Raw genomic sequence first — 144,179 nt, forward strand, 5'->3', positions numbered from 1 at the left:
TGCAAATAATTTTCAACCCATATTCAGTTGAATGCACTACAAAGACAATATATTTGATGTTCAAACTCATAAACTTTATTTTTTTTTTGCAAATAATAATTAACTTAGATTTTCATGGCTGCAACACGTGCCAAAGTAGTTGGGAAAGGGCATGTTCACCACTGTGTTACATGGCCTTACCTTTTAAGAACACTCAGTAAACGTTTGGGAACTGAGGAAACTAATTGTTGAAGCTTTGAAAGTGGAATTCTTTCCCATTCTTGTTTTATGTAGAGCTTCAGTCGTTCAACAGTCCGGGGTCTCCGCTGTCGTATTTTACGCTTCATAATGCGTCACACATTTTCGATGGGAGACAGGTCTGGACTGCAGGTGGGCCAGGAAAGTACCCGCACTCTTTTTTTTACAAAGCCACGCTGTTGTAACACGTGCTGAATGTGGCTTGGCATTGTCTTGCTGTAATAAGCAGGGGCGTCCATGAAAAATACGGCGCTTATATGACAGCATATGTTGTTCCAAAACCTGTATGTACCTTTCTGCATTAATGGTGCCTTCACAGATGTGTAAGTTACCCATGCCTTGGGCACTAATGCACCCCCATACCATCACAGATGCTGGCTTTTCAACTTTGCGTCGATAACAGTCTGGATGGTTCGCTTCCCCTTCGTTCCGGATGACACGATGTCGAATATTTCCAAAAACAATTGTAAATGTGGACTCGTCAGACCACAGAACACTTTTCCACTTTGCATGAGTCCATCTTAGATGATCTCGGGCCCAGAGAAGCCGGCGGCGTTTCTGGATGTTGTTGATAAATGGCTTTCGCTTTGCATAGTAGAGCTTTAACTTGCACTTACAGATGTAGCGACAAACTGTATTTAGTGACAGTGGTTTTCTGAAGTGTTCCTGAGCCCATGTGGTGATATCCTTTAGAGATTGATGTCGGTTTTTGATACTGTGCCGTCTGAGGGATCGAAGGTCACGGTCATTCAATGTTGGCTTACGTGGAGTGATTTCTCCAGATTCTCTGAACCTTTTGATGATATTATGGACCGTAGATGTTGAAATCTCTAAATTTCTTGCAATTGCACTTTGAGAAACGTTGTTCTTAAACTGTTTGACTATTTGCTCACGCAGTTGTGGACAAAGGGCTGTACCTCGCCCCATCCTTTCTTGTGAAAGACTGAGCATTTTTTGGAAAGCTGTTTTTATACCCAATCATGGCACCCACCTGTGCCCAATTTGCCTGTTCACCTGTGGGATGTTCCAAATAAGTGTTTGATGAGCATTCCTCAACTTTATCAGTATTTATTGCCACCTTTCCCAACTTCTTTGTCACGTGTTGCTGGCATCAAATTCTAAAGTTAATGATTATTTGCAAAAAAAAAGAAAAGTTTATCAGTTTGAACATTAAATATGTTGTCTTTGGAGCATATTCAACTGAATATGGGTTGAAAATGATTTGCAAATCATTGTATTCCGTTTATATTTACATCTAACACAATTTCCCAACTCATATGGAAACGGGGTTTGTAAAACTGTGTCAGTCGGTAAGTTTGGAAACCTGGGTGAAGTATTATGAACAAAACTGCGGATCTGTAGATATTAAAAAAAATGTTGATTAAGGAGTGAACATTTATTACAAAGTTGCTGGAAAGAGGCGGAAGTGTTGTCCATGTATACATCTTTAATGTTGTTGATCCCCAGACTTGACCATCTTAAAAGAAGCACGTTCAACAAGAGAGGGAGGGGAAGCATGATTAGCAGTGATGGGTGCAAGACTAGAAATAGTCTGTAAACCAAAATACCGCTTGAACTGAACCCAAATTCTGAATGAGGTTTTTATGATTGGATGTTTTGTAAAAGCGGAATAAGAAGAGTGGATGCGAGCTTGAACCAGAGCCCTAAGAGATACTGGTTTAGTTGAGTTATAGCCTCCATTACCAGTCATAACAGAGGAGGATCAAAAGCTTCATATTGCAGCCAATATTTAAAAATTCTAATGTTGGTGGAATTCTATTGTATAGTTTGTATTTTTTGCTTGTTTTTAAAGGCGAGATCTAGTCTGCACTCTCGTTTGCTGCACAGTAGCCATGTTGGTTTGGCATACCGGTACTTGCCAACCCTCCCGAATTTTCCGGGAGACTCCCGAAATTCAGCGCCTCTCCCGAAAACCTCCCGGGACAAATATTCTCCCGAAAATCTCCCGATTTTCAGTCGACCTGAGTGAGGACACCATTTTTTCATGAAGGGAGGAAAACAGGGTGACAAGAAGTAAATCATCCAGACTAGAGATAAATTGTATTATTATGTTTATCTTACCTACAAATAAATATATATATTAATAAAAAAAAAAAAAAAAACATTTTTACTATATTTTGCTAAAAACATCAAAATTAATTGTATTTTTATTTGTATTTTTTCTGACTCCTTATTACATCCAGCCATAGAATTATACATTAAAATATACATATTTGAAACAATTAATTTTAAATGATCATAATAATTCATTTAAAATGACCATATTTAATTATTAAAATAATTGCTTGTTTGTCAACAACTTTAGCATTTTATTCATTACATTTTGAAGCTCTCAGAAGCCAAGTTATGTTATATTCCTTAATATTTATTTATGCAAGTTTGAAGTATCAATTATCTAAACACAGTTTTGTTTGCATATTTTCAGGATGTAAATATATATATATATATATATATATATATATATATATATATATATATATATATATATATATATATATATATATATATATATATACACACACACAGGTAAAAGCCAGTAAATTAGAATATTTTGAAAAACTTGATTTATTTCAGTAATTGCATTCAAAAGGTGTAACTTGTACATTATATGTATTCATTGCACACAGACTGATGCATTCAAATGTTTATTTCATTTAATTTTGATGATTTGAAGTGGCAACAAATGAAAATCCAAAATTCTGTGACACAAAATTAGAATATTACTTAAGGCTAATACAAAAAAGGGATTTTTAGAAATGTTGGCCAACTGAAAAGTATGAAAATGAAAAATATGAGCATGTACAATACTCAATACTTGGTTGGAGCTCCTTTTGCCTCAATTACTGCGTTAATACGGCGTGGCATGGAGTCGATGAGTTTCTGGCACTGCTCATGTGTTATGAGAGCCCAGGTTGCTCTGATAGTGGCCTTCAACTCTTCTGCGTTTTTGGGTCTGGCATTCTGCATCTTCCTTTTCACAATACCCCACAGATTTTCTATGGGGCTAAGGTCAGGGGAGTTGGCGGGCCAATTTAGAACAGAAATACCATGGTCCGTAAACCAGGCACGGGTAGATTTTGCGCTGTGTGCAGGCGCCAAGTCCTGTTGGAACTTGAAATCTCCATCTCCATAGAGCAGGTCAGCAGCAGGAAGCATGAAGTGCTCTAAAACTTGCTGGTAGACGGCTGCGTTGACCCTGGATCTCAGGAAACAGAGTGGACCGACACCAGCAGATGACATGGCACTTTCATACTTTTCAGTTGGCCAACATTTCTAAAAATCCCTTTTTTGTATTAGCTTTAAGTAATATTCTAATTTTGTGACACACGGAATTTTGGATTTTCATTTGTTGCCACTTCAAATCATCAAAATTAAATGAAATAAACATTTGAATGCATCAGTCTGTGTGCAATGAATAAATATAATGTACAAGTTACACCTTTTGAATGCAATTACTGAAATAAATCAAGTTTTTCAAAATATTCTAATTTACTGGTTTTTACCTGTATATATATATATTTATGAAATGCTTGACTTGGTGAATTCTAGCTGTCAATATACTCCCCCCTCTTAACCACGCCCCCCCCCCCCCCCAACCTATCTAAACCGAGTCTCCAATGAACCTAACATGTTTTTAAAACTGTGTGATAAAACGAGTACCAGGAGTAAACCCACACAACACGCACAAACTCCTAAACAAAAGCCGGTCTGTTAGCAATGCTTTTATTGTTTTACCACAAAGTACAGATAAAAAGACGCACAGCATATTCTTTCACCTTATCGGCCCAAACATAAAAAGGGTTTGATTATGAGGCAGTGAGACAAAGAGAAAATCAGTTGCATGTTTTTGTACTCTAGTATAGGTGTTAAGCCAGCAACCCCCAGTTCTATTTATATAGGTTCTGTATTGCTTTGTCCCCGAGTGACACATTCGTACAATGCAGGTAAACTGCAACATGGCTTTTTTGTTGTTACCAGCATTTTTATTTCCCTTATTTGTTCTTGGGATTTTTTCAAGCCTGAGTCAATCAAAACTTCTTCTTTTTTACACATGCGGTTCTTTTATGGAAGACATTAGCTAGAAGAAGCATTTTAACAGTTCAGAAAAGAAACCGAGCATGATCCGAAATCATCACTCTGATGTTTGAAATAACAACTTTAGGGCCCCCGAAATAGAAAGGATGGAGAAATGGAAGCAATACTATTTTAATCAAATCTTTTTTGCATGCTTTGCTTCACCATCCAGACTAGTCTTGTGAAAATTGAGTTGGATTTTGCATAAAAAGGTAAACTTAAAAAAAAGCTTTTAAAATAAATCAGATATGTGAAGTGAATTATATTTATATAGCGCTTTTCTCTAGTGACTCAAAGCACTTTTACACAGTAAAACCCAATATCTAAGTTACATTTAAACCAGTGTGGGTGGCACTGGGAGAAGGTGGGTAAAGTGTCTTGCCCAAGGACACAACGGCAGTGACTAGGATGGTGGAAGCGGGGATCGAACCTGGAACCCTCAAGTTGCCGGCACGGCCACTCTATCAACTGAGCTATACCGCCACACACACACACACACACACACACACACACACACACACACACACACAAACAAACACATATATATATATATATATATATATATATATATATATATATATATATATATATATATATATATATATATATATATATATATATTGACTAGTAAAAGCAAAGGTATTTTGTAATACGTAATTAGTTGCAAACCATTATTTTAACTCAGAGTTAAGCAATATATTAAATAACAAACATTGTGAAATGAAATACATTTAAAAGAGTCAGAATCAGAATATCAGGAAATATTGAGTATATTTTCTATATGATTTTGCCTTACTGTAAAACAATCTAATTAAAAATATCCGAAAATATTATGTTGCTTTCCTATACATTTGTGGCTGTTATGTACAATGCAAATACACCCTATTATGTGTTACATTGACTGGCTATTTTCCCTTATTGTTTAAAGCAGGGGTCCCCAAACTGCGGCCCGTGGACCGGTTCTGGCCTGCAGGACATCCCAAGTTAAAAAGGAAAAAAAAATATATATATATAATTTTTTTAATTTGTCCTGTCCAGTCGTTAAGGCAAATCCTACTGTTGATGTAGATGCCTATATCTGCTGTACAGATTTACTTGACAAAAGATGAAGTGTGGGATACTTCTCTCATTGCCTTATTTGTATTTGACTTTATCAAATGTTTGGATATATTTAGTGAGGGGATAGAAAGAAGAAACACAGACAGAGGGGGAAATTGTGAGACAAGCGTAGGACAAGAGAAAAATCAAACAGACAATTTATGTATGTATATATATATATATATATATATATATATATATATATATATATATATATATATATATATATATATATATATATATATATATATATATATATATATATATAATTTATACATATATATATTATATATAATTTATAACTATACATACATTATACAGTATATATACTGTATATACATATGTATATACAGTATATATATATATATATATATATATATATATATATATATATATATATATATATATATATATATATATATATATATATATATATATATATATATATATATATATATACACACATATATTATATGCCAAATTCTTTTAATCCAATGTGGCCCCCGATTTAAAAAGTTTGGGCACCCCTGGTTGATAGGCCCTGATTGGACAACTGAGCGTAGCCCAGGAGATAAAGCCGAGTGGTGAAGCTAGAAGCTCACTCTCTCGCTCTCACTCCAGCTGATCGCCGTGTCCACTGCTGCTTCCCCACGACTCGCTATATTAGTGAAAACATCGAGTGTAATATTCTATATGTGCGAAATAAACGGTTCACTGAAGAACAAGTGTTTGTCTTTTATGTTACACGTCTCTTTTACATAATTGAAGGCTGGTCCGGGATTAACAAACCCAAATGATGTTATGTTTTAGAAGATCGGGGACTGTTACATTGCCTTACAGCAAAGCAAAAGTTTAAATTAGAATACCAAAACATATTGAGTTGATTTTCTTTATTATTTTAAGTTGCTGCAACAAAGTTATTTAGTTTAAATCAATTTAATATAATCAAAAAAGTGACTTTTACAAAACCGTCAATCAATATGTATATAGTGGAATCACTACAAGGGATGACATAAGCTGTGTCCCATATCAGGGTCTGAATCTTTCGGAGGACCCGGCCTACGCAGCCTTCGAAGGATGCGTCACCCGTTGTTAAATGGGACAGTCTAGCCTGCAAAAGCACGCAAAGCATCTTGGGATATGGGAGGCCACGAAGGATAGTCGCGGTGCATCCTCCGAATACAGGGAAAAAGGAGGGCGCGTTCGTCGGCTGCATTTGGAGGAGACTTCGAATTTGAATGAATTGGGACAGCCTTCGCGCAGCCTTGAGACGTAAGCGGCCTTCAAATTCGCCCTTCGAAGGATGCAGACCCTGAATTAGGACACAACTATTGAGCCATGGCTTCATATTTGGCCCATTTTTCTTCTTCTTCTCTTTTTTCCCTGTGACGCTTTGGTTTGATTGATTGATTGTTTGAGACTTTTATTAGTAGATTGCACAGTACAGTACATATTCCGTACAATTGACCACTAAATGGTAACACCCGAATAAGTTTTTCAACTTGTTTAAGTCTGGGTCCACGTTAATCAATTCATGGTGGCATTCAATCAGCATCGTCCACCATTAACACATCAAGGCTACACTAACTCATATCGACTCATTGATCGCTCATTCACGTTATTTAACATTGTTGCACTATATGTTTGAGACTTTTGAACTATGATTCCACAATTATACAATATTAACAACTAAATTATTCAAATGTTATAAGCAGGGGCGCCGAAAAGGGGGGGGGGGGGGGGGGGTAAAGGAGACGGATTCTAGGGGCCCATGATGGAGGGGGGCCCAGAGAGGCCCCTAATGATGATGAAATTATAATACAGAAAAAATAATGACACTGTGTTGGGGGCCCTGTAAAGATTCTTTTCATGGGGCCCAAAATCCCTAGCGGTGCCCCTGGTTATAAGGAATGTCTATTATTCAAATTCATGGAGTGGTGCCACCTGTAGAGGGCGCCCAGCCAACACATACTGTAGACCCTGACCTGATTTGTAAATAAGCACAATAAAATATGAATCCTTGTGGTGCCCCTATAATACAAATTGCCCTTGTGGCCCTAAAAGAGAAAATGAGTACATAAATAAAGCAGAAATTTACAATATAAAACATTGAAAATGACAAGAAAAAAGAACATTATAAAGTGACTCGATGATGGTCAGTCAAGTCTGAATAATATGACATTTACACACACAGTCCAATATCTGATGAATATATTTCTTCATTTCTTAATAGTTTTGGTGATTATTTATTTTAGCAAAAAAGAAAAACAATACTCCAGTATGTCATCAAATGTATGAAATTGTCAAAAAGCATATTTAATAGCAGCAGGGCTTCTATGGATTTCTTACTGACTGAAAGATTTTTTTTTCATAACATGGAATCTGTCATTTCTCAACATCTCAGCAAAACCGACAAGGACACGAGGTGAGGAGTCGCCAAACATTTGCACACAAACCACCCGAACAAACCGCACAACAAAGACCTCTTAAATATATAACACATCTATAACACCTCTTCAAAGTTTATTTCCAGAAATGCATACCTGTATAGATCATGTATCGCACAGTATTTATACATACAACTGAAATGGTATTTTTGCATCTGTTTTATCTTGTCCGAACGGTTTCAATGCAGCAAACAGCTAAAAGCGATAATTATGAAACAAAATTAAGACTAAAAAAGGCTAAATAATATTGAAACTTCAGTATCAATGTGAGATGTGTATTTAGACCTGATAATATCATAATGGGTTATGCTGGATGGTTCATTCTTGCCATCTATCGATTCAAATATACACAGTATCAGTACCAAGGGGTGTCCCGATCCAACGTCTGATATCAGCAAAAACACAAGAATCGGATCATGCTATTTTGCATCAAAAAGGTCCCATATACCGTATTTTTCGGACTATAAGTCGCAGTTTTTTTCATAGTTTGGCCGGGGTGCGACTTATACTCAGGAGCGACTTATGTGTGAAATTATTAACACGTTACCGTAAAATATCAAATATTATTATTTAGCTCATTCACGTAAGAGACTAGACGTATAAGATTTCATGGGATTTAGCGATTAGGAGTGACAGATTGTTTGGTAAACGTATAGCATGTTCTATATGTTATAGTTATTTGAATGACTCTTACCATAATATGTTACGTTAACATACCAGGCACGTTCTCAGTTGGTTATTTATGCCTCATATAACGTACACTTATTCAGCCTGTTGTTCACTATTCTTTATTTATTTTAAATTGCCTTTCAAATGTCTATTCTTGGTGTTGGGTTTTATCAAATATATTTCCCCCAAAAATGCGACTTATACTCCAGTGCGACTTATATATATTTTTTCTTTCTTTATTATGCATTTTTGGCAGGTGCGACTTATACACCGGTGCGACTTATACTCCGAAAAATACGGTAATCGCTCTAATACAAGCAGTCCTGCAGAGCGTTTACTTTAAAGTTATTTACAAAAAGTGAACATGGTAGGATATAGGCTTCTAGGAGCTACACAACAGCTAAGTACACAATAGCACACAAGGTAGACAGACGTAATACGTGTCCTTAAATGAACAACACTGCAGTCTAAAACAATATAAACAAGGATCAAATAATTAAGTGTTGCATATTACTTACAGATACGAAGTCTTTAGAGCAGAAGCGTGTTAAAAAGAATCCAGTAACAGCCTTGTCCGCATCTTTTAATTTACTGAGCTTAACATGATTTTTTTCATGAGTAATATTGTTGTATCCGTGAGTCATTTCACTAAACCAAGCCTTTTCCAACATTCAACACTACAAAACGATACAAGAGTGTATTATTTGTGCTGATATCGCATTGGATTAATATCGGTATCAGCCAATACCGAAAGGCCCCAATATCGATATTGTATCGGAAGTGAAAAAATTGTTCCGGGACACCCCTACACTGCAAAAACTGAAATCTAAGTAAGATGAAATATTTCAAATAAGGGTGATATTTGCTTATTTTCTGTCTGATAAGATAATTCTTCTCACTAAGCAGATTTTATGTTAGAGTGTTTTACTTGTTTTAAGTGTTTTGGTCCTAAATGATCTCAGTAAGATATTACAGCTTGTTGCTGAGATTTGATGACCTATATTGAGTAAAACATGCTTGGAACTAGAATATCAACTGTTGCAAAGCTGTGTCATCAACACTCACAAGTATAAAACTGCTTTTTTAAAGTAATAATTTCTTATTTCAAGCATGAAAAAAAATATCATGACTGACACAATTGTGTCTCATAATTAAAACAGATGACAGCCAAATGGACTTTGCTGTTTTATTTTCAATGAAACAATAGAAAATACGTACTCATATAGTAGTACAGTTGTTATTAGTGAGAATATACTTATTTTTGGGTTTATTGAGGTTAGCTAATTTGACTTGTTTTGGAAAGTCTTGACAAGCCAAATTTTCTTGTTTTATTGGCAGATCATTTTGCTTAGTTCAAATAAAATACCCCTAATTTTTGTATTTCTTTTTCTTGTTTTTGAACACTGACTTTTTGCAGTGTACTGATGACAGTGAATATTTTCACTTCTCTTCTACGCTTATTTTACGAAAATATATTTGTTTTGTTGTTGTGTTTGTTAAATTTTTGATATTGTTGTATAATTCAAGAAATCTAAATGAGAGCTAAATGCAGGTTTTGCTTTTGTTGTGTCATTTTGCTCAAACAATGGCATGCAAGAGGGAATATTTGTACTATTTTGTTGATTATTTTCTTATATACTTGGATTTCTATTTTTTCATTGTTCACAAATAAGTTTGTTGATAAGATTTTTGGTGTTTTATTCTGATTTAAAAAAAAATAAAGGCAAAAATAAAGAAAAAAATCATTCAATGATCTTGAACAATTTCAGCAGAAAGTAACGGTATCAGTATTGGCAATACTGGCCCTGTGTCTACTTGGTATCGGATCGATACCAAACTACTCAGTAACTCCACTGTTGACGTCTTGTTCGCATGATTCAAACCAGATAAAAAAAAACAAGGTACTGTAAACATCAGGTGGATTGAAATGGCTGTCAAATCCTACTTATAAATACACCCATGGAAACAATAAAAGATGAGATGGGAACCCTGAAGACCCAGAGGTTGCAAAGAGTCTGAAATAAGGAGAACAAGCGCACCTGAAGAGCTGGTCTCGGCAAATTTCAGACTTTTCCACAGGCTGGTTCTTTGGAAGAAAGAAGGAAAAGGCGATGGAGAATGTACCCACTTGGAAGGGTGAAGGAGGAGAGCTGGGATCTTTAACATGCACAGTCCTGGTGAGGCGGAGCAGGCTGCTCTGTCAGCTGAGGCCCCTGCTTGGCCCCTGTGACGGCGGGATCGCCAGCATCCAGGCTCTCGGACATCTTTTCGCATATAACGTCGACCAGGCGCTCAAAGGTCTGCTTCACGTTGATGTTGTCTTTGGCGCTGGCCTCGAAGAACTCGAAACCTGGTGTGAGAGAAGTTTAAATAGTATATATAGCCATTCTAAACCGTGGTATACCAAAACAAAATCACCTAATTAAATATTCAAACACAGTGTCACTATTCAAACTGTAAGTACACATTTAATATCCATCCATTCCATCCTTTTTCTACCGCTTGTCCCATTCAGGGTCATGGGGGGTGCTGGAGCCTATTGTTAGAATAATTATATCTAAGTTATCACAAAACTTTGTGTTACATTGAGTTCCCAGCGAGAGGACGAAAGCTGTCTTTAATCCTACCAATCAAAAGGCTTGTAAAACTCCACTGTGTACGATGGGAAGCAACATGAAGGTGTTCTGTTTCTTTCATGTATTGTAATCAACAGAAGGATATTGTCTGACCCAACTACATAAGCGAAGAGGAAGCAGGACCAGACTCCCCTCCAGGCACCGCTTCTTTGAACTGTTTTACGACCTTTTCTGTGAACTGTTTCCGACCTTTTCTTTTGAACTGTTCTGTAACCAAAGGCGATGGCTGTTTACGACCCACGACCCTTAGAAAGAGCCGTTGCCATGTAATCAGGGAAAGTCCAAATAAAAGAGGTGGCGTACAATCTTTCGCCAGAGCGTGTTGAGACACTATGCAAGGGTACAGTGTCCAGGCGTCTCTCCTCAATTTGAGCCAAATTTAATTCTGTCTCTGTTTAGTTCAGTGGTTCTTAACCTTGTTGGAGGTACCGAACCCCACCAGTTTCATATGGGCATTCACTGAACCCTTCTTTAGTGAAAAATAAAATGTTTTTTTTTCAAATTCAAGACAAAGTTATATGTTTTTGGTAACACTGTAGTATGGGGAACATATTCTAAGTAACAAAGACTTAATTTAGAGTTATTTGGTTAGGGTTAGGGTTAGAGGGTTAGGGCCAGGGTTAGGGTTATAATAAGGCCATGCCGAATAAGTACTTAATAATGATTAGTTAAGAGCCAATATGTTACTAATTTGCATGTTAATAAGCAACTAATTAATGGTGAATATGTTCCCCATACTAAAGTGTTACCATTTTTTATTACTGGTGCACAAAATGAACCGTGCATGAACATCACCTTGTTCAAAGAACAAAACCAACACAGTGCATAAACTCACAACAAATTACACACCTGCAAATCAGTCTGACTTCTGCTGTTGTCGTATCCGTAATACGCCGATAGGGAGAAGTTTTCATTTACATGATGAGTCGGGTGTGTCTTGACCTCCGCCGAACCCCTGAGCCCGACTCACCGAACCTTAGGGTGCGATCGAACCCAGGTAAAGAACCACTGGTTTAGTTCCTTGCTTCTTGTCTCATTTAATAGATGTCATCAGTGTTTGAACCTGACACCTATCTCAGCTGCATTCGGGCGGAAGGCGGGGTACACCCTGGACAAGTCGCCACCTCATCGTAGGGCCAACACAGATAGACAATATTCACACTCTCATTCACACACTAGGGCCAATTTAGTGTTGCCAATCAACCTATCCCCAGGTGCATGTCTTTGGAGGTGGGAGGAAGCCGGAGTATCTGGAGGGAACCCACGCAGTCCCGGGGAGAACATGCAAACTCCACACAGAAAGATCCCGAGCCCGGGATTGAACTCAGGACCTTCGTGAGGCAGACGCACTAACCCCTGTACAACCGTGCTGCCCCAATATTTAATGTATACTTGGTAAATAACACCTCTGCCTTGTTTTTAATAAATATATAGGCCTACTACGCTACTGCATTTTAATATAGGTCATTATGGTGGTACTTGGAGAGCCAATATTTCTGAGGTGGTACTTGGCGAAAAAAGGTTGAGAACCACTGTTATAGGAGATGATTATTTGCATCATTGGCCTGTGTACTATATGTCATTTTCATGGCCACCGTGGGAGGGGAACATGAAGCAAAAAGACATTCAAAGCAAAGCAAATAAGTTTAGAAATACAAATCAATTGTTGCTTCTTTTTGTGTTTTCTTTATGAAAGTGTAAGTCAACCCTGACGGTGGGAGAAACAACACACATAGGATGCCTAACAAAGAATCACACATACAAAGTATGTATACTCTGATCTAGCACACACAAAGCTAATCTATTTAGTGTTTCTGTTTTCTTTAATATGGGTATTTTTTATTTCATTTTATTTGTTATTCTATTTTTTATATGGCCTTAACAGTCTCCTGAGTTGAACAGCGAATGTTGTATTTGTGTGAATAGGGGGGCAGTTATTGTAAGTTTATACTTCTTTCTGAAACTTTTCATGCATGACTCATTTTAACGTTGTATCGATTATTTCTATTTGATATTGACTGAATGAAGTTGTGGGGGGGGCGTGGCCTGCGGACCTGCAGCGAAGCGGGGTGTGTCAGGACCGGCTTCAAGATTAGTGACAGATGCGTAGATGACACAGCTGTGAGTGTTTGTCGCTCTGTTAAAGGCAGCAGTCGGGAAGGAGAGGGGGTTGTTGATGGTGGAGAACAAGCGAGAGCGAGAGAAACTTTAACATGGCTGAAAAGCACAAGAAGGACAACTTATTGTAAAATAAATCATTGTTCACAAAGATGAACACGGCTGTCATGTCCGTCATTGGTGGTCCAGAGAACCCGGAGGAGCAAGACCTCCACAGAAGTAGAAATAAAAAATGGAATGGAATGCATTATATGCAGATTATCAAAATGCCCGCAATAGTGGAAGGAAGAGATGCAAATATGATCATTTAACGCTCGCAATGTGAATTATCAAGACTAGGATTTTTTTTGCAAGCGTTTTTTTGCGTCTCTGTTTAGAATGTTTCCAACGTGCGTGCAAACTGGCACAGTTACACACAAACATCTGTGGGAAGGCAGGCGAACACGCTGCAAGGACAGACGATGGACAGAGAATCCTCTGCCCTACGTGTGCGTGCCAACATATTTGGACTGCCATAAATGAAAAAGTATGACGTATCTATTCAGCAATATTATCTTATAATTTTAGAGCTGCTCAATAACTTAGGGCTGATTAAAATAACTTAAAATTATCTCTTTTGATGTCTGCTGGTGATTCTTTTTTTTTGGTGTTTTTTTGCATATTGGAAATTTTGTAAAATATCTCTATGTCTTTCAACATATAATTTTAATGCATTTTTGCATGCATTTCTGGATCCTTCCAAATACGCCATCACAACACCTGCGCTTACCACTGCACAGCTTTAGTGTCTTCAAAATATGTTCTGTTGTCTTGATTGCACTTCTACAGTATATCGCTGAGAAAAAGTGGTGTGTGCTGCATATTCCACAACATGACAAAAGAGCAAAGGTTGGACCATTGGAGTATATGATTAAAGTTAAAGTTAAAGTACCAATGATTGTCACACACACAAATCATTTTTGGTGATTTAACCCCCAATTCCAACCCTTGAAGCTGAGTGCCAAGCAGGGAGGTAATGGATCCCATTTTTATAGTCTTTGGTATGACTCGGCCGGGGTTTGAACTCACAACCTACCGATGTCATGAATGTGGAGGGAAATGAGCGTCTCCTTGGACATACCTGGTTGTGCTTGCAAAATCCTCAAATAAATAAGGGCTTTATGTTGATTGGCAACACTAAAAATTGGCCCTAGTGTGTGAATGTGAGTGTGAATGTTGTCTGTCTATCTGTGTTGGCCCTGTGATGAGGTGGCGACTTGTCCAGGGTGTACCCCATCTTCCGCCAAATGCAGCTGGGATAGGCTCCAGCACACTCTGCGACACCGAAAGGGACAAGCGGTAGAAAATAGATGGATGTGGGTTAATTTGAGTCTTTATTACATAATCTTTTTTGACACTGAATTTATGTAACTGATTTTTTTGCATTTGAATTTTGTGAACTTAATAGATCAAATTATGCCAACAATTTCATACTTTTCTTTAATGTACCGGAAGTAGACATTGAGGTTTGAAGCAACAAATATTTCTGCACAAAATTTTTTTTTTTACACAGAATTTTAAAATTTTAAAACACTGTATTTTGACAAACTGAATTTTTAAACACACACATTTTGCTCACAAATTCAATCAAATTATGCAGACAATTTTACGAAATAAAAATTTGTGACCAAAATTGGTGTGTTTGCTAAAATCCAGTGTTTTTAAATCAAGTGTGTAAAAATTAAGTGTAAGAACATTCAGTGCTTCAAAACTCGAGACCCACTTAAATGAAACTATGAAATCAAATAAAATGAACATTTATTGAAATTGTCAGCATAATTTGATGTGAAAAATGTAGTTCACAAAATGTAAACGCAAAAAAATGAATTAACATAAATTCAGTGTCAAAAAAAGTTTTCGTAATAAAGACACACATGTACCTCCAGACGGGGTCTGTACCATTTTTGCGCGGATAGTCTTAGTAGATCACACACTGCACACTCACACAATTTTATAGTTTGCACACACTTTTTAGCGCGTGTTATTTGGATCTTAGTAAATGAGTGTTTTGTTTGTACTTACCGAGGTGTTCAGAAAGCTGCCGTCCTCTGTCTCCACTCACCGTGCGCTCGTCTTCCATGTCACATTTATTTCCTACGAGCAGCACCTGGGCATTGTCCCACGAGTATGTCTTAATTTGTGTGGACCTAAACAAACACAGTCATGATAGCATATCATTAAGTCACGATTAAAACCAATTAGTCCATTGATTAGTCTTAATGAGGCAGGTAAGCGATGCATGCAAGGTTGAGTGCGATACTCGACAGCAACCAGCAGGGCCACTGTTGTTTAAGTCTCACTAAATTTTATATTCTTTTTATCTGTAAGACTCAAGTGTTGGAGAAAGTATTGTTGATAAAACATATTTGTGTAAAAACATTTTTGAAATACTGACATTCTAAAAGATTAGTTAGCTGACTGTTAATTTTCAAGGAAATTAGAGTCAAACATCCAAAAAACATCAAATAGGTATTGTGGAGGGGGGCGTGGCCTGCGGGCCTGCCGCGGAACGGGGTGTGCCAGGGCCGGCCTCGAAGACAGCGACGGGTGAGTAGATGGCCCAGGTAGGCCTTGTTATCTAACCTGTCGCCTGTATTAGCAGCAGCCGGCATGAGACACGTAGTTGGAGTTGGACACGAGCTCAGAAAAATACATTTTGCTGGAAAGCAAAATCCTTGCAGAATTGATGAAAATAAAACAGTCTTATACCCTGAATTCCGGGCTCTCCTGGCAGTGTGTGGTGGTCAGAGGAACCCACTAAAGGGCAACCTCTATTTCCCCAAATTATCTTATTATGTTTACTAATATCCCAGCAGGCACAAGACATTAAAACAACGTTGAGGACTTGTTGAATTGGGTCCTGACGTTGAGCCACTCAAACTTAACGTTGAAACAACATGCTTTGAAACAACGTTTAATCAATGTTGGGTTCTGGCGTTGATTTGACCATTGAAGATTGATCATTTCCCGACCAATATTTTACAACACAAATACGACATGCTTTTTGACGACATCTACCGTATTTTCCGCACTATAAGGCGCACCGGATTATAAGGCGCAACTTCAATGAATGGCCTATTTTAAAACTTTGTTCATATATAAGGCGCACCGCATTATAAGGCGCACCTTCAATGAATGGCCTATTTTAAAACTTTGTTCATATATAAGGCGCACCGCATTATAAGGCGCATAGAATAGACGCATAGAATAGACGCTACAGTAGAGGCTGGGGTTACGTTATGCATCCCGTAGTTGCGAGACCTGTTGTGGCTCAATATTGGTCCATATATAAGGCGCACTGGATTATAAGGCGCACTGTCAGCTTTTGAGAAAATTTGAGGTTTTTAGGTGCGCCTTATAGTGCGGAAAATACAGTATTCAATGTCAGGTTGTGACGTTGATTTGACCATTGAAATTTGGTAATTTCCCGACCAACAACGTGGATCCAACCTTAAGACATCAACGTTGTCTCAGTTTACAAATACAACTATTTTGCAACGTTGTTTCAAAGTCACTTTTAAAGGACATGTACGTATAATCAACGTTGTATCAATGTCTTGTGCCTGCTGGGAGGAGTGTCCCGATACAATTTTTTTCACTTTCCATAGGACACTCATACTGGAGCACCTAGTATGGGTCGATACTGAGCTGATACGATATCAGCACGAATCATACATATACGTATTATTTTGTAGTGTGGAATATTAGAAAAGGTTTGAACAAAAAAAATATTTCAACAGAGCACAATGGTAGGTTTGAAAAACACTAAGATATTTATCATTAAATATCTGGAATGGACTTATGTTGTCTTTCAGTTAAAGTGGAGTGGTAGATGTTTTTGGTAACACCTAGTGGTCACAATAATTCACTAAATTAAGCTCATGATGCAGTACATTGAATGATGCGTACACGTTTGTTACTGGATTCTTTCTAATACACTTCTGACTTTGTATCTGTAGGAAATATGCCACGATAATTATGTGGTATTTGTTTGTATTGACAAATGTTGTGTTTTGAACTGCAATATTGTTCAATCAAGGTCACTTATTAAAGTTAAAAAAGTGAAAGTACCACTGATAGTCACACACACACGCTAGGTGTGGTGAAATTACTCTCTGCATTTGACCCATCCCCTTGTGAGGGGAGTAGTGAGCAGCAGCGGTGGCCACACTCGGGAGTCATTTTGGTGATTTAACACCCAATTCCAGCCCTTGATGCCGAGTGCCAAGCAGGGAGGTAATGGGTCCCATTTTTATAGTCTTTGGTATGACTCGGACGGGGTTTTAACTCACGACCTACCGATCTCAGGGCGGACACTCTATATGTTATCTGGTGTGCTATTGTGTGCTTAGCTGTTGTGTAACTGCTACCTCCCAGTGGCCCATAGCCTACCATGTTTACTTTTTGTCAATGACTTCACCAAAAAATTGCACTTTTGTGTATAAGAGATTTTAGATGCAAGTTAATATAATCTGATATTTGTTTTTTTTTGCTAATATTGAACCCATTACCATAAATTAGAATTAAATCATATACAGGGTTCCTCAATTATCGCAGAGGTTATGTTCCAGACCAGGGGTGTCAAACATACGACCCGAGGGCCGGATCAGCCCCGCGAACAGGTTTTATCCGATCCGTGGGATGAGTTTGCTAAGTATAACAATTAACCTGAAATTATTGAATGAAAGAAACAGCTGTTCTAAATGTGTCCACTAGATGTCACAATAGCAATTCTTTGTATCTTTGTAGATGATGCTACATATGTACAAAATAAACCATCATCAGTCGAGGAAAATGATCAAACTACATAAATAACATACTGTAATTGGATTTTGATATAATTTTTTTTATCTTGATAGATTGAAAATGAATCTCAGGATTCTAAGAACATTACTGTCATATTGAGTAAAAAACACATTTTTGTGTTTGCAAACCTTACAAAAGCATATGTTTCTAGTAAAACTCACAAATATACATTATTTAAGGCATTATTAGACAAATTGCATGTTTCATTTTTTTCATTTCTTTTTATTCCTTTCATGAAAATGCATATATACAAGCCATGTACAGTTGACACTTTCATTGTTTTTTTTGTTCCTTATACATTTCCATGATCAGAAAGGAGCAGATGGAAGAATACTGTTCTCATATTTATCTGCCCCCTTTTTAACACAAATTATTTTAAATGACTTTATAACTGTTCCCTCCACCAACACCCGAACTCCAACATACATTTTTAATTTTTGTTTAAGCATTTTCACAATAACACGAAAATCAGTTTCATATAATTCCAGTTGTCTCTTTTTGTGACTCTTTTTAAATTCAAAGATATTCTTGCAACTTTTTAAGTCTTTCTTTAGAGAATTCCATGCTTTCACACCAGCAACAGACATTTGTATCAAATTTGTTCGCACTCTTGGATGTTTAAAGTCATACGGCCTTCTGTGGTTCTCATCTTCAGACGTGAACCACAGAAGAACGGAAGAACTTTATTCATACTTGCCAACCCTCACGGATTTTCCGGGAGACTCCCAAAATTCAGCGCTTCTCCCGAAAACCACCCGGGACAAATTTTCTCCCGAAATTCAGGCGGAGCTGGAAGCCACGCCCCCTCCAGCTCCATGCGGACCTGAGTGACGTGTCAACAGCCTGTATTCATGTCCGCTTTCCCACAATATAAACAGCGTGCCTGCCCAAACACGTTATAACTGTAGAATGATGGAGGGCGAGTTCTTGGTTTCTTATGTGGGTTTATTGTTAGGCAGTTTCATTACCGTCCTCCCAGCGCGGTAACAACACACAACAACAGCAGTCATGTTTTATTCTACCGTAAAGCAGTTCGTCTGCCGTAAACAGCAATGTTGTTGTAATATATTGAGTTGGAGGCAATAACCAGGCGAGGTGATGAAGTACGTCTCTTTACTGTAGACTTCAGAACAGACTCACACACTTGACGTCAGGTGCGCAACACCACGTAAATCGTTGGCCAACCAAAAAGTAACCCCAGTACGCTATAGCCAACATTCACCAGGAGATGGCAACAGACAAACATAGATCACTCTATTACATTCCTCCCCTTTTAGAAATGTAGAAGTTACTCAAAATAAATAAACAAGCCAACCAAAAAATGCAGCAGCTCAATTAAAAAACTGTACTCAAGCCACATTCTTTTTTTTTTTTTTAGTACTGAACTCTTAACCCTCATTTGTAAACAATAACATGCTTATTATACAAACAGTATTCGTACACCTTTAACACAGATTTGTATACTGTCTTTAGAGATTCAGTTTTTTTGGTGGTACTCGAAACCTTTCTGGGTACCTGCGAAAGGGTGTTCAGCATGGTTAGAAAAATAGTGACAGAGAATAGAACAATGATGGACAGTTCAACCCTTAACTCAACAATGAGTAGATGAGTGTTATGTGTGTGTATATGTGTAAATAAATGAACACTGAAATTCAAGTATTTCTTTTATTTATATATATATATAAATATATATTATATATAAATTTAGCTGTAAATATACTCCTCCCCTCTTAGCCACGCCCCCAACCACGCCCCCCCCCCCCCCCCCCACCTCCCGAAATCGGTTGGCAAGTATGACTTTATTTCTAGCTTTGAACATCACTAATAGAGTATGCAATTCTACAATGTCTTTTAGTTTTAATAATCCTGCCCTAATGAAGAGTGGATTTGTGTGGTCTCTATATCCTACTGTAAAAATGATACAAATTACTCTTTTCTGTGAAAGAAATAAAGGCATTATGTTGCTGTGATATGTATTTCCCAATATTTCTCCACAATAATTGAAATAAGGTAGAATAATTGAGCAATATAACATTCTCATTGTATTATATGGGAAACTGTATTCAACCTTGTTCAAAATAAATACGCTTTTATGTTTTGTTTAGGGGTTATGTTTAACTAACTGTCATATTGAGTATGACAGTTATACTTCAACATTATCACATAATTTATTCCGAAAATATAAATAACGACAAATAAAGATAAAATACTGTTAATCGTAACAGGTAATTGTAAAAAAACAACAACGAAAAAACAACATTATGATTTGTACAATTCCAGAATGTGCTTGTTCTATTTTTAAACAAAGAAAACAATATGAAGTTGTCTTTATTTTTAAGTTATCGTGCCGTGACTTTACCAGTCCGGCATCTAAAATGAGTTTGGCACCCCTGTTCCAGAAGATTTAAGTGGGTGCTCAACTCCCAATGTACTCAATAGTTCTTTAAAACGTGATGCACTGAGACTATGCATGGTAAGTGAACTGCAAAGTTGCATTGTTCCATCTGTAACAATATCTTCAAGTTTGTCCCCAAAGCAGTAGTTGTTGCTCACATACCAGTCCTGGACGGCGTTGAAGGAGTCCTCGTTGGTGATGTCATACATGAGGATAAAGCCCATGGCTCCTCTGTAGTACGCTGTAGTGATGGTGCGATAACGCTCCTGACCCGCCGTGTCCTTGAAAACAAAAAGTGAGCACAAAGCGCTTGACTGGTGTCTGCAATGATGTCATCTGCTATCACAGACATTTTACAAAGAAGATGTTTTGACGAGCTGTCCACATTGTTTTGAGGGGTCTTAATAAGATGAAAATACTGATCGCTCCTGCTGTCTCTTCTTATTCTCTGGCAGACCAGGGGCGCATGAGGTTACATTCATACCTCCACCTACGATATGAGGATGGAACGACAAGCTACAGTCCTATCATAATGTGTTTATGAACAAGGGACGAACAGGTAGCTCCACATCATTTTGTGGCGGTCCAAATAGAGTTAAAAAAAAAATCAACTTAATCAGAAAATCTAAATAATCTGATTTGGCAATTTTGTCTCACACTGACAAGGGTATGTAAACATCCATCCATCCATTTTCTACAGCTTGTCCCTTAGGGGTTAGTGGGGGGTCGCTGGAGCCTATTATTATTCTTAACTCTTTCATTTATTTATTTCTTCTTATGCGCTCATAAGAAGAAATTAATAAATGAAAAGTAAAAACTATAAAATGTATGTGTGGAAGTTGCTTCTAGCAGTTCCACTGTAGACACGGCACAGGAGCCAAGCGTGCAGTTTTTAACAAAGTTTTTAATGCACATAGATTTTATCAAAGTCTTTTTCAGTCACGTCCGTATCCTCTCTCCCCCCCTGCTCTCGGCCGCTCACTGTTAAAGACAACAGATGATTAGATTAACACGTACCACCTGGGAAATCTAATCACCTGTCATGTCTCGCCGTCAGCACATGCCCTGCCCCCATCCGATGGTGCTCTTCCTCAGCACCATAGACAGAGGCGGTGACCTTTGCTCCTGCAGGCGTGCTGGCCACACCTCCCTCCACAGTATGTAAACATTTTATAGTTTTTACTTTTCAGCTATTAATTTCTTCTTATGAGAGTTAAGAATGCAATAAAGACACTCACTCAAACATGTTTTAAAAAAAAAGGATGGTTAAGTTGTTTTTTTTTAAACAATGGTTAAATAATACTCAAAATTGCAGGTGTTTATGATGTTGACAGTTAGTATGAACCACATTTCCATGACTTTCTGAGGGTACGTTTGCTTTGAAATATGAACAAAATCAGAGGATGAATAGGAAGACTACAGTGCATGCAGCTCAGTTCACAATTCACACATCATGTGCATGAATAAAATATGATGTCTTGTCTTCCCTTTCTACTCAGATTACAAGAATATAAAGACATCTATTTATAGAGATGCAGTGCTGCCGATGCACTTTACATACCATTCTGCTCAATCACTCAACGTGCTACTAAGTGTAGGTGTTGTTATATAAGACACACTATTTGTCATCTGGATGCATTGCCATGCAAATATATCACATTTAAAAAAAATCTGAATCAAAAATAGAGTTAAAAGTGGGGCCACATGCTGACATATGCTCAACTCATCGTGCTTAATTTATTACAGCATTTGGGAAGCCTGTAGTTGATTTTTATTATGTTAATGTTATATTTTAATCAACATGTGATAGCAGGGACCCTGCCATTCAAAACTAGGCTACTACATTACTAATGATTAATGTAGCATCAAGGGTTGGAATTGGGGGCTAAATCACCAAAAATGAGTCCCGGGCACGGCCACCGCTGCTGCTCACTGCTCCCCTCACCTCCCAGGGGGTGATCAACGGTGATGGGTCAAATGTAGAGAATAATTTCGCCACACCTCGTGTGTGTGTGACAATCATTTGTACTTTAACTTTAACTTTTAACTATAGCTGAAAAAATAGTACAATAGCAATAGGAGATACTATTCATCCCTGAACACCATGGAGTTCATGTAGGCTTTATGAAGCAGTTACATTATTATATCAACTATCAGAGACAGAAACTCTTCATTTAACATAATGTCCTTTTTTGCTGCTTCAACACAGAAAAAGGTAAAGTGAAATAACTTAGTTGTAAACTGTAGGTCAATAATGCTTGTCTTTCTCTCAGACAGAAAGGGCTTTACTGTCCGTAACACACACACGCACGCACGCACACCCACACACACACCGCAAAATGAGCTAACGTTACGCTAAAAGCTAATTAGCCTTCACCTAAAGGACTGCGAGCGAGCTGAGCTGCCGCTTATATTTCTAGAACGTCAACGGGCTCATAGTGATGTTACTAGTAGTTGACTAGGAGGTGCAACAAATGTTTTTCAGGAATTGGGCTTAGCCCCTTAGTTCCCGTGAAAGGAACATGTTGGACAATTCCATGCTCCCAACCTTGTGGGAACAGTTTGGAGCCGGCCCCTTCGTCTTCCAACATGACTGTGCACTAGTGCACAAAGCAAGGTCCATAAATACATGGATGATAGAGTCTGGTGTGGATGAACTTGACTGGCCTGCACAGAGTCCTGACCTGAACCTGATAGAACACCTTTGGGATGAATTAGAACGGAGACTGAGAGGCCTTCTCGACCAACATCAGTGTGTGACCTCACCAATGCGCTTTTGGAAGAATGGTGGAAAATTCCTACAAACACACTCCGCAACCTTGTGGACAGCCTTCCCAGAAGAGTTGAAGCTGTGATAGAAGCTAAAGGTGGACCCACATCATATTTAACCCTATGGGTTAGGAATGGGATGGTACTTTAAGTTTATATGTGAGTCAAGGCAAGTGGCCAAATACCTTTGGCAATATATTGTATAGTGTTTTTCAAGCACAGCAAATGGACACTGCACTAAAACAACATGAAAACAAAAACATACTGTAGGAATTACATGTAATTTAAAAAGCTCTTACGTGATGTATTGCAGCGCATCTGGAAAGTATTCACAACGCTTCACTTTTTCCACATTCTGTTATGATACAGCCTTATGACAGAATGCAATGAATTCATTTTTTGTCCTCAAAATTCCACACACAATACACCATACTGACAATGGGAAAAGTTTCCATTTTTTATTTTGCAAATTTTATTTCAACAAAATAAAAAAATCACACGTTCATAAGTAATCACAGCCTATGCTCAATACTTTGTTAATGCCCCTTTGGCAGCAATTACAGCCTCAAGTCTTTTTGAATACGATGCCCCAAACTTGGCACACCTATCTTTGGGCAGTTTTGCCCATTCCTCTTTGCAGCACCTCTCAAGCTTCCAGAAGGACAACCATCTCTGCAGAAAACCACTGTGGTGGGGGAGTGTGATCAGCGCTGCTTGCAGGAGGAAAAGTCACCGCCGCTGTCCACGGTACTGAAGACGAGCACCATCGGGCATGTGTTGACGGCGAGACACAGCTGGCAGGTGATTAGATTTCACAGGTGGTACGTGTTAATCTAATCATCTGTTGTCTTTAACAGTAAGCGGCCGGGAGCAGAGGAGGCAGGAGGATACGGACATGACTGAAAAGTCATGTTCTGGGAGAGAACCCGATTACTGAAAAATGTTATCATTAAAACCTTGTTAAACCTGCACGCTGGACTCTATTGCCGTGTCTTCAGTGGAACTGCTAAGAAGCGACTTCTCCAACCACCAATTAGGCCTGTGTGGTAGAGTGGCCAGACGAAAGTCAATTCTTAGTAATAACTTTGCCAAAATGCACCTGAAAGACTTTTAGACCATGAGAAACACAATTCTCTGGTCTGGTGAGACAAAGATTAAACCCTTTGGCGAGAATGCCAGGCGTCATGTTTGGAGGAAACCAGGCACCGCTCATCACCAGGCCAATTCCATTCCTACGATGAAGCATGGTGGCGGAAGAATCATGCTGTGGGGTTGTTTTTCAGCGGCAGGAACTGGGAGACTAGAGGGAAAGATGAATGTAGCAATGTGCAGAGACATCCTGGATGAAAACCTGCTCCAGAGTGATCTCAGGCTGGAGCAACGGCTCATCCTTCAGCAGGACAACTACTCTAAGCACTAGGGGTGTGGGAAAAAATCGATTCGAATTCGAATCGCGATTCTCACGTTGTGCGATCGATTCTCATTTAAAAAAAATCAATTTTTTAATGTTTTTTTTATTTTTTTTAAATTATTATTTTATTTTATTTTTTGTAATTTTTAAAAAAAATTAATCAATCCAACAAAACAATACACAGCAATACCATAACAATGCAATCCAATTCCAAAACCAAACCCGACCCAGCAACACTCAGAACTGCAATAAACAGAGCAATTGAGAGGAGACACAAACACGACACTGTCAGGCTTGTCCCTGACAGTTTGGTCAAGTTTTAGTTTTTCCTCTGTCATTTCCTGTCAACGCTCTTATTTTGGTTATTTCCTCATTGTCTCCCCGAGTGCTGCTTCCCCTCAGCTGCGGCTGATTGGCACCTGGCCACACCTGGGGTCAATCAGCCAGCTGCTATTTAAACCTGCCTTCCCATCCAGTCAGTGCTGGATTATTGTCGCTAATACTTGTTGTCACTACTACCTGTCATAATACTTGTCGTTGTAGCTCTGTCTACTTTTGTTCACTCTGCTCATGTCATAGTTCCTTCGTGTCACAGTAAGTGTTTTTGTTTCTTGTCGACAGTTAGCCTTTGTGCTATTTTAGTTCATAGCCAAGTTTGTTCTCCGCCTTGTGCGCGCCTTTTGTTTGTACCCTTTTGTTAGTTTTTTTTGCCATAGTGTTAAATTAAATCATGTTTTCTTGTACCAAGCCTGCCGCCATCTCTGCATCTTGGGGTTCGTCACCAACATACTCTGACAGACACAGAACAAACCAAAAGTAGTGAAACAAAAATGAATATTATCAACAGTATCAATATTAGTTACAATTTCAACATAGCAGTGATTAAAAATCCCTCATTGACATTATCATTACACATTTATAAAAAAAAAAAAAAAGAAAGAACAATAGTGTCACAGTGGCTTACACTTGCATCGCATCTCATAAGCTTGACAACACATTATGTCCAATATTTTCACAAAGATAAAATACGTCATATTTTTGGTTCATTTAATAGTTAGAACAAATTTACATTATTGCAATCAGTTGATAAAACATTGTCCTTTACAATTATAAAAGCTTTTTACAAAAATCTACTACTCTGCTTGCATGTCAGCAGACTGGGGTAGATCCTGCTGAAATCCTATGTATTGAATGAATAGAGAATCGTTTTGAATCGGGAAAATATCGTTTTGGAATCGAGAATCGCGTTGAATCGAAAAAAATCGATTTAGAATCGAATCGTGACCCCAAGAATCGATATTGAATCAAATCGTGGGACACCCAAAGATTCGCAGCCCTAGTAAGCACACAGCCTAGATATCAAATGATTGGCTTTAGGACAACTCTTTAAATGTCATGAACATCTTTGGATAGATCTGAAAAAGACTGTGCACCGACGCTTCCCATCCAACCTGATGGAGCTTGAGAAGTGCTGCAAAGAGGAATGGGCGAAACGGCCCAAAGATAGGCGTGCCGAGCTTGTGGCATGGTATTCAAAAAGACTTGAGGCTGTAATTGCTGCCAAAGGTGCATCAACAAAGTATTGAGCAAAGGCTGTGAATACTTACGTACGTGTGATTTCTTATGTTTAATGAATAGGCATTGAAATTGTTGTTTTACATTGTCATTATGGGTATTGTGTGTAGAATTTTGAGGACAAAATTTAATTTATTCCATTTTGGAATAAGGCTGTAACATAACACAATGTGAAAGAAGTGAAGCACTGTAAATACTTTCTGGATGCATTATACATGGCAATACAGCGCTCATCATTGAACGTTAACACACTAAATACTCAAAACATTTTCATCGACTCAACTGAGAGGTTTGCTGAAATGGGGGATGGGGATTTTGCATGTGCGTGTGTGTGTGTGTGTGTGTGTGGATATGTGAAGCTATATTCTCAGAGATGTCTAGTAATGGGGGAAGGGAAGACCGGCACCGCTGTCTTTTTTCTGATTGGCTGATTGTGCCTTATTTCCTGGAGGCAAGACCTGGAAAAGGCTGACAACAGAGTAAAAACACACACACACACACATACTGGTTATCATTTGGAATGGGGACCAAGTTTTTGATCATCACTTGTGGGGACCACCCTTTCTACAGGTTGTGGAGGCATAAAATAAATGAGGTGAAATGGCCACTGCCCAGTTAGCTCATACACGTCTTTAAATCTCTGGATTGATGAAGTAATGTGCTGATCATTCTTACTGGGGACCCTGGGGAAAAATAGTTAATATGGTTCATGGGGACCAAATTTAAATCCATCCATCCATCCATTTTCTACCGCTTATTCCCTAAATCATTTTGCATAATTCACACACATTTGTACGTGACTACTGAGGACCATTTAAAAAATAATTTAAGAAAAAGTTCAAATGAAATATGACATGATCCTCAGAATACAGCACTACAGCCGTCCTCTTATAGGAAGTTTCACCACTTAAATGTTAAATCCTGCATCTTCTGTGACATTACTGAAAACTGCTATTTAGCAGCAATGAAGTTGTCTGCAACTCCAACTACCATATATAGAAGGATGGAAAATTATGAATGTGAATCATACTTTAAAGGTAATAATGTTTTATAATCACGCTGTATGAAAATGTCATCCTAAGGAACACTAAATCAGATTTAGTTTTTGGAAAAATATATTAGTTTTAAGTAAGGATGGATATCATACAGAATCACAGTACAGTATTAATGCCAGGATAACAAATGTTTCACTTTTCAAGAAAATAAATTTTCTGACTAACCAGTAAACATGTTTTATAGGCCAAAGCTTAAAAATCACTTAGGCATCTTCACAATGGATTTGACTATCATTTAAAAAGGTTTCCCTTTAGAGCAGTGGTCCCCAACAACCGGGCCGCGGCCCGGTACCGGTCCGTGGATCGATTGGTACCGGGCCGCACAAGAAATAAAAAATAAAAATAAAAACTTTTAATTTTTTTTTATTAAATCAACATAAAAAACACAAGATACACTTACAATTAGTGCACCAACCCAAAAACACCTCCCTCTCCAATCTACACTCATTCACACTTATTCGCACAAAAGGGTTGTTTCTTTTTGTTATTAATATTTCTGGTTCCTACATTATATATCAATACAGTCTGCAGGGATACAGTCCGTAAGCACACATGATTGTATTTTTTTATGACAACCCCCCCCCCAAAAAAACATACCCCCACCCCATTTGACCACTGCTTTAGAGTATTTTATTTTATTTATTTATTTATTTTTTTGTCGTAAAGAAATACAATCATGTGTGCTTACGGACTGTATCCCTTCAGACTGTATTGATGTATATTGATATATAATGTACCGGTATATATTGTGTTTTTTATGTAGATTTAATAAAAAATAAAAAAAAATAAAAAATTAATACATTTTATTTTATTTTTTATTTCTTGTGCGGCCCGGTACCAATCGGTCCATGGACCGCGGCCCGGTGGTTGGGGACCACTGCTTTAGAGGACCTGTTTTTTTGTCCCCATACTGTCAGAGGTCCCCTAAAGGTGACTGTGTAAACAGAGCGATGTCCCCATTAAGCAAGCATTGCCAGAACACACACACACACACACACACACACACACACACACACACACACACACACACACACACACACACACACACACACGCATGCAAACATGTTATGTATACCTATCTTTAAGAAAACATGAGTGTATACATATAACCCCCGGCACTTTAATGAACCTATTTGTACAACGAAGTCTTAACATTGAAACCTTGGTAGCTCCATTTCTACAAGTAAATAAGACGAGACTAGACTTCCTTTTTATTGTCATTCAAATTTGAACTTTACAGTACAGATAAGAACGAAATTTCGTTGCATTAGCTCATGGTAGTGCAGGATAAAAGAGCAATAAGGTGCGGATATAAATAAATAGATTACTGTACAGATAAATATATTGCACTTTTGCATATGCATCCAGGTTTATGGATGTATGTTATATTGTCTTTATATTCCAGCGAGTTAATCCATTTTTGGAGCGGAATTGAGGGGATTATTATGATGCGTATAGTGTGTAATAAGCGTATAATAAGTGACAATAACAGAAGTTCTATATACACAAACCCCACAGTGCAATAGTCTCCTGCACATCTAGCAATCTCACTACAACCAGCATCATTCTGAAACACCAGTTGGAAGCATTTCTCTTCAGCTTTCAGCATCCTACTCAACTATCAGGACATTTCATACTCTTGACTGAAGTAAACCCACACAACCTTTATTCAAACACTATATTGTGTTGACGACCCCGGACATCCTCCCTCAGAACCTGCGTCCTCCGCAGTAGACGTGTTGTCAACTTTGCACATTTCGGGACAAAATAGTCCAGTTATGCAGAGGACGCTAGACCATCCCTTTGTTTTAGAACACGTTGTCAGGTTCAAACACTGATGACATCTATTAAACAGACAAAGAAGCAAGGAATTAAACAGAGACATAATTAAATTTGGCTCAATTGAGGAGAATTGTTTGAGCTGTACTCTTGTACAGTGTCCCACCACGCTCTGACGAAAGATTGTACGCCTCCTCTTTTATTTGGACCTTCCCTGATTACATGGCAACAGCTGTTTCTGAGGGTACGGGGGTCGTAAACAGCCATCGCCTTTGGTTACAAAACAGTTCAAAGAAAATTTCGACCTGACACACGTTTTTAAATATTTTCCGCTAAATAACAACTGCTAGATTGCAGTAAAACAGCAGTGCAGTGGAAATGTGAACCACTTTGGCTTTAATTATCAACTTGTTCCAATGCAATATATCATTGTCAGGCTTGCCCCTGACAGTTTGGTTGTGTTTTAGTTTTTCCTCTGTGTGTGTAGTATTTCCTGTCAGCGCTCTTGTTTTGGTTCTGTTTCCTGTTTGTCTCCCTGAGTGCTGTGTCCCCCCAGCTGTGGCTGATTGGCACCTGGCCACACCTGGTGTCAATCAGCCAGCTGCTATTTAAACCTGCCTTCCCCTCCAGTCAGTGCTGGATTATTGTCATTGTCGATGTCACTACCACCTGTCATAATACTTGTCGTTGTAGCTCTGTCTACGTTTGTTCACTCTGCTCATGTCATAGTTCCTTCGTGTCAAAGTAAGTGTTTTTGTTTCTTGTCGACAGTTAGCCTTTGTGCTATTTTAGTTCATAGCCAAGTTTGTTCTCCGCCTTGTGCGCGCCTTTTGTTTGTACCCTTTTGTTTGTTTTTTTGCTATAGTATTAAATCATGTTTTCTCGCTCAATGCCTGCCGTCATCTCTGCATTTTGGAGTTCGTCACCAACAAACTCTGACAATCATATTCCTTAGCTCTTCCACAGACACAAAGAATAGCTTCACTGACCACCATTACCTTAAAAACAACTGCATAACTCATCCTTTGAGTTACGTTTTCCATGCGTGTAAAGTTTGGCATCATTTGGATTTTAAAAGTTACGATTACGACTACGATTCCTCATTTAAATTCTGGTTCCCAATGATTCTTGATTCCGATTCTTTTGAGAGGCAGAGTCAAAAATGTACTACAGTGGAACCTCGATTTACGAACTGTTCGATTTACAAACCTTCAGATCGCGCTAAATACATGTTTCAGGGTGCGAACGCTTGTATGCCGCTGGAAGCCCCAGGGCGTTTCCATTTAAAGGAAAATGAAAATATTAATCTAATCACTCTAGTATCAATGATACACTAATGATTAGGGATGTCCAATAATATCGGACTGCCGATATTATCGGCCGATAAATGCTTTAAAATGTAATATCGGAAATTATCGGTATCGGTTTCAAAAAGTAAAATTTATGACTTTTTAAAACGTCGCTGAGTACACGAACGTAGGGAGAAGTACAGAGTGCCAATAAACCTTAAAGGCACTTACTTTGCGTGCCGGGCCAGTCACATAATATCTACGGCTTTTCACACACACAAGTGAATGCAAGCATACTTGGTCAACAGCCATACAGGTCACACTGAGGGTGGCCGTATAAACAACTTTAACACTGTTACAAATATGCGCCACACTGTGAACCCACACCAAACAAGAATGACAAACACATTTCGGGAGAACATCCTCACCGTAACACAACATAAACACAACAGAACAAATACCCAGAACCCCTTGCAGCACTAACTTTTCCGGGACGCTACAATATACACCGCCATGCCATGTTAGCATTGTTTTCCATAACTTGAGTTGATTTATTTTGGAAAACCTTGTTACATTGTTTAATGCATCCAGCGGGGCATCACAACACAATTAGGCATAATAATGTGTTAATTCCACGACTGTATATATCGGTATCGGTTGATATCGGAATCGGTAATTAAGAGTTGGACAATATCGGAATATCGGATATCGGCAAAAAAGCCATTATCGGACATCTACAAATGATGCCTGTCCCCCTGACTTATGATTTCAAAAACAAGTTTGTTATCCATCAATTTGTACGTGAAAAAAAAATCTACTGTATGGGAAATTGTGTATTAATATCATGAGGAGATTGTACATTATATTTCATATTTATTCACTTTAACAAGCCATAACTGCGATGTGACCCTCACTGAAAATGAGTTTGACAGTATCACCTCAAGTTCATCCGCGTTAAAGTCTTACCCAGATCTGTAGTTTGATCCTTTTATCGTTCCTGTAGATGGTCTTCACCTTGAAGTCGATGCCCACCGTGCTGACGAAGGCTGGTGTGTAGGAGTCGTCGGCGTAACGGAACAAGAAGGACGTCTTACCCACGCTGCTGTTGCCAATGATGAGGATCTTAAACATATAGTCAAAGTTCTGGTCTGAGGACTCCTTCTGTCCATAGGTTGCTGTTGCTGAGGCCATCTGTGGACACCAATGGAAAAAGGGTAAGGTCTTTAATTGATCCCATGCCATAAGTGTGATCAAAAAAAGTCAACCGTGCTTAATCAATGACATATATATTTATATCTTAGCTTTGTATAAAGAGAAGATACACAATGTATTGACCGTTTGAGCACCTTTAACGTACCACATGTATCAAAGTAGACCCCCACGTCTCTTTAGTTTGTCAGTAAGCGCTTTCTCTGTATCTTTTCTGATCTTCTTTCTAATTTCCCCGAACTGTTAGAATAAACAAAGCGACTGTCTCATAACCGCATGACGCAGAACACCGCAAGGACAAAACCGAGGAAACTGGGAGACCTTGAGAAGATGTTGACTCCCGTCTGAGTCCAAGTGGCTTGCTCTATACTTAGCGTGTTATCTTGACTCGCTGCAGTGGAACACTAGATTGTTGAGAGACCAAACAACTGCACCCTCCTATCAGTTTACATGAAGCAACACAGAGATGCTCCATAAATAATGAAGAAGCACAAACCCAAAAAGGGAAAATAAGGCTTCCGAAAAGGAGCTTCAATATACTTTAGAGTACAGCTTGTATAGGGGTTTTGATTTACTATACCAGTGTTATTCAACCACTGTGCCGCGGCACACTAGTGTGCCGTGAGATGCAGTCTGGTGTGCCGTGGGACATTATCTAATTTCACCTATTTGAGTTGAAAACATATTTTGCAAACCAGTAATTATAGTCTGCAAATGATGTGTTGTTGTTGAGTGTCGGTGCTGTGTAGAGCTTGGCAGAGTAACCGTGTAATACTCTTCCATATCAGTAGGTGGCAGCCGGTAGTTAATTGCTTAGTAAATGTCGGAAACAGCGGGAGGCAGTGTGCAGGTAAAAAGGTGTCTTATGCTTAAACCAAAAATAAACAAAAGGTGAGTGCCCCTAAGAAAAGTCATTGAAGCTTAGGGAAGGCTATGCAGAACGAAACTACAACTGAACTGACTACAAAGTAAACAAAACAGAAAGCTGGACGACAGCAAAGACTTACTGTGGAGCAGAGACGGCGTCCACAAAGTACATCCAAACATGACATGACAATCAACAATGTCCCCACAAAGAAGGATGAAAACAACTGAAATATTCTTGATTGCTAAAACAAAGTAGATGCGGGAAATATCGCTCAAAGGAAAACATGACACTGCTACAGGAAAATACAAAAAAAAAGAGAAAAAGACACCAAAATAGGAGCGCAAGACAAGAACTAAAACACTACACAAAGGAAAACAGCAAAAAACTCAAAATAAGTCATGGCGTGATGTGACAGGTGGTGACAGTACACCTACTTTGAGACAAGAGTTACATCGATGTATGCTTGGTTATGGTTTAAAGTCATATCCAACAATTGCAACGACTTTTTACCGTCAACAGAGTTTATGATTTCTGCTGGTGGCGTGACTCCGGATTTTTTTCAACGCAAAAAATGTGCCTTGCCTCAAAAAAGGTTGAAAAACACTGTACTATGCACTATAAATTCCCCAAGAGCCAACATTAAATAGATACATGTGTTTTTCCTGCAGCTAATTTGTATAAACTTGATCATCCAATATACAAACAAATAGTAAAAATGAAATAAAAAAAAGTAATTTCTGCATATATTAAAACTAGTAGCTAGTTTTTGTTGTTGTAGTTTGTGAAACCAGTCATGAACAGGGAGCGTCTGTCCTGGATGACGATGACATCATAAGGTGCTCCCTTAAAGCTGACACCTAAAAAGGATTGACGAGCTGGGTTGATCAGGACTTAAGTGCCGCTGCCAGCGAGTCGGGCTCATTTCATTAATCAGTGATGGCTGCCTTAGAACTCCCATCCTCTTAGGGCCAACTGGGCCCATAGGCAACAATGTCAACAGAATAGTTTTGATTACAGTAGACCCCCACAACCCTTTTTCTCCGCCGTAAATAGCTAATATTTTTTTGTATTAGTAACTTGAATTGAAAGTGGTTTGATGGCGCTATCTGCAGGGGAAATGTAGCTATAAATCCAGCAGAGGGTGCTGTTGTACAAGTCAATTTACCGTATTTTTCGGAGTATAAGTCGCACCGGAGTATAAGTCGCACCTGCCGAAAATGCATAATAAAGAAGGAAAAAAATATATAAGTCGCACTGGAGCCCGGCCAAACTATGAAAAAAAACTGCGACTTATAGTCCGAAAAATACGGTACTCAACATATCCCAGGAGGAAGATGCTTTGACCTGACATGATGTTGCGTAATACAAACACTGAGGAATAGTTAGGGATGATGTTTGATAAGAAATGATCGAGTTCGAGCCCATTATCGAATCCTCTTATCGAACCGATTCCTTTTCGATTCTCTTATCGAATCTAGATAGTTAAAGTACCAATGATTGTCACACACACAGTAGGTGTGGTGAAATTTGTCCTCTGCATTTGACCCATCCCCTTGATCACCCCCCTGGGAGGTGAGGGAATCATTTTTGGTGATTTAACCCCCAATTCCAACCCTTGATGCTGAGTGCCAAGCAGGGAGGCAATGGGTCCCATTTTTATAGTCTTTGGTATGACTCGGCCGGGGTTTGAACCCCGGCCTATCGATCTCAGGGCGGACACTCTAACCACTAGGTCACTGAGTGGCCACTGAGTAGGTTGGCCACTGAGTAGGTTAGGCCACTGAGTAGGTTGTTGTATATGGAAAAAAACACAATATTTGGTTTAACAAAAGCTCAAATTATTTTATAAGAAAAAAAATAGAATAAAAAAATAAAAATAAATATTGACTGTTACCCCCCTAAAAAAATAAAATAAATAAATATTGACTGTTGTTACCCAAAATATATTAAGTGGGATTTTTCAGAAAAACAAATATATACAGTAACACAAAAACAACCTGTCTCTGTGATCACTATAGGTGAATAGCCATGCCTTGAGGCGTTTTTTCCGGTTCATTATTTTTGCTGCTTGTGTGACATGACTGAGCTACGTCATTTCCTGTGATGTCCCACAGGGCATTTCTTGTGGGACAGGATTCGTTCCCAGGGATTCGAATAAAGAACCAACTCTTTTTCTTTACTATAGTGGCCTCGATAACGAGAACCGGTTCTCAAAAAGGGATTCGAGTCCATGGAATCGGTTCTTTTCTTATCGAACGGTTCTTTTCTTATCGAACAACCGGGAGAACCGGTTTCGAACATCATCCCTAGGAATAGTGCAGCAGGGAAATGCACAAGAAGCATGAACACAAGAAAAAGCAAGGATCCACCCTCGACTCAGATGTGAGGCTGGCACAAAACCCCTCTGATTAGTGATCTGAGGCAGGTGAGTCTCCTGATAACAAATCAGAGGTAGGCGAGTACAATTAGCGCTTAATAGCAGAACAGGAAGTGAAAACTAAAAATAAGACTGCTGGACAGGAACTAAACATCAACATAGAAAAAACAATACATATTGTCAGACCTGACATGACAGGTGAGGACAGCGGGGGTTTAAATTTTAATTGAGGGCCACATTGCAGTTATGGCTGCTCTCAGAGGGCCGATTGTATCAGTGGATGTATATGAATATAAACATATAATAGCCTCATTACACATTTTGCATAGGCAACTGTTTTACAGATGAATGCATACTTGTTATTAAATCCTAGCTCACGGTGACACACAGATATTTAAAGTGGAGCTGCAATTTTTGGGGAATTTTGCCTATCGTTCACAATCATTTATGAAAGACATGACGATGGATGGATTTTTTTAAATTTTATGCATTCTAAATATTAAATAAACGTGAATAAAAGTCTGCTTACAGCGGAGCCAATGGGAGCGCCACTATTTCTCCCATAAAATCCAATAAATAACAATTCAAAAAGTGCCAACAATACTCCATTTACAATTCGTGACTTGAATATTAACCAAGTATTAGTGATATTGTTATTTTAAGCGCTAACACGGACAAACGATTTATAGCAGCGCCGTGATCACTACCGTGTGCGCCTTTTTCGACATCGTCGAGTGGTAAGCCTCTTCCTCGCTTCCCTGCTTGTGGGAGTTTATTGTAAATTATGAATCATGCCTCTCACCTGGACTGAAGTAGTCTGAGTAGGTATTCCAACAAGTTGGTACACTTTGACAGCTATTTAGGACCCGAAACTAGCGAGAAAGACACGAAAGGGGAGCTTGATCCCCCCCCCCCCCACCCATTTTCTTCTTGAGGATTATGAGACATTTGTCATCTAAATGGGAATATATGAACATCCTAGCAGTCAGCATCCTAATGACAGCAGACCTTGCACAGTAAAGTCTGCAGTGAGTAATAATCAGTGATGAAGAAAACATTTTAAAATTATTGTGCCGTGTATGCTTCAAATTATCAAAATACGTAATTATTAAATGTTATTTTAAATATGCCTGTAACTACCTTACATATATACTTACTTATATAATGTATATAAACCCCTAGTGGAGGTGTTTGGATGTTTTTTCAGGGCTTTGTAGGCAGAATTGCGCGGCTCCCATAGGCTCCATTGTAAGTGGACTTATGATTGCATTTATTTAATATTTAGAATGCAAAAAGAAAAAAGAAAAAAATCTATCGTCATGTCTTTCATGATTATGAATGAAAACTTCCAAAAAAAGTGCAGTTCTCCTTTAAGTAATTGAATCTTGATAACCAACAGAAATGCTTGCTTGATTGATTGATTGAAACTTTTATTAGTAGATTGCACAGTACAGTACATATTCCGTACAATTGACCACTAAATGGTAACACCCGAATACGTTTTTCAAATTGTTTAAGTCGGGGTCCCCGTTAATCAATTCATGGTACAAATATATACTATCAGCATAATACAGTCATCACACAAGTTAATCATCAGAGTATATACATTGAATTATTTACATTGTTTACATTGTTACTTGATCAGATTATATTAAAGTGTAGAATATACAATTATTTGCAATACATTTTTCTGTCAAAATTTAAAGAGCAAATACCTTTGACTATAATGTTCTTCATCTAGCCTTATGTAGGCCACGTAAAGTAATGTGGCGGACCACTTAAATAATGTTGTGGGCTACTTAAAATAATGTGGCGGAACACATTCAACAATGTGGCGGAACACATTCAACAATGTGGCGGAACACATAGAACAGTGTGGCAGAACACATACAACAATGTGGCGGAACACATAGAACAGTGTGGCGGAACACATACAACAATGTGGCGGACGATATAAAATGATGTGGCGGACCAAATAAATAATGTGGCGGACAACAGAAAATGATGTTGCGGGACACTTAAATATTGTGGCGGACCACATAAATAATACAGCGAACCACATAAAATGATGTGGCGTTCCACTTAAAAATGTAGCGGGCCACATAAATAATGTGGCGGACCACATAAAATGATGTGGCCTGCCACTTAAATCATGTAATGGGCCACATAAATGATGTGGCGTGCCACTTAAATAATGTGCCCGGCCACTTAAATATTGTGGCGGCCCTCATACATAATGTAGAGGACCACATAAAATGATGTGGCCTGCCACTTAAATAATGTAATGGGCCACGTAAATGATGTGGCGTGCGACTTCAATAACATGGCGTGCCACTTCAATAATGTGGCCGGCCACATAAAAATTGTTGCGGCCCTCATATATAATGTAGAGGACCACATAAAATGATGTGACCTGCCACTTAAATAATGTAATGGGCCACGTAAATGATGTGGCGTGCCACTGAAATAATGCAATGGGCCACTTAAATAATGTGGCGCACCACATAAAATTTTTGGCCTGCCACTTAAATATTATAACGGGCCATTTGAATAATGTGGCGGACCACATAAATAATGTGGCGGACTACAGAAAATGATGTGGCCTGCTACTTAAATAATGTGGCCGACCACATAAATATTGTTGCGGCCCTCATATATAATGTAGAGGACCAGATAAAATGAAGTGGCCTGCCATTTAAATAATGTAACAGGCCACTTAAATAATGTGGTGGACCACATACAATTATGTGGCCTGCCACTTAAATAATGTAATGGTCCACATAAATGATGTGGCGGACCACATAAATAATACGGCGTACCACATAAAATGATGTGATGTTCCACTTAAAAATGTAGCGGGCCACATAAATAATGTGGCGGACCACATAAAATTTTTGGCCTGCCACTTAAATATTATAACGGGCCATTTGAATAATGTGGCGGACCACATAAAATAATGTAACAGGCCACTTAAATAATGTAACAGGCCATTTAAATAATGTAACAGGCCACTTAAATAATGTAACAGGCCATTTAAATAATGTAATAGGCCACTTAAATAATGTGGCGGACCACATAAAATGATGTGGCCTGCCACCTAAATAATGTATTGGGCCACTTAAATGATGTGGCGTGCCACATAAATATTGTATCGGCCCTCATATATAATGTAGAGGACCACATAAAATGATGTGGCGTGCCACTGAAATAATGTAATGGACCACGTAAATGATGTGGCGTGCCACTGAATTAATGTGGCCGGCCACATAAATATTGTTGCGGCCCTCATATATAATGTAAAAGGACCACATAAAATGATGTTGCCTGCCACTTAAATAATGTAATAGGCCACATAAATGATGTGGCTTGCCACAGAAATAATGTGGCGTGCCACTTAAATAATGTGGCCGGCCACATAAATATTGTCGCGGCCCTCATATATAATGTAGAGGACCACATAAAATGATGTGGCCTGCCACTTAAATAATGTAATAGGCCACATAAATGATGTGGCTTGCCACAGAAATAATGTGGCGTGCCACTTAAATAATGTGGCGTTAATAGGCCACATAAATGATGTGGCTTGCCACAGAAATAATGTGGCGTGCCACTTAAATAATATGGCGTGCCACTGAAATAATGTGGCGTGCCACTTAAATAATGTGGCCGGCCACATAAATATTGTCGCGGCCCTCACATACAATGTAGAGGACCACATAAAATAATGTGGCCTGCCACTTAAATAATGTAATGGGCCACATAAATGATGTGGCTTGCCACATAAATAATGTGGCGTGCCACTTAAATAATGTGGCCGGCCATATAAATATTGTGGCGGCCCTCATATATAATGTAGAGGACCACATAAAATGATGTGGCCTGCCACTTAAATAATGTAATAGGCCACATAAATGATGTGGCTTGCCACAGAAATAATGTGGCGAGCCACTTAAATAATGTGGCAATAATAGGCCACATAAATAATGTGGCTTGCCACAGAAATAATGTGGCGTGCCACTTAAATAATGTGGCCGGCCACATAAATATTGTGGCGGCCCTCATATACAGTATAATGTGTAGAGGACCACATAAAATGATGTGGCAACAGAACTTCCCTCCCACGCATCACATACAAGAACTGAAGGCAGTGTGAACATGACCATACAATTCCTCCATAAGCGGTAGTATCAATACCATATTTTTGAAATTTGGAGGGAATATCACAGGTCAAAGGTCAGCCCAGAGGGGAAATGAAGAACTGCATCTTGCATCCTTCAAGTGATGTCAATAGCACACATCAATCACGTCAGAGCGAGTAATGCAGATGCTGCGTCCTTTCAGCTTGTCTGAGATGGCGGAGCGCCTCCTCCCCTCCTCCCCCTTTTCCCCCAATCATGTGCCTCCTTTTCGAGGAAGCGTGTGGATGCAGATGACAGGAGGGGCAGCTAAAAATAGTACAGCGTCATCTTTTTCTCTCCTCTGCACAGCACACAGAGAAGCAGGGAGATGCAAAGGGGAGCTGCGTGTGTGTGTGTGCCTGTGTGCCCGTGTGTGTGTGTGTGTGTGTTTTTTTGTGTTTTTATGAGTGGTGCAGGTTGTTGAGAAGAGGAAGAATGGCCCAGCGTGAACCTGAAAATACTTTTCAACATATCTGCGTTATGATGATTTCAAAACATGGTAATATGGGTTGAATTGCTCATACTTGTACTTTTTTAATTAACTTCCAGACCAACTTTTGTTATTTATTCTAAAAGTATAATATAAATACATGCATTATGTTTGATGCTGCCTATCTTTCCAGGCTGCGTGTGACACAAGCTCATGGTTGTGTTTTCACAGTCGGATTAAAAAGAATTAGCTTTGTTTTTAAAACCATGGTGAAATACTGTATGTGAAATGGCTCATATTTGTACAATCTTGATGGAATTCCATAATTGTGTGATTAACTGGAGGTTTTTACATTGGAATTTCTGATTTTTCAAGACATCTCATATATACATGTCAATATATATATGAGATGATGATTAATAACCTACTCAGTGGCCCAGTGGTTAGAGTGTCCGCCCTGAGATCGGTAGGTTGTGAGTTCAAACCACAGCCGAGTCATACCAAAGACTATAAAAATGGGACCCATTACCTCCCTGCTTGGCACTCAGCATCAAGGGTTGGAATTGAGGGTTAAATCACCAAAAATGATTCCCGGGCGTGGCCACCGCTGCTGCTCACTGCTCCCCTCACCTCCCAGGGGGGTGATCAAGGTTGATGGGTCAAATGCAGAGAATAATTTCACCACACCTAGTGTGTGTGTGTGTGACAATCATTGGTACTTTAACTTTAACTTTATAATATATGTCAAATTGTTCACATTTTCACAATCTTGTTTGAATCTCATAATTTACAGATATTTGCAGTAAATTTGTAAATTTGAAAAAGGTAGTTTTGTTTTCAAAACACTGGTAATTAATATACGACAAATTGTTCACATTTGTATAATCTCGATTAAACATTTTTTGTATTCTAGTTAAACTATTATATACACACGTTATGTTTAATACTATCTTTTCAGACTTTGTGTGACACAATCTCACAATTCTGTTCTCACAGAATTTGATTTGACTTTTGACTTTGAAAAACTGGCTTTGTTTTTATGTTTGATGTCAAATGGTTCATACTTGTACGATCTTGATAGAATGTCAGAATGACGTTATTGATGGCAGGTTTTTGCATTCATTTCAAAAATTTATTTTATTTTTAAGACATTTGAAGATATGTCAAATTGCTCTTATTTGTACAATCTTGATTGAATCTCATCATTTTGTTGCAGGTCTTTGCGGTAAGATTTGTGATTTCGAAAAACTTTTTTTTTATTTTTTTAAACAATGGTATTTAATATAAGACATATTGCTCATATTTCTACAATCTTGATGCAACTTATAAATACTGTTCTTTATTCCAGTCAAGCTATTTAAAAAAATAAAAACAACCGGTATTTTTGACGCAGACTCTCTTTTTTAAAACTAGCTGTTTTCAAAACCATAGTCAATACTGTTTGTCAAAGTGCTCACACTTGTACAATCTGGATAGAATCTCTTAATTATGGTTGACTGCAGGTTTTTTCAATCGGATTTTTGGTTCCAAAAAACGAATTTCTTTTTTAAAGACATTTTTATTAGAGATGTCCGATAATATCGGACAGCCGATTTAATCGGCCGATAAATGCTTTAAAATGTAATATCGGAAATGAACGGTATCAGTTTCAAAAAGTAAAATGTATGACTTTTTAAAACGCCACTGTACGGAGTGGTACACGGGCGTAGGGAGAAGTACAGAGCGCCACAAAATCTTAAAGGCACTGCATTTGCGTGCCGGCCCAGTCACATAATATCTACGGCTTTTCACACACACAAGTGAATGCAATGCATAATTGGTCAACAGCTATACAGGTCACACTGAGGGTGGCCGTATAAACAACTTTAACACTGTTACAAATATGCGCCACACTGTGAACCCACACCAAACAAGAATGACAAAGACATTTCGGGAGAACATCCGCACCGTAACACAACATAAACACAACAGAACAAATACCCAGAACCCCTTGCAGCACTAACTCTTCCGGGACGCTACAATATGCACCGCCCCGCTACCCCCTAACCCCACCTCAACCTCCTCATGCTCTCTCAGGGAGAGCATGTCCCAAATTCCAAGTTGCTGTTTTGAGGCATGTTAAAAAATAATGCACTTTGTGACTTCAATAATAAATATGGCAGTGCCATGTTGGCATTTTTTTTCCATAACTTAAGTTGATTTATTTTGGAAAACCTTGTTACATTGTTTAATGCATCCAGCGGGGCATCACAACAAAATTAGGCATAATAATGTGTTAATTCCACGACTGTATATATCGGTATTGGTTGATATCGGAATCGGTAATTAAGAGTTGGACAATATCGGAATATCGGATATGGGCAAAAAAGCCATTATCGGACATCTCTACTTCTACACCATTTTACTGTATTCTTCATTCTTGTTAAACTATTAGAAAATATAAATACAAACGTTATGTTTCATATCGACGTCTCTTTCCAGACTGAGTGGGATGCAATCGCACAATTCTGTTTTCGCAGTTGGATTTTTCACTTTGAAAATTAGTTTTGTATGCCGAATCGTTCATATTTGTGAAATCTTGATGACATCTCGTAATTACGTTGCAGGTCTGATTTCGATTAATACGTTTTATGATAATACCGTATGTCTATTGACATGAAAGCATGAACATGCAGTATTATCAGGCAATAACATAGGTTTGCTTCCATTAACTGGGTGTTGGAAATGGACAATTCAAACCTTTACTATACAATTCAAACCTTTACTATACTTCCCCAAGAATAAATCATTTCAATGATAATATTCTTTGCATTATTTTACAATGGTGTAGTAATGTAATGTAATGAACTTGAATATTTGTCAATGGTTAATTCCTTAATAAAATAAATGGTATTGATGAGTATTTCAATTTATATTCACACTTCACACTACGTGAAGCATTTACAGTATATTTGGAGTATTTTTCTTCTATTTATTTATTATGGTGTATTCTTATATGAACATACATATTGCCTGCAGCATCAGCTATAAAACACAGTCGTTCTCTAAGGAGTAATAGTTCTTTCTTCATGTCAATTAGGATGCATTATCCCGATTGGTATCATTAGATTGTGTAACGCCCTTCCTTGCAGAATTGCACAGTATTTCTTGAAAGAAGCACATAAAACCCTCAGAACTTGTCTTGGACATCCAGTCCAACAATACATTGATGTGCATTTATGTTTTTCCCTACAAAACAGCTGTTCTAAATGCAACATTTCCTGTGCATGGACGGTCTGAATTGTTCGCAGGCGAGTTTTGATGAATCACACTACCGTATATTAATTAATTTACAGATCGATTGATTTGATGTAAAATGATTATAACATGAAAAAGGTCTTAACCCCACCTTTGTAGATTTCTATCCGGCTGCTGTCCACCGCGTCCTGCATCCGCAGACACCACTATTATCAAGATAGGAAAAATAAATTAAACTACATCCGGTAAAGACTTTCAAAATAAGGCAAGATGACTTCAACTCGAAATAAAAGCGATGTTTAAACGTGATATGTTTATGTTTTATACCTCATGTGGCCCCCTGTGTTAGTCCCAGTGTTTTAATTTATAAGGTGGTGTCTATTTTAAGATTAATCACTGCTATTTCACCTAAAACTTTTACTTTGAAGGCTATGCCATGTTTCCGTTATTTATTCGGCTGTTAAATGACATGTTTGGACAGTCCACCTGACCAATCAACGAGTGTTCTGGAAATACACGCATGACATCCTTTATTAATGAGAGCTGCTAGCGGGGCTGAATTACTGACGAGTATGTCAGTAACCACAGCTTACAGATATGATCTTTACTGCAATATATATTTGTATTTATTTCATGAACTGAGATTGCAAAAGCATCAAAGAAGACAAGAGGATTTTTCTCACTTTTTTGCTTAACTAAATACACCCTCCACTAATTAATTCAGGGTAAATTATATCGGAAAATGTGGTGGTCATTCAATTAGATGTGAAGTTAATATAGCATATTAACTGATAAACTATGGAAGTAGAATTGTCTCACATCAAATTATATATATCAATATGATATTAATACATATGCATATATTAATAAATATACACATACAAATGTGATACACAAATAAATAAATAATTTGTATAAATAAACGCGTATTTGTAAATATATTTTTGACATTTGAAAATATATACAAATAAAATGTGTATATATAAAAATGTGACATACAAAGACATACAGAGCGGTCTGGGTCACAGACATGGTCAGACACTGGCGAGCCAATCAGAGGCACACTAGGGAGGGTTATATTACGTCATGACTTTTGGGATGATTTGACACACATTGCGCTGATAAGAGATCAGTAACAACATCGGGACAAGGTCATTAAACGACATTGATACAATAGAATAAGCAGCGAGCACGGTCTTTCAGATTAACTGGATAAATTAGCATTATATATAAAAATGTGACATACAAAGACATACAGAGCGGTCTGGGTCACAGACATGGTCAGACACTGGCGAGCCAATCAGAGGCACACTAGGGAGGGTTATATTACGTCATGACTTTTGGGATGATTTGACACACATTGCGCTGATAAGAGATCAGTAACAACATCGGGACAAGGTCATTAAACGACATTGATACAATAGAATAAGCAGCGAGCACGGTCTTTCAGATTAACTGGATAAATTAGCATTAGCTAATACAACACTAACGTTAGCTAGCTCAGGCCCGTTGTGCGTTCTCTCTGTAAAGACGTGGATTGTTTTTGTGCAGAGAACTCCGGGCATTTTGCATATAATGCATATAATGCTCTGTGACCCAGACCGCTCTGGCTGCAGTGCCCTCTGCTGGTTGTTTAGGGGAGTGTGTAGGTCACTCATTTGTATACTCTAGCCTTTAAATAGCCCCCCTGTTGGACCAGTTGATCTGCCGTTTCTTTTCTTTTCTCCTCTGCTCCCCTTTTCCTTGAGGGGGGGGGGGCACAGGTCCGGTGGCCATGGATGAAGTGCTGGCTGTCCAGAGTCGGGACCCGGGGTGGACCGCTCGCCTGTGCATCGGCTGGGAACATCTCTACGCTGCTGACCCGTCTCCGCTCGGGATGGTGTCCTGCTGGCCCCACTATGGACTGGACTCTTACTATTATGTTGGATCCACTATGGACTGGACTCTCACAATATTATGTCAGACCCACTCGACATCCATTGCTTTCGGTCTCCCCTAGAGGGGGGGGGTTACCCACATATGCGGTCCTCTCCAAGGTTTCTCATAGTCATTCACATCGACGTCCCACTGGGGTGAGTTTTTCCTTGCCCGTATGTGGGCTTTGTACCGAGGATGTCGTTGTGGCTTGTGCAGCCCTTTGAGACACTTGTGATTTAGGGCTATATAAATAAAGATTGATTGATTGATTGATTGATTTATTTGTGCATCTGGTTTGTGGTAGGAATGTCTCATCGACACAAAAGCAAAAAAGCGATCCACATATGCAAATTCAATACAAATACAAATGCAAAATCAAGCATATTTATATTCAAATCTAAAAAAATATATAAACAAATACACGTTTATTTATACAAATGTTTAATTTATTCGTGTGTCACATTTTTATATTTATGAATTTTATTTGTATATATTTTCAAATGTCAAAAAATATATTTACAATACGCGTTTATTTATACAAATTTTTTATTTATTTGCATATCACATTTGTATTTGTCCAGCTCTTCTTGGGGTATCCCGAGGCGTTCCCAGGCCAGCCGGGAGACATAGTCTTCCCAACGTGTCCTGGGTCTTCCCTGTGGCCTCATACCGGTCGGACGTGCCCATAAACACCTCCCTAGGGAGGCGTTCGGTTGGCATCCTGACCAGATGCCCAAACCACCTCATCTGGCTCCTCTCGATGTGGAGGAGCATCGGCTTTACTCTGAGCTCCCCCCGGATGGCAGAGCTTCTCACCCTATCGCTAAGGGAGAGCCCCGCTTGTTTCGGACGCTTGAAACTCGTGATCTTGTCCTTTCGGTCATAACCCAAAGCTCATGACTGAAGTGGCTGGGGAAAGGAAAGTCTGAGCTTCTCTGCCTAGGCTGCTTCCCCCGCGACCCGACCTCGGATAAGCGGAAGAAGATGGATGGGATGGATGGACATTTGTATTTGTATTTGTATATTTAATAATATATGCATATGTATTAATATCATATTGATATATATATATATATATATATATATATATATATATAAGTTGATGTGAGACAATTCTACTTCCATACTAAAGAAGGTTAAATGACTAAATAAAGTGTTTAATAGTGTTGAATGTCTCAGTATACTACTTTGCTATGCATCCGTTGTGAAACCCCGTATTCCTCCACGCCAGCAGGAGGCGCACTGACATTTAGTTGCCGTCTTGGACGGTGGTAAATTCTCTTGGTTGCTTTCCTCTGTTTGTTGCGACTTCCTTCAGCAACATTGCGTCACATGTCATTGAAAAGGTTCCATATTAACAACTTCGACATGCTTCCCCAGGCGGGAAAGGAGTTTGTAGTCCGTATTCGGTTCTCGTGGCGGCGGCTGTTCCAGGGTCGGTATCTCCTTCTCACCAACACTTTGAGCGGAGGAGGCATGCTGGCGCTGGGGGACTTCCTGCAACAGAGCCGGGAGAGGTATAAAAACCCGGCCAAAGTCCGAGACTGGAATAGGACAGGTGAGCGAACTAGAAGGAGCCCCTGACAATGTTTATTGCATTTTTAACAAATACACGTAACCCCATTCTAAGTGTAGTCCTGTCACAAAGTGGTAACGTTGTGAGTCCCAGCGGTTGTCTGGTCTGTAGCCAGGAGCGTAGCACCAAACTCAGGGTTCGTACGGCAATACTTGCCAACCTTGAGACCTCCGAATTCGAGATTGAGGGGGCGGGGTTAAGGGGGAGGAGTATATTTATAGCTAGAATTCACTGAAATTAAAGTATTTCTCATATATATATATCCATCCATCCATCCATTTTGTACCACTTAATATACCATACCATACCAACTTTATTTATAAAGCCCTTTAAAAACAAGCACAGTTGAAAAACAAAGGGCTGTACACCACAAAGAAATAGAGGCAAAGGACAGACTAAAAAATAATATATATATATATATATATATATATATATATATATATATATATATATATATCAGTGATGTGCGGTGAGGTTGATGGCTGGTGAGGCACTGACTTCATCACAGTCAGATTTACAAACATATGAACCCTAAAGAGTATCTTATTCATCATTTGATTGGCAGCAGTTAACAGGTTATGTTTAAAAGCTCATACCAGCATTCTTCCCTGCTTGGCTCAGCATCAAGGGTTGAAATTGGGGGTTAAATCACCAAAAATTATTCCCGGGCGTGGCGCCGCTGCTGCCCACTGCTCCCCTCACCTCCCAGGGGGTGATCAAGGGGATGGGTCAAATGCAGAGGACAAATTTCACCACACCTAGTGTGTGTGTGACAATCATTGGTACTTTAACTTAACTTTACACTTACAAACTGTAGCACACAAAAAAAGCACATTTAATTAAAAACAACGTTATTATGGTCTTGCCTTTACTTATAAGTGCGGGAACAGTGGTGTTCGTGTTGGAGGAGTTGTGAATGAATGAAATATGAAATCCGTGCTGCAGTCTGCAGGTGTACCTAATGTTGTGTCTCTGCAGTCGTTCACGGCTCCCCCGGCGCGACCATTGTTGTTTTTGCACTTTTTGGCTTCTTGTTAAGTGACTTTTTTTGGGTGGATTCGGTCTTGCACGTGGAGGGTTTGGGTGTGGGCTTTGGTTGGAGTGGCGCTCCCGTCGGGGGGTGCATTCTGCGGCGGGGGTGCATTAACCGGCACCAGGAGGCGGGATTACTGCGAGCCTCACACAGTGCGTCTTCGCAGCAGTTTTATGATTGCTCAGCACAAGAAATACGTTACACACATACAGTTGTTGACAAAATACACTGTACATTATATACCTCAGCTAACTAAACTATGGAAATGTATAATATAATTCATATAGCAATACGGTCTCACTGCACAGCAGGCCAGCAGTTAGCCGAGTCCGCAATCCATGTTGAGGCACAACTGAGTGACGTGCCTCAACTGGCTGCTGATCACCGCACCATCTCTTCTCAGTATTTGAACGGCAAATGTGAAAATTCAGCGATTTTCAATAAAAATAATCTAAAACTGGTGAAGTTAAATGGAAAATAACTTTATAGTATAATCACTGGATACATATAACAATTTAATTAATTTTTTTTCTTTTTACATTTTTTTTCTTTCCATGATGGCAGGTGAGGCGGGGCCTCACCTGCCTCTAGTGACTGCACGTCACTGATATATAGTACAGTAATGAAAACACAGTTGTTCTACTATCTGTACTGTACTTGCTGCTTACTTAAAAAAAACAATAACACTTACCTTTCACTATTTGAGTAGCTTTTGTTCTGCCATTTGAGTACCGGCGAGCGATATCTGAATCCGGGAACATATCCTTCACAGATTTGCTGAAAACATCCGCAAATGAGAACGGAATGTTGCTTGCAAGGTGGCCCATAATACTGGGCTGTGACCAGCCTTGTGCTTCTCTGACCGTTCATGAGTGACTACCGTATTTTTCGGACTATAAGTCGCTCCGGAGTATACGTCGCACCGGCCGAAAATGCATAATAAAGAAGAAAAAAACATATATACGTCGCACTGGAGTATAAGTCCATACCTGCCAACAACTCCGGTTTTCCCGTAATTAGTACGGTTTTCATCAACCTATTCCGGGTTACGGTTGCAGTGATAAAAAATACGGTTTTTCATTAATTAAAAATTTTTTTTTTTTTTAAATGCGCGAGGCTATTTATAGCACCGCTGCCAAGCACGAGGCACCTGTTGCCATTGTTTCCAAACGAGCGAACGATCATGGAATCAGCCGGAGAAAAATCGCAAACGAGTCTTAAACCGAAAAGAAAACTGCAGTCATTCCGTGAAGAATATTCAAAAGCCTATCCGGGAATAATTATCCGTTCCAAAAAGGGTGAAAACTACGCGAATTGCACCTTGTGCAGACAAGATTTTTCGATCGGACACGGAGGAATTAGCGATGTAAAAGACCACGTTGGGACAAAAGAACACAAGTCTAATGCCGTTGCTAGCGATACAAGTGGAAAACTTTCAACGTTTTTCGGATTTTAGCCACAAAAAGGTAATGACACCAATGTTATCTATTGGAATTGTTTAGTACTGTTATACTGTTAAAAGTGTTTATACTATTTATGCTTTCAAGTCCAAGTTGAAGAAATCTTGTTAAATGTTGACAGCATAACTACCAAAATACAGAAGTATGTCCTTAATATTTTTGCAGTGCTATTTCTGTTGAAAAGTTAAAATGATTACATTAGAGATGTGATGTGCCACTTTTCAAGTGTCTGATGGCTTAAATTAATTTTCATTAATTTTTCATATTTTGAATTCTTTTGAAAGGCTTACAAAAAAACTACATTTGAATTGTAATTCCATGCTATTGACAGGACTATTAATTTTAATGAAGTTAGCTTACCATGTTTACAGTATGATAATTGTGATAGAAATGTGAATTTTAGGCACAGAATATTTTATACAATTGAACAAGGCAGTAGATTATACAAGCTTGGACAGAAAGTTAATAATGACACCAATTTTTTTTTAATGGAATTGTTTAGTACTGTTTTACCATTTGTTTACTGTAAAAAGTGTTTATACTGTTTATACTTTCAATTAACAAATTGAAGTCTTGTGAAAGGTTGACAGGATAACTGGCATTAACTGTCAAAATAATTTCAAACTATTGAAGTTAGCTTACAGAATAAACATGTCAATCAACCCATATGATTTTTGCTGTAATATTTTTGTTTTGAAAAGTCACTGTGACTGATAGAAAAGTGATGGTTTTAGCAACATTTTAACCTGCCTGAATGCTAATAATCATTTTGCGTCGGGGGGTGAAGCCTGAACCCCCCACCAGGACTTTGTCCTGGACCTACCGGGGCCTGTGGCCCCTGGACCCTGGCTACTAGGTTTTTCTGATTTCAAAAGTTGGCAGGTATGTAAGTCGCATTTTTGGGGGAAATTTATTTGATAAAATCCAACACCAAGAATAGACATTAGAAAGGCAATTTAAAATAAATAAAGAATAGTGAACAACAAGCTGAATAAGTGTACGTTATATGAGGCATAAATAACCAACTGAGAACGTGCCTGGAATGTTAACGTAACATATTATGGTAAGAGTCATTCAAATAACTATAACATATAGAACATGCTAAACGTTTACCAAACAATCTGTCTCTCCCGATCGCTAAATCCGATGAAATCTTCCTCCTCGGTGTCGCTCCTGGTATGCGCTGCTAGCGTCCATTCTTTCTGCTGCTCGATCGCCGTTTTCTGGTGCATATTTCACTACTTCCAGCTTGTAATCTGCAGTATATGATTTCCTTTTCGGTGCCATTTTAGTTCAGCCCTTCTCAGTTTTTATAAGTTACCGCCAATGTTGCTGGGGTCTATTTTAATAGCTCCGGCAGTAGCGTATAGCATATAGCATTTAGCATTCCAAAACCCACAATGCACTTCTGCCATGACCCGCCCCCGCCGAATTCTTATTGGTTGACGTGTGAGTGATGATTGCTGACGTGTGTGTGACGATAGCGGACATTTCCTTCGTCGCTCACGCGAATGAGATAAATAATATTATTTGATATTTTACGGTAATATGTTAATAATTTCACACATAAGTCGCTCCGGAGTATACGTCGCACCCCCGGCCAAACTATGAAAAAAACCTTGACTTATAGTCCGAAAAATACGGTATATCCATTCGGCCACCGTGTTATGGGTTATAGATAAACCTATGGATAACGGAGACATATATATTAGTCTCCTTTTCAGGTGAGAGGACGCTAAAGGCAGTGCCTTTAAGGCAGTGTTTTTCAACCACTGTGCCGCGGTACACTAGTGTGCCGTGAAATACAGTCTGGTGTGTCGTGGGAGATGATCTAATTTCACCTATTTGGTTTAAAAATATTTTTTGCAAACCAGTAATTCTAGTCTTCAAATTATGTGTCTGTGCTGTCTAGAGCTCGGAAGAGTAACCATGTAATACTCTTCCATATCAGTAGGTGGCAGCTGGTAGCTAATTGTTTTGTAGATGTCGGAAACAGCGGGAGGCAGTGTGCAGGTAAAAAGGTGTCTAATGCTTAAACCAAAAATACACAAAAGAAAAGGCCCCTAAGAAAAGGCATTGAAGCTTAGGGAAGGCTACGCAGAACGAAACTAAAACTGAACTGGCTACAAAGTAAAGAAAAACAAAATGCTGGACGACAGCAAAGACTTACTGTGGAGCACATCCACAATGTACATCCGAACATGACATGACAATCAACAGTTTCCCCTCAAAGAAGGATAAAAACAACTGAAATAGTCTTGATTGCTAAAACAAAGTACCGTACATGCGGGAAATGTCGATCAAAGGAAGACATGAAACTGCTACAGGAAAATACCAAAAAAAAGAGAAAAAGACACCAAAATAGGAGCGCAAGACAAGAACTATAACACTACACATAGGAAAACAGCAAAATAAGTCCTGGCGTTATGTGACAGGTCGTGACAGTACACCGACTTTGAGACAAGAGCTATAGTGATGCATGCTTGGTTATGGTTTAAAGTCGTATACAACAATTGTGACTTTTTACTGTCGTTTTTAATGATTTCTGCTGGTGGTGTGCCTCCGGATTTTTTCAACGCAAAAAATGTGCCTTTGCTCAAAAAAGGTTGAAAAACACCACTTTAAGGCACGCCCCCAATATTGTTTGTCCGGCTGGAAATTTTGGATATTACAACGTGCCGTAGTTTTGAAGCAATGCATGATGGGAATCCGGATGTTTTGTGTCAGTGTATTGTAATAATCCCAGGGATGTAGGCTCATACAACTTCTTTGTTTGTTTTGTCTTTATTGCACAAGATGTAATTCAACCACACAACAGCTCCTCATTATTACCGCAGTATTCTTTATTGTGCTCTAAAAATACTTAAACACACACTAAAATATTTTGAGCACATTTAAAAAAAAACTAAAATAGACACTGTTAGAAAACCCCTTAATGTAGTCTGCATGTTTTGTGTTTCTTATGCTTCACTGATAGTGTTTTAGTCTTAGTATTTTATCTGTTTTAATAGCTAAGCCTTTATTGTTTTAGTTTTTACTGTAACAATTTAGGATTTGTTTAAATAAAAAGTGCATAGCAAAGAAAATCTATTATTATTCTTTATTAAGTCTTCCGGGCAATGTGGTGTCCTACTCTGTTGAAGTGGTCCTTAAATGCACCATAAAAACACCTTTGTCTTGTATTCCTCTGAGTTTAAATCAATCACTCTTTTCTAAGAGAGCACAACTTGTAAGTTCACTGTGCACAACTGAATAGTTGCTCAGACTGTAATGTCTTAGTGTACGTTTAGATTAGGGTAAGTTGATTCTTAATGGGGAAGACGTTAATGACTCTTGTTTTCATGTTAGCAATTAAGCTAGCGCCAGTCAGTCCGTGAGTCTATCAACGTGCTGTTATCATGGTTTTTTGATAATTAGGGACCGAATGTCCCTTTGGGACAGCGGACCCTATTGAATTTCTAGCATTTTATTATTATTATTATTATTATTATTATTTATTATTATACCGCCGCCTCTGAGCGTTTTTGACCCCCTTAACATGCTTCAAAACTCACCAAATTGGACACACACATCAGGACTGGCGAAAATTGCGATCTAATCAAAAAAACCAAACCCCAAAATTCAAAATTGCGCTCTAGTGCCCCCTAGGAAGAAAACACAGACAAAACTGCCTGTAACTCCCAGTAGGAATGTCGTAGAGACATAAAACAAAAACCTTTATGTAGGTTTCACTTAGACCTAGATTTTATTCACTGACAACCCCCAGCGAAAATCAACAGGAAGTTTGCAATTCCCCCTTCAAAACAAAAGTTGAGTAGAAACAGTCACCTTTTTTCAAACATTATCTCCTCTGAGCGCGTTTGTCGTGTCGGCTTCAAATTAGCACAGGAGAGAGATTGAACCCTTCTGATTAAAAGTTGATGAAAGTTTTAATTACTGCTCCGGTTTGGATTTTATGAGCCCTCAAAGTCGGTCCCGTCCATCGCTGCTTGCAGCTTTAATTTTATTTAAAACGGTTATACTATTACTGCGGTTATCATTAATACTGTTTATCGTTACATCCCTACTACACAGTTAGCGCAATCATTTGCATCACTGTCTACCATTGACTATAAAACTATAAATGAGTTACCTTATCTGTGAATAGTTGATTCATTGCTACTATCAAAGGAAATAAATGCTACCCAATAAATCGTTTACAGGACTCAATAATTCTTATAAAGTGCCGCTGTCTACGACAGGAAACTTCAGAACTAAATCGAAATAAATGCAAGCCTCAAATATACGCTAATTTTTAACAGCCGCCATGTCCCAGTTTAATGCTGGATGCGTTGTCAACTTGAATAAATAAGAGCCGTACATCAAATATTGTAGACCCTTTTCCCAAAATGTTGATGCTGCTCGGTGACTGTGTAACAATAGTTGTCATTGCTACAACACATACACTGCAACGTTTGTGCAGTTTATTTGTTAAATATGTTCTCTTAATCCACTGTTGGTAACATATGCCAGCTGTTGGCGGTGTTCTTATAATTTTTTATGGTTTAAGAAATAATGTGTTTTCTTGTTCCCAAAAGGTCGTATGTTTGCGGTGGGCTGCTCCATGGGTCCAGTGCTGCACTTTTGGTACCTATGGCTAGACAGAAGGTTTGTGGGACACGCTCTGAACACAGTGGTCAAGAAGGTTCTAGTGGACCAGATGATTGCATCGCCAACACTCGGCTTGTGGTACTTTTTAGGTAAGGAAATCAAATTTTTGTTGTTTGTTGTTGCTTAGCAGCCTTTTTTGCGGCATTCTAAGTAGGGCTGCAACGATGAATTGACATAATCGAAAATGTCAACAAACAAAAAAAATCGACAAAGATTTTTTTTTTTGTCGACTCTTAGCTAATCACTTCTCTTTTGCAGTGGCCGTGCAGAAACTATGTCTGTGTGTTTAAAGTATTGGGCTCTTCATGCAGCTCGGATTTGATCAATTTTTATTAGTTATTAGTTTTTTCCAATCACATTAATCGATTAATCATTGCAGTTCTAAGTGGCTTAATACAATTGTAATTAGGGATGTCCGATGATATCGGACTGCCGATATTATGGGCCGATAAATGCTTTAAAATGTAATATCGGAAATTATCGGTATCGGTTTCCAAATTATCGGTATCTGTTTCAAAAAGTAAAATTTAAGACTTTTTAAAACGCAGCTGTGTACATGGATGTACGGAGAAGTACAGAGTGCCAACAAACCTTAAAGGCACTGCCTTTGCGTGCTGGCCCAGTCACATAATGCCTACGGCTTTTCACACACACAAGTGAATGCATAGCATACTTGGTCAACAGCCATACAGGTCACACTGAGGGTGGCGGTATAAACAAGTTTAACACTGTTACAAATATGCGCCACACTGTGAACCCACACCAAACAAGAATGACAAACACATTTCGGGAGAACATCCGCACCGTAACACAACATCAACACAACAGAACAAATACCCAGAACCCCTTGCAGCACTAACTCTTCCGGGACGCTACAATATACACCCCACCCCTACCTTCTAACCCCCCCCCCCCCCCCCCCCCCCCAAACCCCGCCCACCTCAAACTCCTCATGCTCTTTCAGGGAGAGCATGTCCCAAATTCCAAGCTGCTGTTTTGAGGCATGTTAAAAAAAATAATGTACTTTGACTTCAATAATAAATATGGCAGTGCCATGTTGGCATTTTTTCCATTACTTGAGTTGATTTATTTTGGAAAACCTTGTTACATTGTTTAATGCATTCAGCGGGGCATCACAACAAAATTAGGCATAATAATGTGTTAATTCCACGACTGTATATATCGGTATCGGTTGATATCGGAATCGGCAATTAAGAGTTGGACAATATCGGAATATCGGATCGGCAAAAAAGCCATTATCGGACATCTCTAGTTATTAGTTTTTTCCAATCAAATTAATCGGTTAATAATTGCAGTTTTAAGTGGCTTAATACAATTGTAATTGATAAACTGACAGGAATATTCATGCTTACATTTTTAATGCTTTTGGTCAGTGGTTCTCAAAGTACCACCTCAGAAAACACTTGGCTCTCCAAGTACCACCATAATTACCAACATTAAAATACAGCAGCGTAGTAGGCCTAAGTATTCATTAAAAACAAGGCAGAGGTTTTATTTTACAATAATATTTAATATTGAGTGTACGTTACACTCAGTTTGAACAGTAACACTGTGATTGAGTATAGGAAAATAAAACACAATATTGAATTAAGTGATTCTGTGGCGTACCACTAGATGAATCCCGCATACCAGTACCACATTTTGAAAATCACTGCTGTAGGTAAATCATTGTACATAAATAACCCTAACAGTACTGGATAAAATACTTTTTGCTTGCACTGAATGTCATGTTTACAGGATATTTTGCACTTTAAAGTTGATTGATGTATATTTCACTGTAGTTATTTATTTTGCATGATAAAGTAAAACCATTAGTTTCTCAGTAATTTATATTTATTTTGTTACTATACTATAACCGGTTTTAAAAATTAGTTAAAATCAATTCGCAGACTCATGGTCAAACTCAAAACGTGTCCAGCAGATCATTAGCAATAATCGTTGGACTTGTCGTCTAATTGAAAAAAATCTTGAAATAATCGTTATTTGCAGCCCTAATTCAAAGTTAAAAACGTGTTCTAACATTTAAAAGACTGTTTAAAAAAGAAGTACTGAAGAAGTACGAGGAGGAAAGAGAGTGATGCCCTCAGCACAGAGCGATGGGAGAGAGGTGTATGGTCAGAGAGTGTTAGGGCCTGTGTGTGTGTGTGTGTGTGCCTGTGTGTGCGTGCGTGCGTGCGTGCGTGCGTGCGTGCGTGCGTGCGTGCGTGCGTGCGTGCGTTGTCTCGTCTCGTCTCGTCTCATACTAACAGTGGTACTTTTATATTGTTAGTGTACAGGAGTTTTTCTTGTTTTTGTTTGTATGGTATTGTTCTTGTATTATATTGTTTATGTTAAATGCGGAATGAGTGAGAGGGGTTGGGATATTATAAGCATCTGCTTCATCCAACCCCTTTTCAAGCCTTGCATAAAATGTAAAAAAAATGTGTTGTTGTACTGTGCAGGTTTGAAATAAATACTTCAATTCAATTCAAAGTGGTGTTTGCTCCATCCATCCATCCATTTTTTACCACTTGCCCCTCCCTGTATTGCGAGACTGGAGCCTCTCCCAGCTGCATTTGGGCGGAAGGCAGTGTACACCCTGGACAAGACGCCAACTCATCGCAGGGCCAACACAGAAAGACACTCCCGTTTCTCACATACATTTTCACACGTAAGACCTTTGGTGAACAGGGTCAAAGGTTGAGGCGTTGGAAGTTGTAGGTGAGGTAAAACAAAAGATGACGTGTGTTCGAATCAGGAAGGGTTCAGAGGTCGTGTCTGATAAATTTTACTGATGCTTTGTTTGTGGCCGCCGATCACCTTCAAGTGTGTGACTTATCTCAAGTGTGTCTTGATGAAGCGCACTGGTGACGCACGTCCGACTTACAACTGTGCTCATTGCAGGTATGGGTGTCATGGAGGGACGCTCTTTATCTCAAGGATGGGAGGAGTTTAGAGACAAATTCTGGGAATTTTATAAGGTAAGTGTATGTGGACGGCGTTGGAGACAATGGACAGGCATCAATGAAGTGTCTATTTGTATGTGTATTCCTGTATCTGAGACATAAGCACTCCGTTTTCTAAATGAAAATGATTGCAGTTGTCTTGCGTCCCACATTATCAAACACAATAATCAAACAAAAATGTTGAGATAGGCTCCAGCGCCCCCCGCGACCCCAAAGGGAATAAGCGGTTGAAAATGGATGGATGGATGGAAATGTTGTTACTAAAACATGGACAAGTAAAAATAATTGTGATCTCAATTCACAGTAATTTCTAAATTGTTTTTTTTGTTTCAATTTTACTGAACAAGCTACACCACAAACACGTTTCCATGCACTAAATTCCATGCAAGACGAGTTGTCCTTGCTCCCCTGGCTCTAGCCACTGGCAGTCATCGGATGAGTGATTGCATTAATTAACTGACCTATAGAAGTATTAATGTAGGGAAATTATTTGCAAATGCATATCTCCATCCGTGCGTCTGTAATCTAATTCACGTGTTTGTGTACTAATGTGTGTGCATGTAAACAGAGCAGCGTGTGCCTGTTTTAAGTTGTCTGTCTGTATAATGATTTGTCTGTGGGTAAAAAAAAAAAAATCTGTATTTCCTTTTTACATATGACTTTTTGCTACGTTTCTGCCGTGAAAGAATTGAATTTGCGTAATCATATTTGTGTGTGCGTACTCAGATGCGTGTATTTGTAATGCAATCTGTGTCTAAGAGTAGAGATGTCTGTAAATATCGGCCTGCCGATAAATGCTTTAAAATGTAATATCGTAAATTATCGGTATCTGTTTCAACCTCCCGATTTTCCAGGGAGACTCCTGAATTTCAGTGCCCCTCCCGAAAATCTCCTCGGGCAACCATTCTCCCGATTTCCACCCGAACAACATTATTGGGGGTGTGCCTTAAAGGCACTGCCTTTAGCGTCCTCTACAACCTGTCGTCACGTCCGCTTTTCCTCCATACAAACAGCGTGCTGGCCCAGTCACATAATATATGCGGCTTTTGCACACACATAAGTGAATGCACTGCATACTTGATCAACAGCCATACAGGTCACACTGAGGGTGGCCGTATAAACAACTTTAACACTGTTACAAATATGCGCCACACTGTGAACCCACACCAAACAAGAATGACAAACACATTTTGGGAGAACATCCGCACCGTAACACAACATAAACACAACAGAACAAATACCCAGAACCCCTTGCAGCACTAACTCTTCTGGGACGCCACCAAACCTCCCCCCCCCATCTCCCGAATTCGGAGATCTCACGGTTGGCAAGTATGCTCTAGTATACCCTGGACTGAAGCTGTGTGCCTTCATTGTTTTTGTAGCTGTTGTTTTGAGGCATGTTTAAAAAAATAATGCACTTTGTGAAAGTCAAAGTATAGTATTTCCCATAGTTGTAATGGGTATTAGGATTATCTCAGGTCGAGCATGTCCCAAATTCCAAGCTGTTGTTTTGAGGTATGTTAAAAAAAAATAATGCACTTTGTGACTTCAATAATAAATATGGCAGTGCCATGTCGGCACTTTTTTCCAAAATTAGAGTTGAAGTTGTTCTCTTATTTTGGAAAACCTTGTTTTTGATTGATTGATTGAAACTTGTATTAGTAGATTGCACAGTACAGTACATACTCCGTACAATTGACCACTAAATGGTAACACCTGAATAGGTTTTTCAACTTGTTTAAGTCGGGTTCCACGTTAATCAATTCATGGTAAAGTTACATTGTTTAATGCATCCAGCGGGGCAGCACAACAAAATTAGGCATAATAATGTGTTAATTCCACGACTGTATATATATCGGTATCGGTTGATATCGGAATCTGTAATTAAGAGTTGGACAATATCGGAATATCGGCAAAAAAGCCATTATCGGACATCTCTATCTAAGAGTTGTGTGTGCGTAAAAAATGTGCAATTAGATTTGCGTGAACAGGAACCCTGGTTGGCTGTGTCTTTACACTTGTGGCGTGTCAGAGTTGTCTATAATGTATAAGCACAAGCTTTGTGCCTGACAACTCAGCGTGCTGTCACTTTAGCGCCGGCATTCAATTCAATGAGATGATAAAACATTTTAGTTAGTGTTGACGTTATTGGGAATACTTACAAAGTTAGCAATTAAATAATGGACGAGTGACCATCCCAGAAAACAAACAGCGAGACGTCATGAACAAGTTGTGGCAACTATCCCTACCCAGAGGCAACATCAAATCGCTGTATACTTTTTGGGTGGGACAAATGTGTCCGTCTCCAATATTGTCCACACCTGTTGCCCTCTAATAACAGCAGTGCGGTCCTATACGCATGCCGAGAATCCACTGAAGTGAAGCGAGTGAAATGAAGTGAAACGAAGCGATAGGCTGCAGTAAAAGGTTTGTTTTCTGCCGCCGCTTTAGTGAAAGTGCTTGATTTGATATGCAGCAGAATCTCATTTTTAAATGTTAATATTGCCAAACTCGTGATCATGATTAAAATTGTATTTAAGGTGCTGTTTGCAATTTCCTTACATTAAGTTTTTTCAAAGCAAAAAATATGCCACCACCACCGTTTAACTTATGTGACCGACCGTTAGTGGTTAAAACAGAACACATTTGTTTGACAATTGTTTATATTTTTCACAATTACAAAATCTATGTAACAGCATTTTTTGCCGGCCCGAATAAAATGATTGGTGTGTACGGTTGTCACTCACCCGGTCTCGTCAACATGTACGCGCAGGGAGTGCGCGCACACATACAAATGCAATCTAAGAGAAGTAACGAACAATTTGCAGTCATGTTGTTGTTATGATAGAATATACATTCAATGACAGCAAACGCTCACTATCCAAATTGCAATTATTAGCTAACAACACTTAAAGCTTATGCGCGTGCATGTGTTATGTACGTACGTAATTACGTCATTGCGTACAAGAAGCTGTAAGAGGGCGGGATATACTGTGCAAAAATAAATTGGAAAGTTGGCGCCCTTTAGGTATCTAATTGTGCAGACCCTCTTTCTATTAATTTCTAAAAAAAAAAAAAGTTCCCAGTCAGCTTTTTTCCCGAGACCTCACGTGAAGAACGTTTAAAAGCGTAACAAGGCAATGAGAAGTCTGATAATGATAATAATAACAAAAAAAAATCTGAATAGTGCAGCCCTGTAGTGCATCGAAAACTGTAAAATAGCCAATAATCTAAGGCTACGTTCATACTGCAGGGTTGGATGTCCAATTCAGATTTTTTGGTCAAATTTGATTTTTTTAGTGGTCTTTCTCATTGCAAAAAAAATGTGATTTCCAATGTAAATGCGATCTGACCCGCATGCGGACACGACGTCATGACGTCCAAGCACTGCAGTGTTTACAGAGGTAAACATGGCTTCAGCTCTAGTCGGTCTCAGTACTGGCGCGTTTGGGGCAATTTCAAGGATTTTGTGCAATCAAAGTCAATATTTTATGAACCAAAGTATTGCACGTACAAGATTAAGCAGGAAGAAGACAAGTTACCATGAACTGATTATGTGGACCCCCCGACTTAAACAAGTTGAAAAACGTATTCGGGTGTTACCATTTAGTGGTCAATTGTACGGTATATGTACTGAAATGTGCAATCTACTAATAAAAGTTTCAATCAATCAATCAAGTATTTTGGCTCTGGCAGTTTTACAGGATAATTTGCTTTGAGACATGAGTGGTGAAACTTTCACGTGAGTTCCTAAAACATTGTATTTTCACCTGTTCATTGCTTCGTTGTTAACTATTTATTTTATAACCGTCTATTTTCGTGTATACTTATGACTAGGGCTGGGCAATATATCAAATATACTTGATGTATCGCGGGCTTGTGCGATGTAGAAAATGACTATATCGTGAGTATGCGTTCTCACTCAGTTGCTTTTACTTGCGGGCATTACACTGCAGGCTCTTCTCACTCTTTCTTGTCTCTCCTTCTCACAGAGGGATAAAACAAGTGCACCTTCTAACATACGTCACATACTGTCGCGCGTGCAACATCATACGCCCTCGCGGAGCAGAGAGGTAGCGGCATGGGTAAAGTTAGCTGTGGCAGGTGGTGCAAGCGAAGCGGTACGAGTGGCAATACGAGAGAGAAGGTGCGTATCTGGTAACAAATAGAGGAAGAAGAATCAATTCCCAAGAAAAAAAGGAAGGGGTCCATCGTCTGGCGGTGGTTTGGCTTCAAGCGGAAAAATTTTGAACAGACAACCGTAATATGTCAAGTATGCGGCAAAAGCGTTGCTACAAAAAGTAGAAGCACTACTAATTTGTAGCATAATTTGAAAAGTCACCCGGTAGAGAATAAGGAGTGCTTGAAAGTCCGCATGTCAACATCCCCGGCCGGTGCCACACCCAACAAAATGCGGAAGCAACCAGCACTGACCCAATTGAGCCTGGCGTCTACCATTTCCACATCAACATCATCTATCCATCCATTTTCTACCGCTTATCCCTTTCGTGGTGGCAGAGGGTGCTGGAGCCTATCTCAGCTACAATCGGGCGGGAGGCGGGGTACACCCTGGACAAGTCGCCACCTCATCGCAGGGCCAACACAGATAGACAGACAACATTCACACTCACATTCACACACTAGGGCCAATTGTTAGTGTTGCAAAACTGTATGAAAAAAATTGTCAAAAACAGGAGATAATGTCCGCAGTAAACTACCACTTAGCCAAGGACATACACTATTTGATTTCCTATTATGCAGCTCATTTTTATTTGACAGTTTTTGAAATATCTTGTGTGACATCATGCACAAAAGTGCACTTTGTTTTAAAACATTGTGGTGGCTTTCTTTACAAAAAGTGCACTTTAATTTAGTGTTGTTTTGATTTGTCATCTTAGTGACATCATGCACAAAAGTGCACTTTATTTGTTTTAAACTACTGTAGTGGCGTTCTGTACAAAAAGTGCACTTTAATTTAGTGTTGTTTTGATTTGTCATCTTAGTGACATCATACACAAAAGTGCACTAATAGCTTATTTTAAAATGTCTGAAAATCTTGCACTTTCTGTTTTGAAATTACATGAATGTTTGTGCCACTGCTTAATAACTGTTTAATAAATACAGTTTTGGTCAGTTGACTTAGTTGTGATTTCCGTCTCTGCATGAAAGTTTAAAATTAGCTAGGGCTGCAACAACTAATCGATTATAAAAAATAGTTGGCGATTAATTTAGTCATCGATTCGTTGGATCTATGCTATGCGCAGAGGCAATTGTTTTTTTATTTTAATTTTTTTTATAAACCTTTATTTATAAACTGCAACATGTACAAACTGCTGAGAAACAATAATCAAAATAAGTATGGTGCCAGTATGCTGTTTTTTTCCCAATACAATATTGGAAAGGATAGAAATGTAGTTTATCTCTTGTATCCGATTATTAATCGAAGTAATAATCGACAGATTAATCGATTATCAAATTAATCGTTAGTTGCAGCCCTAAAATTAGCACATATTAAATGTGTTGAAGCAAACATTTTTTCCTTTTTCAGAATGTTTGCAGAAAAAGTCCCATTTGATCGACATGTTTGCTTACAGCAGTGCTTCTCAATTATTTTCTGTTACGCCCCCACCTAGGATGAAGAAAATATTTTGCAACCCCCACTCTCCACCGTGACTATAAATAGTATAATTTGTCTATAAAATTGTCATAACTTTACCTCTGTGTAACATTGTAAGCTTATTAACATTAAAGTAAACAACACACCGGTCTTTCCTTGTCTTTTGCCGTGGTTACAGTGAAGCCAAGTGCTACATACGCTTCATTATATTCTTGTACGGCAAAAAAAGCATAGTCCCCGAGGGGGGCACGCCCCACTATTTGAGAAGGACTGGCTTACAGTGAGCTCAGGGGAAGGTAACGACAGGCTGTTTACAACACAAGCAGGAAAAAAGGAGCGCTTGATTTTGATTAGGGATGTCCGATAATATCGGACTGCAGATATTATCGGCCGATAAATGCTTTAAAATCTACTATCGGAAATTATCGGTATCGGTTTCAAAAAGGAAAATGTAAGACTTTTTAAAACACCGCTGTGTACACGGACGTAAGGAGAAGTACAGAGCGCCAATAAACCTTAAAGGCACTTCCTTTGCGTGCCGGCCGAGTCACATTATATCTATGGCTTTTCACACACACAAGTGAATGCAAGGCATACTTGGTCAACAGCCATACAGGTCACACTGAGGGTGGCCGTATAAACAACTTTAACACTGTTACAAAGATGCGCCACACTGTGAACCCACACCAAACAAGAATGACAAACACATTTCGGGAGAACATCTGTACCGTAACACAACAGAACAAATACCCAGAACCCCTTGCAGCACTAACTCTTCCGGGACGCTACAATATACACCCCCCGCTACCCCCTACAAAACCCCGCCCACCTCAATCTCCTCATGCTCTCTCAGGGAGAGCGTGTCCCAAATTCCAAGCTGCTGTTTTGAGGCATGTTATAAAAACTTTTTTTTTTTATAATAATAACTTGTGACTTCAATAATAAATATGGCAGTGCCATGTTGGCATTTTTTTCCATAACTTGAGTTGATTTATTTTGGAAAACCTTGTTACATTGTTTAATGCATCCAGTGGGGCATCACAACAAAATTAGGCATAATAATGTGTTCATTCCACGACTGTATATATCGGTATTGCTTTATATCAGAATCCGTAATTAAGAGTTGGACAATATCGGAATATCGGATATCGGCAAAAAAGCCATTATCGGACATGTCTAATTTTGATGTTATCAAATTTATCGGCTTGATGTCCTAAGACAGATAATTATCTGTCTGATATTAATCGTGCTCAAGTGCAACAAGTAGTGAGAACCCAAATGATTGTTTTGGCATTAATAATATCTATTTATGACATCTAATGCCACACGACTCAGTCCGAATACTGCTGCTATAACAATGTTTGCACTGCCTGTAATCATCTCAGGTTTGTTTATTCTCATTTGTGTTCCTCCTGCTGTGACAGGCTGACTGGTGCGTTTGGCCCGCGGCTCAGATGATCAACTTTTATTATCTTTCGCCCAAATACCGTGTGGTGTACGTCAACACCATTACCTTAGGGTGGGACACCTACCTCTCCTATCTCAAACACAGAGTAAGTTGGCTTTAAAAAATTATTTTTTGGGACATTTGCTTGATATTTATTGGATGTATCTGTGTATATTTCTTGTGTTGGCAGGATGACAGTAAGCCCTCTGAGCCGCTATCAGACAACAGTGTGTCCGATGTGCAGCAGGAAGCTCTGCCACCATCCAAACCTCTGGAGGAGAAAAGTGGATGGTGATTGGTGAAAGACAAACTGTTTGTTCCAGATGACGGAACCTGCTGCAAAAAGCTTGAAGGTGGCACCTTTGGCTTTTTAATCGTATGGCGGTCGTTTTGTCTGTTTATTCAGGCAGTGCGATGCGTTTGTGACACTGTTCAGGGATTCAAAGCAAACAGAAGAGCTGTTTCACTGCCTGCAGAAAGACAGCAGGACTGCTTAACGTGTTAGGATGGAAGAATTCCTAAACTTGATGCTGGTTACTGTAAGTTATATTTAAACAGTGTAAATCTAAACTGGCTTCTTAAGTAAATTTAGTTTTTTTTACATTTAATAATGATTGTAATGTGAAAATAGTATTTAACATTATTTTGAAGGTACAGTCATTTCAAGCCAAAATCTAGGACCCTGTTACCATTACTAGAGTGACGATTCGATTGTCGATTCAACACCATTCGCGATTCAAACCAATTCATCCATCCATCTTCTGCCGCTTATCTGAGGTCGGGTCACGGGGGCAGCAGCCTAAGCAGAGAATTTCAGACTTCCCTCCCCCCAGCCACTTTCCCGAGGCGTTTCCAGGCCAGCCGGGAGACCTAGTTATTGCAAACTAATGAAAAATTACGAAAAATTGATTCTTATATTTACAAAAAAACGTTTTTCTTTTTTTAATCGATTTTTGGAAATTATGAATAAATCGGAATCGGGATGAATAAGGATTGCGATTCAGATGCGAATCAATGTTGGTGCACCTCTAATAATCAGTATAAACAGGTTTTTATGTTCAAATGTTCACTTTTAATTAAATAATAGGGTAGAATCCTATCCTATCCTACCTATCAATTCCATCTTGTTCCTAATTACATTTTAAGTTATATTACGTTTTTTCAAGTCCTGGGATGTTTTGAGGGATTTTGGGTTCAACTATATCTCACCTTGCCTCGCTTGTGTGACGTACTGTACTGTTTTTTTCTGTGACGACGGACCATGGCGCTACATGCCGTACCTGTATCCCCTCACATAGTGTGGAGAACTCTCACTCTCAACGAAATAAAAATACCACGTCAACAACTGCGCTGACTTGCCTCGACACTTTTGTTCTTTGCACACGATCCAGCACGACCTGCGTTATTTACAGTCTGTTAAAAAAAACCCAGCATGGCAGGCCATATTTGAGTTTGACACCTGGGCAATAAAGTAGTTAAGAATAAAATTAATATGATATGCTGGAAGCTGAGAGTATTCCTCGGTCAATGATGCGTGTGAGATACTGTTCAAACATTGACCCAAGCAGCTTCAAGGAGATTACTTGCATTGGCCAAATGTTGACAGCATCCTGCTGTCAAGGATGTGTGTGCGTGTGTGTGTTTCTAGTCTTTTCCTTTCTCAACATGCCAGCAGTGATGTACCTGACTGTCCTCATCTCAATGGTGGCTGTGACCATCAGTCAGGGTAAGTCAGCCTTTTACATTTCTACTGCCTAAACTAATTTTAAATAGGTACTGTATATGGGTGTGTTTGTGTGGTTTTAATAATGAGCTTCAAAGCAGAGATTTTTGACACTGGATAATTTCCCTATATTTTCAAATGGGAATAGGCGATTTGGCCTAAAATCTATATCTATATGCAGCGTCCTGCGAGATATATCAATATATATTTTTTGGTTTGTGAATGATAACAAAAAACATTTCAAAAGAGTTCCAAAGAGTCCGAACTGCTGTCCTATGCGCTAACAATTCAACAATTTCCGGTTGTAATATTTTCTAAAGAAATTATTAATCTATCTGATAATTTACTGTTAATCTCTGGCTACTTTCTGTTGTTACTTGTTGTTCTGGCTACACTTCTGTTATAATGTAATAAGCACTTATTCTTCTGTTTGGATTAGTTTTGGGCGAAACTACAAATTTGGGTATCGATCCAATACCAAGTAGTTACATGGGCAGTATTTGTCGTTCCAGTGGGATGTTTGAAGTTATCAAGATAATTGAATGATTCAATTTTAGTTCACACTTATAGTCAGACAAAAACACAGGATGGCGGTGTAACAATATCAATTAAATATTTAAATTATTTCTTACTATTTTATCTGATTGATTTTTTTGCTCTTTTTTCTTACATTTTTACTGTTTTCTTTCGAGATATAATTTTTTAAAAATGAAAATAAACAACTTTTAACATTTTAGCAGACCTGTTGGCTATATTTGCCCAATGTATCGGTATCGGACGGGTATCCCGTTCACACACTAGAGCCAATCATCAAACCAAAGTATTAAAAAAAATAATAATTATGGCCTTCTAGCGGAAGAAGAGCATTTCATTGTTCTGCCTGTCACTGTGCGTCGATGGCATAGGATCACAGGTGTCAAACTCCCTTTCATCGCGGGCCAAATTGCAGTTTCGGTTGCCCTCATGGGGCCGCTACTAACTGCGAAAGCATACAAATGTACAGTAAAATGGCCTCAAATTGCCCCTTCATTGGATTATCATTATACTGCCAACTAACTGATAGAAGACTGGCATTTAAGTCAAGGTGACAAGCAGATATTGAAGAGCAGCTATTATTGAATTCATTGACAAAAATTGCTTTTTGCACCAATTGATGAGTTAAGAAGAATTGCAGTTGCGTTTAGTAGCATTTGTTTCTGTCAAAATCTTAGCAAGTTTGAGCAAAAATGATAAGGTGCCTCTTATTGATGCACATTTCCAGCTTTTAACAGGCCACATAAAATGATGCGACGGACCAGATGTGGCCCCCAGGCTTGAGTTTGACACATGTGGCATAGATAGATGAATAACACTACTATCTTTATCGGGGGTAGTGGGAAAAAAAATCAGTTCACTTCTGAATCGCCATTCCAATTTTATTACGTTTCTGAAGCGATTCAAAACTTTCAAGAATCATTTCTTAGAAATATGTTTTTTTAGGTCATCCACACACTTACTCGCTGTGCGTATATATCGTAATTCAGCAGCGAAGAGGAGCTTTTGGTACCTATTTTGATATAGTTATCACATTTCTATACATTATAGCTCTTAACTGGTTTTGGACATGACCGTGATAAATGGATTTCTGCAATGTAGGCATTATCCACTATAAAGTAAATACTGTCATAGCTCGAGCATACAAAAGCTGTTTACGACCTTCTAAATATGTTTTTAACATTATGAGAGTCATCTAGACATAAAATAACACCTCTTAGTCACCTTTACACTCTTTACACCAGTATAGTAATACTGCCTGAGGCAGAGCCAATCAGTGCTCACAATACTGAACAGCGCTCAAGTAGCCAACACTATTGTAGTCGTGATATTTGTGTATTTAGCCTTATTCATGCTGAAATAGTAAAATATGCTTTTAAAAAAAACTGCAATGTGGTAAAGCCGCAAAGCGCGATGTGGTAAGGGACGGCTGTACAAAATAATAGTGAGAATCGGTTTGAATCGAAAATTTTACTGATAGAAGAATCGATTCTGAATCAAATCACCAATAGAATCGGAATCCAATTGAATCACGAGTTGTTGTAAGATTCACATCCCTAATATTTATCACTGGCGGGCCGTGCGTTTCCCCACCTAGGCCTTCAGTGATGTCTGACTTCAATGATTACCTCTCAAAATACCATAATTTATGTCACCACATGACCATTGCTGGAGAAATACTATACAGAAACAGATTTACGCACTACTGGTCATTGAATAACATCAACTGTGTACAAAACGGGTTATTTTCTGGCGCATTTAAAAATCAATAAACCCGCATCAGCAATTAAAACATCTTATTTGGTACTGTTAAAATTAAAATTGCAAAGAATATATTGAACGTGAAAAAATAAAGAATTCAAATATTTGAACTCACAATTTGTAGCACCCATTCACGCCGTATAAGTCAGTTGTACCGCTCGTTGTGTGGCGGGCATTTCCCCATTTCCCCAGCGAGCTCCGACATGGTCTCACAAGATGTAGTTTCTCTTTAAATATCCTTTTTGAAAATGGCCTTGCAAATATATGTGTTGTCTTGTCTAATCATAAAAGATGCAGACGAGGCGTGTTGGCTGAGTTCTTAAAGTTTACTCCACAGCGTGCTCATCAAAAACATCCAGCTGCAGGCATGTCATCAATAAACAACCTAAACGGGGCTACTGTGGCATGCTGGGTAATGGAGTTCTTATATTACCTAGGTCATAACATCACTATATATCTGCCTTAGGCCAGCGAGAAGGCCTTACTGACAACAACTCGTGATCTGATTGGCTATCACAACTGTCTATCAACTGTATGTGCCCGTTCACTTACAGTGCATAGACGCCTGTGTTGTTGATTCTAAAGATTTCGTTTAGCATGGCAACATAAGCTAGCTGAATTCTGATTGGATAAAAACTCTATAACCTAAAAACAACAGCGCTGGAAGGAGCATAATATGACTTAAAGAGAATATGAATATTTTTAGATATTTAGGGAAAGTAAATTAAAAGTTAATTTTATCTTTAATTATGATCATGATTTCTGGTTATGTTAGGCCAGCAGAAAAGGCCTTGCTGGCCCTGACGGCACACCACTGATATTTATATGTTGAAGAGGTTCATTTAGCCTACTGATGTGTATTTATAAATGGTTGATTTATACAGGCTAGTACTAGTACTATATAGCACTAGCCTATATAAATCAACCATTTATAAAAACTGATATTTATCCTAAATAAATGATCATTTTCAGCCCAATTAAGTGAAATGTGTATTTTTGCTGAGAGATTTATTTTTAATGTTCAAAGTGCAATTTCAATGTTGAAAAAGAATAAATGTTATGGCAAACAGAACTTTTTCTTTTTTTAATGACCTATTTTCCTTAAATTACGCATTGAGGCTACAAAGTATGTTTTATGCCAGTAGTCCCCAACCTTTTTTGCACCACAGACCGGTTTAATGTAGGAATTACTTTCAGGGACCGGCTTTCCACTTGTGCCAGATAAATACAGCCAAAATAAGTGCATGAAAAATTCAACTCACTATGATGCTGAATTAGTGGGAGCCATGGACTTGTTTCTTTGCAATGAGATGCAGATGGAAATCAGGCTTAGGCTACAATCTGTCACATTTATATTTGATATGTTCATTAATGTGCATTGTATCATGTCACAAAGTTATAAAAAAATGGAAAATTCCTATTAGGAGTAGAGATGTCCGATAATATCGGACTGCCGATATTATCGGGCGATAAATGCTTTAAAATGTGATATCGGAAATTATCGGTATCTGTTTCAAAAAGTAAAATTTATGACTTTTTAAAACGCCGCTGTATGGAGTGGTACACGGACGTAGGGAGAAGTACAGAGCGCCAATAAACCTTAAAGGCACTGCTTTTGCGTGCCGGCCCAATCACATAATATCTACGGCTTTTCACACACACAAGTGAATGCAATACATACTTGGTCAACAGCCATACAGGTCACACTGAGGGTGGCCGTATAAACAACTAACACTGTTACAAATATGCGCCACACTGTGAACCCACACCAAACAAGAATGACAAACACATTTCGGGAGAACATCCGCACCGTAACACTACATAAACACAGCATAACAAATACCCAGAACCCCTTGCAGCACTAACTCTTCCGGGACGCTACAATATACACCCCCCGCTACCCCCTACAAAACCCCGCCCACCTCAATCTCCTCATGCTCTCTCAGGGAGAGCATGTCCCAAATTCCAAGCTGCTGTTTCAAGGCATGTTAAAAAAAAATAATGCACTTTGTGACTTCAATAATAAATACGGCAGTGCCATGTTGGCATTTTATTCCATAACTTGAGTTGATTTATTTTGGAAAACCTTGTTACATTGTTTAATGCATCCAGTGGGGCATCACAACAAAAAAAGGCATAATAATGTGTTAATTCCACGACTGTATATATCGGTATCGGTTGATATCGGAATCGGTAATTAAGAGTTGGACAATATCGGAATATCGGATATCGACAAAAAAGCCATTATCGGACATCTTTAATTAGGATTTTTATTGTACATCTATAACAAGCTTATTGGTGTGTCTCATGGGACAGGCGAAAGTTAAATAGGAGAAAATGCAGTCGTTTATAAATTATTTCATGTTTCTCTGCGGCCCGGTAGCAAATGTGTCACAGACCGATTACTTGATTAACCAAACAAACTCATTTCTCGATTACTAAAATAATCGTTAGCTGCAGCCCTACTGTTTCTGGGTTTTTGCTACATCCACGCCAGTTGTTCTGGGTTTGATAGTGTCAAGGTCTGAAAGTCATCAGCCTTGAGGGATGTGTTTTATTCAATGCGTTTGTTCACTTCCAGACACCACCTCCTCGTCAACAACAAAACAGAGGACAGCGATAACGCTTACCTCTTTGTCAACAAAGACAAATGAGGGTTGGAGCGGTGGCGGCACACAGCAGAGAGCAGTCACTTCTGCACAGGAGTCACCGTGGCCTTCGCCAACAAACAAGGGGACGCAGGACACCGAGACTCCATTTGCTAGGCTGACATCCGACAAGACCACGCCCCTTCTATCAACATTCTCAGCAGCTCTGACCGACAACACACCTCACCACGACACAAGCAGCCAAGGTCAGCTTGCTGCATCAAAAATTTTTATTTTATTTTCTTCAAACCTTATCGATGCAACAACCGCTTCAACAGCTAATTTACAGTGCATCTTGAAAGTATTCACAGCGCTTCACTTTTTCCACATTTAGTTATGTTACAGCCTTATTCCAAAATGGAATACATTAATTTCTGTCCTCAAAAATCTACACACAATACCCCATTAGGAAAATAATAATAATATTTGCTCAATACTTTGTTGATGCACCTTTGGCAGCAATTACAGCCCCAAGTCTTTTTGAATACGATGCCACAAGCTTGGCACACCTATCTTTGGGAAGCTCAGCCCATTCCCTTTTGCAGCACCTCTCAAGCTCCATCGGGTTTGATGGGAAGTGTCGTTGCGCAGCCATTTTCAGATCTGTCCAGAGATGTTCAATAGGATTCCAGTCTGGGCTCTGGCTCGGCCACTTAAGGACATTTACAGAGTTTTCCTGAATCATATTTGGTGATTTAACCCCCAATTCCAACCCTTGATGCTGAGTGCCAAACAGGGAGGTAATGGGTCTAATTTTTATAGTTTTTGGTATGACTCGGCCAGAGTTTGAACTCACGACCTACCGATCTCTCTCTAACCAATCGGCCACTGAGCAGGTCGTGCTTAGGGTTGTTGTCCTGCTGAAGGAGGAACCTTCGCCCCAGTCTGAGTGCAAGAGCACTCTGGAGCGGGTTTTCATCCAGGATGTCTCTACTGCATTAATCTTTCTCTCTATTCGGACTAGTCTCCCAGTTCCTGCCGCAAAAAAACATCCCCAAAGCATGATGCTTCACTGTAGGGATGGTATTGGCCTGGTGATGAGCGGTGCCTGGTGTCCTCCAAACATGACGCCTGGCGTTCATGCCAAATACTTCAATCTTTGTCTCTTCAGACGAGAGAATTGTGCTCTAGTTCTGGTCTGAGAGTCTTTCAGGTGCATTTTGGCAAACTTTTATGAAGGAATGGCTTTCATCTGATCACTCTACCTACCATACAGGCCTGATTGGTGGATTGCTACAGAAATCGTTCTGTCTGGAAAGTTCTCCTCTCTCCACAGAGGAATGCTGTAGCTCTGACAGAGTGATCATAAGGTTCTTGGTCACTTCTCTGGGATCTTCTTCCCCGATGGCTTAGTTTAGACAGCCGGCCAGCTCTAGGTAGATTGGAAGAGTCCTGGTGGTTCTAAACTCCTTCCATTTACAGATTGGAAGAGTCCTGGTGGTTCTAAACTCCTTCCATTTACAGATGATGGAGGCTACTGTGCTCATTGGGACCTTCAAGGCAGCAGATATTTTTCTGTACCCTTTTCCATATTTGTGCCTCGAGACAACCGTGTCTCAGAGATATACAGACAATTCCTTCGACTTCTTTCTTGGTTTGTGCTCTGACATCCACTGTCAAGTGGAGGACCTTATATGTTTGGACAGGTGTGTGCCTTTCCAAATCATGTCCAACCAACTGCATTTACCAAATGTGGACTTCAACTAAGGTGTCGGAACATCTCAAAGATGATCAGTTGAAACAGAATGCACATGAGCTCACTTTTGAGCTTCACAGCAAAGGCTGTGAATACTTACAGTACGTACAGTACATGTCATTTATTCGTTTTTTATTTTTCAATACATTTGCAAGCATTTCTAAAAAGAAAACCTTTTTTTTCATTGTCATTATAGGGTATTGTGTGTAGAATTTTGGGTACGAAAATTAATTTAGGAATAAGACTGTAGCATAACAAAAGTTTGACATTGTTTTTCTTCTATTGGTCCATTTTTAGTGCACTTTAAGAGGACTCAGTCTAGTTAGTTGAACCCTGTACAACAAACAATATACACTCCTTTCATTCTATTGTGTATATTTTCATCAGTCATTACCTTTCTATGAAGACACACTGGGACAAACCACAAGGGTCTTCTTCGGTCATACAATGCAAAACCAGCATTTTTTTTAACCTGATGGCACCTGTTTTTGTGTATTTGGGATGCCTATAACTCCCGAATATTTGAATCCAAACCAGGTGTAGGTATTAATAAAACAATCGGTAACACTTTAGTATGGGGAACATATTCACCATTAATTAGTTGCTTGTTAACATTTTGAGTTATTTGGACACTATTAACATTTGTGGTTTTGTGTTTTGTTATGTAAGAACATTCCATATTCATTAAGTGGTACTAAAGGGAGAATCATATGCAACAACTTCCTTACTTGGTACTAATAAACAATAATTCTGAGGTTATTGAGGAAAGACTCTTAGTTTCATTTTTTCATTTATTTATTTATTTCAGGCAATGACATAAAGTACAAAGTTGACAACACATAATAATATAAATTAATATAGTGCAAAAGGTAATGTATAGTATGTAATGCATGATTGTCCAGTTTTGCTTGAAAGGGAGTGGGAAGAAGATAACTTATTTAATCCCACCCCCAGTTCTCCATTCAGTGATTATTCACATGCGTTTCACTGTTACTTTGTTCAAGGATTATAATACAGATGTTGTATCATAGTGGCATTACCACAGGTAACAATAATTATTACACTGTAACAATAATTTGTATCAACAATGTAGGAATAATGAATATACCAACAATGGTAATAGACAAAATGCCAACAATGGTAATAGACAACATAGCAATAATGGTAAGGAAACATTGAGCACATGTTAACACTTTGAGACAGAGTATAGCAGCAGGTCAAATTAAAGACCCTCATCTCTATATTTGAACCAGACCCCATGTTTGTATAATAGTTTAAATTGATTAATAGTTTGGCATTGCTTGTGTTGTAAGTCCAGTTTGTTCCATAGTTTTACTCCGCATACAGACACACAAAAACGTTTAAAAACGAGTTAATGGCTTACTGGTTGTAAAATAAGACCATGCAGAATAAGGCATTAATAAGTACTCAATAATGACTATGTAAGAGCCAATATGTTACTAATTTGCATGTTAATAAGCAACTAATTCATGCTGAATATGTTCCCCACACTAAAGTGTTACCAAACAATCTTAGCTATTTCCATACGAGACAGTGATGTATTTTGCCAGAGTTACGTGGATGGATATCTCCATACATTGGAGCAGTTGACCCGAAGAGCTTTGCGCGACTGCCATCCTTTTTTTAGTTGTAGTCAATAAGTTACATATTTTTCGCAATCCTCTGCTGTTGCCATTTCTAACAAAAAGTTGCGTATAGTTCAAACTTATATCTGTCAGTAGACCAGTGGTTCTTAACCTTGTTGGAGGTACCAAACCCCACCAGTTGCATATGTGCATTCACCAAACCCTTCTTTAGTGAAAAATAAAATGTTTTTTTTTTAAATTCAAGACAAAGTTATATGTTTTTTTTACTGGCGCACAAAATGAACCGTTCAAAGAACAAAACCAACACAGTGCATACACTCTCAACAAATTACACACCTGCAAATCAGATGGAAAATTAGAGGGAACATTGTTTGGGGGTATCCATAGTACGCCGATAGGGAGAAGTTTTTATTTACAAGATGAGTCAGGTGTGTCTTGACCTCCGCGGCGGAGGCTCCACCGAACCCCTGAGGCCGACTCACCGAACCCTTAGGGTTCGATCGAACCCAGGTTAAGAACCACTGCAGTAGACTCCATATGGAAGTGCTAAAAACTACCACATGGCTGACGGGGAGGAGAGACTTGGCCTAGAGGAGGGCTCCAGGACGTAAATAAGACCGCCCACAAAACGAAACGATGGTCTTTCTTTCTTTCTTTAGTTTATTTCGAACATGAACACACTTACATCATAATACATCACACAATTTCATATCATTTCATTTTACATCATGCCCGAAAAGGAGTAGGAAGAAGCAAAGCTTATTTAATCCTACCCCTTTCCCACTTCAAGCGTTTACAAATATATAGAATCATTTACTGACCTTTTTATATAATAAAATAACATCTATGAATTAGTATACAACAGTTTTGTAATATGTAATTAATTAATTAATTCAGTCATTATTAACATACTGAGATGAAGAATATCTTATTTTCAATAAGGTTGAAAGTATTTCTCATAATTCTTCTTTTTTGTACTCTGTAAGCACTATTATTTTGAACAACCTCTTAAACTGGATCATATCAGTACAATTTTTAACTTCTTTACTTAATCCATTCCATAATTTAATTCGACATACTGATATGCTAAAAGTTCTAAGTGTTGTACGTGCATATAAATGTTTTAAATTATTTTTTCCTCTAAGGTTATATTTCTCCTCTTCTGTCTGTAAAACATAACTATGTAAAGCACCACCATTACATGCCCTGTAATGTCGACCTTAAGGACGTGTTTTAAATGTAGAAAAAAAATCATATTATGACCCCTTTCAGTTACCAAATATGATTGATTATTTTCTATATCAAGTCCTACTTTTTAGGTGACGCAATGTTAAGTTCTTCATACATTTGTTTGACTCCCTTTCAGCTCCCCCACTGGTCTTTGATAACAACAACTTGGGTGCAAACCCCGGACTCGTAGCCATCGTCTCAGTCTTTGGCATCATCCTGACCCTCGTGCTGATAGTGGCCATGGTGAAATGTATCCAGTCACCAAGGTACGACTTCGAGAGGATCGAAGATGTGCCCATGGTGAGTTTGAAAACATACAAATTGTTGTTGAAATTGAAGATCAATCCATTTCATTTTATTAGTGGAATAACAGAAGTGTACACAATCCTACCTCTCCATCCACCAAATTAGTACCATATTTTTCGGACTATAAGTCGCAGTTTTTTTCATAGTTTGGCAGGGCTCCAGTGCGACTTATATATGTTTTTTTCCTTCTTTACTATGCATTTCTGGCAGGTGCGACTTATACTCCGGAGCGACTTATACTCCGAAAAATACGGTAATCATAATTCCTCCTAAGGCTGGGCGATATACCAGTACTATATTTATTACCGCTATATTTTAGAAAGCGGTATATATTTGAGACCATAAAATATATTTTTGATGTACCTTTGTTACGGCCGTTTGATCTTGTCTGCGTCTGACAGGCGAAGCACAGGCTCTTTGGATCACCCCCGCTCCTTGCGTGTTTACGGAGGCTTCTTTGATGACGCGCATCAAACTTTTTTTTTTTTAAACATGGCGGCGCGGTGCCGACTTCTCGACCCCTGAGTAATGCAATGCTTTGGACAGTGACTGCATTTGGCGATTGGTGAATGACTGCAGCTTTATTTACACATACACCAATTTGCTTTAGAAACTTTATTTCTTCTTGTAGCGACTTTATCACTGATCTAATCTGTTTATGTTGTTCACTTATGTTAGCGACTTAGCAAATAAACTAACTAGAGATGTCCGATAATGGCTTTTTTGCCGATATTCCGATATTGTCCAACTCTTAATTACCGATTCCGATATCAACCGCTACCGATATATACAGTCGTGGAATTAACACATTATTATGCCTAATTTTGTTGTGATGCCCCGCTGGATGCATTAAACAATGTAACAAGGTTTTCCAAAATAAATCAACTCAAGTTATGGAAAAAAGTGCCAACATGGCGCTGCCATATTTATTATTGAAGTCACAAAGTGCATTATTATTTTTAACATGCCTCAAAACAGCAGCTTGGAATTTAGGACATGCTCTCCCTGAGATAATCCTGATACCTACTACAACTATGGGAAATACTATACTTTGACTTTCACAAAGTGCTTTTTTTTTTTTAAACATGCCTCAAAACAACAGCTACAAAAACAATGAAGGCACACAAGCTTCAGTCCAGAGTATACTAGTGTAATAAAGTAAACAATAACATAGTCCTCATTTAGTGCAAGACTGGGTGGTACTACTTTTTTTCGGTGTTTGCTTTTCATCCATCTTCCGCTTGTATTCATGGTGTATCTCCTTATGATTCTTGAGGAGGTGGGAGATCAAAATGCTCATCTTAGTTCCTACTCGCATAACCAACTTTTTGCAGTCATTGCAAATTGCCAGTTTTTTATCCGTCAGAGACACTTTAAAATAATAACAAACCATAGACATGGTGTCGTTAGTCAGTCACCGAGCTTGCTGGCTTGTTAGCCACGACTACAGCACCGGCAACAACACACTCTTGTTGTTATGCTTGCGGCGGTTTGAGTAGGTCATCAAGCGTCGCCAGTAAACCTCTCATGCTGCAGTCGTGCTGCAACTCCTGTGTTGTGTGTGTGGGAGAGGGGAGTGGGGAGGGGCTGCTGACTGGGAGACGCAACTGCTCTTTACTTATCCCTACGTCCGTGTACTGCTCCGTACAGCAGCGTTTTAATAAGTCATTAATTTTACTTTTTGAAACCGATGCCGATAATTTCCGATATTACATTTTAAAGCATTTATCGGCTGATAATATCGTCAGGCCGATATTATCGAACATCTCTACTGTCAATACTACAGTTTTCCTCAGGAAACATTCATATTTTGCCCCTCTTTCCCTGGCCCCCTTCCATTTAAATAGTTTCCCACAAATATCTTAACTTTCTTTAAAAAATCCGCAGCACAGCAAGGACAATACAGGCAACCCACACCCTTCCAATCTGCTCTATAATACGTGGAAAGGCCATCATTTCCCTTATTTTTCAGAAAACGTCCCTTGTTTTTGGACTGTTGGAGAAAAAGTGTGTCATTGTGTGATCACTTGGTCATGGTGGTCTACTACAGTGTTTTTCAACCACTATGCCGTGGCACACTAGTGTACCGTGAGATACAGTCTGATGTGCTGTGGAGGATGATGTCATTTCACCTAATAATAATAATAATAGATTTTATTTGGAAAAAGCACTTTACATTTAGTAACAACCTCAAAGTGCTACAGTGTATTAACAAAATAAAAAGATAATACAAATAAAATAAAAACTAGAACAGCCTAATAGCTAGAACTAGTATGCATATATCTAAATAAAAGGCTTTTTTTAAAAAGAAGGGTTTTTAAGCCTTTTTTAAAAGCATCCACAGTCTGGGGTGCTCTCAGGTGGTCAGGGAGAGCGTTCCACAGACTGGGAGCGGCGGAGCAGAAAGCCCGGTCTCCCATTGTTTGTAGCTTTGACCTCGGAGGACCCTAATTGGGATAAAAATATTTTTTTGCAAACCAGTAGATATAATCCACAAATAATGTGCCGTTGTTGAGTGTCTGTGCTGTCTAGAGCTCGGCAGAGTTACAGTGTAATACTCCATATCAGTAGGTGGCAGCAGGTAGCTAATTGCTTTGTGGATGTCGGGAACATTGTTTGTCGTGATCACAATATGCAGACGACAGCGGGAGGCAGCGTGCAGGTAAAAAGGTATCTGATGCTTAAACCAAAAATAAACAAAAGGCGAGTGCCGCTAAGAAAAGGCATTGAAGCTTAGGGATGTATGCAAAACGAAACTAAAACTGAATTGGCTGCAAAGTAAACAAAAACAGAATGCTGGACGACAGCAAAGACTTACAGCGTGTGGAGCAGCAGACGGCGTCCACAAAGTACATCCGTACATGACATGACAATCAACAACAAAATAGGAGCGCAAGACAAGAACTAAAACACTACACACAGGAAAACACCAAAAAAACCTCCAAATAAGTCACGTGACAGTACACCTATTTAGAGACGAGCTATCGTGATGCCTATAGACGACTTTTTACTGTCAATATCGGCTGCTGAGTTTCATTTTTTTATGTTTTCTGCTAGTGGTGTGCCTCAAGATTTTTTCAATGAAAAAAATGTGCCTTGGCTCAAAAAAGGTTGAAAAAGACTGCTCTACTAAATATGAACGACAGGTGTGGGTTGTAAAAGAGAAACGCTCCACAGGGGATTCGAACAGTCAGCACTGAATGAAGGCTGCCATTGAAAACATTGCCTCCGTCACCTCTTCCTCCCTCTGTGGTTTTTTTGCTTACTCTTTTACGTCAACAGGAAAGCTGACTGGATAGTTGTGTCTGAAAAAATTCAAAGGGACGTGTGCCACGGTTAAGCTGTTTTTCCTCATGAGTAAACGTTTATCATTTCCACTCAGTATGATGGTGCGATTGTACGCCGCTCTGCAAACACTATAATAAACACATTGGCAAATGTCACCGGCCCTCACCAATGGCCAGGCAACACGTTACAATACAGACAGCAAGGACTGTGAACTTATTTTGGGGGTAAAATTAATACATACATTTTTAATCATGTTTTCTTTTCAGAACAGTGCAAGTAAAGTCAATTTCCGTGCATTAAAGATAACTGAGAAAAAAAACAACTACAGTATTGCTCCTGCACAACACTTGTGTAGCTTGTTACTTGTAGTAGTGTCGTAACGATACCAATATTTTGGTACCGGTACTAAAATTATTTTGGTACTTTTCTAAATAAAGGGTACCACAAAAAATTGCATTATTGGCTTTATTTTAACAAAAAATCTTAGGGTGCATTAAACATGTTTCTTATTGCAGTAAAACTCTTAAATAAAATAGTGAACATACTAGACAACTTGTCTTGTAAGTAAACAAACAAAGGCTCCTAATTTAGTCTGCTGACATATGCAGTAACATATTGTGTCATTTATCATTCTATTATTTTGTCAACATTATTAAGGACAAGTGGTAGAAAATGTATTATTAATCTACTTGTTCATTTACTGTTAATATCTGCTTACTTTCTCTTTTAACATGTTCTATCTACACTTCTGTTAAAATGTAATAATCACTTATTCTTCTCTTCTTTGATACTTTACATTACTTTTGGATGATACCACAAGTTTGTGTCCAGGGACATAATTCCTGAGTTTATAAACATAATATACATTTTAAAAAAACAAAAGAAGATTTTGTGATGGCAAAAAATATCGACGTAATCATAGTATTATCGACTCTATACGTGCTTGTACTTGATATCATTACAGTGGATGTTAGGTGTAGATCCACCAATGGCGTTTGTTTACATTGTGACACCGGTGAGCTAGGGTGTGTAGTGAAGCATGTTTAGCTATTCCTCGTCCTGCAGGGATGATACTTGTAAGAAACGTACTTTACTTGTCGCCATGGAGACCAGGATTAGTGATTTAGAAGTAGCTAAAACACTGCCGACGGCGGATGGACGTTAGCCGCTAGCGAGCTAGCCATGTCTTAAAGCAGGGGCCCCCAAACATTTTTTTTTTTTTTCCAACTTTTTTTATTGGCATTTTCAAACAGACAGAAAAAAGTACAAGTCAAAACAGTACAATTTTAAAGGCAGTAAATGATTCGCACCCTTTCCCTTAAAACCCAAACCACCCACCCACCCTCCCACCCCACTCAGGTCCCACTAACGAGGGACAAATGGCGCAATTGTGTAACAAGTAAGACGACAAAGTCAGACACATTCTCTCACACACACACACACACACACACATACGCGGCCAGAGACAGACAGATATATATATTTAAAAAAAAAAAAAAATATATATATATATATATATATATATATAATAATAAAATAAGAATTAATAATAATAATAATAATATATAATAAAATAAAAAATAGAATAAAATAATACTAATAAATAAAAGGGAGATTATTCCTCATCTGCGTCTGGGCATAGGTCAAGAGAGTTGACATACAGCAAAAAAGGGCTCCATGAGCTTTCAAATGCTTGAACCGAGCCCTTTAGCGAAAACCTAAGTTTTTCCAGTTTTAGATTGTAGAGAACCTCTCTAATCCAACGGCCGTGTGATGGGGGGCGAGCCAGCTTCCAATTAAACAAGATCAATGGGGCCCCCAAACATTTTGACTCGGGGGCCGCATTGGGTTAAAAAAATGTTTTGGGGGGGGCGGGCTGTATATTAATATATATGTATTTCATATATATATATTCCGAGCTTGATGATGTCACGTTATCGATGGGAAAATGCATTTTTAGACAATATGATTTGCCTGAGCGCATTGGCGTTGTTAGGCCTATTTTAGGGGGGCTCAAGCCCCCCTAAAATATTCTTAGGCCCCCCTAAATAATTTGGTGTTTTTTTTGTTTTTTTTACAAATACATGCCGACATAGTCATTATAAAGTGGCCTGAATATGAGTTTAAATAGATAATCATATAACCTGTTATTATTCACTCAGTTTCCCCTCACCTCGTAGCGTAAGGTAGAGAGCCCCTTTAGTGCGTCGGTATCCAATCCATTCCACTTGTTCATATAGAAAATGCCCACATCACTCAAATTCCAGTCCGCATTTTCTCTGGGACCTTGCTTGCGGTCCTGCAGGTGTACGAAGCACATTATCTTCCTTTACAATGAGTGAAGCTGCACGAAACCTTGTGTGTGCAATTGTAAATAATTTAGTGTTTAAGTTTTGTCTTTCTTGTAGAATCTATATAAAGTAATGTACATTAGCCTATTGTTAAAATAATGGAAAAAAACATCATTAAATATATTTGTTTTATTGTATTGTTACATTAATAGCTGTTGTATTATTATAGGATGGCTTGTTAAACATTTCATAGGATTTTCAGAGGGAGGAAAAACCAAGACATTTAATATAAAATGTAAAATGAATAAATACATAAAAAGAAAAAGAAAAAAAATGGTTAAAAGCCGTCGTCCCGGGGAGCATTTCATTTCGTCCCGTGCATTTAAAAAAAATAATAATAATAACAATGAATAATTTCTAAGTCTTTGTTTGCCGTTTGTGAAGTTTTGTGCTTGCGCGTAACGATTGCTCGCATCCTGTGCATCTCCTGGGGGCTAAGCCCCCCCTGTCCTTAAAAGCTAGTGACGCCTCTGCCTGAGCGGCTAGGAGACACCGAGAGTAACAAGCGGTAGAAAATGCATTAGAAAGGACAGATTTTAAAAAATTATTTAAAAAAATACAAATACAAATAAAAACTTTAATTTTTTTTAAACTTGGGACTTTCCGCAGGCCGGATTTTGGACGCTGGCGGGCCGTAGTTTGGGGACCCCTGTCTTAAAGCGCCTCTTCCGCTGGGCGTTTCAGTGTTATAACTTCACCTTTATCTTTAGTTTTTAAGCCAAAATGCGTCCGTTCTCCTTTTTCTGTCTACACACATTGTTTGTTTGTAAGTACTCCGTGATTGTGTGCCGCCGAACATGCTCCTCTGCTCGTAAACCGGCAAAGACACGACGTGACTTCCACGCGGGCGTGGGGTGGGGGGGTACTTTTCAGAGACGATATAGTACCGAAAATGATTCATTAGTATCGCGGTACTGTACTAATACCGGTATACCGTACAACCCTAACTTGGAGGTTTCAAAATTTTAAATTCTTTAAAAAACAGTACCGTGAATATACTTCCATTTACCTGTGTTTTTCAAATTAATTTGGCGCCACCTGTTTGCCCATTGCCCATAAACACCTTATAATGGGACTGTCTGTGAATATACATGCTTGTCGTTACAACTTCGCATTTTAACACACCAAATATGCACCTCGGGCCGTATTTATCAAGCGTCTTAGAGTGCCATTTTACACTTAAGTCCTGAGAATTTGCGAAATTTAGTCCTACTCTCAAACTTAAGAATAAAAGCTATTTATCAACTTTCCTAAGTCTAAGAATCACTCCTACTCTCCATGATATTTAAGAGACCTTCAGAGGTGTCCTAAGTGGTTAGGAGTTGCCAGCGGGGGATGGCACTGAGGCGAGAGAGACGTGCCCAAACGTTGAGGGAGCGGAAGCTCTACTAACAACAATGTTTCCTCCTCTCGCCAGTTTGGTTTTCTTTTCGATTCCATGTTGATTTCTGCATGTGGCTGCAGTGGGCTAGTATATATAGAGCCACCCACACCAGTTTCAAATTAGTTGCCTAATTAATGAATTGGAAAGAAAAGGAAACATTTATGTTTGATTCATTGCCAATATTGTTTGTTTGTTTTGTATTATTTTGTAGTTTATTGTCAAAATATACACTCCCATTGTCCACTTAAATATTTCTAAGATATTTCTTTATTCTTAGACAAGGGATTCCCTTCCGTGATTGGTCATTTCTATGGACACAGAAATGACGTCACCTAAAATTCCGTTTACGGCACATAGTAATATCGTAATTCAGCTCTGAGTGTGACACTTAAGATTCAGTCCTACACTTCGCTGAAAGTGTGAGTAAGACGCTTGATAACTAACTTTTAAGTGCAGCTTTCAGCGAATAATTTTTTTACTCATAAGTCAACTCTTAGCAGACTTCTTAGGAGTAATTCTAAGACGCTTGATAAATACGGCCCCTGGTCTCCATCTAAAACAGTGGTTTTTAACCTTGTTGGAGGTACCGAACCCCACCAGTTTCATATGCGCATTCACCTTCTTTAGTGAAAAATAAAATGTTTTTTTTTTTTTTTTTTCAAATTCAAGACAAAGTTATGTTTTTTTAACTGGTGCACAAAAAGAACCGTGCATGAACATCACCTCGTTCAAAGAACAAAACCAACACAGTGCATGAACTCACAACAAATTACACACCTGAAAATCAGTGTGACTTCTGCTGTTGCCGTATCCATAATACGCCGATAGGGAGAAGATTTTATTTACACGATGAGTCGGGTGTGTCTCGACCTCTGCGGCGGAGGCTCCACCGAACCCCTGAGGCCGACTCACCAATCCCCTAGGGTTCGATCGAACCCAGGTTAAGAACCACTGGTCTAAAAGCTCAGCTTTGTCTAGTTTGTGACATAAAATAGAAAACTGGTTCGACAATTTGCTCACGCATTTGTTCACAAAGTGGTGACCGTCGCCCCATCCTTGTTTGTGAATGACTGAGCATTTCATGGAAGCTGCTTCTACACCCAATCATGGCACCCACCTGTTCCCAATTAGCCTGTTCACCTGTGGAATGTTCCAAATACTTGTTTGATGAGCATTCCTCGACTTTCTCAGTCTTTTTTGTCAAGACTTGGACTATGGCGTGGTTTGTTCTCCCATGGTGCAAATGATTTGGACCAGACATGGCGTGAAGGTGAATACATTTTAATTCTAACTCAAAAAAATACAAAAAGGTATAAACAAAAGGCGCTCACAGCGGAGGTAAAACAACTTGGCCATGAAAACAAATACTTGCACGTGGGCAAAAAAAACTAAGGACATGAACAAAAGTCGCTAACTGTGGCATGAATAGAAACAACTTACTTGGACATGGCATGAAGTGCGCAGAGGTAAACAAAGTGTGAAGCATAGAGTCAGGGGTATGATGTCGCCAGGGAGACTTCCTGGCAACAATGGGTTTAAATAATAGTGACATGATTAAAGACAGGTGCGTGAGTCGTGAGGGCAGGTGAAAACTAATGGGTTGCTATGGTGACAAACAAGAGTGCACAATGAGTCCAAACGTGGAACAGGTGAAACTAATGGGTAACCATGGAAACAAGACAAGGGAGTGAAAAGCCAGAAACTAAAGAGTCCAATAACTAAACAAAACAAAACATGATTACACAGACATGACATTTTTTGCCACTTGTGCCAGCTTTTTTGAAACGTGTTGCAAGCATCAAATTCCAAATTAGCTAATATTTGCAAAAAATAACAAAGTTTACCTGTTCGAACGTTAAGTATCTTGTCTTTGCAGTTTATTCAATTGAATATAGGTTGAAAAGGATTTGCAAATCATTGTAATCTGTTTTTATTTACCATTTACACAACGTGCCAACTTCACTGGTTTTGTGTTTTGTACCATAATCTCTACAGTGCACCAGGGGTTAATTATTACACTAACTGAAATTAAGAATCGAGCCAGCATATTTAATTTTACGACTCAGGCACTAATTTCTTCCCCTGCTGGTATGCCGCCGTCATTTTTAGCTGTATCTCTTTTATAATTGGCAAATAACCATAGGGCTGGATGAATCAGAAGCAAGGGGGGTATCCGGCTCCATGGCCCGCTAGTTTCCCGTGTCTGTCATACGGGCAGCAAACACTGACTTTGCAAGGTGAGTACAGTAGGTGATGATTAGCAGATAAGAGGCAGGTTTAATAAATGACAGCACACCTTTTAGTGTCAAAGTGCTAATGTGTTCAAATCACATGATTTCTATATTGCAATAATGGTGAATTAGTGTCAAATGAATGGCGGTTATCAGCTGGCCTGTTATTTGCCATGGCTTTAAACAAAAATTACTAAATATATTCCTGCTTTACATGTACATTGTATGTTCAGAACGTTCTTTGAATGAGCTCTTTAAACACACAGAAATCTTTCCAGGACAAACTGAGTGAAGGATCTCCATTTGCTCACTACTCAAAATAAGACTTCAAGAGACACGCGTGAGGACAGCGACAGCAGAAGTGACGTCAACAACTCCGCTCAAGTCTCCCTGCACAGCACTTTTCTTATCACCCAATAAAACTTCTACTTTTAAAAACCAGCAATACTTGGTCACATTGTGAATCGCAAGAAATTGCACTTATTGTGTTAATGTAGGGTCCAACTTTAGGAGACAGATTGGTCAACAACAATGCAAAAAAAGGATGTCGTTAGTTAAATGCACTGCAAAAAATTAACAAGCCATTGTTAAATAGCAACAGTAAAACACCGTAAAATCTAAATTAGTTTCGCAGTAGTAAATGCAGTAAACTCCTGCAAACCAAGAAACAGTAGATAACCTAAATGACTGTGGTTATAATATGTAGAAAACACATGACTTTACTGTGAAAATAATGACAAATTGTAAAATGCATTTGCAAATACTGTATTGTCACAAGTATGCAAACACTCTAAAATATACGATGTTATTCTGTCTAAATGAAATATTTTGCAGATAGTACGTTTACAGCATACCTTAATTGTTTTAGTGGTTTGTGTTATGCATTAGCCTTGTAAACTTTTGGCTAACATGTTTTCTTGTATTTTTGTGGCAAGTTGTTTTTTATTTATTTAAATTTTTTTTGCCCTGTCCAGCTTCTCCGGCAAATCATATTGTTGATGTAGATGCCCATATCGGCTGTACAAATTTACTTTACAAAAAAGAAGTAAAGGGGTAGCGGGGGGGTGTATATTGTAGCGTCCCGGAAGAGTTAGTGCTGCAAGGGGTTCTGGGTATTTGTTCTGTTGTGTTTATGTTGTGTTACGGTGCGGTTGTTCTCCCGAAATGTGTTTGTCATTCTTGTTTGGTGTGGGTTCACAGTGTGGCGCATATTTGTAACAGTGTTAAAGTTGTTTATACGGCCACCCTCAGTGTGACCTGTATGGCTGTTGACCAAGTATGCATGGCATTCACTTGTGTGTGTGAAAAGCCGTAGATATTATGTGACTGAGTCGGCACGCAAAGGCAGTGCCTTTAAGGTTTATTGGCGCTCTGTACTTCTCCCTACGTCCGTGTACACAGCGGCGTTTTAGAAAGTCATCAATTTTACTTTTTGAAACCGATACCGATAATTTCCGATATTACATTTTAAAGCATTTATCGGCCGATATTATTGGCAGTCCGATATTATCGGACATCCCTAGTATTTATATCAATCAATCAATGTTTATTTATATAGCCCTAAATCACGAGTGTCTCAAAGGGCTGCGCAAGTCACAACGACATCCTCGGTTCAGATCCCACATCAGGGCAAGAGAAAACTCAAACCAATGGGATGACAATGAGAAACCTTGGAGGGGACCGGTGCAATGGACGTTGAGTGGATCTAGCATAATATTGTGAGAGTCCAGTCCATAGTGGATCTAACATAATAGTGAGAGTCCAGTCCATAGTGGATCTAACATAATAGTGTGAGAGTCCAGTTCATAGTGGATCTAACATAATAATGTGAGTGTTAAGTTAATATCGAATCTAACATAATAGTGTGAGAGTCCAGTCCATAGTGGATCTAACATAATAGTGAGAGTCTAGTGGATCTAACATAATAGTGTGAGAGTCCAGTCCATAGTGGATCTAACATAATAGTGTGAGAGTCCAGTCCATAGTGGATCTAACATAATAGTGTGAGAGTCCAGTTCATAGTGGATCTAACATAATAGTGAGAGTCCAGTCCATAGTGGATCTAATATAATAGTGTGAGAGTCCAGTCCATAGTGGATATAACATAATAGTGTGAGAGTCCAGTTCATTGTGGATCTAACATAATAGTGTGAGAGTTAAGTTAATATCGAATCTAACATAATAGTGTGAGTGTCCAGTCCATAGTGGATCTAACATAATAGTGAGAGTCTAGTCCATAGTGGATCTAACATAATAGTGTGAGAGTCCAGTCCATAGTGGATCTAACATAATAGTGTGAGAGTCCAATCCATAGTGGATCTAACATAATAGTGTGAGAGTCCAGTCCATAGTGGATCTAGCATAATATTGTGAGAGTCGAGGCCATAGTGGATCTAACATAATAGTGAGAGTCCAGTCCATAGTGGATCTAACATAATAGTGTGAGAGTCCAGTCCATAGTGGATCTAACATAATAGTGAGAGTCCAGTCCATAGTGGATCTAACATAATAGTGTGAGAGTCCAGTCCATAGTGGATCTAACATAATAGTGTGAGAGTCCAGTCCATAGTGGATCTAGCATAATATTGTGAGAGTCGAGGCCATAGTGGATCTAACATAATAGTGAGAGTCCAGTCCATAGTGGATCTAACATAATAGTGTGAGAGTCCAGTCCATAGTGGATCTAACATAATAGTGAGAGTCCAGTCCATAGTGGATCTAACATAATAGTGTGAGAGTCCAGTCCATAATGGATCTAACATAATAGTGTGAGAGTCCAGTCCATAGTGGATCTAGCACAATATTGTGAGAGTCGAGGCCATAGTGGATCTAACATAATAGTGAGAGTCCAGTCCATAGTGGATCTAACATAATAGTGTGAGAGTCCAGTCCATAGTGGATCTAACATAATAGTGAGAGTCCAGTCCATAGTGGATCTAACATAATAGTGTGAGAGTCCAGTCCATAATGGATCTAACATAATAGTGTGAGAGTCCAGTCCATAGTGGATCTAGCATAATATTGTGAGAGTCGAGGCCATAGTGGATCTAACATAATAGTGAGAGTCCAGTCCATAGTGGATCTAACATAATAGTGTGAGAGTCCAGTCCATAGTGGATCTAACATAATAGTGAGAGTCCAGTCCATAGTGGATCTAACTAAGTAGTGAGAGTCCAGTCCATAGTGGATCTAACATAATAGTGAGAGTCCAGTCAATAGTGGATCTAACATAATAGTGTGAGAGTCCAGTCCATAGTGGATCTAGCATAATATTGTGAGAGTCGAGGCCATAGTGGATCTAACATAATAGTGAGAGTCCAGTCCATAGTGGATCTAACATAATAGTGTGAGAGTCCAGTCCATAGTGGATCTAACATAATAGTGAGAGTCCAGTCCATAGTGGATCTAACTAAGTAGTGAGAGTCCAGTCCATAGTGGATCTAACATAATAGTATGAGAGTCCCGTCCATAGTGGATCTAACATAATAGTGAGAGTCCAGTCCATAGTGGATCTAACATAATAGTGTGAGAGTCCAGTCCATAGTGGATCTAGCATAATATTGTGAGAGTCGAGGCCATAGTGGATCTAACATAATAGTGAGAGTCCAGTCCATAGTGGATCTAACATAATAGTGTGAGAGTCCAGTCCATAGTGGATCTAACATAATAGTGAGAGTCCAGTCCATAGTGGATCTAACATAATAGTGTGAGAGTCCAGTCCATAATGGATCTAACATAATAGTGTGAGAGTCCAGTCCATAGTGGATCTAGCATAATATTGTGAGAGTCGAGGCCATAGTGGATCTAACATAATAGTGAGAGTCCAGTCCATAGTGGATCTAACATAATAGTGTGAGAGTCCAGTCCATAGTGGATCTAACATAATAGTGAGAGTCCAGTCCATAGTGGATCTAACATAATAGTGTGAGAGTCCAGTCCATAATGGATCTAACATAATAGTGTGAGAGTCCAGTCCATAGTGGATCTAGCATAATATTGTGAGAGTCGAGGCCATAGTGGATCTAACATAATAGTGAGAGTCCAGTCCATAGTGGATCTAACATAATAGTGTGAGAGTCCAGTCCATAGTGGATCTAACATAATAGTGAGAGTCCAGTCCATAGTGGATCTAACTAAGTAGTGAGAGTCCAGTCCATAGTGGATCTAACATAATAGTATGAGAGTCCCGTCCATAGTGGATCTAACATAATAGTGAGAGTCCAGTCCATAGTGGATCTAACATAATAGTGTGACTGTCCAGTGCATAGTGGGTCCAGCAGGAGATCATCTTGAGCGGAGACAGGTCAGCAGCGCAGAGACGTCCCCAACTGATGCACAGATGAGTGGTCCACCCTAGGTCCCGACTTTGGACAGCCAGCGTCTCATCTGTGGTCACCGAATCTGTGCACCCCCCCTCTCCACGAAGGAGAGGGTGGCAGAGCAGAAAAGAAACGGCAGATCAACTGGTCTAAAAGGGGGGTCTATTTAAAGGCTAGAGTATACAAACATGTTTTATTATTATGTATTTATTATATTTCTCAATAATAAAGTTACATTAGATGAATTAGCAGAACTAAAGAAGGGACTAATGTGAAAATATGTTTTGAAAACATTAACACAGAAGTGTGAGTCGCTTTCCCTCTAAATATAAAGATGTTTGTATTCCCTTGCATGCAGGAAAAATGGATTCTGCTCAGTAAAATGACTTACTAATATTTCTGTCCTGCAGCTTTTTGTGCTGGAGCCAACGTGCATAACTAATGAAATACGGGTTTCTATTTCAACATTTGCTTGCACTGCTGACTCATGCTTACGTTATGCCACCTGACGCTGTTGTTGACCCTTCACCCACGTCAAGTTTCCTGTGCAAGATGACTCAAAGCGGAGACACGCCACATGCACGCACGCCTGCACGGCGAGCGGCAAAAAGGTCAGTCTGGCTACACGATGTGACCCACATGAATTTAATGACATTTCCTACTTAATGTAGCCTTGAAAACAAAAAACACATGACACGAGGGCAACATAATAGGCCATGTTGTCAGCAAAAATATTTTGAAGTAGGTCTTCACAACCGTTATTTCTTTAGTTCTCCAGCAAACGTAATTAAATATATCAAATGTATTAAAGTAATGTAATTAACTACATTTAAAATCTGCTGGCATCTTGGAAAGGGTACTTTTTTTTTTTTTTTAATGGACTTGATTTGTCTAGTGGGGGGGAAAAAACAGACGTATCTAGACAGTCCTTGCAAAGCTGGAATTATTGATTCAATTTCCAAGTATTCGTACATTCCAGCTATCATAAACTTGGAAATACTGTCAGTGACGGTTCTAGCTTCAACGGCACCCTGTGCAAGACACCCTCTTTGAGAGCTGTTTGTGGGGTGCCCCTATCCCGCCAGTAGTGGATGCCCCTACGGCACACATATCATAACCCAGGGGTTGGTGTCAGGTTCAAACAATGATGACATCTATTAAACAAGACAAGAAACAAGGAATTAAACAGAGACAGAATTAAATTTGGCTCAATTGAGAAGAGACGTCTAGACTAAGAGTACAGTCTCACCAACACGCTCTGGTGAAAAATTGTACGCCTCCTCTTTTATTTGGACTTTCCCTGATTACTTGGCAACAGCTGTTTCTAAGGGACGGGGGTCGATAACAGCCATTGACTTTGATAAAAAACAGTTCAAAGAAGCGGTCCCTGGAGGGGAGTCAGGTCCTGCTTCCTCTTCGCTTTGTAGATCTCGGGTCAAGACAATATCTTTCTTTTGATTACAATACATGAAAGAAACAGAACACCTTCATGTTGCTTCCCATCCTACACAGTGGAGTTTTACAAGCCTTCTGCTTGGTAGGATTGAGGACAGCTTTTGTCTGCTCGCCGGGAAATCATTGAAACACAAAGTTTTGTGATAACTTAGATACAATTATTCTAACATTTGGCAACCCAAAATGGTAAAGAGCCGTATTGGACCAAAAAATATATATAAAATCTGTCTGGAGCCGCAAAATATTAGAAGCCTTATATAAGTGTTATAATGAAAGCAACCCATGATGTAAGTGTCTATATTAGCTATATTAGCCTACTATCAAAGGCTGACGCAAATCTTCCTAACCCAGGGGTCGGCAACCCAAAATGTTAAAGAGCCGTATTGGACCAAAAAATATATATAAAATCTGTCTGGAGCCGCAAAATATTAGAAGCCTTATATAAGTGTTATAATGAAAGCAACACATGATATAAGTGTCTATATTAGCTATATTAGCCTACTATCAAAGGCTGACGCAAATCTTCCTAACCCAGGGGTCGGCAACCCAAAATGTTAAAGAGCCGTATTGGACCAAAAAAATAAATAAAATCTGTCTGGAGCCGCAAAATATTAGAAGCTTTATATAAGTGTTATAATGAAAGCAACACGTGATGTAAGTGTCTATATTAGCTATATTAGCCTACTATCAAAGGCTGACGCAAATCTTCCTAACTCAGGGGTCGGCAACCCGAAATGTTAAAGAGCCGTATTGGACCAAAAAAAATCAAATCTGTCTGGAGCCGCAAAATATTAGAAGCCTTATATAAGTGTTATAATGAAAGCAACACATGATGTACTGTAAGTGTCTATATTAACCTACTATCAAAGGCTGACACAAATCTTCATTGACAGAAATGTTGTATTTTATTTTTTATTCTACACATTTTTGCATTTTTGGAAATCATTAGTAAAATGGAGGCTTCTCACAGGATGAGATAACTCCTGGAAATTAATGGCTCAGAATGGCCAAAGGTATAGATGTTTATATCCAAGTTAAAGGAAACGGCAGGCTGTCGTCTTCTAATGGTTTTATTACAATCTTTGCAAGCTGGGTAATGTTTGCTGTGGTCTGGAACAACATGGCACACAAACAACTATCAGACATGCAGTCAATATTACATAACAGATAATGTGTCATGAGACATGCACATATAAATTAAATACAGTGAGGACGTAAGTAAAGGAAATTAAATGAGCTCAAATATACCTACAAACGAGGCATAATGATGCAATATGTACATACAGCTAGCCTAAATAGCATGTTAGCATCGATTAGCTTGCAGTCATGCACTGACCAAATATGCCTAATAAGCACTCCAACAAGTCAGTAACATCAACAAAGCTTACCTTTGTGGATTCACGCACAGTATGAAACGTTTGGTGGACAAAATGAGACAAAGGTGTGGCATAAAACATGTCTTTCTGTGGCAGCATCGGAGAAAGTTGTACATGTAAACAAACTATGGTGAGTTCAAGGACCGCTGAAATTAGTAGGACAGAACGGTGCTCGCCAAATACTGTCATCAGTGAAGCATGTTTAATACAAACAGTGGGATTTCTATCAATTAGGAAGGTTTGTGTCATGTTTGTCCTCCTACAGAAAATATATTAAAAGAAAAAATATATTTTTTCTTCATCTTTTTCCATTCTTACACATCTCTGGAAAGAGGTCCAGGGAGCCACTCGGGCGGCGCTTAAGACCCGCATGCGACTCTAGAGCCGCGGGTTGCTGACCCCCGTCCTAACCTGACAGGTAAATCAGCACTGCGCACAGTTTCCCCCCACAATGATACCCTGAGCAGTTGCTCATGAAATTATTGCCTCTGTTTTTATGTTATATAAACAACTTGGACATAAAACTAAAAACAATTATCTTAATGGTTAAAATGTTTTTTAAGAGACGTTTGGTAATTGGAGTAGTGATGAAGTCAGTCCTCAAGTCGGCCACACAGGGCATTGGAAAAGTGTCTTTTCAGTCTCTGTTCACAAAACCATCTATTAGGGATGTGACATTTAGAATAGCTTTTGAATAGCTCTTTAAAGTGAATGATGACAATGGATTACAAGTTGGGAGTTGTTGATTTGCGAGCTATTTTGTATCAAAATTGCTTTAACTGCTGTCCCGCCTTCCGCCTGAATGCAGCTGAGGTAGGCTCCAGCACCCCCCCCCGCAACTCCGAAAGGGACAAGCGGTAGAAAATGGATGGATGGATGGATGCTGTACCAGGAAGGAGGAGATATTAGCGCCTGAAAAAAAGTAGGACTTGAAAGCAGTTTTGCATTCACATTTTTAGCATGGCCACATTTGCATTGGAGTTGTATTTGGATGATTTATAAGTAAGGGTGTTCAAACTGTTATTTAATCGTGATTAATCACACTTTGTTCATAGTTAACTCAAAATGAATCGCGATTTTTATATATATATATATATATATATATATATATATACATACATATATATATATATATATGTGTGTATGTATATATATATATATATATATATATATATATATATATATATATATATATGTATATATGTGTATATATATGTATACACCCCAAACCATCACCCAACCATGCAAATTTTGCATTTCCTTTGGAAATCGAGGTCCCAGAGTCTGGAGGAAGACAGGAGAGGCACAGGATCCACGTTGCCTGAAGTCTAGTGTAAAGTTTCCACCATCAGTGATGGTTTGGGGTGCCATGTCATCTGCTGGTGTCGGTCCACTCTGTTTCCTGAGATCCAGGATCAACGCAGCCGTCTACCAGCAAGTTTTAGAGCACTTCATGCTTCCTGCTGCTGACCTGCTCTATGGAGATGGAGATTTCAAGTTCCAACAGGACTTGGCGCCTGCACACAGCGCAAAATCTACCCGTGCCTGGTTTACAGACCATGGTATTTCTGTTCTAAATTGGCCCGCCAACTCCCCTGACCTTAGCCCCATAGAAAATCTGTGGGGTATTGTGAAAAGGAAGATGCAGAATGCCAGACCCAAAAACGCAGAAGAGTTGAAGGCCACTATCAGAGCAACCTGGGCTCTCATAACACCTGAGCAGTGCCAGAAACTCATCGACTCCATGCCACGCCGCATTAACGCAGTAATTGAGGCAAAAGGAGCTCCAACCAAGTATTGAGTATTGTACATGCTCATATTTTTCATTTTCATACTTTTCAGTTGGCCAACATTTCTAAAAATCCCTTTTTTGTATTAGCCTTAAGTAATATTCTGATTTTGTGACACACGGAATTTTGGATTTTCATTTGTTGCCACTTCAAATCATCAAAATTAAATGAAATAAAAATTTTAATGCATCAGTCTGTGTGCAATGAATAAATATAATGTACAAGTTACACCTTTTGAATGCAATTACTGAAATAAATCAAGTTTTTCAAAATATTCTAATTTACTGGCTTTTACCTGTATATATATATATATATATATATATATATATATATATATATATATATATATATATATATATACTATATACACATATATATACATAAAATACATATATATACTGTATATATATATATATATATATATATATATATATATATATATATATATATATGTATATATATGTATATATATATACGATCATTTTCAAGTTTTCACTACCTTGACTGGACAATTAGTTTGCTTTAATAAAATGTTATTAAACATGCTTTTTAAAAAAATCTTAATGGAAACAATTACCTGAATTGGTGTCTTGCCAGAATGTTTTAATTTTGTAGGAATACAAAATTTGTATTCCTGCTGTCGGAGCACTTGCATTCAGAGGAGGAGCTACACCATGCTTAGATACGTTTCACGCATTAACATCACAAAATGTGGATTGTTTCAATTTGATTTTTTTAAGATGTTTGCTAATGTAATCTGTGATATTTCTACCTTAATAAACCCTTCTGATATTCTGTGCTTTACATGTTGTACGAGTTAATGGTGTTCATATCACGGCATGACAATGTTTTAAATGTCTCTATTTGTAAATAAAGTGTAATATTCAGCCTGCTAAACATTACGTAATTGTGAACTATCGACCAGAGCATGTTATAAAAGAATACTTCAATCTGCTAGAAAACATTTATTTGGGTAGAAAATCAGAGATTACATTACAAAAGATCTTTGACAAAGCACGATCGTAATGTGAGACATGTTTCATTTTGTTGTGTAGGTAGACCGGATGTAGTAGTAGTTTAGTCTTTATTTGAAGGGACAATGCACAGAAACATTAAGCTCAAAGACAGATATGTTCTATACCAGATTATAGCTAAATAGCTCATTTCCATCTGCAATCCCTGGCTACCTAAATTAAAGGGATACAAAAATCATGCAATAAAATTATAACAATAAAATCATACTATAACATGTAATCAAATTAAGAAAAGTCATAAAATTCCCTTTCATTACAACGTACTTAATATACAATACAAGTTCAACCACATCTCATTTACATCATCACACAAAGACAATACATGCTCTTCTTCACATCGGTCATCATTTGTAAAAACAACCATGATTTTAACAGACACACCTCACAGTTTACAACAAAATGCTCTCATGGATAAATATAATACACATTAAGTTGATGTGTCAATCATAGTGCCCACCTTAGTGACCGTGTGAGCAGCTTTGATTGTGATTGTGATTGCTTTGATGTGATGTGTAGCACTATTATTGTTGAGTTGAGTTGAGTTGAGTTTGAGTTTATTTCGAACATGCAAGCAATTTGTGAAGCCAAAAGTCTGTGATTGGTTCCAGAAGAGGTGTTTTGACATTTTGTGACTTGAATAAACAATTGTAAGACGTCCTGTTTCTCTCTTTCCTTTCTGCTGAGCTTTTTTGCAGTTCGTGCAACAATCTACAGTTTATGTTTTCAAAGCACTCAACTGTAATCTAAACAGGCAAGTGAAGCTGGTCCTGCAAGCAGCAAAGCACGCCAGCACTCTTTTACTCCAATGATGTCATCTCACGGCGATCAAAGATAAAATTGTCTTTTCTTGTTAGGAGAACGACTTGCCATGGCTTTGGACCTGGGATTTCCATAATGTACCTTTTTCTTTCTGAATTTCTGCGAACTATTTTTCCTGCCATCACGTTTTCCCACGCTGCGGAATGTACCGAAGGTCAAAAAAGGTGTCATGACACATGCGTATTAATCACGCGTTAAATACATTTGCACCTTTAAAGGAGCTTATAGTTAATGTGTTATCGCATTAACTTTGACACCCCTATTTATAAACATATACATTTAATTCTTATTTATATATATTTCTTCTGTATTGTTAAAATGTTGGTAGAAAATACTTTATCTATAGCTTGCATAGTTTTTTTTATTGTGCCACATAGTTTTTTTAATCCATTCATCCATGGATAAAACCAAAAAAATTATATATATATATATATATATATATATATATATATATATATATATATATATATATATATATATATATATATATATATATATATTAAAAAATAAATAAATTGTGCCACAATAAAAACTATGCAAGCTATGGAAAAAGTATTTTCTACCAACATTTTAACAATACAGAAGAAATATATACAAATAAGAATTAAATATAGACTTAGACTTAGACTTAGACAAACTTTAATGATGCACAAGGGAAATTGTTCCACACAGTAGCTCAGTTACAATGATGGAAAGTGTAAGGCTGGAAAGGACAATGCAGGTATAAATAGACTAAATAAAGCGATATAAAATACAACATATATACGTAATATTTACATAATATATGTACAGTATATTATATATACTGATATATTATATTATGTCAATATCATTTGTACAATATATAACAATTACCATGTACAATAGTACAGTATATGTGACAGCAGCAGCATAAAATAGAGAGATATATTTGTAATACATAATTGTGATGTCATGGGGATATGGTAGCATCTACTAATGAAATGTATATAATAAAATCACTAGCCAAATTAAATTATAAGAATATTTCAGAATATTTTTGGCCAATGGAGTTAAAATTAGTGGGATATGTGAATTTCAATACATCTGAGATTAATTGTATCTTAAAATATTTATTTGATACTGTACTATCAAATCACACATACACTATATTGCCAAAAGCATTTGGCCACCTGCCTTTACTCAAATATGAACTTGAAGTGCCATCCCATGGAATTGTCCAAAATGTTTTGGTATCCTGGAGCATTCAAAGTTCCTTTCACTGGAACTAAGGGGCCAAGCCCAACTCTTGAAAAACAACCCCACACCATAATTCCTCCTCCACCAAATTTCACACTCGGCAAAATGCGTTCTACTGGCAACCTCCAAACCCAGACTGGTCCATCAGATTGCCAGATGGAAAAGCGTGATTCATCACTCCAAAGAAGGCGTCCAGTGGTGACGTGCTTTACACCACTGCATCCCACGCTTTGCATTGGACTTGGTGATGTATGGCTTATATGCAGCTGCTCGGCCATTGAAACCCATTCCATGAAGCTCTCTGCGTACTGTACGTGGGCTACACATGAAGTTTGGAGCTCTGTAGCAACTGACTGTGCAGAAAGTCTTTGCACTTTGCGCTTCAGCATCCGCTGACCCCTCTCTGTCAGTTTACGTGGCCTACCACTTGGTGGCTGACTTGCTGTTGTTCCCAAACTCTTCACTTTCCTTATAATAAAGTTGACTTTGGAATATTTAGGAGCGAGGAAATTTCACGACTGGATTTGTCGCACAGGTAGCATCCTATGACAGTTCCACGCTGGAAATCACTGAGAGCGGCCCATTCTTTCACAAATGTTTGTAGAAACAGTCTCCATGCCTAAGTGTTTGATTTTATACAAGTGATTAGGACACCTGATTCTCATCATTTGGATGGGTGGCCAAATACTTTTGGCAATGTAGCGTAACTGGAAAGCCCACGATGTCCGCTCCACTATGAGGCAGGTTCTATTCTTGCAGAGTGTCTTTTACTCCAAGTATTATATTTATATAGCGCTTTTCTCTAGTGACTCAAAGCGCTTTACATTGTGAAACCCAATATCTAAGTTAAATTTTTAAACCAGTGTGCGTGGGTAAAGTGTCTTGCCCAAGGACACAACGGCAGTGACTAGGATGGCAGAAGCGGGGATCGAACCTGGAACCCTCAAATTGATGGCACGGCCACTCTACCAACTGAACATGTCCCCTACAGTGGACACACATGCATTGTTAATGAGCTACAAAGAATAGGCAATAGCCATTTGGAAATTCTTATATATATTACATTTAGATACAATTAAATGACTGTGATGAGGTGGAGACTTGTCCAAGGTGAGATAGCAGCTGAGATAGGCTCCAGCACGCCCCGCGACCCCAAAAGGGACAAGCGGTAGAAATGGATGGATGGATAAATGACTTTTCTATGAAGTGCTTATAAGCAGGGATGCCGCTAGGGATTTTGGGCCCCATGAAAAGAATCTTTACAGGGCCCCCAACACAGTGTCATTATTTTTTCTGTATTATAATTTCAACATCATTAGGGGCCTCTCTGGGCCCCCCTCCATCATGGGCCCCTAGAATCCGTCTCCTTTACCCCCCCTTTTCGGCGCCCCTGCTTATAAGGTTAAACCACATGTTGCACTGTTTACTGATACATATCATATAAAGTGTTTATAATATATATTTATTTGGGCATATTTGATATAGTAATAAATAGGGATGTCCGATAATGGCTTTTTGCCGATATCCGATATTGTCCAACTCTTTAAATACCGATACCGATATCAACCGATACCGATATATACAGTCGTGGAATTAACACATTATTGTGCCTAATTTGGACAACCAGTTATGATGAAGATAGGGTCCTTTTTAAAAAAAAAAAAAAATAAGATAAATAAATAACTTTAAATTAAAAACATTTTCTTGAATAAAAAAGAAAGTAAAACAATATAAAAACAGTTACATAGAAACTAGTAATTAATGAAAATGAGTAAAATTAACTGTTAAAGGTTAGTACTATTAGTGGACCAGCAGCACGCACAATCATGTGTGCTTACGGACTGTATCCCTTGCAGACTGTATTGATATATATATATATATATATATATATATATATATATATATAATGTAGGAACCAGAATATTAATAACAAAAACAACCCTTTTGTGTGAATGAGTGTAAATGGGGGAGGGAGGTTTTTTGGGTTGGTGCACTAAATGTAAGTGTATCTTGTGTTTTTTATGTTGATTTAATTAAAAAAAAACAAAAAAACAAAAAAAAACCTGATACCTATAATAAAAAAACAATACCGATAATTTCCGATATTACATTTTAAAGCATTTATCGGCCATCTCTAGTAATACATAATGAGCTAGCTGACACAGCCCTCGTGCTCGTGGTAGTAGAGTTGTTTACCCTGTCATGTGACCACTCGGTGACGTCACTGTGACGTAGCGCCACTCGGCGCAGCATGTAGCAGAGTTTGAAGTCTAACAATTCAACTTACCTGCGGCAATAAAAAAAAAAAAAAAAAAAAAATGACGGCGGCGATAAGAGTCGCCGTGTGGACTTATTAAAGAAGAGGAGGCGGTTTTTACTCCCCCACGTTGGTGAAGAGACGCCACCGAAAGAAGCTCAGTCCTCGTCTGTCCGGTGAGTTCAAGTTAGTTAAAAAGTTGAAAGACTCCATTAATGTCGACAAACTAAATGCATTACAGCTTAATATGTTCATAACACTGGACGTTACTGTAGTACAGTACATCTCATACAAAGTGTAAATCGCCCTCTATTTGTTTGCTACTTAATGGACGTATATGTTTATTACCGTCATTTAATTCAGCCGACATGACTCGTTGTGTATTTTTAATTTAAGCAGAAACGTGTGACTTGTACTGCTCCTGAACTATTTATACTGTCTTTTTTATCTCCTTCCCTCCACTATTTATCTGCTTCCTTCGTGCTGCTGCCCAGACAGACTTGACAAGAAAGATTATTCCTTCCTGTATCTCAGAAAAAGAGGGAACTTTGTCTAAAATCCAACTGAAGATCCAACTGTGTGCCAAACTATAGAAATAATCTGTTCCAGTGTCAAACTGCTGCCACAATGATTAACTGTACAGTCAATGTTTAAGGGACGTGCGAGTATAAATAATAATAATAATAAGTATGGCAATATTTAGAGGTAAAAACCATGAAACACTCCAATCATAACTTGAATGACTGATTAATTGAGACTTGTATTAGTAGATTGCACAGTTCAGTAAATATTCCATACAATTGACCACTAAATGGTAACACCCGAATACGTTTTTCAACTTCTTTAAGTCGGGGTCCACGTTAATCAATTCATGGTACAAATATATACTATCAGCATAATACAGTCATCAGAGTATATACATTTAATTATTTACAATCCGGGGGTGGGTTAGGGCAGGGGGGTTAGGTTTGGTTGATATCAGCACTTCAGTCATCAACAATTATATCATCTAAGACAGTGGTTCTCAACCTTTTTTCAGTGATGTACCCCCTGTGAATTTTTTTTTTAATTCAAGTACCCCCTAATCAGAGCAAAGCATTTTTGGTTGAAAAAAAGAGATAAAGTAGTAAAATACAGCACTATGTCATCAGTTTCTGATTTATTAAATTGTATAACAGTGCAAAATATTGCTCATTTGTAGTGGTCTTTCTTGAACTATTTGGAAAAAAATATAGGTTTTTATTAGAGATGTCCGATAATATCGGCCTGCCGATAAATGCGTTAAAATGTAATATCGGAAATTATCGGTATCGTTTTTTTTTTTATTATCGGTATCGTTTTTTTTTATTTATTTTTTATTTTTTTATTAAATCAACATAAAAAACACAAGATACACTTACAATTAGTGCACCAACCCAAAAAACCTCCCTCCCCCATTTACACTCATTCACACTCATTCACACAAAAGGGTTGTTTCTTTCTGTTATTAATATTCTGGTTCCTACATTATATATCAATATATATCAATACAGTCTGCAAGGGATACAGTCCGTAAGCACACATGATTGTGCGTGCTGCTGGTCCACTAATAGTACTAACCTTTAACAGTTAATTTTACTCATTTTCATTCATTACTAGTTTCTATGTAACTGTTTTTATATTGTTTTACTTTCTTTTTTATTCAAGAAAATATTAATTAATTTATCTTATTTTATACATTTTAAAAAAAAAGTACCTTAGCTTCACCATACCTGGTTGTCCAAATTAGGCATAATAATGTTTTAATTCCACGACTGTATATGTCGGTTGATATCGGTATTGGTAATTAAAGAGTGGACAATATCGGATATCGGCAAAAAGCCATTATCGGACATCCCTAGTTTGTATTTATATTTATAAAGGATTTTTTAATTGTTGCTATTTTTAGAATATTTAAAAAAAATCTCACGAACCCCTTGGCATACCTTCAAGTACCCCCAGGGGTACGCGTACCCCCATTTGAGAACCACTGATCTAAGAAATGGACATTGTAACAGTGTAGGTCTGACTTCGTAGGATATGTACAGCGAGCAGTGAACATAGTGAGCTCAGAAAGCATAAGAACAAGTATATACATTGGATTATTTACATTTGATTATTTACAATCCGGGGAGGTGGGATGTGGTGGGGGGAGGTTTTTTTTTTGTTTTTTTTTGTTTTTTTATTAAATCAACATAGAAAAAAACACACGATACACTTTGAACTAGTGCATCAACCCAAAAAAAAAAAAACCTCCCTCCCCCATTCACACTCATACACACCCACTCACACAAAAGGTGTTGTTTCTTTCTGCTATCAATATTCTGGTTCCCACAACATGGACAACACTTCTGCAAGGGACACAACACAGTCCCTGAAGCACACTTGATTGTTTGTGCTGCTGGTCCACTAACATTTTCATTTAATTACTATTTTTAATTTTTTTCCCTCCCTTATGTAATTATTTTTATATTGTTTTACTTTCCTTTTTATCCAAGAAAATATTTATTTATCTTATCTATATAAAAAAAAAAAAAGAAGGTTGTTAGTCTAGGGTTGAAGTTGCCTGGAAGTGTTCTTTTAGTGCAGTTTTGAAGGAGGGTAGAGATGCACTTTCTTTTACACCTGTAGGGAGTGCATTCCATATTGATGTGGCATAGAAGAATAATTTAGTTAAGACCTTTGTTAGATCAGAATCTGGGTTTAACGTGGTTTGTGGAGCTTCCCCACAATGGTATATATTTCCGTACAGCAGTATTCATTTTGACAGCAGTTTCTCATTTTGTTTGAGTCATAGTTTTTGGACGAAAATGTTTAGTTGTAGTCTATTTTAGTCGACAGAACTGCACATCATTTTATTCAGATAAAATTACAGTAAATTGTGTCGACTAAAATATAAAGTACAAAAGATAAGGCCTCTTTAAAGTTTAAAGCACCTTTTATTTAGACTTTCTGCAAAGTATAATTAATAATTTAAAACAAAAAGTAGCATGATCTTATGGTCAGGAGTGATGTCCCGAAACCAATATTTTTGTACCAAAATTATTTAGATACTTTTCGGTACTTTTCTAAATAAAAGGGACCACAAGAAATTGCATTATTGGCTTTATTTTAATAAAAAATCTTAGGGTACATTAAACATATGTTTCTTATTGCTAGTTTGTCCTTAAATAAAATAGTGAACATACAAGACAACTTGTCTTTTAGTAGTAAGTAAACAAACAAAGGCTCCTAATTTAGCTGCTGACGTATGCAGTAAGGCCACTGAGCAGGTCCAATGTAAATATAAATAATAAATGTTAAATATAAATGTTAAATCTATAATATATATAGTATATAAAATTTAAATCTAAACATTAAATGCTGAAATTTGAATGTTAAATCCAAATCTAAATGATGAATATAAATAATAAAGCTAATGTGAAACGTTAGATATACATGTGTTTGTATTGATTGCACTTATTGGTTAGTAATGTAGGTACTTGTGTTGTAACGATACCAAAATTTTGGTACCGGTACTAAAATAATTTTTATACTTTTTGGTACTTTTCGGTACTTTTCTAAATAAAGGGGACCACAAAAATTGCATTATTGGCTTTATTTTAACAAAAAATCTTGGGTACATTAAACATATGTTTCTTATTGCAAGTTTGTCCTTAAATAAAATAGTGAACATACAAGACAAATTGTTTTTTATTAGTAAGTAGACAAACAAAGGCTCCTAATTTATCTGCTGAAGTATACAGTATCATATTGTGTCATTTATCATTCTATTGTTTTGTCAACATTATTAAGGACAAGTGGTAGAAAATGAATTATTAATCTACTTGTTCATTTACTGTTAATATCTGCTTACTTTCTCTTTTAACATGTTCTATCTACACTTCTGTTAAAATGTAATAATCACTTACTCTTCTCTTGTTTGGATACTTTACATTAGTTTTGGATGATACCACAAATTTGGGTATCAATCCGATACCAAGTAGTTACAGGATCATACATTGGTCATATTCAAAGTCCTCATGTGTCCAGGGACGTATTTCCTGAGTTTATAAACATAATATATAAAAAAAAAAAAACGGAAGATGTTGTGATGCCAAAAAATATCGACATAATCATAGTAGTATCGACTAGATACTACTACTTTGACTTACAGTTGTGCTGGTGGCATCATAGAGCATCCTAAATAAAATGTGTCCTCTTCACTTTCTCCCAGGTGTACACATATTACCATGTGGAACACGTTGAATCCACACATTTTTGTTTTGCCGGTGAGAAATTCAATTTCTTCTTCTCACACGGAAAAGCATCCGATGTGCCCCTTTTTTTGTAACTAACTCCCCATCCTTCTTTCATATGTACACTGTGATTGATTGGATATCTTCCCAACCTGTCTCAACCATCTACAAGACTAAATTAAATATGATTAGATTTAGTTTCTGTCAACATTTTCGTCTCATTTTTATTGATCTACGAAAATGTCGGTTAATTTTGTTATCGTCTTAGTCAACGTGCATTTTGTTTTGATCCGTTGTCGTCCTATTTCTTCCGTCAGAGGAAAATACCTTGTTGACGATAACCAAGACACAAATGATTCGTCAATGAAATCAACACTGTCGTACAACATTCTTAGAAATGTAAAATAAGTTAGAAACGTCTCTGTTTACTTTGAACAAGTGATGATGCTGTATAAAAAAATACTCTTGTTTTTATCTATTCTTGCCTGGCATGGGTTTTTTGTCTTTTAAGGCATGTTTTTGTCCAAATTCTAACTTCTAAAACTCTTAGCATTGTTTTTAGTAGCCCTTGGCATATTACATTTTTTTTTATATATTATTAACAATGTAAAAAGTATTATTAGATGATGTTCTAATACGTTTTGTCACCTGTAACACAAAGCTAACATGTAGATCAGGGATATTCAACTACTTATTTTCCGGACTATACAGCGCACTTAAAATCCTTTTTCCGCCCTCAAAACTCGACGGTGCGTCTTATAATTCGGTGCGCCTAATGTATGGAATAATTCTGGTTTTGTTTACCAACCTCAAAGCCATTTTATTTGGTACATGGTGCAATGGCAGCACGGTGGAAGAGGGGATAGTGTGTCTGCCTCACAATACGAAGGTGCTGAGTAGTCTGGGGTTCAATCCCAGGCTCGGGATCTTTCTGTGTGGAGTTTGCATGTTCTCCCCGTGACTGCGTGGGTTCCCTCCGGGTACTCCGACTTCCTCCCACCTCCAAAGACATGCACCTGGGGATAGGTTGATTGGCAACACTAAATTGGCCCTAGTGTGTGAATGTGAGTGTGAATGTTGTCTGTCTATCTGTGTTGGCCCTGCGATGAGGTGGCGACTTGTCCAGGGTCTACCCCGCCTTCCGCCCGATTGTAGCTGAGATAGGCTCCAGCGCCCCCCGCGACCCCGAAGGGAATAAGCGGTAGAAAATGGATGGATGGATGGTGCAATGATAAGTGTGACCAGTAGATGGCAGTCAAACATAAGAGATATGTGTAAACTGCAATATGATGGCAGTCACACACAAGAGATACGTGTAGACTGCAATATGACTCACGTAAACAACACCAACATTTTATATGTTCCATTGAAAATATTGAACATTGCACACGGCGCTCAAAAATCTATCAAAATGTTTTAGTATGACATTGGTAAGCTATGAAGCCGCACCGCTTGATGGATTGTACTGTGCTTCAACATACGAGTATTATGATGGTGTGTGTATAAGGTAAGACATATTATCTGGCGTTTTGTTTCGCAATATTACGCAAAAGCAACTTTTCTTACCTTCTGGTACCTGCTGATCTGTATTTGGGATCTGCATAAGTCCTGAAAATTTGCGCGCATCCGACGCGGGAATCGATAAGCTTCTTCTTTTTCTCTATCTTCTTGTATGTGACATTCATCCTCCTCTTTTGCCATTTCCAATATAAAGTAGTGTAAAGTTCTTACTAGAGATGTCTGAGATATTATCGGCCGATAAATGCGTTAAAATGTAATATCGGAAATGATCGGTATCGTTTTTTTAATTATTGGTATCGTTTTTTTAAAATGTACTTATTTTTACTATTATTATTAAATCAACATAAAAAACACAAGATACACACTTCTTTCTGTTATTAATTATCTGGTTCCTACATTATATATCAATATATTTCAATACAGTTACAGCCTGCAAGGGATACAGTCCATAAGCACTGGTCCACTAATAGTACTAACCTTTAACAGTTTATTTTACTAATTTTCATTAATTACTAGTTTCTATGTAACTGTTTTTATATTGTTTTACTTTCTTTTTTATTCAAGAAAATGTTTTTATTTTATTTATATATATATTTTTTAAAAGTACCTTATCTTCACCATACCTGGTTGTTCAAATTAGGCATAATAATGTGTTAATTCCACGACTGCATATATCGGTTGATATCGGTATCGGTTGATATCGGTATCGGTAATTAAAGAGTTGGACAATATCGGAATATCGGATAACGGCAAAAAGCCATTATCGGACATCCCTAGTTCTTACTTATATCTGTCAGTAAACTCGCCATGAAAGCGCTAAAACATACCGGTGTGGTGAGTTTACATTATTCTCCCAAGGAACTTTAGTTATTAGAGAGTTCCGGTCGGACGGTTTTTCACGGGACACATTTCCGGCGTTGTTATTGCACTAGTGAGCCACCGATGAGGAGATGCTGCTCCGTTATTGTCATTAAAACAGTTAGCGCAATTTTTTGTCACTTCTTCCACTCCCGTCCTTGCACGATACACCGCTACAACAAAGATGATGGAAAGAAGACGCTGCCGAAGGTGAGCCGCGTAAATAAAAACGGCGCATTCTGAAGCGACTGTCAGAAAGCGGCTTGAAGATGATCTGTAAAGCATAATCTATGTAACATTTTGACCAAAGAACCATCATTACATGTTATGTAGACCACGAGGAAGTTTTTTACATTTACAAAAAAATAATATGACTCCTTTAATGCGCTTTATAATCCGGTGCGCCTTATATATGAAAAAGGTCGAAAATAGACCATTCATCGGCAGTGTGCCTTATAATCCGGTGCGCCCTATGGTCCGAAAAATACGGTAAATGGTTTTGGGGGCCACATTTGCAGAAAGCTAAGGACCTGGGTGGCAAACTTCTCCCTTCACTATTAGTCTTATTTTGTATATTGACAGTAAACATTTGATGTTGATTTTGGTCGATTTACTTTGTCAGAGTTGCAGGAGAGCTCTGCTGTTTTTAAAGACATTGTGAAAAAAGCGAGTCAAAGATCATCTAAATGACAACGCTCTAGTGTTTTTAAGAATCTGCTGCAAAAATGTTATTCTCTCACACGTTTTTTGAACTGAACTCGCAGGCCACCAGTGGAATAGCACAAATGATGAAATAGAGAGGACCTAAAATGGAACACTAGTAGTATAACTAAAGGAGTTGAACAAATGATTACTGACTGCATCTGAAGTTAAACAACCTCCAGCAACAACTTTCTTACATAAAACACATTACGGAAAATAACTGCCAAAAAGGAAGAGTACTTAAAGGGGTGCTTTGAGGAATGCCTCAGTTATGTAAATCACAAGTTTAGACCCCAGTGTTCTATGTTTGCTAGCGAGATTAAAATGCCAATGCAAGGATCTGACAATGTGTTTACAGTGGTCCAAGTTCCTTTCTACAAAAGGAACTCTAGTGTTTTTAGGAATTTTCTGCAAAAATCTTTGTCTCCCATGTTTTGAACTGAACTCCGGGCCCTGTATGGTGTTATTCCCAGGATGGATTTGGCCCCTGGGTCGCCGGTTGAATAGCTCTGATGTAGATGTTTTGTTTTGATACCTACCGAGGTATTTCGTTTGTTCGAATTGTGTAACTCTGACAAAATAAATAGACCAAAAATAAATATTCACTGCACAGGACGCTTGATCTCAGGTGAATATACAGTGATGCCTCGGTTTTTGTACACCCCACTTTTTCATATACTGTAACCACATGCACGAGCAAAATTTTCGTACACTCCCTCGGTTATTGGACGGCCAAACAAACTAATCAAGTGCCCAAACAAAGAATCGTATACCTTGTTGAATTTGTGGAGCCACGACTGTGTGACGTGTTGTGCTATAAAGCGTTGCACATGCATGCAATCGCATCAGTTGATGTACAAAAAAGTTGTGTGGGTACAGAGTTGTTGTCTTTGCATTTTTGGATACAACAAGTAGTGTTTTATCACAAAAGGTGAGAAACACTATTGAATTCGGGGACGGTGTGGCGCAGTTGGGAGAGTGGCCGTGTCAGCAACCTGGAGGGTTCCTGGTCCAATCCCCACCTTCTACCAACCTCGTCACGTCCGTTGTGTCCTTCAGCAAGACACTTCACCCTTGCTCCTGATGGGTCGTGGTTAGGGCCTTGCATGGCAGCTCCCGCCATCAGTGTGTGAATGGGTGAATGTGGAAATAGTGTCAAAGCACTTTGAGTACCTTGAAGGTAGTAAAGCAAGTATAACCCATTAATTCAAGAAAGAACTCACAGATCGCCCTCTTTGTCGTTAGGACTTGTCCGTAAAAGTAATGTTAAATGTTCATTTATTCATTACGTTCATTATTTTTATGTATTTTTCCCATTGTTTTCTGCATGTAAAACTATAATCATTCTCTATAAAATGTGTTTGGGTTAATATTTTTGAGGTCTGGAATGATTTCAATGGATTTACATAATTTTTATGTGAACATTTTTATGTTTGCGTTTACGGTTTTCATCTAATCTTTTGAAACGGATTACTATTACTTGGGGCGGTATAACTCGGTTGGTAGAGTGGCTGTGCCAGCAACTTGAGGGTTCCAGGTTTGATCCCCGCTTCGGCCAACCCAGTCACTGCCGTTGTGTCCTTGGGCAAGACACTTTACCCACCTGCTCCCAGTGCCACCCACACTGGTTTAAATGTAACTTAGATATTGGGTTTCACTATGTAAAGTGCTTTGAGTCACTAGAGAAAAGTGCTATATAAATATATTTCACTTCACTTCACTACTAACAAAAACCCAGGTACTACTGTATTGACTCGTGTTGAGTTGGTTTTGGCAAAAAATGTTCTGTGTGCTAAAACACTGTTTTACGTGGTTTATTATTATAATAAATAAATGATAAATGGGTTATACTTGTATAGCGCTTTTCTACCTACAATGTACTCAAAGCGCTTTGACAGTATTTCCACATTCACCCATTCACACACACATTCACACACTGATGGCGGGAGCTGCCATGCAAGGCGCTAACCAGCACCCATCAGGAGCAAGGGTGAAGTGTCTTGCCCAAGGACACAACGGACATGACTAGGATGGTAGAAGGTGGGGATTGAACCCCAGTAACCAGCAACCCTCCGATTGCTGGCATGGCCACTCTACCAACTTCGCCACGCCGTCCCTTATAGTTATGGTTTGCATCTGTGTACAATTGCACCGCATTATATTTGGAGCTGTTACTAATATTGGTCTAACACATTTAACTATATGTGCGAGCCAAAATATTAGACACAGCTATTAACACCTTTTTTTAAATTATTTTTAATTTTTTATTTTTTATTTTTACCAGATTTCTGAGTGCAATCTACCAGCGAGCATTTTTAAATGTGCTAAAGTTGGAGTTATGATTGAATATGATGACTAAAGGAGGGCATGTGTTGCAGTTAGGTTTGCATAAGCACAGATCCCTCAGATTTTATCAGACTTGTTTCCTAATGAGGCAGCATTTCACACTGTGTCATCACTTCTTTGTCCGCTAGGTGGCACTGTGCTCATGCATTTCTCTTTCTGCAGCTGTTTGGTCCAAACCTTCATGCCAAAATCTGCAGAAAGGGAAAATTACTGCACATTTGTCTTTTCATTAAAGAAGTTACTCATGGTGGGAAAAAAGAGACTTTGATTCAATATGGGTCACAGTGACAGGTGATGCGGGTGAATGTCAGTTTCTCTGCAGACCTGTGCAATTGCTCGTTTAGAACGGCGTGTGTCTTATGACAAAAAAAAAGGCACTTGTCACAGTTCTTGCATTTCGAGAATTCCTTGCAAGTGCTTTCCGGGTGACAAGATAACACGCAGAGGGAAGTTTGACATTTTTGAGTTGCTTTTTGGAAATTGATTTTCAATGCTTGCTTGGGAAGACTTATGCTGCAAAAGGTTGGCAGAATATGATTGTTTTATGTTCGCTGATATGTTTGTTGTCCTGCAATGTTCATACCATTCCCATATATAGGCCAAAGGAAACAAGCAGTTCCCATGATGGAATTTACAGAGTTTTATAACTACCGTATTTCACGGACTATAAGGCACACTTAAAATCCTTTCACTTTCTCAAAAATCAACAGTGAGCCTAATGTACATATTAATTCTAGTTGTGTTCACCGCAATTGTATTTGGTACATGGTGTAATGATAAGTATGACCAGTAGATGGCAGTCACACATAAGAGATATGTGTGGATTGCAATAAATGATGCTAGCAAGTACCTGTAAGCAAACAAGACCAACACTTTGATGTTTCATTGTGAATATAGAACATTACACATAGCAGTCAAAAATCTGTCAAAATGTTTTAGTACGACTTTGGTAAGCTGCGGAGACGCACCACTTGATGGAACACGGCACATTACGGTTAATGTAGTTAGACGTACTGTGCTTCAACATATGAGGATTAGTTTTAGTACAATAATAACTTATTGTTTGTGCCAAGTGTGCAAGCCAGAGGTATTGTTTTGAGGGGTTGTTTGTTATTTGGCCTGATTTGATAGGTTTTAGTTACTCTGGCATAGATTAAACAAACCGGTCATGACATCGAATATGATCTTATTATGTTTGCTGATATGTTTATTGTCCTGGAATGTTGACACCATTCCCATATATAGGCCAAAGGAAACAAGCAGTTCCCATGATGGAATTTACAGAGTTTTATAACTACCGTATTTTACGGACTATAAGGCACACTTAAAATCCTTTAACTTTCTCAAAAATCAACAGTGAGCCTAATGTACATATTAATTCTAGTTGTGTTCACCGCAATTGTATTTGGTACATGGTGTAATAATAAGTATGACCAGTGGATGGCAGTCACACTTAAGAGATACGTGTGGATTGCAAGTTGACGCCCATTCAATGAATGATGCTAGCAAGTACCTGTAAGCAAACAAGACCAACGCTTTGATGTTTCATTGAGAATATAGAACATTACACACAGCACTCAAAAATCTGTCAAAATGTTTTAGTACGACTTTGGTAAGCTGCGGAGACGCACCACTTAATGGAACACGGCACATTACGGCTAATGTAGTTAGACGTACTGTGCTTCAACATATGAGGATTAGTATTAGTACAATAATAACGTATTGTTTGTGCCAAGTGTACAAGCCAGAGGTATTGTTTTGAGGGGTTGTTTGTTATTTGGCCTGATCTGATAGGTTTTAGTTACTCTGGCATAGATTAAACCATGGGTGTCAAACTCTGGCCCGCGGGCCACATTTGGCCCGCCGTGTAATTTCACTTGGCCCTTGAGGCGATATCAAATTAACACTAAAGCTAGCCCGCCGATCCTCCCGGGAGTCTTCCTGCCAGCCAGCCAGCCAGCGCTGGCCCAGTCACATAACATGTGCGGCTTCTGCACGCACACACATTAGAATGCAACGCATACTTCATCAACAGCGATACAGGTTACACTGAGGGTAGCCGAATAAAAAACTTTAACACTGTTAGAAATATACGCCACACTGTGAATCCACACCAAACCAGAACCCTTTGCAGCAGTAACTCTTCTGGGACGCTACAAGGTGTGTGTGTGTGTGGGGGGGGAGGTTTGGTGGTAGCGGGGGCGTATTTTGTAGCGTCCCGGAAGAGTTAGTGCTGCAAAGGATTCTTGATATTTGTTCTGTTGTGTTCATGTTGTGTTACGGTGCGGATGTTCTCCCGAAATGTGTTTGTCATTCTTGTTTGGTGTAGATTCACAGTGTGGCATATATTTCTTACAGTGTTAAAGTTTTTTATACTGGCACCCTCAGTGTAACCTGTATCGCTGTTGATGAAGTATGCGTTGCATTCGCTCGTGTGTGCGTACAGAAGTTGCACATATCTTGTGACTGGGTCTGAACGATGTTAGAATGGATGAAAAGCGGACGTGACGATAGCTCGTAGAGTACGTTAAAGGTTAATTTGTTCAACCTTGGCCCGCGGCTTTGTTCAGTTTTAAATTTTGGCCCACTCTGTATTTGAGTTTGACACCCCTAGATTAAACAAACCGGTCATGGCATCGAATATGATCTTATTATGTTCGCTGATATGTTTATTGTCCTGGAATGTTGATACCATTCCCATATATAGGCCAAAGGAAACAAGCAGTTCCCATGATGGAATTTGCAGAGTTTCATAACTACCGTATTTTACGGACTATAAGGCACACTTTAAATCCTTTCACTTTCTCAAAAATCAACAGTGAGCCTTATAACCTGGTGTACCTAATGTACATATTAATTCTGGTTGTGTTCACCGCAATTGTAATTTGGTACATGGTGTAATGATAAGTATGACCAGTGGATGGCAGTCACACATAAGAGATACGTGTGGATTGCAATAAATGATGCTAGCAAGTACCTGTAAGCAAACAAGACCAACACTTTGATGTTTCATTGAGAATATAGAACATTACACATAGCAGTCAAAAATCTGTCAAAATGTTTTAGTACGACTTTGGTAAGCTGCGGAGACGCACCACTTGATGGAACACGGCGCATTACGGCTAATGTAGTTAGACGTACTGTGCTTCAACATATGAGGATTAGTATTAGTACAATAATAACTTATTGTTTGTGCTAAGTGTGCAAGCCAGAGGTATTGTTTTGAGGGGTTGTTTGTTATTTGGCCTGATTTGAAAGGTTTTAGTTACTCTGGCATAGATTAAACAAACCGGTCATGGCCTCAAGAAAAAAAAAAAGGCACTGCCCACTTGTTCCTTCTACTTAGGTCATCTGATTAGACATTTTTCTTAGTTTTCACATACGTAATGCATACTTCTATCTGTGTAGGTGTCAAGTTTAGTGCTGATGCAATATTCGTCAGCCTTTCCATTCTATGTTTTTGTCACCCAATGCCATTCTATTGGCCAAGATAAGCAGGAGAGCAGCTTGAGTCTTTTCCATTACGTGTGTATTCACTCCTGAGATCACAAACTTCTGCTCTATGCCTCAATTGGTTTAAGGAGCAAATTCCAAAATGGTCACGTACCACATAATCAAATCTTTATGGGACTCTAATTGTGACCAAAAAATGTGGTCTTTTCCAGCTGTTATATGACAAACTATCAGTCAACAATGGTTGTCCAAATATCTGGTAACACAAGTGAGACGTTTGTTTTGACTACAGTCAAGCGAATGCTGGTAGCATCATGGACTCATGGTCTGGAGCTGCATTTGTACCCCTGGTACTCATTAGTGGAAACATTTTTATTTATTTAAATGTTTTATTTAGTTTTATTTATTTTCTGCATGTTGACTTATTTTCAAAATATAATACATCTGTACTGTAGCTCATACTCTTATTTCACAAAATTATAGTCTATACTTACTTTTGGGAGATACTTGCTAGGAATGTCAAAAAAAAAAATTAGATTTTTGAATGAATCGCTTATTCTTATTTGTAACAATTCTAAATCAATTAAAAAAATAAAAAAATGATTAAAAAAAATTAAAAAATAATGTACATAATATTAGGGCTGTGAATCTTTGGGTATCCCACGATTCCATTCAATATCGATTCTTGGGGTCACGATTCGATTAAAAATTGATTTTTGTTTTCTAATTTTTTATTTTTATTTTTTCAATTCAACACGATTCTCGATTCAAAAACTATTTTTTCCCGATTCAAAACGATTCTCTATTTATTCAATACATAGGATTTCAGCAGGATCTACCCCAGTCTGCTGACATGCAAGCAGAGTAGTAGATTTTTTTTAAAAAGCTTTTATAATTGTAAAGGACAATGTTTTTTATCAACTGATTGCAATAATGTAAATTTGTTTAAACTATTAAATGAACCAAAAATATGACTTATTTTATCTTTGTGAAAATATTGGACACAGTGTGTTGTCAAGCTTATGAGATGCGATGCAAGTGTAAGCCACTGTGACACTATTGTTCTTTATTTTTTATTTTTTAAATGTCTAATGATAATGTCAATGAGGGATTTTTAATCACTGTTATGTTGAAATTGTAACTAATATTGATACTGTTGTTGATAATATTAATTTTTGTTTCACTACTTTTGGTTTGTTCTGTGTCGTGTTTGTATCTCCTCTCAATTGCTCTGTTTATTGCAGTTCTGAGTGTTGCTGGGTCGGGTTTGGTTTTGGAATTGGATTGCATTGTTATGGTATTGCTGTGTTTTGTTTTGTTGGATTGATTGATTAAAAAATAAAAAAATAAATAAAAGTAAAAATAAAATAAATAAAAATAAAAATCGATTTAAAAAAAATGAGAATCGATTCTGAATCGCACAACGTGAGAATCTCGATTCGAATTCAAATCGATTTTTACCCACACCCTTAGTACATACATATATATATATATATATATATATATATATATATATATATATATATATATATATATGTGTATGTATATTAGGGTTGTACGGTATACCGGTATTAGTATAGTACCACGATACTAATTAATCATATTCGGTACTATTCCGCCACCCCTCCGCGCCCCCGTTGTCGTCACGTTGTTTCATTGCTGGTTTACGAGCAGACGCGAGCATGTTCGGTAGCACACAATCACAGAGTACTTACAAACAAACAATGTGTGTAGACAGTAAAGGGAGAACGGATGCATTTTGGCTTAAAAACTAACGATAAAGGTGAAGTTATAACACTAAAAGAGGGGCTTTAAGACACGGCTAGCTAGCTAGCGGCTAACGTCCTGCCGCAGTCGGCAGTGTTTTAGCTACTTCTAAATCACTAATCCTGGTCTCCATGGCGACAAATAAAGTAAGTTTCTTACAAGTATCATCCCTGCAGGACGAGGAATAGCTAAACATGTTTCACTACACACCGTAGCTCACCGGCGTCAAAATGTAAACAAACGCCATTGGTGGATCTACACTTGACATCCACTGTAATAATACCAAGTAGAGGAGCGTATCTTCTACTATGATTACGTCGATATTTTTTGGCATCACAACATCTTCTTTCATTTTTTTCAAACATTTATATTATGTCTAGGGCTGCAACTAACGATTAATTTGATAATCGATTAATCTGTCGATTATTACTTTGATTACTCGATTAATAATCGTATAAAAGAGACAAACTACATTTCTATCCTTTCCAGTATTTTATTGAAAAAAAAACCAGCATACTGGCACCATGCTTATTTTGATTATTGTTTCTCTGCTGTTTGTACATGTTGCAGTTTATAAATAAAGGTTTATAAATAAAAAAAAAATAAAAAAATTAAATTAAATAAATAAATAAATTGCCTCTGCGCATGCGCATAGCATAGATCCAACAAATCTATGCTAAATTAATCACCAACTATTTTTATAATCAATTAGTTGTTGCAGCTCTAATTATGTCTATAAACTCAGGAAATATGTCCCTGGACACATGAGGACTTTGAATATGACCAATGTATGATCCTGTAACGACTTGGTATCGGATTGATACCCAAATTTGTGGTATCATCCAAAACTAATGTAAAGCATCCAAATAAGAGAAGAATACATTTTTATTACATTTTAACAGAAGTGTAGACAGAACATGTTAAAAGAGAAAGTAAATGAACAAGTAGATTAATAATTCATTTTCTACCACTTGTCCTTAATAATTTTGACAAAATAGAATGGAAAATGACACAATATGTTACTGCATATGTCAGCAGCTAAATTAGGAGCCTTTGTTTGCTAACTTACTAATAAAAGACAACTTGTCTTGTATGTTCACTATTTTATTTAAGGACAAACTTGCAATAACAAAACATATGTTTAATGTACCCTAAGATTTTTTGTTGAAATAAAGCCAATAATAAAACATTTTGTGGTACCCTTTATTTAGAAAAGTACCGAAAAGTATCAAAATAATTTTGGTACCGGTACCGGAATCGGGACAACACTAATATAAAAATACCGTATTTTTCGGAGTATAAGTCGCTCCGGAGTATAAGTCGCATCGGCCGAAAATGCATAATAAAGAAGGGAAAAAACATATATAAGTCGCACTGGAGTATAAGTCGCATTTTTTAGGGAAATTTATTTGATAAAACCCAACACCAAGAATAGACATTTGAAAGGCAATTTAAAGTAAATAAAGAATAGTGAACAACAGGCTGAATAAGTGTACGTTATATGACGCATAAATAACCAACTGAGAACGTGCCTGGTATGTTAATGTAACATATTATGGTAAGAGTCATTCAAATAACTATAACATATAGAACATGCTATACGTTTACCAAACAATCTGTCACTCCTAATCGCTAAATACCATGAAATCTTATACGTCTAGTCTCTTACGTGAATGAGCTAAATAATATTATTTGATATTTTACGGTAATGTGTTAATAATTTCACACATAAGTCGCTCCTGAGTATAAGTCGCACCCCCGGCCAAACTATGAAAAAAACTGCGATTTATAGTCCGAAAAATATGGTATATATACAGTATATATATATATTTTTTAATCTGTCCTGTCCATACACTCAGGTAATTCTTATTGTTGATGTAGATTTCCATATCTGCTGTACAGATATACTTTTGAAAAGAGAATTGTGGGATACTTGCTTTATTTGTCTTTGACTTTATTAAATGTTTAGGTAGAATTTTAATGAACACAACCAGTTTTATTTTAAGTAATATAAACATTTATCACCGCTGTTTCTCTATTTTATGGAAGAATGTAGTTAATCATAGAACCCAATATTATAAATTAAAAAAAAGTGTTGATTTTGAATTGGGTTGAATCAAGAATCGAATCCGAATCGAATCGGTACCCCCAAAAATGTAATCAAATCAAATCGTGCGGTGCCCAAATATTCACAGCTCTAATACTTGCTGTAACTTCCAATAATGAATGTTTGGAAGGGTGTGACCATACTTGCCAACCCTCCCGGATTTTCCAGGAGACTCCCGAAATTCAGCGCCTCTCCCGAAAACCTCCCGGGATAAATTTTCTCCCGAAAATCTCCCGAAATTCAGGCGGAGCTGGAGGCCACGCCCCCTCCAGCTCCATGCGGACCTGAGTGACGTGTTGACAGCCTGTTCACACGTCCACTTTCCCACAATATAAACAGCTAATGATCGAGGGCGAGTTCTTGGTTTCTTATGCGGGTTTATTGTTAGGCAGTTTCATTAACGTCCTCCCAGCGCGGTAACAACACACAACAACAGCAGTCAAGTTTTCGTCTACCGTAAAGCAGTTCGTCTGCCGTAAACAGCAATGTTGTGACACTTTTAAACAGGACAATACTGCCATCTACTGTACATGCATATGTAACTCACCCATAATGTGTCACATTTTTGTGTTGATTTATTTATTTTATTTTGTGGTTTGAATTCGTTTTTGGAGCTGTCATTACACATTTATCAGTATTCACATTGGTCAGTAGGGGGCAGTAGGGCGTTTCTTCCCAATTGAATGCTACCACCTGCAGACCGGAAGTGTCTTGTCATTCTGATGAGCACAACCAGTCTGTGAACAATTGAAACGTCCTGTGTGCTTTTTCCTCCTGTATAACAGGTTAGTTTTGGTGAATCAACTCACTGAATAATATCCATGTGATCTTTATAAGTTTAAGTACACATTCTGATGGTGGAGCCTAACTCTAAAGTGTTTGTGAGTTGTAGTTTGTATTTGTGAATGAATCCAGTGCACAGCTGCAGTAATCAATACAAAAAGGCGACGTGAGTGCGCAATGTTTATATAGGAACTTCTGATCCTAATTCAGACTCCCAAATTAGAGCTCCCGTTTTCTTATTGATTTTATAATGTATATTTGTATAATGTGTGTGTTCTGAAATAGTGACAGAGAATAGAACAAGGATGGACAATTCAACCCTTAACTCAACAATGAGTAGATGAGTGTTATGTGTGTGTATATGTGTAAATAAATGAACACTGAAATTCAAGTATTTCTTTTATTTATGTATATATATATATATATATATATATATATATATATATATATATATATATATATATATATATATATATATATATATATATAGCTAGAATTCACTGAAAGTCAAGTATTTCTTATATATATATATCTTAACCACGCCCCCGACCACGCCCCCACCTCCCGAAATCGGAGGTCTCAAGGTTGGCAAGTATGGGTGTGACAGTCACGTTTCTCCCTCAGCAGATTTACAGTTTAATGACTAAACTCTTGAACGTTGCTCCAACTCTTTGAAACCTTAAAAGCTCATGTTTTTACCATCTGCTTTGCGTCACTGTGACGATCACAGGACGTCTTGTTTTCACTTCACGATGCCTGAACTGCAGACGCTTGTTAATGATTGCAGTTTTAAAAGATTGAATACCTGCAGCTTCACATTGCATTGTATGGATATCATGCTCTCCAGACACATTTCTATCTTCTCTAAAATCTAAAAAGGTTTGCACAAAAAAAATTAATTCAGTAAACTGAGGAATGCCTGTGCTGTTTATTTAAAGGAAATGATGGAGCTTTTGTTGTTGTTGAGAAACTGGATACTGCATTTCTGCAATACAGATTTGATGTTGTAGCGTGATGATAAGAGGTTGACCTTCCGAAAGCAGTCATTTTTAATAGGGCACTAATTACATGACTCATTAGGATTAAAGAGCTGCTCAATTAGCGTGTTGGTTTATGTCAACAGTTGTGTTTATTTTCACATTCTGCAGGGAATATGGTTGGTAGATAAAATAAACACTAATATAATCAATGTTATATTAATAATGCAAGTGTTTCTTTCAATCGAATACACTTTGATTCCTCATTAATAGTAATTGGAAGATCAATAACTTCTAATTATCCTAAATAAGTAAACAAAAATAAAATGAACTCTCAGTATGTTAGCAAAAATTGCACTTATTAAATAATGAACACGTTGAAGCGCAGTTTCTTCCCCAGTTGGAAAAACTGGGTCAAGTGATTTGATTTGTTAATTTGTTTTCTGTTGCCATCAGTTTCCACTGAATTGGGCGAATTGGCTCGTTCGTCCGTGTTGATGGTCTCACGTTGTTCATTTTAAAGTTGAAATATACCCACACCGGACATTTGGCTTTGCGATCATCTTTTTTTCGAGTAATTGTTATTACTTAGCGGCATACTTGCCAATCTTGACACCTCCAAATTCGGGAGATTGGGGGGGGGGGGTGTTGAGGTGTGGGGGGGCGGGTTTGAGGTGGATGGGTTTGGGGGGCGGGATTTGGTGGTAGCGGGTGTGTATATTGTAGCCCGGAAGAGTGAGGGATGTAAGGGGTTCTGGGTATTTGTTCTGTTGTGTTTATGTTGTGTTACGGTGTGGATGTTCTCCCGAAATGTGTTTGTCATTCTTGTTTGGTGTGGGTTCACAGTGTGGCGCATATTTGTAACAGTGTTAAAGTTGTTTATACGACCACCCTCAGTGTGACCTGTATGGCTATTGATCAAATATGTCTTGCAGTCACTTACGTGTGTCTGCAGAAGCCGCATACATCATGTGACTGGGCCGGCACGCTGTTTGTATGGTGAAATAGCGGACGTGTCGACAGGTTGTAGAGGACGCTAAAGACAGTGCCATCACGGCACGCCCTTAAAGGGGAACATTATCACAATTTCAGAGTTGTTAAAACCATTAAAAGTCAGTTCCCAGTGGCTTATTATATTTTTCGAAGTTTTTTTCAAAATTTTACCCATCACGCAATGTCCCTAAAAAAAGCTTCAAAGTGCCTGATTTTAACCACCCGTCCATTTTCCTGTGACGTCACATAGTGATGCCAACACAAACAAACATGGCGGAAAGAACAGCAAGCTATAGCGACATTAGCTCGGATTCAGACTCGGATTTCAGCGGCTTAAGCGATTCAACAGATTACGAATGTATTGAAACGGATGGTTGTAGTGTGGAGGCAGGTAGCGAAAACGAAATTGAAGAAGAAACTGAAGCTATTGAGCCATATCTGTTTGAACCGTATGTAAGCAAAACCGACGAAAACGACACGACAGCCAGCGACACGGGAGAAAGAGAGGACGAATTTGGCGATCGCCTTCTAACCAACGATTGGTATGTGTTTGTTTGGCATTAAAGGAAACTAACAACTATGAACTAGGTTTACAGCATATGAAATACATTTGGCAACAACATGCACTTTGAGAGTGCAGACAGCCCAATTTTCATTAATTAATATATTCTGTAGACATACCCTCATGTCAGCAGGCCAGGGAAGCTAGGGTCGATATTCTTCTCTTGACGGTGTGAGCCAAGACATCCAGGGGGTTTAGCTCGCTCGTCTGTGGGAACAAACTGCCGCCATTGCTTGCCGTGCTACCGAGGTCCTTTGTCCCTGAATTGCTCACACACTGGCGGCAGATTTCTTTGACTTTATCGTTGGAAATGCATCTGCTTTGAGTGTCGCAGGATATCCACACATTCTTGCCATCTCTGTCGTAGCATAGCTTTCGTCGGTAAAGTGTGCGGAACAAACGTCCAATTTCTTGCCACTTTCGCATCTTTGGGCCACTGGTGCAACTTGAATCCGTCCCTGTTCGTGTTGTTACACCCTCCGACAACACACCGACGAGGCATGATGTCTCCAAGGCACGGAAAACAGTCGAAAAAACGGAAAATAACAGAGCTGATTTGACTCAGTGTTTGTAATGTGTTTGAGAAAATGGCGGATTGCTTCCCGATGTGACGCCACGTTGTGACGTCATCGCTCCGAGAGCGAATATTAGAAAGGCGTTTAATTCGCCAAAATTCACCCATTTAGAGTTCGGAAATCGGTTAAAAAAATATATGGTCTTTTTTCTGCAACATCAAGGTATATATTGACGCTTACATAGGTCTGGTGATAATGTTCCCCTTTAAAAATGTACTATTAATTAAAGTGAACCCTCTTGTACCCTGTTTGAGAACTAGAGACAAAGAAAACAAACACACGCGGATGATGGCAAAGTTATCGGGTTTATTTTCTTTTATCGTTAGATTACTTGATTTATTGAGGGCACAAATAAAAATATATTTTGGGGTTTCCATTGTCAAAAGAATTAGGGAATTCATACTGCAGCACATTTTGGTATCCTTATGTGGGTGAACAACAATGTCATACAGTATTATACATAAAGGATGGAGCTCAACAAATTGTCATCAGTTGATTGCCTTGGCTGATTCATTTTAGTGGAAAACAAAATAAGCCTTTTGACAAACACATCTTGTCTTCTTTTCCGCCATTGTTGTCTGTGTTTGCTGTGGCACGTCCTTTCTCTCTGTGAAATTCATTGTCACACTGCAGTGGGTGTAGTCATTATCCTCTCCGGGATGGAAACGCAAGCCGTACTGTTTCAAACTTCCGTACACCGCATGACTAAACAGCAAGCTTATTCCAATTGTTGATTTTGCTGCTAAATTGTCCCCTGATCATGCATTTAAAAAAGCCTGCCTATCTTCCTGTAATGTTGCACAGCTGCCTCACAGTCGTGTAAGGTGAGACTCAGCCATAATGCTGGAGGCGCTTTGCTCTCTAAATGGAAGTACTGTCAAAAAAGATCTTTGACACACGAGGGAAGGATTTTTGATCAATGTCTCAGCAGGGCCTGAGGGCATCCAAGTTCATTTGAAGACTGGACAAACTTGTCTGGGCAAAATGACAGAACTGGACCATAGAGCGTACCGGTATATAGGCCGCACCCACCAAATTTGAGAAAAATATTTTTACTCCCGTGTTACAGGCACTGTTTGCAAACAATTAAAGTATGTAAATGATGAACTTTATCTTATAATTTATTCAGAAAGTATAAATAACGACAAATAAAGATAGAATACTATTAACCGCAACATGTAAGTGTAAAAAAAAAACCCAACAACATTATGATTTGTACATTTTCAGAATGTGCTTGTTCTATTTTTAAACAAAGAAAACAATTTGAAATTTTGTTTATTTTTAAGTTATTGTGCCGTGATTTTACCAGTCCGGCCCACTTGGGAGTAGATTTTTCTCCATGTGGCCCCCCATCTAAAATGAGTTTGACACCCCTGAAATAAAGGCTTGACATAACTCACTCTGCATTTAATAAGTTAATAGATTAGTTTCACATGTAAATGTGATGGCTGACCTCAATGGACTTTTACAAACCCCGTTTCCATATGAGTTGGGAAATTGTGTTAGATGTAAATATAAACGGAATACAATGATTTGCTAATAATTTTCAACCCATATTCAGTTGAATATGCTACAAAGACAACATATTTGATGTTCAAACCGATAAACGTTTTTTTTTTTTCAAATAATCATTAATTTTGGAATTTGATGCCAGCAACATGTGACAAAGAAGTTGGGAAAGGTGGCAATAAATACTGGTAAAGTTGAGGAATGCTCATCAAACACTTATTTGGAACATCCCACAGGTGTGTAGGCTAATTGGGAACAGGTGGGTGCCATGATTGGGTATAAAAACAGCTTCCCAAAAATGCTCAGTCTTTCACAAGAAAGGATGGGGCGAGGTACACCCCTTTGTCCACAACTGTGTGAGCAAATAGTCAAACAGTTTAAGAACAACGTTTCTCAAAGTGCAATTGCAAGAAATTTAGGGATTTCAACATCTATGGTCCATAATATCATCAAAAGGTTCAGAGAATCTGGAGAAATCACTCCACGTAAGCGGCATGGCCGGAAACCAACATTGAATGACCGTGACCTTCGATCCCTCAGACGGCACTGTATCAAAAACCGACATCAATCTCTAAAGGATATCACCACATGGGCTCAGGAACACTTTAGAAAACCACTGTCATTAAATACAGTTGGTCGCTACATCTGCAAGTGCAAGTTAAAGCTCTACTATGCAAAGCGAAAGCCATTTATCAACAACATCCCGAGATCATCTAAGATGGACTGATGCAAAGTGGAAAAGTGTTCCGTGGTCTGACGAGTCCACATTTCAAATTGTTTTTGGAAATATTCGACATCGTGTCATCAGGACCAAAGGGGAAGCGAACCATCCAGACTGTTATCGACGCAAAGTTCAAAAGCCAGCATGTGTGATGGTATGGGGGTGCATTTGTGCCCAAGGCATGGGTAGCTTACACATCTGTGAAGGCACCATTAATGCTGAAAGGTACATACAGGTTTTGGAACAACATATGCTGCCATCTAAGCGCTGTCTTTTTCATGGACGCCCCTACTTATTTCAGCCAGACAATGCCAAGCCACATTCAGCACGTGTTACAGCAGCGTGGCTTCGTAAAAAAAGAGTGTGGGTACTTTCCTGGCTCGCCTGCAGTCCAGACCTGTCTCCCATCGAAAATGTGTGGCGCATTATGAAGCGTAAAATACGACAGCGGAGACCCCGGACTGTTGAACGACTGAAGCTCTACATAAAACAAGAATGGGAAAGAATTCCACTTTCAAAGCTTCAACAATTAGTTTCCTCAGTTCCCAATTGTTTATTGAGTGTTGTTAAAAGAAAAGGTGATGTAACACAGTGGTGAACATGCCCTTTCCCAACTACTTTGGCACATGAAATTCTAAGTTAATTATTATTTGCAAAAAAAGATAAAGTTTATGAGTTTAAACATCAAATATCTTGTCTTTGTAGTGCATTCAATTGAATATGGGTTGAAAAGGATTTGCAAATCATTGTATTCCGTTTATATTTACATCTAACACAATTTCCCAACTCATATGGAAACGGGGTTTGTACATCATATTCAAATGTTTTGAGTTTCACCCAAATAATATAATTACTGAGAGAAAATCTGGTGTGAGGAAAACATGCAACTTTTCTCTGACTACAATCGAATTCACCAACCAAAAATGCAAACTTTTGACCACAATCTTAGTCGGTGCTCAGTGACATTTGTTCTGCTGCCCGCCTCGGAGCCAGTTAGAATCTGTCTCTCGTCATGCTCATCTAAATGCGAAGGCATTCATTTCAGTTGAACAAATAATAGCACTAGAATGACAAACGGTGTTCTTTAATACCTGTTGTATTCAGATTACTACTGCTGGGATGAGATAGGAGCGGTTAAAAACGCGACTTTCATTTATATTGATTGCATGCTGTGTGTTCAAATGTTTCAGCATATTGCTCGCATGTCCTCTTGATGAACTAGCAATCTTTTCTTGTAAAATGTTAGTGTTTGTTCCACCCGGGCACCGCCTTTTTGCGATCTGACGTCACTGCGCACGTTGCGTAATGACGTCAACCTCACCCAGAAGAACCGATAAGGGAACTGTTTGGAAAAAATGGCAAGCGATTCCAAGGTATTGATACACTGGGAACCGGTTCTGAACAACAACCGGTTTTTGATTCCCATCCCTAGTCACGGCGTTTGAGCGGCATCCTGTTTTCATCCCTTTCTTCACTTTCTTTTTCTTTGGGGTACCGCCATGAAACGAGTCTGCCGCATGTTATAATGAAAACAGTTAAATAAAGAAATTTGACATTCTCCTTCCTCAGTGTAGTGACTCCAGTCTTTGTAATCCTCCGCCTGACTTATTTTTTTTTTACCCTTTGTACAATATTAATAATTAATGGGGTTGCGTCATAAATAGAGGACGGCCTGTAAATATAAATACTTTGTTATGACAATAATTTGGAATGCATGAGAAATTTTGCTCAGCCAGCATTAATACCGCTGATTAGTTTAATGTAAACGGTAGTATTGCCGACATTTTATAGCGCTTGTCGAAATTGAGAAATCTCCTACATATTGACCACTTCAAATGCAGCTACTGCCATCTTGTGGAGTTGTTAAAAAATACATCAACAGGCTGCCTTCAGCCACTCCTGTGAATGCCAATGTTAATGAGTGCCTTGTGGTTATTGTCTTTTACAGACCTCACACTATAGTCAGCGATACTTGGAGGTTAATTAAATACACAATATACAGTATTAGACCAGTGATTCTCAAACTGTGGTACAGGCTCCATCTAGTGGTACGCCAAAGAATCACTTGATTTAAGTACAGTGTTCAAACTGTGTGGCCAAAAACATAAATTAAACCTCTGGCTTGTTTTTAATGAATACTTAGGCCTACTAAGCTACAGTTTTCAAATGTTGATTTTATGGTGGTTTATGGTACATTGATTTGTTATAATGAATGAAATATACTCAAAACTGTTATGTTGTTATTCTTTTGTCTCAGCTGCTGTCCTGCTGCAACACCTAACCGGTATCAATGTCTTGGCTTGAGGTAAACACACACACAAACATGCACATGTACACACACACACACACATGCAAGTATGTACTGTACACTTGCATGTACACACACGTACACAGTGAGCAAGGAAAGGTAATATATCTTAATCTTTATAGGAACACTAAACCATTAAGATGCATTACTGCATAATTGCCTCAGTGTTGCCTTTGAGGTGCATAGGAAATCAACATCCATCCATCCATCCATTTTCTACCGCTTATTCCCTTTGGAGTCGCGGGGGGCGCTGGAGCCTATCTCAGCTACAATCGGGCGGAAGGCGGGGTACACCCTGGACAAGTCGCCACCTCATCGCAGGGCCAACACAGATAGACAGACAACATTCACACTCACATTCACACACTAGGGCCAATTTTTTTTTAGTGTTGCCAATCAATAAGGGATATTCAACTAAGTTGTTTCGGGGGTTACATTTCCAGATAGCTAAGGACAGGGGGGCCGGATTTCTCTCTTCACTGTTAGTTCTCTTTGTATATTCCAGAGAACCCGCGTCCTCTACAGTAGACATTTGATTTTGGTCTATTTATTTTGTCTTAATGAGGAGATTGAGGTGGCCTTAGTCAGATGCAAGGAGGAGGTAATTTGTGACTTGGATCAGGGCTGTTTCAGTGCTGTGGTGGGAACGGAAACCAGATTGAAATGGATCAAGGAGATTATTGATGTTGAGGTGAGTTCTTATTTGCCCTGCCACTGCATATTTTTGACAGAAAAGTAGGGTCAGAGATGGGCCGGTAGTTGCTAATGGTTTCAGGGTCAAGTCTAGGTTTTTTTGAGGATGGGTGTGACTGGGGCTGTTTTGAATGAAGCAGGAAGAAAACGGTGAGGGAAGTCTTAATTATATCAGTAATAACTGGGGTGATGGACGCGAGGCAATCTTTTACAAGTGATGTCGTGGTAGGATTAAGGGCACAAGTGGAGTTTTTGGATTTATTTAGGAGATTACCTATAAGAGATTGGGTCATTGGTAGGAAATGTGTTAGAGAGTTGAGGAGAGGTGGAACAGGTGGTACATCATTCAGGATGATAGTGGGGGTCAAGGTGCTATAGATGGTTTTGATTTTGGATTAAAAGAATGACAGAAATTAATTGCATTTTTCCGTGATGAAGGACGACGTGGAGTTGGTGATGGGTTTGAAGATTTTAGACTTAGACTTAGACTTCCTTTTTATTGTCATTCAAATTTGAACTTTACAGCACAGATAAGAACGACATTTCGTTACATAAGCTCATGGTAGTGCAGGATAAAAAAGCAATAAGGTGCATATATAAATAAATAATATATAAATATGTATATATAAAATAAATAAATATATATAAATAAATAAATAGATTACTGTACAGATAAATATATTGCACTTTTTCACATGCGTCCACGTTTATGGATGTATGTTATATTGTCTTTTTTATTCCAGCGAGTTAATCCATTTTGGGGGGAGTTGAGGGGATAATTTAATTATGATGCGTTTAAGAGTCTTACGGCTTGAGGAAAGAAGACATTTGATTTTGGTCTATTTATTTTGTCAGAGTTACAGGAGCGCTCTGCTGTGTCTAACTAAGGACCTTCTGCAAAAAAGCGAGTCAAAGATCATCTCCATTACGGCACTCTAGTGGTTTTTTAAGAATCTGTTGCAAAAATGTGAACCTTTCACAAGTTTTTTGAACTGAACTGGCGGGCCACCAGTTGAATAACACAAATGATGAAAAAGAGAGGACCTATAATGGAACCTTGAGGAACACCACTAGTATAACTAAAGACATTATACAAATGACTACTGACTGCATCTGAAGTAAACAAGCAACAGTAACACCTAAGTTCCTGTATTTTCCGGACTACAACCATGGTCGTAGCTACCATTGAGGACACCGAGGTCATGTCCTCTGTATTTTTTTCAATTGACAAAAAGAAGATGATATGACTGACTGTAAATGTACTTTGTGTACTTGTGTAGCACATCATGTGCATCTTTGGTCATGCCTGTAACCCAACGGCTTGCACCTTTACTTTAGACATTATCCGAAATGTGCAGTTGACATAACATTACCATTAAATCATAGTGACATAACTAATGTTGGATTTCACATGAATGCTGTCAGTCTAATAACGTTGTCTTGTCGGTCAGATGCCGCCCCGCCCTAAATGCAGAACACATGCTCAGAGTAGAGTTAATATTCAAGTCACGAAATGTAAATGGAGTATTGTTGGCAGTTTTTGAATGGTTATTTATCAGGTTTTGTGGGCAAACGAGAGGACCACACATTGGCTCCGCTGTAAACTGACTTTTATTTACCGTATTTTCCACACTATAAGGCATACTTGCCAACCTTCAGACCTCCGATTTCGGGAGGTGGGGGGTGGGGGGCGGGGGGCGTGATCGGGGGTGGGGCGGGGGCGTGGTTAAGATATATATATATAAGAAATACTTGACTTTCAGTGAATTCTAGCAATATATATATTTCATTATATATATATATATATATATATATATATGTATGTATGTATATATATATATATATATATATATATATATATATATATATATATATATATATATACATATAAAAATAAATAAAAGAAATACTTGAATTTCAGTGTTCATTTATTTACACATATACACACATAACACTCATCTACTCATTGTTGAGTTAAGGGTTGAATTGTCCATCCTTGTTCTATTCTCTGTCACTATTTCAGAACACACACATTATACAAATATACATTATAAAATCAATAAGAAAACGGGAGCTCTAATATGGGAGTCTGAATTAGGATCAGAAGTTCCTATATAAACATTGCGCACTCACGTCGCCTTTTTGTATTGATTACTGCAGCTGTGCACTGGATTCATTCACAAATACAAACTACAGCTCACAAACACTTTAGAGTTAGGCTCCACCATCAGAATGTGTACTTAAACTTATAAAGATCACATGGATATTATTCAGTGAGTTGATTCACCAAAACTAACCTGTTATACAGGAGGAAAAAGCACACAGGACGTTTCAATTGTTCACAGACTGGTCGCGCTCATCAGAATGACAAGACACTTCCGGTCTGCAGGTGATAGCATTCAATTGGGAAGAAACGCCCTACTGCCCCCTACTGACCAATGTGAATACTGATAAATGTGTAATGACAGCTCCAAAAACGAATTCAAACCACAAAATAAAATAAATAAATCAACACAAAAATGTGACACATTATGGGTGGGTCACATATGCATGTACAGTAGATGGCAGTATTGTCCTGTTTAAAAGTGTCACAACATTGCTGTTTACGGCAGACAAACTGCTTTACGGTAGGTAGACGAAAACTTGACTGCTGTTGTTGTGTGTTGTTACCGCGCTGGGAGGACGTTAATGAAACTGCCTAACAATAAACCCACATAAGAAACCAAGAACTCGCCCTCGATCATTAGCTGTTTATATTATGGGAAAGCGGACGTGTGAACAGGCTGTCAACACGTCACTCAGGTCCGCATGGAGCTGGAGGGGGCGTGGCCTCCAGCTCCGCCTGAATTTCGGGAGATTTTCGGGAGCAAATTTGTCCCGGGAGGTTTTCGGGAAAGGCGCTGAATTTCGGGAGTCTCCCGGAAAATCCGGGAGGGTTGGGAAGTATGCTATAAGGCGCACCTAAAAACCTCCAATTTTCTCAAAAGCTGACAGTACGCCTTCTCAATCAATCAATGTTTATTTATATAGCCCTAAATCACAAGTGTCTCAAAGGGCTGCACAAGCCACAACGACATCCTCGGTACAAAGCCCACATAAGGGCAAAGAACCCCCCCACCCCCCCCTCTGGGGGTGGGGGTGGGGGGGGGGGGGGTTATAATCCGGTGCGCCTTATACATGGACCAATATTGAGCCACAACAGGTCTCGCAACTACGGTAAACAGCCGCCGACTTCACTTTCCCCCGTAGAAGAAGAAGTGCGCGGTGCATTTCCATTTGTGTGTTTATATAAAGACCCCAAAATGGCTCCTATAAAGAGACACGCTTACGACGCAGAGTTTAAACTTAAGACGACCAGTCACGCAGTAGAACACGGGAATAGAGCAGCAGCGACACTGACTCCATTAATGACGACTTCGACATGTTGGATGCCGTAATCGCCCAACTGTTTAATTCGGACACTGAAGAAGAAGAGTTCGAGGGATTCGTGGATGAGGAATAACTTCATAAAGTGAGCTTTACATGTTTATTTTGTGTGTTGTGTTGTGTGACATTAACGTTTGAGCAACGTTGAGTTATTGATATATTGTTATTGCTCTGCACTATTTCGAATGTTACTATATTGTGATTGCACTAACGTTTGATTTACCGTAACATTATCACTGTTTTTTACCTGTTTATTGAATCAGGGAAAAGTTCCCCTCCACTATGTGATATAAATGTTGCACTACATGTTATACCTTGCTGTTGTTAAAAGATAAACAAAACACCACGTCACTGACTTTACCTCGGGGAAAATAATAAAACAGCTGTTTATTCATTTTGGGAGTGAACAGAGTTGTCAGAACGCTGGTTTGTAATCTATTAATAAAGTTTGACTGACATATCTTGACGGTTTTGTTGACATTCCCTTTAGCGCAGCTCCATCTAGTGGATGCATAACGTAACCCCAGCCTCTGCTGTAGCGTCCTATTCTATGCGCCTTATAATGCGGTGCGCCTTATATATGAACAAAGTTTTAAAATAGGCCATTCATTGTGCGCCTTATAATCCGGTGCGCCTTATAGTGCGGAAAATATGGTACGTTTATTTACGAGTTATAATGCACAAAAAAAAAATGCTTCCGTTGTCATGTCTTTCAAAATGATTGTGAGCGATAGGCAAAATTCCAAAAACAGTGCAGTTTCACTTTAAGCTATTATAGGTTTCGTATACTTCCCTTTGAATATTTTCATTTTTGTGAGCATTTGCGGGTAGCACGGTGGAGCAGTGGTTAGAAGGTCCTGGGTTTGACTCCCAGGCTCGGGGGGATTCCGGCTTCCACCCACCTCCAAAGACATGCACCTGGGGATAGGCTGATAGGCAACACTAAGTTGGCCTTAGTGTGTGAATGTGAGTGTGAATGTTGTCTGTCTATCTGTGTTGGCCCTGTGATGAGGTGGCGACTTGTCCAGGGTGTACCCCACTGTGAATGTCTCTTGGTGTGGTGGCTTCTCCTGAGGCCGACAGATCTTCGGGAGCCCGGGATACAGGTTTGAGCAAGACTTTTATTTGCATATATACAAGGCACAGGACTTTTCAGCCAGCCGTGTGCGTGCTTTCGTTCTCGGTCTCCTCGATGTGCTTCTGCTCCCAGCCGCACCACTCCTCATGGCCTCGGCCCCTGCTGATAAAGGCGACAGGTGATTAGATAACCAGCCCCAGCTGGGCAATCTACTCACCTGCCAGCTGGGCTTCAAAGCCGGGCCATACACGCTCCCTTACCGCAGGAGGCGCGCCGACCACCCCCCCCTCCACACCCACCTCCCGCCCGAATGCAGCTGGCATAGGCTCCAGACCAAGAGAGGGACAAGCGGTAGAAAATGGATGGATAGATGGTGAGCATTTGCTATGAATCATGTAAATAAATAAAATAAGTATTCAGAGTGTACAAGTTATTGAATATGAATGTTTTTAAATTACCATTTTAATCACCTTTTTTGTGCCTCAAGCTGTTAAAAAAATGTACTTCAGTGTGACTATTCGTATTAAAACTGAGACATAGATTTGCTTAAGGAGAATGTATGGCTATGAGTTATGAATATGATTTGCCGTAATGTCAGCATCAGTTACTTTTTGCTCCACCAGAATTCATGTTGCACATTTAGTAGCTGTAGCACATGACTATGAGAGAAGCTCTAATCTGGGAGTGACATTAGTCACAGTCTTTGCACCCCTGGGCGTCATTATGTATTCGGTGTGGGTGAAAGTTTTCGAGCTTTGCTTGGGGGCTCCCTGCTGTGATAGGCACTCGCAAACATCAGACTCACAGTGGGAAGGTCACCATGCTCGCACTTCCACCGTCACGATCAATTAATATTCACTTTCTTAATTAGAGAAATAGCAGCGGCTTTGATTGCCCCCATGCTTTTTTTTTTTTTGCCGAATATCAGCGTGTCGTAATTGAAAGCTCTCATCTCTGATTACACACTGAGATGGAGTGTGTGTGTGTGTGTGTGTGTGTGTGTGTGTGTGTGTGTGTGTGTGTGTGTGTGTGTGTGTGTGTGTGTGTGTGTGTGTGTGTGTGTGTGTGTGTGTGTGTGTGTGTGTGTGTGCAATTTAGTTACAAGCAAGGTGAGGATTATTTTTTTCATGCGGTAACAGAAAAGGGCCAAGTTGTTCCCAATATTTTGAAGCATACACCTGCGGTCCCCTCCAAGGTTTCTCATTGTTACCCTTTGGGTTGAGTTTTTCCTTGCCCTGATGTGGGATCTGAGCCGAGGATGTCGTTGTGGCTTGTGCAGCCCTTTGAGACACTTGTGATTTAGGGCTATATAAATAGACTTTAATTGATTGATTGAGTTTGGATGACACCATCATCTAAATGACATCAATCACCATTATGCATGTGCCTGTTAGAGACAGATCGATTATCGGGCGGTCTGATTATTGACGCCGATATGTGGCACTGTGGCGTATATATATATACTTGTATATGTACGTATATACAGTACGGTATATACATTTATACATACATAAGTATATGTGTATGTATGTATGTATATTATGTATGTATATATGTGTATATATATGTATGTATGGTGGCGGTATGGCGTAGTGGGTAGAGCAACCGTGCCAGAAACCTGAGGGTTGCAGGTTCGCTCCCCGCCTCTTACCATCCAAAATCGCTGCCGTTGTGTCCTTGGGCAGGACATTTCACCCTTGCCCCCGGTGCCACTCACACCGGTGAATGAATGAAGAATGATGGGTGGTGGTCGGAGGGGCCGTAGGCGTAAATTGGCAGCCACGCTTCTGTCAGTCTACCCCAGGGCAGCTGTGGCTATGAAAGTAGCTTACCACCACCAGGTGTGAATGAATGATGGCTTCTCACTTCTCTGTGAAGCGCTTTGAGTGTCTAGAAAAGCGCTATATAAATCTAAGTCATTATTATTATTATTATTGTTATTATCATTATTATTATTATGTATGTATGTTATGTATGTTTGTGTAAATATACATACATGCGTACATATATATATATATATACACACACACACACATATATATATATATATATATATATATATATATATATATACGTCAGGTCAAGAAAAAACACAGAGGCTATATCATCCCTACAAGCCTGTTTCGCAGGGGGATTTTATAAAATCCCCTGACAAGCAGGGATACCTGCGAAACAGGCTTGTATGGAAATCTGCGAAACAGGCTTGTATATGTATATATATATATATATATATATACAGGGTGATTCCAAAATAATACGCCAAAATTAGTGCTCGATATTTCAAAAATTAGAACAACTATAGAAGACCTAACTTGAACACATGTGTTGTACATAACTTCAAGTATTTATTTCATATGGCCACAGCCGGCAGCACGGACAACCTCAAGACGATATGAGAATTCCTCCCAAACACACCCCAGGATGTCGCGATCTACCTTGTTGATTGCTGCTGTTATTCAATCTTTCATGTCATCGATATTTGCTGGCAACGGTGGAACATAAACTTTGTCTTTAATATACCGCCTCAGAAAAAAGTCACACACAGTTAGGTCTGGGGATCTGGCAGGCCAAGCGCAGAGAGAGCGAGGTGTTTAGCACTTCTTCTACCGATCCACCGCTGAGGCATGCTTTCATTCAGATAAGTTCAAACCTCGAGATGCCAATGGGGCGGGGCTCCATCTTGTTGAAAAAAACATCTCTTTAAACTGTTTAACCCACCGTTGAAAGCTTTCCCGATGGGGTAGATCAATGCCAAATTCTGTTCTAAAAGCACGCTGCACCGTGACAATGGCATCTGTTTTCGCAAACTTAAGCACAAAAAATGCCTTCCGTTGAGGAGTCGCCATTTTGAGGGTAAGTAAACACGTGGTCTTCCTACAATTGAATGGCGCTGAAAGGTATTGTACATGTGTGTGTATATATATATATATATATATATATATATATATATATATATATATATATATATATATATATATATATGTGTATTAGAGATGTCCGATAATGGCTTTTTTGCAGATATCCGATATTCCGATATTGTCCAACTCTTAATTACCGATTCCAATATCAACCGATACCGATATATACAGTCGTGGAATTAACACATTATTATGCTTAATTTTGTTGTGATGCCCCGCTGGATGCATTAAACAATGTAACTTTACCATCAATTGATTAACGTGGACCCCGACTTAAACAAGTTGAAAAACTTATTGGGGTGTTACCATTTAGTGGTCAATTGTACGGAATATGTACTGTACTGTGCAATCTACTAATACAAGTTTCAATCAATTAATCAAAAACAAGGTTTTCCAAAGTAAGAGAACAACTTCAACTCCAGTTATGGAAAAAAGTGCCAACATGGCACTGCCATATTTATTATTGAAGTCACAAAGTGCATTTTTTTTTTTTAACATGCCTCAAAACAGCAGCTTGGAATTTGAGATAATCCTGATATCCAATACAACTATGGGAAATATTATACTTTGACTTTCACAAAGTACATTATTTTTTTTAAACATGCCTTAAAACAACAGCTACAAAAACAATGAAGGCACACAGCTTCAGTCCAGAGTATTCTAGAGCATACTTGCCAACCTTAAGACCTCCGAATTCGGGAGATGGGGGAGCGGGGTTTGGTGGCAGCGGGGGTGTGTGTATTGTAGCGTCCCGGAAAAGTTAGTGCTGCAAGGGGTTCTGGGTATTTGTTCTGTTGTGTTTATGTTGTGTTACGGTGCGGATGTTCTCCCGAAATGTGTTTGTCATTCTTGTTTGGTGTGGGTTTGCAGTGTGGCGCATATTTGTAACAGTGTTAAAGTTGTTTATACGGCCACCCTCAGTGTGACCTGTATAGCTATGATCAAGTATGCTTGCATTCACTTGTTTGTGTGTAAAAGCCGCATACCGTATATTATGTGACTGGCTCCGGCACGCTGTTTGTACGGAGGAAAAGCGGACATGACGACAGGTTGTAGAGGACGCTAAAGGCAGTGCCTTTAAGGCACGCCCCCAATAATGTTGTCCGGGTGGAAATCAGGAGAATGGTTGCCCCGGGAGATTTTCGGGAGGGGCACTGAAATTCGTGAGTCTCCCGGGAAAATCGGGAAGTTGAAACCGATACCGATAATTTCCGATATTACATTTTAAAACATTTATCGGACATCTCTAATATATATATATATATATATATCCATCCATTTTCTATATATATATATATATATATATATATATATATATATATATATATATATATATATATATATATATATATATATATATATATATATATATATATATATAAAGAGTGAAACAGCATTATGTCATATTGGAAATGTTGCTTGTTGCATACATATGCATACACTTGTACACAGAGTGGTGCTAAGGTATTATTCAGACAAATGTGTGCATGCTGTGTTAAACCAGGTAAGGCTAACAGCGTGGTAACTTTGAAAGAGGTGTTGGAGCTTCCACTGATAGCGCCGTTAACACCCTTCACACGCATACACAGTGCGACGCTCAGGTGTTGCCGTTTCTGTCAGGTTCAAGCCTCACAACCGACATTTGCCTCTGTATGTCATTGCATGTCTTGCACTAACTTTGTTTCATTTTTACCTGAGCTGTCTGAATCCGAAACTGCGCTGTGAGCGACAGGCGGGCTTGAGACAATATTCCTAACAGACGAGAGACGGGTTAAAAAAGTCAGACACGGCGCTCATCTGATGAGACGAAAACACCCAGTGGCACCTTGATTTGTTTACCGAGCGAGAGCACAAAAAGCTGTTATGTAAAAGGCACTTTGTGAAAGAAAATTATGCAGATTGGTGGCTGTTGTCAAGAGCCACAGAATAAGGATCTCTCCAGTGACACAAGTGACTGGGGTTGAGTGTGTACCACATTGAAACAATAATAGTAATAATGGATTGGATTTGTGTGGTGCTTTTTAATATTTCATATTCCCAAAAGTGCTTTACAGTGATACTCTACCTTATTCATTCCCTCCGCAGTCACACAATGGTGGTGCTAAATCTAAATGCTAAATATACATTTCAAATATAAATGTTGAATCTAAATATATATGTTAATCGTTGAATCTAAACCTAAACATTAAATCTAAATGTTAATGTTAAATGTGAATGTAAATGTTGAATCTAAATATAAATGTCACATCAAAATTTAAATGTTAGATATAAATGTTGCATCTAAATCCAAATATTACCGTATTTTTCGGAGTATAAGTCGCACCGGAGTATAAGTCGCACCTGCCGAAAATGCATAATAAAAAAGGAAAAAAACATATATAAGTCGCACTGGAGCCCGGCCAAACTATGAAAAAAACTGCGACTTATAGTCCGAAAAATACGGTAAATCAAAATCTAAATGTTAAATCTCATTTTAAATATTATAAGTTAAATGTATATGCTAAATCTAAATGTTAAATCTAATTCTAAATATTAAAAGTTAAATGTATCCGTTCTATCTAAATGTTAAATCTAATTCTAAATAGTAAAAGTATATGCTAAATATTAATCTAATGTTAACTGCTAAAATTTAAATGTTATATCTAACTCTTAATGTGAAATACATTTGTTGAATGGAAATTCAAATCTAAATATTACATGTAAATCTAAATATTAGATATACATGTTGAATCTAAATAGTAAATCTAAATGTTAAATGTTAGTTGTAAATGTAAATATACACTTGGGGAAAACATTATTAGTCCCCCATGAAAATTTCAGTTTTTATTAAGTATTTCCCAAGTTCTGTTAAAGAGAGCAAAGCATTTTTAACACAGCCTTTTCAAGCATCCTACTTTCAGTTTGGATGCTCCCAATATTTTTATTTGCCCACAAGAACAAAATTATTTCATAAAAAACAAAAATGACCAGAGTCAAAATGATTAGCCTCCTTACAAAGTACCACCAGTTTGAGAGACAGCAAGTGTCGCAACCCATGTGCTCTGGTTAATCAAACCTATTTGAAGTCACCAGTGAATACTGACTCTGTAAGAGGGACCTGTAGAGCAGTGCATCATACTGGATGATTCAGGACTCAGAAGGCATCATGCCAAAAACAAGATACATTTGAAAGTTTTTTTAAATGTTGCATCGTGCTCACAATCAATATGAAAGACATGAGGATGGATTAATTTTGTAATGCATTCTCAGTTGTAAATAAACATTGTGAAAGTACTTCCCCTTAGTTCCACTGTTAGACACAACACCGGGGCCAAGCGTGTAGGTTTTAACAAGGTTTTAATCATCAGATTGTTTTCAGCAAGTTCTCTCTCAAGCAGGACGCGACTTTTCAGCCACGCCCGTAACCTCTCTTCCCCTCTGCTCCCGGCCGCTTACTGTTAAAGACAACAGATGATTCGATCACCACGTACCACCTGTGAAATCTAATCACCTGCCAGCTGTGTCTCGCCGTCCCGCACATGCCCCGCCCCTAGCCGATGGTGCTCCGCCCTCAACACCATTGACGGAGGTGGTGACCTTTGCTCCTGCAAGCGCGCTGATCACATTCTCCCGCCACAAACATAAATAAAAGTCAGCTTACAGCGGAGTCAATGGGAGGTCCTTTATTCCGACCATAAAACCCAATAAAACATCCAAAAATCACCAACAATACATTTTGTGACTTGAATATTAACAAAGTATTAGTGATATTGATATAAATCAAAAAGGCCAAAACTAAATCAGAACCCTGGTTTAATGAGAGAACACGTGTGATCAGACGTGAGTGCCGCAAAGCTGAACGCAGGTGGAAGAAGGACAAGCTTCAGGTGTCACTCCAGATTTTAAAAGACTGTTGGCATGGATATCAGAGCACAGTAAAAGAGGCAAAAAGAGAACATTTGGCAAACATTATTGCCTCAAATAGTCTTGACCCTCGTGTTTTATTCAAAACCATTGACTCTGTTCTTAATGCCCCTCAGCCTACATGTTTGGAACCCTCCTCTGAATTGTGTAATGCCTTTTTAGAGTATTTTATTGATAAGATTGTCACAACAAGGGCTCTCATTTCTGTTCCGACCTCTGACCCTTCTGTCCCCTTTAACTACTCTGCTGTTTTTAATCAGTTTGAGCAAGTGACTCTGCGGCAGTTACAAGAGTTAACTCATCAAATGAAGCCCTCAGGTTCTCCCCATGATGCTGTCCCTCCTACCTTTTTTAAAGAAGTGTTTTCTTGCATAGGGCAGCCTGTTCTTAACATTTTAAATAGCAGTCTGTTTTCTGGTGTGGTTCCTACCAGTTTTAAACACGCCGTGGTTCAACCGCTTTTAAAGAAACCTGGTCTGGACAGTTCAGTTTTAGCCCATTTTAGACCCTTTTCTAAGCTACCTTTCCTCTCAAAGATGTTGGAGAAGATTGTTTTTACCCAGTTAAACACTTTTTTTAGAGGACTGTGATATTTTAGAAGTCTTTCAGTCTGGGTTTAAACCCCTCCATAGTACCGAGTCAGCTTTATTAAGGGTTTTTAATGACATCCTTCGAGCAACAGATTTAGGTGATCATGTGATTTTAGTTTTACTGGATCTAACAGCAGCATTTGATACGGTGGACCATAATATTTTAATTAGCCGCCTACAGCATCAAGTGGGCATCTGTGGTACTGCTTTGAGTTGGCTGAAGTCATATTTGACTAACAGGACCTTCTCTGTAAATGTTGCTGGATCTGAATCCTCTGTTGCTCCCTTGACATGTGGGGTCCCACAGAACTCAGTTTTGGGACCACTTCTCTTTTCATATTTATTTACTTCCCCTGGGCTCAATCCTAAGAAAGCATGATATTTCTTTTCATTGTTATGCCGATGACACACAAATGTATTTTCCGTTAAAGAGAAATCATGCCTCTTTAATACAGCCATTACTTGCCTGTCTTGATGATATCAAGGCCTGGATGGCCCTAAACTTCTTAAATTTCAATGACAAGAAGACAGAAGTAATAGTGTTTGGACCTAGTGGTACCTGTGAGCTCCCCCCTGTTGACTTTGGCCCTTTGGCTTTGCACGTTAAGCCCATGGTCACCAACCTGGGTTTTCGTATTGACTGTGATTTTAAATTGGACCGTCAGATTGGCACAGTGGTGAAAGCCAGCTTTTTTTTATTTACGTCAGCTGGCCAAGGTTAAAAACCTTCTTTCTAGGCAACAGTTAGAGACAGTAATCCATGCCTTTATCACATCTCGGCTGGATTACTGTAACTCTTTGTATTTTGGAATTCGTCAATCCTCCCTCTCACGTCTGCAGCTGCTCCATAATGCAGCTGCCCGACTTTTAACTAACACAAGAAAAAGAGAGCGCATTACTCCTGTTTTAGCCTCCCTCCACTGGCTGCCTGTGTCTTTTAGAGTCCATTTTAAAATTATCTCACTCGTTTTTAAATCCTTACGTGGTCTTGCCCCACCGTACCTCTCTGAGCTGCTCCATCTCTATGCCCCCACCCGGTCCCTCAGGTCAGCTGATCAGCTGATCCTGGAGCTACCCAAAACAAAGCGCAAGCTTAGAGGGGACAGAGCTTTCTCTGTTGCGGGTCCCAAACTCTGGAACGATCTCCCGCTCCATGTGAGACAGGCCCCTTCTTTGGCTATTTTTAAGACCCTTCTTAAAACCCATTTTTATTCACTGGCTTTTAACCCAGCATGAGACTTTAAACTGTTTTTAGCTTTTAACTTTTTGAACTGTTTTTAACTTTTAAACTGTTTTTATCTAACAAACTGTTCTTAGGGTAATTTATATTTGCTTTTTAAATGTGTATTTTTATTTCTGTTTTAAATGTTATTTTTTAGTCTGTCCTTTGCCTCCATTTCTTTGTGGTGTACAGCCCTTTGTTTTTCAACTGTGCTTGTCTTTAAAGGGCTTTATAAATAAAGTTGGTATGGTATGGTATATTGTTATTATAAGCGTGTGTGCCAATGTTTACATCATCGAGTGGTATGGTGCTTCCTCACTTCCTTTGCTTGTGAAACTTTATTCTAGATCATAAATAATGCCTCTCACCTGGATAGTAAAAGAACGAGGACACATTGACAGCCAATGACACGAAAAGACGCTTGGTTCCACTCTCTTTTCTTCGTGATTATTGTGAGTCATTTTTCATCTAAAACGGGAATACAACAATATTCTATCAGTCTGCATCCTAATGACAGCAGAAATTGCATGGTAAGTGATGTTTTATTATGTTAATTAATAATCAGTGATGTAGTGGGTGGAAAAAGCAAACGCTGGGATGCATTTTTGAAATTGATGTGCCGCTTATGCTTAAAATAATCAAAATACGTAAATATACATTGCATACAGTATATACTTGCAGCATGTCTATAAAACCTTAATGGAGGTGTTTGGATGTTTTAAGGGCTTTTATAGGCAGAATAGAGCAATTCCCATAGGCTCAATTGTAAGCGAACATTTGATCGCATTTATTTAATATTTAGAATGCATTAAAAAAAATCAGTCGTCATGTCTTTCAAAATGACTGTAAAAGATAGGCAAAATGTCAAAAATGTGCAGTTCCCCTTCAAGGAAAAGAATCATTGATGCACACACAGCAGGAGATGGCTACACAAAGTTATCACAGCGTTTCCAAGTGCCAATAGCTGGAGGGAGAAGTATTATCAATACATTCAAAAGACAGCCACATGGTGCAAAGAAGCCTGGCAGAGGTAGAAAACAAAATATTAGACACTAAAAAGACAGTAATGGATGTGTCTGAAGACCCCAGAACAAATGCCAAGACACTAGTGAATGACTTGGCTACGTCTGGAATTGTAGTCTCAAAGAAGAGAATTACTAGAGCCCTGTACAGGAATGGACTGCGAGGCTGCAGAACAAGAAAAACTCCACTTCTGCAATAAACACAGCTTCGAGCTCGACTGAAGACAACCGAGAGAAAGACTACACTATGCATACTGGAAGCGTGTCCTTTGGTCAGATGAAACAAAACCAGAGCTCTTTGGCTTATGTTTGGAGAAATAAGGGAGAATACAGTCCCCACAGTCAAACATGGTAGTAGGAGTATTATGCTGTGGGGATGTTTCAGTGAATTTGGAACTGGGAATCTTGTCAAGGTGGAAAGATCCCTGAAGAAAGAAGGATATTTGAAGATCTTGGAGCAAAAGTGGGTTTGTCCTCCAAAATGATACCGACCCAAAACATACGTCATTCCTGGTATAGACCTACCTCCAGAAGGCCAAAGTGAATGTTATTGAATAGCCTGCACTAGGGATGTAACGGTATAATGATAAACCGCGGTAAAATTCCAGACGGTTAGTAATACCGTTTAATTGTTTAATTACGAAAAAGACCATCATTTATTATTGCATTTTAGGCAACACTGCTTACTTCCTGAAAACTGAAGCGCCGCAGTGCCTACGTACGCGCACTAGAGCCAATCGGCTCAAGAAAACGTGGCGGCGACTACACGGACTTTGCTTTGAAAATGTTCCCTCGGAGTAACCGGAGCGGATCGCTTCGTTTCACTTCATTTCACTTGCTTCTACTTCCGTGGAGTCTCGGTGTGCGTTTAAGAGCGCAATGCTGTTGGAGGTGAAAACTATTTGATGTTGCAGTTTAATTTTGAACGTGCAACTAGCGTCCTTCCGTCAGCTGCTGTGACTGAGAGTTAGCATGCAGCAGGCGATGTGTCTGGAACGTTGCCACAACTTGTTTATAAAGTCTGTAGTTTGTTGACTGGGATGCTCACTCGTCCTTTAATTGAACTGCTAACTTTATCAATGCTCCAATAACATCAATATTAGCTAAAATGTTTTGTCATTTCATCGAATTGAACCTAGGCTGAGTTGTCGGTGAGGCACAAAGATTGCGTATTAGATGTGAGAGGTATCACTCCTGTTTATTTTTGTTGGCCAAACTGTTGGAATGAGGTAAATGGTTGTTGGAAAAGAACAAAGCTTGTTTATTTGACTTTATTCCATTAGCCAAACTGCTTTGTGTTTTATATTGATATCAAAAAGTAAACACCATGTTTTTGACACTACTTGGTTTTTTTTCATTCCACAAAGTAATTTCTTTAATAAACATTCATGTGACATAGCGTTGTGTTAATGTTTTATGGTGTATAATTAATACCTATACGACAGATTCCTGCTCAAACTCTCAATGGATCTGTTCCGATACAACATACATTAAATGTTAAATGCTTAGCAACATTTAAATGTTAAATATTAATATTAAATCTAAAAGTCCCATCGATAGTCGCACCTACACACTAGGTGTGGTGAAATTATCCTCTGCATTCGACCCATTCCCATGTTCACCCCCTGGGAGGTGAGGGAGCAGTAAGCAGCAGCGGTGGCCGCGCTCGGGAATAATTTTTTGTGATTTAACCCCCAATTCCAACCCTTGATGCTGAGTGCCAAGCAGGGAGGTAATGGGTCCCATTTTTATAGTCTTTGGTATGACTCGGCTGGGGTTTGAACTCACGACCTTCCAGTCTCAGGGCGGACACTCTTACCACAATATAAATAATAAATGTTAAATATAAATGTTAAATCTATAATATATACAACTTAAATCTAAACATTACATGCTGAAATGTGAATGTTAAATTTAAATATAAATGTTAAATCTAAATCTAAATATTACATGTTAAATCCAAATCTAAATGATGAATATAAATAATAAAGCTAATGTGAAACGTTAGATATACATGTGTTTGTATTGATTGCACTTCTTGGTTAGTAATGTAGGTACTTGTGTTGTAACGATACCAATATTTTGGTACCGGTACTCAAATAATTTTTATACTTTTTGGTACATTTCGGTACTTTTCTAAATAAAGGGGACCACAAAAATTGCATTATTGGCTTTATTTTAACAAAAAATCTTAGGGTACATTAAACATATGTTTCTTATTGCAGTTAAGTCCTTAAAATAGTGAACATACAAGACAACTTGTCTTTTAGTAATAAGTAAACAAACAAAGACTCCTAATTAGTCTGCTGACGTATGCAGTAACATATTGTGTCATTTATGGGGCGGTATAGCTCGGTTGGTAGAGTGGCCGTGCCAGCAACTTGAGGGTTCCAGGTTCGATCCCCACTTCCGCCATCCTAGTCACTGCCGTTGTGTCCTTGGGCAAGACACTTTACCCACCTGCTCCCAGTGCCACCCACACTGGTTTAGATGTAACTTAGATATTGGGTTTCACTATGTAAAAGTGCTTTGATTCACTAGAGAAAAGCGCTATATAAATATAATTCACTTCACTTTATCATTCTATTATTTTTTCAACATTATTAAGGACAAGTAAATGATAAAATGGGTTAAATGGGTTGTACTTGTATAGCGCTTTTCTACCTTCAAGGTACTCAAAGCGCTTTGACACTACTTCCACATTTACCCATTCACACACACATTCACTTTGACACTACTTCCACATTTACCCATTCACACACACATTCACACACTGATGGAGGGAGCTGCCATGCAAGGCGCTAACCAGCACCCATCAGGAGCAAGGGTGAAGTGTCTTGCTCAGGACACAACGGACATGACGAGGTTGGTACTAGGTGGGGATTGAACCAGGGACCCTCGGGTTGCGCACGGCCACTCCCTCACTGCACCACGCCGTCCCTGGTGGTAGAACATGTATTATTAATCTACTTGTTCATTTACTGTTAATATCTGCTTACTTTCTCTTTTAACATGTTCTATCTACACTTCTGTTAAAATGTAATAATCACTCATTCTTCTGTTGTTTGATACTTTACATTACTTTTGGATGATACCACACATTTGGGTATCGATCCGATACCAAGTAGCTACAGGATCATACATTGGTCATATTCAAAGTCCTCATGTGTCCAGGGACATATTTCCTGAGTTTATAAACATAATATACGTTTAAAAAAACCGAAAGAAGATATTCTGATGCCAAAAACTATCGACGTAATCATAGTAGTATCGACTAGATACGTGCCTGTACTTGATATCATTACAGTGGATGTCAAGTGTAGATCCACCCAAGGCGTTTGTTTACATTTTTACGCCGGTGAGCTACGGTGTGTAGTGAAGCATGTTTAGCTATTCCTCGTCCGAAAGAAACTCACTTAATTTGTCGCCATGGAGACCAGGATTAGTGATTTAGAAGTAGCTAAAACACTGCCGACAACGGATGGACGTTAGCCGCTAGCTAGCCATGTCTTAAAGCACCTCTTCCTGAGGGCGTTTCAGTGTTATAACTTCACCTTTATCGTTAGTTTTTAATCCAAAATGCGTCCGTTCTCCCTTTAGTACTCTGTGATTGTGTGCCGCCGAACATGCTCCTCTGTTCGTAAACCAGGAATGTCATGACGTGACGACGACGCGGGCGCGGGGGGGTTCGAGACCGGTACGTTTCAGAGGCGGTATAGTCCCGAAAATGATTAATTAGTATCGCGGTACTATACTAATACCGGTATACCGTACAACCCTAGTAGGTACCAAACAGATTTTGCATGTGCTCCTGCACTATCCATCCATCCATCCATTTTCTACCGCTTATTCCCTTCGGGGTCGCGGGGGGCGCTGGAGCCTATCTCAGCTACAATCGGGCGGAAGGCGGGGTACACCCTGGACAAGTCGCCACCTCATCACAGGGCCAACACAGATAGACAGACAACATTCACACACTAGGGCCAATTTAGTGTTGCCAATCAACCTATCCCCAGGTGCATGTCTTTGGAGGTGGGAGGAAGCCGGAGTACCCGGAGGGAACCAACGCAGTCACGGGGAGAACATGCAAACTCCACACAGAAAGATCCCGAGGCCGGGATTGAACTCACGACTCCTCAGGACCTTCGTATTGTGAGGCAGACGCACTAACCCCTCTGGCACCGTGAGAGCACACAAAGATGTGTATTTACAACATTAATAATATATACATACTATGCAAATTTAAAAAAGCTTGTTGTGAAAAATGAGTTGTAATTTCACAAGAAAAACTTAGAATTTTGGCAGTATTAAAATATAATATAATATAAAATTGGCAGTATTATAATATAATATAATATAAAATTGGCAGTATTATAATAAAAAAACAATAAAAGTCGTAATTTTACTCAACTCAAGTCAAAATTGAACATTTGTGCAATATTATGATAAAGTTTCAAGTTTATTCACAATACCACATACTTGCCAACCCTGAGACCTCTGATTTCGGGAGGTGGGGGCGTGGTCGGGGTGGGGCGGGGCGTGGTTAAGAGGGGAGGAGTATATTGACAGCTAGAATTCACCAAGTCAAGTATTTCATATATATATATATATATATATATATATATACAGGTAAAAGCCAGTAAATTAGAATATTTTGAAAAACTTGATTTATTTCAGTAATTGCATTCAAAAGGTGTAACTTGTACATTATATTTATTCATTGCACACAGACTGATGCATTCAAATGTTTATTTCATTTAATTTTGATGATTTGAAGTGGCAACAAATGAAAATCCAAAATTCCGTGTGTCACAAAATTAGAATATTACTTAAGGCTAATACAAAAAAGGGATTTTTAGAAATGTTGGCCAACTGAAAAGTATGAAAATGAAAAATATGAGCATGTACAATACTCAATACTTGGTTGGAGCTCCTTTTGCCTCAATTACTGCGTTAATGCGGCGTGGCATGGAGTCGATGAGTTTCTGGCACTGCTCAGGTGTTATGAGAGCCCAGGTTGCTCTGATAGTGGCCTTCAACTCTTCTGCGTTTTTGGGTCTGGCATTCTGCATCTTCCTTTTCACAATACCCCACAGATTTTCTATGGGGCTAAGGTCAGGGGAGTTGACGGGCCAATTTAGAACAGAAATACCATGGTCCGTAAACCAGGCACGGGTAGATTTTGCGCTGTGTGCAGGCGCCAAGTCCTGTTGGAACTTGAAATCTCCATCTCCATAGAGCAGGTCAGCAGCAGGAAGCATGAAGTGCTCTAAAACTTGCTGGTAGACGGCTGCGTTGACCCTGGATCTCAGGAAACAGAGTGGACCGACACCAGCAGATGACATGGCACCCCAAACCATCACTGATGGTGGAAACTTTACACTAGACTTCAGGCAACGTGGATCCTGTGCCTCTCCTGTCTTCCTCCAGACTCTGGGACCTCGATTTCCAAAGGAAATGCAAAATTTGCATGGTTGGG

At 38.6% G+C, this 144,179-nt stretch overlaps 4 protein-coding genes across 6 annotated transcripts in view; 3 read left to right on the forward strand and 1 right to left on the reverse strand.

The window, feature by feature from the left end:
* Window positions 1-5,869: 5,869 nt before the first annotated feature.
* rab3ab (RAB3A, member RAS oncogene family, b) lies at window positions 5,870-42,934 on the reverse strand. Its single transcript, XM_061975949.1, has 5 exons — window positions 42,869-42,934; window positions 31,385-31,609; window positions 20,703-20,821; window positions 15,362-15,486; window positions 5,870-10,896 (listed from the first exon to the last, which is right to left on the reverse strand). Exons 2-5 carry the CDS (start codon window positions 31,607-31,609, stop codon window positions 10,706-10,708), a joined length of 660 nt encoding a protein of 219 aa, XP_061831933.1. The 5' UTR covers window positions 42,869-42,934; the 3' UTR covers window positions 5,870-10,705.
* Window positions 42,935-45,931: 2,997 nt separating this feature from the next.
* mpv17l2 (MPV17 mitochondrial inner membrane protein like 2) lies at window positions 45,932-64,728 on the forward strand. The gene is made up of 5 exons (XM_061975947.2): window positions 45,932-46,192; window positions 53,281-53,442; window positions 56,258-56,334; window positions 63,361-63,489; window positions 63,574-64,728. The coding sequence occupies exons 1-5, from the start codon at window positions 45,967-45,969 to the stop codon at window positions 63,676-63,678; spliced, it is 699 nt and encodes a 232-aa protein (XP_061831931.2). The 5' UTR covers window positions 45,932-45,966; the 3' UTR covers window positions 63,679-64,728.
* A 40-nt stretch (window positions 64,729-64,768) lies between these two features.
* Window positions 64,769-84,597, forward strand: cist1 (colon, intestine and stomach enriched 1). Of its 2 annotated transcripts, XM_061975945.2 has the most exons (5): window positions 64,769-65,109; window positions 69,983-70,255; window positions 74,719-74,882; window positions 84,055-84,148; window positions 84,421-84,597. In XM_061975945.2, exons 1-5 carry the CDS (start codon window positions 64,881-64,883, stop codon window positions 84,432-84,434), a joined length of 774 nt encoding a protein of 257 aa, XP_061831929.2. In that variant the 5' UTR covers window positions 64,769-64,880; the 3' UTR covers window positions 84,435-84,597. The 2 variants fall into 2 exon arrangements, with proteins under 2 accessions (XP_061831929.2, XP_061831930.2); XM_061975946.2 differs by lacking the exon at window positions 84,055-84,148 and having other exon boundaries at window positions 84,421-84,593.
* A 13,714-nt stretch (window positions 84,598-98,311) lies between these two features.
* Window positions 98,312-144,179, forward strand: part of LOC133616537 (3',5'-cyclic-AMP phosphodiesterase 4C-like) — a 220,554-nt gene continuing 174,686 nt past the window's right edge. Inside the window, exons 1-2 of one of the 2 annotated variants that reach the window (XM_061975934.2) lie at window positions 98,312-98,586; window positions 123,798-123,845. In XM_061975934.2, coding sequence (XP_061831918.2) covers window positions 123,831-123,845 — 15 coding nt within the window. In that variant the 5' untranslated portion in view covers window positions 98,312-98,586; window positions 123,798-123,830. The remainder of the gene's footprint in view (window positions 98,587-123,797; window positions 123,846-144,179) is intronic. The other variant, XM_061975930.2, reaches the window with a different exon arrangement.

The sequence above is a fragment of the Nerophis lumbriciformis genome, linkage group LG14 (genome assembly GCF_033978685.3).
Source record: "Nerophis lumbriciformis linkage group LG14, RoL_Nlum_v2.1, whole genome shotgun sequence".
Taxonomy (NCBI): domain Eukaryota; kingdom Metazoa; phylum Chordata; class Actinopteri; order Syngnathiformes; family Syngnathidae; genus Nerophis; species Nerophis lumbriciformis.

Bases quoted from the DNA above. Each gene is read 5' to 3' on its own strand.
- cist1 (XM_061975945.2), top strand. From the start codon at position 64,881: ATGCTGGAAGCTGAGAGTATTCCTCGGTCAATGATGCGTGTGAGATAC. The intron at 65,110-69,982 runs GTAAGTCAGCCT...GTTCACTTCCAG, and splicing joins GGCTGTGACCATCAGTCAGG to ACACCACCTCCTCGTCAACA. The intron at 74,883-84,054 runs GTGAGTTTGAAA...AAATAACCATAG, and splicing joins GGATCGAAGATGTGCCCATG to GGCTGGATGAATCAGAAGCA.
- rab3ab (XM_061975949.1), bottom strand. From the start codon at position 31,609: ATGGCCTCAGCAACAGCAACCTATGGACAGAAGGAGTCCTCAGACCAG. The intron at 20,822-31,384 runs GTAAGACTTTAA...TTTGTTTTCAAG, and splicing joins GGATCAAACTACAGATCTGG to GACACGGCGGGTCAGGAGCG. The intron at 15,487-20,702 runs GTATGTGAGCAA...GTGTTTGTTTAG, and splicing joins TTCAACGCCGTCCAGGACTG to GTCCACACAAATTAAGACAT.
- mpv17l2 (XM_061975947.2), top strand. From the start codon at position 45,967: ATGTCATTGAAAAGGTTCCATATTAACAACTTCGACATGCTTCCCCAG. The intron at 46,193-53,280 runs GTGAGCGAACTA...TGTTCCCAAAAG, and splicing joins CCGAGACTGGAATAGGACAG to GTCGTATGTTTGCGGTGGGC. The intron at 63,490-63,573 runs GTAAGTTGGCTT...TTGTGTTGGCAG, and splicing joins TCTCCTATCTCAAACACAGA to GATGACAGTAAGCCCTCTGA.